This window comes from Mastigoproctus giganteus, chromosome 10, assembly GCF_048544385.1.
Source record: "Mastigoproctus giganteus isolate SK-2022 chromosome 10, ASM4854438v1, whole genome shotgun sequence".
Taxonomy (NCBI): domain Eukaryota; kingdom Metazoa; phylum Arthropoda; class Arachnida; order Uropygi; family Thelyphonidae; genus Mastigoproctus; species Mastigoproctus giganteus.
This window is the reverse complement of record NC_143584.1, coordinates 185407416-185540173: the sequence shown is the minus strand read 5'-3', so window position 1 is coordinate 185540173 and position 132758 is coordinate 185407416. Positions and strand designations below refer to the sequence as shown.

At 36.8% G+C, this 132758-nt stretch overlaps 1 protein-coding gene across 2 annotated transcripts; it reads left to right on the top strand.

The window, feature by feature from the left end:
* Positions 1–21001: 21001 nt before the first annotated feature.
* Positions 21002–113769, top strand: Ostgamma (oligosaccharide transferase gamma subunit). 2 transcript variants are annotated; one of them, XM_090383798.1, is made up of 12 exons: positions 21002–21097; positions 42759–42931; positions 44952–45069; positions 57640–57722; positions 61952–62009; positions 63037–63177; positions 68373–68459; positions 68586–68649; positions 79119–79193; positions 84005–84025; positions 101089–101179; positions 113084–113769. In XM_090383798.1, exons 1-12 carry the CDS (start codon positions 21005–21007, stop codon positions 113097–113099), a joined length of 1020 nt encoding a protein of 339 aa, XP_090239924.1. In that variant the 5' UTR covers positions 21002–21004; the 3' UTR covers positions 113100–113769. The 2 variants fall into 2 exon arrangements, with proteins under 2 accessions (XP_090239924.1, XP_090239925.1); XM_090383799.1 differs by lacking the exon at positions 84005–84025.
* Positions 113770–132758: the final 18989 nt, after the last annotated feature.

Here is a 132758-nt window from a genome sequence, read left to right as displayed (position 1 = left end):
ACGCTGTGTCCCTTTAACACCTGCCCATCGGAGACACCGTTTACAGTGGTGCATCGAACACAACGACTGGACAGCAGCGCAATTGGGTAAAGCACTCTTTACTGATGAGAGTAGATTCAGTCTCAGCAGCGATTCTGGGTGTGAGCTGATCTGGCGAGAGGTTGGCACGCGATATCACCCTTCAAACATTGGTGAAAGGGATCGATCCGGCGATCGGGCTGTTCTCGTCTGGGGAGGCATTATCTTGGATGGACGTACACCACTCCAGATATTGGAAGGCGGTACTGTAACCGGTGCACGCTACTGTACTGAGGTAATCCTTCCCCATGTGCATCTGTTCCGAGGTGCCATTGACCCCGAATTGGTGTTCATGGATGATAAAGCCACATTCCATCACACTGCAGCTGTTGATATTCTTTTGGAAAGTGAGGACATTGTTACCCTGACCGTTCCACCGATCTAAATCCCATCGAACACTTATGGGATGCTCTGGAGAGACGCCTAGTGGCACGTCCACACTCACCAGAAAATGTTCACCAGCTGAAGATGGCACTAACAGAGGAATGGACGATGTTACCGTAAGAACTTATCAACAACATTGTTCTAAGTATGGACAGGCGGTGCAAATCCTGCATTGACATTAGGGGTGGCCATATCTCCTACTGAGGACCACCTCTTCCCTTTGTTCTATCTTCAGCAGTGATACATCTGTATCATGACAACCAGTGCTATGTTGCCATTTTTGAATAAATAAATAAATAAATAAATAAGATCTTTATTGTACAGTTCACCGGTACACGCAGGTACCACGACCATACAATACCCTTCACGGCACCATGCCAGAGGTTAACAAACGGCAGAGATAATAAAGAAATTGTAAAGATTAATTATAAGCAAATTATATAATAAAAAAAAAAAAGTACTCATAGCAGATAACATTGACTTGAAAGGAAAACTAATACAAAATAACAAAAATAACAAATTGTGATAACAAAAGCTTTTCCTCAAGTCCAGTTTTCTGAGAGTCTCTTGCCCCGCCATTACGATCTGAGATCAGTTGGTAGTTCTGGAGACCACGTGCAGATCTAGGATGATCCGTCTATACTTTTTATCATCTATGATTTTAAATAAGTCAGCATCCAGGGATTGAACCAGGTGGAGCTTCTGATAAGGCAGGAACCGATCTTTCAAATGTAGTCTCGAAGGAAGAGCAAGAAGCTTGGGAGTGGAGCGGAGACCTGGTTGGGGAATCCGCCAGCACACGGTGTCCCAAACGTTGGGTGCTGAGACTCTCCCGGCAATAATTTTTACGGTGAAGATGAGTCTTCTCTCGTGCATTAATGCTGAAAACCTGGTTAAATTCAGCTCGTTGGCCATCGGTGTTGTGCGCTGCTGTGGTGGGAGATGACACTTCCAGGTTGCCCACTTCAGGAGCCAGTATTCAGCGGCTTTTAATGGTTTAATTGTGGTGTCTGCAGCTGAGCCCCACAACTCTACTCCATACAGTACACTTCCAAAAATCATCATCCTGATGTACATTTTTATCAGGTTGCTGTTGTGAATGTGTAGCAAGTGCTGCTTGGCAACCCACCGTTTCTTGTTGAATTTAGCACAGAGTTCTTCTATATGGTGATGGAATCGTAATTTTCTGTCGAAGATTACACCCAGATCTCTTTGCTTTTCAACGCAGGGGATCGGGACTCCGTCAATCGCAGGCTGAATTATGGTTGGTATGGGTTTAAGAGAGAATACCATGATGGCAGATTTCTCAGGGTTCACTTGCAGGTCAAAATTCTTGAGGTACTGCTGTACTTCTGATAAGGTCTTGTTGATGGTTACTGTGGCGTTTTTGGCTTCATCGGTCAAATTTATTTTTGTGAAGATCTTTAAATCATCTGCATATGATATCATATCTGTTCTATTGTGTATTAGTGGGTAGATGATAGCAGTGAAAAGAATTCCGGACAGGACTCCTCCTTGTGGAACGCCTGCATGTATTTGTCTAGTATACCTTTGTTTTCCTATGTACATTTGGATGATTCTATTCTGAAGAAAGGATGTCAGAAACTTCAATACTGGGCCTGTGATGTGATAGTAATTTCGAAGGAGTTTGAGCAAGGCTGGGATGTGAACACTATCGAACGCAGCTTGTAAATCAAGATATGTGATTGCCATTTCTTCTTTCTCCTCAAATGATCCAAGGATTGCATTAGTAGTCATAATCAGGTTACTAACTGTTGATCTGTTTTGCAACGAATAATGAATTTGCTGGGGCCTGTGCGGGAGAATGTGCGTGGTAAGTGTTTTCAGTACTGTTTTTTCAAGTAATTTCAATAGACACGAGGAACGAGAGATGGGTCTAAAGTGCCTGGCTTCAGTTGGCTGGGAAACTTTTGGGAGTGGCCTAACAGAATATAAATTCCATATTGGAGGGAAAAATTCTCCTTTTAATATGCTATTGAAAATTATTAGGAGCGGATCACTTAGAAATGGGCTCAAACATTTAATGATAAATTGTGGTACTTTGTCGATTCCCGCTGTACCAGTTGCAGGCAACTTATTAATCGCAGATAAAAGGTCTTGTCTTGTTAATTGAATGGTTTCAAGTGCATCTCTGGGCACATCATCATCAAACATGGGAATATCACTGGGCTCAAGTTGGTTTTGCTGAACTCGTGCAATAAAGTCCATCCACCTTTCAGGATCAAACTGTGGAGGGAGTTCACAGTATTTCTGTTGTTTCCGTTGTTGTGTCGGCGTTGTTTCCTTCATCATTTCTGTACCTCAAGAGGTTCCCTTGGTATGCTTTTCCCATATCCAGTCCACTCCTATGAGAAGCTACACGTGAAAAACTGACTGATCCTTAAGTTTTGCACACCAGTGTATGACGCAGTCCCAGTACAACTTGTGGGTTTGGATCTCTAATACTGCCTGCGGTTCGTACTGGTAATACAGTACACTTTCTTTGATCAACTGGTATATCCTCGCTAGCTACTGATGTATTATTCTGGCTACCTGGTTGTGTCTATAAGTGTTCAGATGCTACTGCGGTATATAGGGGGAAAACCCTGGAGACCGGAATTAAAACAAACAGATCTTGACCACGACCTTGTGTCTATGAGAGTACTCAGTCTGGGTTATCACCTTGCACTCCGCGGTGATGTGTTGGATCGTTTCTGAGGCCAGTAACTGCAGTGGTGTACGTCCATCCAAGATAATGCCTCCCCAGACGAGAACAGCTTGACAGCCATATCGATCCCTTTCAGTGATGTTTGCGGGGTAATACTGCATGCCAACCTCTCGCCAGATCAGCTGATCAGCTGTTAAAGGGACACAGCGTACTGGCCGTCGGGCAAACAGTCCACCTTTGTGGAGTCACCTCCACAGTAAACCTCGATATCCTGCGTCCTGTGCAGCTGGTTTTCAATAGATCCCGCTCTCTGGTGTCGGTCCCTCTTGACCTGTAAGAGTATATAGCGGTCATCATTGGGCGTTGTTTTTCGTAGACGACCACCACTGGTCCTTCGATCAGCTGTAGCTATCGTTCTGAAGTCCGACCACGCAATTGAGATGATGCTAACGGCGATACCGAACTCTGCAGCCACACTCCTCGCACTTCGACCTTTCTCAAGCTTCCCAAATATTGAACTCCGGGTAAAGTCATCCAGATGTTGTCTACTGGCCATTTCATTGTCTGCAGCACTGTGTGAAACTAATCGAACGTCTGTAACAATCGTGCTCACCATTCGGTAATTTGCACATAACTGCTGAACTGCTGCTTTTATCTGTTTATGTGAACCCTCTCATCACGATTCAAATTTTTGCATGTGCACCAGCTTTCTACTGAACGGCCACAGTTATGCAAATCTCCACAGGCTGTTTCGTTTGATTTTTTATTTTTATTTTTATTTTATTTCATTTTATTTAGTTTGATTTTAAAGTTTCTAAGACATAATGTTTCTTGTAGCGTCAGCAAGAGGAGGTTATCGCCAGATTTATAATAGAGAGGGCGCTCGGGTCGCGGAAGAGAAGAGTCAGTGGATTTTTGGATGTTGTAAAGTGATAAGTAGTTTTAATTTTTACCGTATTCTTCGTTAATTAACATAGTACATTGTGTTTTACAGAGATATTAAATAGATTTATTAGCGTTCGTTAGCTTCTTATTTTGAATTTAACCAGCGATTTTTGGAAGTTACGACTCCGGGTATTGGCGCCAATATTGTTGAACTAGCCGCCATATTGTAGTCGATAAGAAACAGCGTAACGTATATTAGCATTAGCAGAGGCATTTGATGCAAGAAAGCAAGCTTATGCAGCATCAGCCAAAAAAAATAAATAAATAAAGTAAAATAAATAAATAAAAAATAACCACTTCCATTTCACCTCTCTGTTCGTTCGAAATACCTGTCCAGCTGAGCCTTAAACTTATATATATATATGTAGAACTGATAGCGTAAGGTATAAAGTAAAACTAGATAGAGTAATACGAAGCACTGTATTAGGAATCTGTTAGCTTATTATAGTATTATCAATTAACCAAAAATAATATTAATCTTATTAAAATTCATTGTCAATTAAATTGTATTTAAACGGAAATCATGACCCAGACTAGAGCTGCAAAGCAAAGATCACTGACTAGCGAGAGTGCTGTGACTCGGGGGAGAAACGAAGGGGTCGATTCTCCAACGCATTACAGTCTCAAAAAATGTGCGAAATGTGAAATGTTTGTCGACCTTTCTAAAAGGGACACGATCTAGCAAAGGAGAATGCCCTTTGTGTGTGTGCTAGGGTGGCAATTATTAGGCGCCAACTCAGCGTTCTGATGGGCGTTTATGAGAGCTTGAGGTGTAGGGCAAATGCCCTCGAAGAAATTAATATGAGGGGCCCGTCAAGCTCTCAGCTGCCCAGCTCGACGACAGAGCTCACTCCTGTGCATCAGGCAAAACAGAGGCAATCTCCAAGGCAGAATGCGCTGGTCGCAAATGATGTTGTTGTACACATTGGAACTAATGACATTAAGAGTAAGAGATCTGCAGATTTACTCAACAAGTACAGGTCAATGTTGAAAAAAAGTCGCGAGTTAGGTTTGAATGTGAAACTGTCTGCAATTCTGCCCAGACACGATAGGAGGGAGTATATGATGAGAGCCTTGTCGATCAGTTTGGCCCTGGAGAGATTTTACAAGGCTCAAGGGGTAGAATTTTTCTCAGCCTGGTCTGTGCTTGTTAACAGGAGAGACTGCTTCTACAGGGATAGGATAAACTTAAATAGAAAGGGTGCAAGAATATTTGCTGATGCTATCGAGGTAGAGTTAAGTGGGTCGGAAAACTGCTAGCTTGAGGGGAGGGGGGGAATAAACAGACTAATAGATTAACAGTGGCCGCAGGCAGAGGCAAAAGTGATTATTGTACTGCTTCTATTAGAATGAGCAGAAGCCAGGAAAGCAAAGTAATGGAGATTTCCAGGACTGCTGGAAGTCATAGTGGAACAAATAAATGCATGGGCTGTGTTAGGATAACTATGAGTAGGAACAGGTGCATGTATACTTGCATGTACACCAATGCTAGGGGTATAGTTAATAAATTTGATGAGCTTGAAATGTTAGTCAAGACTTCAAACGCAGATATTGTTGGGATATCAGAGACGTGGTGTCGCACAGATATAAGCAGTGCATAATTGGAATTTGGGGAGTACAATGTGTAGAGGAAGGGAGGAGGTGTTATGCTATTAGTTAAGAAACATAAAATCTAAGGAAGTGCATTCAGTTGATGGTGGACAATGCAGCGTTGAGTCTGTTTGGCGTGAAATAAGCATTGGGAAAGGAAAAATGAGAGTAGGCATATGAATCTGATGAATATAATGAGCAATTGTGCAGACAAGTAGAGTGGACCAGTAAATCAGAATGCCTTATAATCGGGGATTTTAACTTTCCAGGTATTGACTGAAACCTGCGAGTTGGTCACTCGCACACTAGCAAGATTTTTGTGGATTTATTGGATGACTGTTTTCTACAGCAACATGTTCGAGAGGCAACCAGAGGGAATAATACCCTTGATCTGATTATCAGCAGTGATTATTCATGCATTAAGAATTTGCAGATAAAGGAACCACTGGGTGACAGCGATCACAATGTACTGATGTGGGAATTACTTAAAGATGTAACTACTCAGGGGCGGACCGTTAACTTTGGGAGCCCTGGACTAACACTGTTTGCGGGAGGCCTACCCAATTAACCCAAGTTTCGGTTAGTTGTGGCGACTCATTCGCCATTTTGTCGAAAAACTGGTTTTTTTCACCCTTTTTTAAATAGGAAAAATTATAGGCAACAGACATTGAAGAACTTTTTTATTTTATTTGATGCACTTGGATATCCAAACTTTTATATACAGTTATAATGAAAAAAGGTTTTGTATACATAACAAACATCAAACATAAACACAATGTACTGATGTGGGAATTACTTAAAGATGTAACTACTCAGGGGCGGACCGTTAACTTTGGGAGCCCTGGACTAACACTGTTTGCGGGAGGCCTACCCAATTAACCCAAGTTTCGGTTAGTTGTGGCGACTCATTCGCCATTTTGTCGAAAAACTGGTTTTTTTCACCCTTTTTTAAATAGGAAAAATTATAGGCAACAGACATTGAAGAACTTTTTTATTTTATTTGATGCACTTGGATATCCAAACTTTTATATACAGTTATAATGAAAAAAGGTTTTGTATACATAACAAACATCAAACATAAATAAAAAATAAAATGTATTAGATATTACTTTTATTAACAAACAAAAAAACGAAACAACAAATTCTCAGGTTAAGAATAAAGACTAAGAAAAAAATAATAATAATACTTATTCTTAAAAATAAAATAAATAAAACATTTTAGGAGTTACATAATGTAAGTATTTTTAATACATTAAAGACATTTAAAGAGTAACTCCTGCATTTTTGCTCTGCAAATTCTTTTATTTGATCATCACATTGTAATTCTTTGGTTACATCACAGTTTATGGAAAGAATTGATAATACGGTATAATCTTTCATTCGTCGTTGTTGTCCTATATTTGTTTTCTATATAGGACATCCTGGAGAAGGATCGCTCCGCCTCACAGCTGGTGATTGGCAACGCCAAAAAATTTTTTAAGATTGTATAGCAATTCGGAAAAACATCGACAAGTTTCTTTTCATAAATTGCTTGAATATATCATCGCACGAGTCGCTTAGTCTGTAAGTGGGATTTTAACTGAATGCATTCATTGACTAAATGTTCGTCTATATCATCCAAATAATAATCAAAAACATTACGTGCACTTTCCAAGTCAATATTTTCGATATTAATGTCTTGCAAATCCATTAAAAATTTGAATCTTTTGCTAAATTCCCATAGACATGGTCTCTTCTGTATAAATCCATAATCAACTTATCTAATGCAACGTTTAGCGTAATCCCGTTTAAGTTTTTCTGCTCCATTTAGCGAAACTTTCTCTATAGATTTATCCGAAAATTTTGAAGTAATACGTCCCTTTTTTAAATCACTGTATTCTTTTCCACACTAGTATTTAATTTTTTGGCTGTCTCCTCGTATTCGTTTAGTTTCTGATCCGATTTTTCTCGCATGTTGCTCGCGAACGCTTCTAATGACGTAATTAATTTCTCACCTTCGCATATGTCTAAGCCTGGGGTCTGCACTTTTTTGTTAACTAAATCGAATCTCTCTAAATTTTTTTCCCAAAAAACAGTTAAAATCGCAGTTTCAAGTTTCGCCAAATTATTATATAAATTCTGTGCCTCTCTTCGAAAATCAAGTTTCTCATTCATATTGTCACTAAACGTTTAGTAGTAGTAGTAGTGGGTGGCATGTGATGCAAGAAAGCAAGTGTATGAGCTTATGCAGCATCAGCCAAAAAAAAAAAAAAAAAAAAAAAATCACACCATTCTCTCCAAATGCCTGTCCAGTTCCTCCCTAAATTTATTTAACCTATCAACTTCCACAACGACAGATGGAGGTCTGTTCCACCAATTAACCACCCGCTGGCTAAAGGCAAATTTCCGCACATCTATTCCACATCTGTCTTTTCTAAATTTGAATTTATGCCCCATTAGGTTCGTAATCTGAACAAGTGAGAGGATCCCATCAGAATTCAGCGTGCTCACCCCATTCAGGGCCTTATACGCCTCAATCAGATCACCGCGCAGGTGGGTGCCTAGTCTCCAGCCACTGCAATTTGCAGAAATTAAGCCTCTTTTGGTAAGAGCATCCCTTCATTCCCGTCACCAATCTTGTTGCCCTTCTCTGTACACGCTCAAGCAAATCTACATCCTTCCTAAAATGAGGCCTACAGACCTGCACGCAGTACTCAAGGCCTGGCCTGACCTGACCATTGCCTTATACAGAGGGACAATCACCTCCTTTTCCCTGCTAGCAAAATTCCTATATATCATTGACAAAACCCCATGACCTGCCCTGGCAGCCTGTCTGCATTGCTCAGAAAACTTCATATCTGACTGCACAATTACTCCTAGGTCTTTTTCATTTTCTACCACCTTAAGTGTAGTACCACACAGTTGGTACGTTTCTCTGGGGTTACTTCTACCCATATGCAGTACTTTGCATTTGTCAAGGTTAAACTTCAGTTGCCACTTCTTAGCCCATCTGCCCAAATTTTCTAGCTCCTGTTGCAGTAGCACACTGCCATTACTGTCATTAACAACCTCTTCATCAATATCATTGATAAATGTACAAAACAGTGGACCTAACACCGAACCCTGTGGGACGCCACTAATAACATTAGTCCAAGAAGAGCAGCACCCATTGATTACCACCCTCTGTCTTCTCCCACTTAACCATCCTTTTATCCATTGTAGCAACTTACCCTTAATACCATTCTGCTCCAATTTGTACAATAGTCTTCCATGCGCAACAGTGTCAAAAGCTTTCCTGAAATCCAAATATATGATATCAAAATCATTTTTTGCATCCAGTTCCTTTGTAACCACATCATAATATCCTATCAAATTTGTCAGACAAGACTTTCCCTTAACAAACCCATACTGTGTCTGAATTATTGCTGCAGTCTTGTCTAGATGATCCTGCAATGCATCTTTAACCAGTGACTCGATTATTTTACCCGGAACAGAAGTTAAACTAACTGGTCTGTAATTACTCGTGTCACCCTTCGATCGCCCTTTGTGAATTGGGGATACATTTGCACATCTCCAGTCCGTGGGAACCTCCCCTGAGTCCAATGATGCTCTCATAATTATGGCTAAGGGCTTGCTTAGTTGCTTTGCCGCCTCCTTTAATATAACTGGATAGATCCCATCTACTCCAGGTACCTTTCTTATATTCAACTTCAACAATTTCTCCTCCACTTTGCTCTCAGTTATTTCAAAATCATTAAGCACCCTTCTACAATTTGTTAACCTTCTGCCATTTTCAAACCTTAATAACTCATGTGTGAATGTAGATGCAAAATACTCATTCAGTTTTTTTTTTTGCTATCTGAGCAGGATCATCAACAGTTGAACCATCAACATCAAGTGGATCAATCAGATTCATCCCCTTCCTTTTGTTCATGATATCACCGTAACTATTTTTTAAAGCTCTAACAGCATCATGGTAATAAGACCATCTAGTCTGGCTTAAACTTTTTATCGAAAATTTTAGTTTTGTTTCACGATTTAGAAGCTCCCATCTATGGGTAGTTGCAGAAAAGAAAACATATATTTGTTGCACTACTCCAAAAAAGTTCACAATCTGAGTTGAAACTTTAACCGCTTCCCCACCAACTAGATTTAGGGCAACGGTTCTCAAACTTTCTGAGCCCACGTCTCCCTTGACCTGTAAAATTTTCCCGGTGCCTCCCTTGAAGTAAAGCACCTATAATTGTGCAATTTCTTATTTTTAATATGTTAATACAATAATTATTAATACTACATGATATTTCATGTAGTATTAATAATTATTGTATTAACATATTAACATATAAGCATCTGTAGTTCTAAACTACATCAGTGAATGATTTCCCTTTATTATCTATATTATTTTTTTTATATACTGAAAGTATACGAAATTACAATCAGTATACCACATGAGTCTTCAACACGAACACAATAAATAGGTTAAGGATTGGAAAACCAAAAATTGAATATAAGGCAAATGAAATAAGTACATTGATCAATAAAACGCCATCGGATAAAAAATCTTAACCTATTTAAATTTATATGATAAATTGTAATTCTAATAAGGTAATTATAGTTATTACACAAAGAAAATACACATGTAAATGTTATATATAGAGTAAAAACCTTTGAAAACTAAAGCTAAAACAGAAATCGATACCACTTCAACTTACATAAAAAATATTGTGACCGACAGCAATTACAAAGTGCACAAACTCAAAAATAATTTTAAAAAATAAAAGCTTTTTCAAAAAATAAATGTTGCTGTTTGGTGATACTATTAGCAGTTCGAATCGGTATGCATTTATCAGTAATGTAGTATTATCCTCTCAGTGAGCATAAAAAACTAAGGGAAACGTAAACGTTTATCTTTAAAAGATATAAAATTTTAGTTAAGCCTTTATTAAGGCGCCATAATATGATTCAGGAATCGCTAATTATCCTGGTTCACAAAATAATTCTCGTGTTGAGAGTACACTTTAAATTAATAAATCCCCGATCATTGTAATAAACTGAATAAGTAATGCCAATAAATAAACATATTCACTTACCTTTGGTGGGGAAAAAAGCAATATCGGGGTTAAATTATCGCGTAATTCGTTACAAATAAGCCTAAATGTTACATGACAAAACCACCGCGGCGAAAATTACTAATAGTTAATATTACTTAATAAGTGATAAAATATTAATACGTAATAATATCAATAGTAATATTAATAAGTAATGATAATTACTCAATTAGTGATAAATATATACTTCCTGGAATTTTTTTATTTAAATTGTGTTAAATCACGAAATTGCATAAAGCATCATCAAGTTACACTAGCGAGGCAACGTTTAATATCTTCGAATAAAAGAAATAAATTAAATATTAGGGGCTGTTTACGAAATTAATTAAACATATAACTTGTTTATTGCAGTTTATTAATTTATTTCACCATATACACTACAGTGATAGAGTCACAAATTACGTTAGTAATTTAGAACTACAACTTTTAAATTACTAACGATTATTATCAGTAAGTAATCACGACAAAAACAATAAAAAACACAATCCTACACCGCTGAAACCATATTTTCAACCATGCAGCTAATGCTATACTATGCAATTTACCTATATGTGTCATACATAGTACGCACTAAATTATATATATATTGCATTACATCATATCAATCATAATTAATCAATCCATTTCAGCAAAATATAATATATTTTTTTCCAAATAAATGTTTATCTCATGTTTATATCGAAGTTAGAGTAAGATAGGTGGCGGTAAATGCTTTAAAAAATAGGTTATAAAATTTAATGTTATGTTATGAAAGTTTATTTATATGTATATATTTTTTTATTATTATTTTAGGGTTGCCCGTAATTAAATACATTAACCCGTATTTTTGTGTCTGTAAATTGCGTATGTTCTATGGTTGATTTGCCTGTTTTGCTGGACGAAAAAACCCCAGTTACTGGGGAGAAAAACCTTGCTATCTACGCCTGAGACCAACTAACTCAGCCACGGAGTGAAAAAAGCCCATTAAAGTTCCTCGCGTGATCGACGGGATGCGAACCCAGGCCTTTTCCACCCGGTGTGGGGAGGACGGTGATGATACCACTGTGCTACGCGCGCAGTATATTTTTATTTATATATGTTATGTTATGAAAATTACATTTCTGTTAAACTTTTCGCGCCTCCTTTTGCACTAGTCCGCGCCTCCCAGTTTGGAAATCGCTGATTTAGGGAATGCGCAGCACACGGCACATAATCAGCGCTTTTATTTTTTTGTTTGAGATGTGCTTGCAAGCCATTGTACCGGCCGGACATATTTGCAGCATTGTCAAAAGACTGTCCTCTACAATTATCCAGTGGCAGTCCATTTTTTTCTAGAAATTCTTGTAAGGAATTGAATAAAGATAAGCCACTGTGACTACTAATTTTGATGAAAGATACACATATTTCATACACTTTTTCCTCAAAACAATATCGTACTATAATAGCTAGTTGGTCATTGTGGGACAAATCTGGTGTCGAGTCCATCACAATTGAGTAGTAATTTGCATCGTCACTATTTATTTCAGCTATAATTCTTTTTATTACTTGTTTTCCCATAATCTCTATTATTTGTTCATAAACTGTTTTTGATAAGTACGAAGTGAAAGGCTTTGGTCGCAGTTCTCGTTGTTGGATATGTTCGCGCATGAATGGATCGAACTCTGCTAGTAATTCCAGAGCTCCCATAAAATTACCATTGTGCGGAGAGCCAAATATTTCCTCGTGACCTCTGAATGCTAAGCCCCTTACACTTAAATATTTCACCACTGCAATAAAACGTTTTAGGACATTGTGGTAATATTCCGTATCTTTTCTTAGTTGCTCCTGCAAATGCTTGTCAATAACAGACTTATTTTCTTTACGTGTTAACCATACTAACAATGATTTCTTATGTTCATTAGAATTTCGTGATTTTCTAAACAAGGTCCTAAATGTTTCCAGTCAGAGAATCCGGTTGTGTATTGAGAAGGGATTTTTGAGAAAAGTTTGCAGACTAGACAAAAAACACTTCCCATACTGGTAGAATAGCACAACAAAGATCTTTCCAGTAATTGACCATTTTTAATTTTTTTCGTAAAGTACTTATTTGAAAATGATCTGTTTTTTCTTTGTAATTCCTTATTGAAACTGTATATATATTTTTTGGATCTTTATTTTGGAAATAAGTCATTTCATGTGAAAGACAGTGAATAATAAAATTATTTAACTGTGTAGGCCACAAACCTACGTCAACATATTTAACAAGCAATTCTGCATTTTCTAAAGCCTCTTCTGCCTCTTTATCACTATCTTCTTGCAAAACAGCAACAGAGACTTCAGAGAACTGGTCATCGTCTAGGTCTTGTATATTTTTGTCTGGTACTGAATGTTCGTCAACGTCAACATTTTTTTTAGGGGTTCTCGGCTGTGATTCTAGTTCTAGTAATTCGTCGTTATTGTTATATGCATTTTGTTGTTTTTTCTCTTCTGTTAAGTTATTCTCTCTTTCGCTTATTACTGCACCTATATCGTTTAGATTATCATTTTTATTTTCCGATACAAAAAAATTTGACATTTTGGCACATTTACTTCTTTATTTTTCTCTATTTAATTGTATTTTTCGTTTTCCAGCTCCGCTTTTATATTTTTTACCAGATATTTTTTTAGGTATTTATTTAATATGAAAAGAAATAAAAAAAAAACCTAAAAAAAAAACAATCCACCACCATATTAGGTTAGTTGTCATTGTCAAGTAAAAAAAATAGCCAGTAAGCAGCATAAGCTATAAGCTTATGCTGCTTACTGGCAGTATTTAGTAAACTTTTTTTTTTATTTAATTTATTTAGTATTTAGTAAACTTTGCCGATACTTACCAGTGAAGAAACGAATCACCTGAACAGTACACTTCACCTAACCTCAAAGGTCAAACGGTGAGAGCTACGCTAAGCTAACACGTTTTAGAGGGACTAGACTTGCACTCCCCCATTCCGACGTTACCACATTATTTGCATAATTGACAAATGACAAAGTATATTTTGATTTTACCGACTACCGACAGAGGCGATAGAAGACGTATTTACTATTTACTGTCATTTAAAACATTGATATTTTATACAAATCCAATAGTATTGCAAACCAACGATTTAAACTTTTATCTAGGTACGAAAAAATTTTATATAATTTATTTTTTCTTTTTTTGACCGCGAAGGGGGCCCTTTGATTGAACGGGCCCTTGGCTGCAGCCCATGACAGTTTTTAAGTTCTGTACAGTGAGATCAACTGATGATGTTACCAACGTTGAATTCTATATGGGAATCCTTCAGGGACTTAATTTTGGAGGCTACTAGGCTTTTCATTCCAACTAAGAAATACTGTTCAAGGTGTAGGCCTAAATGGATGTCAGATAAATTAATGAGACTCGTGCAGAGGAGAAGAAGAATGCATGGGATGCATGTAAAGTATCAGGTGACACAGAAGCCTATGGCAGGTATAAATTAGTCTGTAATCAAGTCACAAAGAAGGTTAGTCAGGCGAAGGCAGATTACGAGAAATCTATGGCAAAGGATACAAAGAAAAAGAGCAAAGAGTTCTCTACTTATGTAAACGCTAGAAGGGAGGGGATGAATCAAATTGGACCACTTAACATAGATGGGTTGGCTAATGATGATCATGCTCAGGTAGCTGATAAACTGAATGAATATTTTGCATCTACATTCACACATAAGGAGTCATTCAATGAGGGGAGTGCCAGAAGTTTATCAAACTCTAACAGGGAGCTAAGTGATTTTGTAATAACTTAGAGAAAAGTGGAGGAGAAATTGTTGAAGTTAAACATAAGGAAGGCACCTGGGGTGGACGGGATCTATCCAGTTATATTTAAAAAAAAAGGCAGCAAAGGATGTAAGCAAACACTTAGCCATAATTATGAGAGTTTCCTTCGACTCAGGGGAGGTCCCCATGTACTGGAGGTGTGCAAATGTATTATCAATTCACAAAGGAGATTCAAAAGGTGACACAAGTAACTACAGACCTATTAGTTTAACTTGTGTTCTGGGGAAAATAATGGAATCACTGGTTAAAGAAGCATTGCAGGATCATCTAGACAAGGCTGCAGTAATAGTTAAGACACAGCATGGGTTTGTTAAAAGGAGGTCTTGTCTGACCAGTTTGATTGGATACTATGATATGGTCACAAATGAACTGAGTGCCAAAAATTATTTTGATATCATATATTTGGTTTTCAGGAAAGCTTTTGATACTGTTGCACATGGAAGACTGCTAAATTAGAGAAGTATGGCATTAAGGGTAAGTTGCTACAATGGTTAAATGGATGGTTGAGTGGGAAACGACAGAGAGTAGTAATCAATGGACACTGCTCTTCGTGGACAAATGTTATTAGTGGAGTTCCCCAGGGTTCAGTATTGGGTCCATTGCTGTTTTGAATATTTATCAATGATATTGATGAGGGTATATGAGGTTTAATGTCCAAGATTGCAGATGATACAAAGTTAGCAGGGTTGTTAATGAAAGAAATGATTGTCGCTATTGCAACAGGATCTAGAAAAGTTTAGCAGATGAGCTGAGAGGTGGCAACTGAAGTTTAACATTGACAAACATAAAGTACTGCATTGGGGAGCAATAACCCAGGGTAACGTACCTGGGGCTATATTAACAACGGTAATAATAATTAGTGTAGCTCCAAGGGTTTGGGGCTGGGCCTATTGTAGTTTTGTGTATTTTTCAATAACATTGATGAGGGTATATCAGGCTTAATGTCAAAGTCTCCATATGATACAAAGGTTGTCAGGGTTGTTAATGACAATAAAGACAGTATGCTACTCCAACTGGATCTAGATAAATTGGGAAAATAGGCTGAGAAGTGGCAATTGAAGTTTATCATTGACAAAGGCAAAGTACTGCATATGGGTCGCAGTAACTCAAGAGAAACGTACCAACTGTGTGGTACTACAATCAGGGAAATGGAGAGTGAAAAAGACCTGGGGGTAATAGTGCAGTCAAATATGAAGTTCGCTGAGCAGTGCATACGGGCTGCCAGGGCAGGTCATGGAGTCTTGTCAGTGATATATAAGAATTTTGCTAGCAGGGACAGGGAGGTGATAATCCTGTTGTACAAGGCAATGGTCAGGCCACACCTAGAATACCGTGTACAAGTCTGGAGGCCTCATTTTAGGAAGGATGTAGAGTTGCTAGAACGAGTAGAAAGAAGGGCAACAAGATTGGTGAGGGGAACAAAGGAGTGCTCTTTCCAAGAACGGCTTTAGATCTGCAAATTGCAGCGCCTGGAGAGTAGGCACCTGTGAGGTGATCTGATTGAGGTGTATAAGGCCTTGAATGGATTGAGCAAGCTGAATGCTGATAGGATTCTTCCTCTTGCTTAGAATAATCCCCTGAGGTGGCGTAGAATATATGTCCAGAAATTTGCCTTTAGCCAGCGGGTAGTTGATTGGTTGAACAGACTTCCATCTTTTGTTGTGTAAGCTGATAACCTCAAATAAATTTAAGGATGAGCTGGACAAGCATTTGGAACGAATGGATGGGTGAAATGGGAGGGTTTTTTTTTTTTTTTTTGGCTGATCCTGCATAAGTTTGCTTTCTTGCATCGTATGCCTCTACTAATGCTAATGCTAAATGATGCTGGTCCTTAAGTTATTATTATTAGCCATATGGTGCAAAGAAGCCTGAGGCTTATGCTGCACCAACCAAAAAAAAAATTCCCAAGTTACCCTGAGAGAGAGAGGAACCACCAAGAAAGAGAAGAATGATGATATCCAGCTCAGGACCCTGGGTTTGCCAAGCCCATACTCACCAGATGTGAGCCCCTGGGGTTAATTTTTGCACACCCGTGTAGTATACAATCAAATTGGTCAGACATGACCTCCCTTTAACGAACCCATGCTGTGGCTTAACTACTATTGCAGCCTTGTCTAAATTTATTACTGTAGAACCGCAGCATTAGCAACAATACTGCAACTCTACATTGTATCTAATAGTATTAGATTCTAGTAATTCTTTTTGTATTTATGTCGAAAGTATATTTATGATGTCATGGGATTTTTGCTGGCTCCCTGTACACTTTATGGAAAAGGGTGGTTTCGATTCCACTCACCAATCTGTAAATACTTGCCATCAAGATGAAAACAACTTTTGTAGTCATGTTTTATTCTGCGGTTGGGTTTGAAGACCGGTTTTCTCATGCATGATTTTTCTTTTCTATATACTCACTATTTACATCACCACAATGTAAAGTCTGATATCCCTAGCTGCCTCAGTGCAATTCTAAAAAAAATCAATGTTTTATGGAGTTATTCACAGAGAACATTTGTAAAAAATACACAAGTTTTCTCTGGATTTTATATAATGAGAGAATCACTCACTCTTTTCTATTGCCAAAATTTCTGTAAGGTGTTTCCAAATACAAAAAAGTCTATTGAATAAAATTTTAATGACATTCCTTGTCAGCTGTGCCACAGTGACGAAACTATCAGACTGCTAAGTCTGCCACCGAGTTGGGGGTTCTGAAAAGTCAAAAAATACGATGTCCAGTATCCTTTAATTTTTAATGCGCACAGGGGGTCGCTCGTAAATGCAAGGGGGGGGGGGCTCAGAATTTTTTAGTCAGGCATGTCAAGAGCATTCATGGACCCCAAAAGAAATAACCATATGTATCGGTCTTTGCTGTCACCTCTAAAGGACGTTCGGGCAACCTCAGGGTAACTGACCTAACAATTTATAATCTTTATTTCATCAGAGGGAGGTCTCGACACCCAGTATGATATTTAGTTCAATTGGAATCCTGAGGAACTGTAGGATTTTGGGTAACTCGATGCAGGGCATATTCAAGGGTGGGCAGAGAGAGCATATGTCCCCTTAACCAAAAATTTGAAATTAAAGAACAAGAACGCAGTTGGCGTTCTAAAAAAAAACTCAAAAGTCTGGTCGCCATACCTCTTACAATGATACCTGGACCTGGGCGCTATGCCCTTCCCTTACAATGATACCTGGATACACCACTGATTCGATGTATATTTCAACTTTTTGGAGTCTGAGGATATTGGTGGATCTAGAAGCTCCCTAGTGTTCCTGTGTGTAAACGCGTCGCTATCGATACTCCTTTTTCTAGTTTCGCTACTGTTTTGCTAAAGGTAATGATGATTTCCAGATATGCGTGATTCGGGAGTTCCTATTTCATTATTCACTATCACCACCTCTCACAATATAAAATTATAATATAACATTCATGTGTAGCATACGAAACACTGTTTTGTGTGAGAACTAACAAAGAACTCAGATTAATAACAACAAAACCCCAGGGGCCAACATCTGGTGAGTATGGGTTTGGTGTGCCAAACCCATACTCACCAGATGTTATATATCCTGAGCTGGATATAATCATTCTTCTCTTTCTTGATGATTCCCTTTTACTCTCTCTCTCTCTCTCTCTCTCTCTCTCTCTCTCTCTCTCTCTCTCTCTCTCTCTCTCTTTCTCTCTTTCTCTCTCCCTCTCTCCCCCCGTGTAACTCAGAATTTTTTTTGGCTAGTGCATCATAAGCCTCAGGGTTCCTTGCACCATATGGCAAATAATAATAATAATAATAATAAAACCAAGAAAACCAAGGACGTACAAGAAATGAGAGGGTGGGAGATTTGGGAAGAAGAAATAAAAAAAGACGATCAAGAACTCTCACAACTGGCGAACTCCAGGAATAGATAATGTCCACAACTACTGGTACAAGAAGCTCACTTGCACACACAAGAACCTGGCAGAGCAGTTCACCCGAATGATAAGGTACCCAGAGACAATCCCGAAATTTCTCACTGAAGAAAACACATATCTGAAGCCTAAAGACGAAGATACAAGAAACCCAGCGAAATATAGGCCAATCACCTGCTTCCCAAAAATGTACAAGATCCTAACCAGCTGCATAACCAGGAAGATATCAGACCACTTGGAGAGCCAGAACATAATGGCCGAACAGCAGAAAAGATGCAAACGGCTGAGCAAAAGATGCAAGGAGCAATTAACGGCGGTTAGGGAGCAAGCCTACAAGAAGCGCCGCGACATGTACACAGCCTACATCGATTACCGCAAGGCCTTCGACTCCTTGCCTCATAGCTGGCTAATAGAGGCGCTGAACATCTACAAAATCAATCCGATAGTGACAAACTCCCTAGGAGAAACGATGGCGAAATGGAGTACCACCATTAAGGTCGAAAACATCACAAACAGGGCAATCCCCATCAGGAGAGGAATCTTTCAGGGAGATGCCCTGAGCCCACTGTGGTTCTGTGTAGCACTTAACCCGTTATCTACCATGCTCAGCAGTGGCAAACACGGATATAACCTCAAAGAAGGAAGGAAGAACCTGTACACCCTCACCCACCTGATGTATATGGATGATATCAAGCTCGATGCCGGAACCGAGAAGCACTTTCATCAACTACTCCAGATCACCGAAGAATTCAGCAATGATATTAGGATGGAATTTGGTCTAGACAAGTGCAAGATCCACTGATTGCGCCAGGGAAAATTAGTCAACCGAAACTACCAGCTGCAGAGTGGTAAAGAGATCGAAACCATGGCAGTGGGAGAGGCCTACAAATATTTGGGGATGATGCAAGCTTAGCAGTTACAGCACAAGGAAATTAAGGCCTGCCTGACCGAAAAATATCATCAGCGACTCAGAAGCCTGCTGAAAGCAAACTGAAAGGAGGGGAAACAGATAAAGCCATAAACACCAATGCAGTCCCAGTGCTAACATACTCCTTCTGGGTCACATGTTTGACTAAAACCGAGCTGGAGGATATCATGAGAAAGACAAGGATAATGATGACCAAGAGCCGCCAACACCACCCGAAATCTGCAGTGGAGAGACTGACAATTTCCCGGGGAAGAAGGAGTAAGGGGCCTGATAGACCTCATTGAGCAACAGAAGAGAGCGATAGTTAACCTGATGGATTACTTCCAGAAACACACAGCACCACTCTACCAAGCCATAAGGTTTGTTTGTTTGTTATTTGGTTTTTATGAGCATTAGCAACTAAGGCCATATTGCTCCGGAGATAGCGGTGGTCGTTCCCTGACCTTTCCGCATCCTCCGTATTTGGTGAGCACAGGCTCGAACCCCGGTCTAATCAAGAAGTGTGTGCTACGCACTACTGCTCCTGCCCACCTGGCTACGGAGGCGCCAAGCCATAAGGAAGATAGACAAGCGGTATACCCCACTCAACTTAAGCGAGGAGTCCTCCTCCAACCAGGATGTACAAACGAAGCTAGAAAGATGGGCATAGAACGCACTCCATGGCAGACACTACAATGATCTCCATCAACATCACATAGATAAAATTGTTTCCTCTGCATGGCTCACGAGCGGGACGCTCTTCCTCGAGACTGAAGGATTAATGCTCGCCATTCAAGACCGGGTAATTAACACCAGGAACTATAGAAAATACATCGCCAAGGAACCCGGAGTGTCCGATGACAGATGTCGACGATGCCACCTGGCCTCAGAAACGATCCAACACATCACTGTGGGATGCAAGGTGATCACCCAGACTGGGTACACTCATAGACATGACCAGGTAGCTAGCAAGGATAATGCATCAGAAGCTAGCAAAGAATACCAGTTGGTCGAAGAAAGTGCACCGTACTACAAGTACGAACTCCAGGCAGTACTAGAGACCCCAACCCACAAGCTGTTCTGGGACCGCGCCATAATAACGGATAGGACAATCACGCACAAAAGACCGGACAAAACCCTTGTGGACAAGAAGGAAAAGGCTACCTATCTGATTGACATAGCGTTACCCAACACTGACAACCTGCAGAAAACCCATGGAGAAAAAATCAGTAAGTACAGGAACCTAAGACAGGGGATCAAAGAGATGTGGCATATGCAGCAAGTAACAATCATTCCGATCATCGTGTAAACCACAGGTATGGTGCCAAAGTCCCTACGTAACAGCCTAGTAGCAATAGGTCTCCCAGCGAATTCCTTCAAGGAACTCCAGAAAGCAGCAATCCTGAACACCTGTAGGATAGTCAGAGAGTTCCTCGACCAACAGTAACACCAGACATGACAACAACCACCTTGTGTACTTGGTAGCAATACCCGTCACGAGGTGGAATCCCCAATCAGGGAGAAATAATAATAATAATAAAATGCGAAACTTGTGTTTTTATTCAGTAATTTCACTAAAATTCATGTACCATTGTATGAACCTTATCCGCTAGATGTCACTCAGATCACTTTTAGCCGCTAGAAACGTGCTTGATATGATGGCCGTTACCGTGCGATGTGATGCTTTTGTAGTTGCGATAATTGCTATTATTTTTGTGTGTTTATCTCAGTGTCATGGGAAAAAAGAAGTAAGATATCTGTTATTTTTTCAATTCTTTTGTTACTATTTCGTTTGTTCAGTGCCTCAAAATGGTTTGTTTACCGACAGTTAAAAGAAATTGGATTCAATTGATGCTTCAGCTGTTTCATTTGGAAATGACACGCCGATGCGTATTGCCACGTCATGTTTACGCTTATGAAGTACGCGACTCCTGTTGTAGTGTGTTTTCTGTGTGTATATATAGACCTGCTATCTAAATGTTACTTTGAATTCGCACACTTTTACATGTATGTGAAAAGGAGTTTAGTTAATCGCCATATCTACCGCACTAAATTTAAGCAGGGCGTAATAGTGATAAAATGTTTTTTAAGAGTACAGGATGATGGAACAGACTTGTGGAAGATGCAAAAAAGCACGCTGTTATTTTCTCAACAGTGGATAAACAAGATTACAAACAGTGCTTTAAAATATATTGACATTGCCATGCTTTATAGCAAGCCATCCGTATATTAAATATTTCATGTAATATTTGGAAGATTTATTTTTCGTGTGAATTAGAAAACAAGCTCTGCACATTTCAAAAATTGACTACAGCTGCTTTGTTCCTAATTAACATTCTAAGTAAACGTGGAAATATAGTCTTTAAAAGGACAGGTGGAATAGGACCAGATTGTTTGCCAAGGACAAAAGTTGATGACCTTTTAGAATAGCTGTCATCTTGTAAGGGTACAAAAAGTGATATTGTTGCACATATCATTACTAGTGATATTAAGAGTAGATCTCATGATTTACTTAACAATACAGGGAAATGTTGAGAAAGGTTTGGGATTAAAGTTGAAAGTGTCTGCAGTTCTTCCTGGACATGATGGGAGGGGATACATGATGAGATCCTTGTCATTAAATTTGGAGAGTGTGTACAAAGCTCATGGGAGTACAATTTTTCTCAACTTGTCTGCATTTGTTAATAGAAGACCATTTTTTACAGGGATGGGATATGCATAAACAGAAGGCTGTTAGAATATTTGCTGATGCTATTGAGACTGTTAGGTGGTTTGCAAACTGCCAAATGGAGGGGGTACACAGCCTAATAGATTAATAGTAGCTACAGGCACAAATATAAGTAATTCTTGCACTATGGAACCTTCAGCAGCCTGGAAAGCAAGCTGTTGTGGATTGAGGCCTGCCAGGGCCCTGAAGAAACAAGCATATACGTGAAAAAAAAATCTGTGCTATTTTAGGGTTACTAAGAGTAAATTTGAAATTCGAGTACTGCTTTAGTCATGAAATATTGTAGGGATATCAGAGATGTGTTACTCAGACATACACCATGCAGAACTTGAATATGGTCTGTACATATACAGAAAGGACAAAAAACTGTCCTATTTAAGCCATGAAACTCTTCTGCCTATGTGTAATATGCCCATAAATTGTGTGTGTGTGTGTTCTCTGGTTGATTTGCTTGTTTTGGTGAATGAAAAACCCAGTTTCTCAGAGGTGGGGAGGATGTTTTGTTGTTATTTGGTTTTTAGGAGCATTAGCAACTAAGGCCATATTGCTCCGGGAATATGCGGTGGTCATTCCTTGACCTTTCCACATCCTCCGTATTTGGTGGTGACGGGTTTGAACCCCGGTCTAATCAAGAAGCGTGTGCTATGCACTGCTGCTCCTTCCCACCTGGCTACGGTGCCCTAGAGGGGGGGGAGGAACCTTGTTAATCTACATGTGAGACTGGCTAACTCAACTGCAGAGTGGAGAAAGCCCATAAAAGCTGCTCACATCATTGATGGATTTGAACCCAGTCCTTATCCACGGCACCTCCATAGCCAGGTGGGCAGGAGCAGCAGTGCATAGCACACGCTGGGCAAATTTCCAAGCAGAAGGAAAAACACCTTTGGAATAAGAAAGTGAAAAAAGGCAGCAAAGAATAGGAGTAAGTTCAGGAGCACAGGTTTTGAGAACAAGTGGAGAAATACCATTGGGACCTGGAGCTTTCTTAGCATCAAGATTCGTCAAAATTCTTCTGACATCCTTTTGACGAAAGACCGCAGGAGGCATTGAATGGAGCGTGTTGGGAATGGTGGGAGGTGGAGATGTGCAAGAGTATCCCCATTTCACAAAGGTAGTTTCAAAGGATGACGTAAGTAATTACAAATGCTGTAAGCTTGATTTCTGTTCCAGGGAAAAATAATGGAACCACTGGTTAAAGAAGTAATGCAGGATCATCTAGACAGGAATGCAGTTATACTGCAGTCACAGAATGAATTTGTTAAGGGGAGATCTGTTCTGACAAATCAACGATGCAGTAACAAAGGAACTGGATGCAAAAAATAATAATGGCAGCATTATATACTAAGATTTCAGAAAAGCTTTTGATACCATTGCACATAAAAAGTGTACTGTACAAATTGGAGGAGTGTGGCATTAGGGGCAATTTACTGCAATCAATAATAGATAGTTGAGCAGAAGACAAAGTAATTATCAGTGGGAACTGATCTTCTTGGACTAATGTTATTAGTGGAGTCACATGTGGTTCATTGCCAGGCTCATTGTTTTCGATATTTATTAATGATATGTCTAAATGTATATCAAGTGTAATGTCTAAGCTTGCAGGTGAAGCACATGTTGGCAGGATGGTTTTCAAGCCTGAGGATATTGGTGGATCTAGGAGTTCCCTAGTGCTTCTATGTGTCAACATGCCACTGTCGATACTCCTTTTTGTAGTTTTGCTACTGTTTTGCCAGAGGTGATGCTGATTACAGTAATTAGGGTAAGCTACTACCATAGAATTTGGAAATATTAGGCAGATGGGATGAGAAGTTGTAATTGTTAAAATTGACAAATTTAAGGTACTGCATAAATAAAAGCGAGAGGGGAAAGGATATGAGAATAATTATTCACTCAGACATGAGGTTTTCTGACCAGTGATGACAGGCTCCCAGGGTAGCCATTAGAGGGTTTGTCAGTGATATATAAGAATTTTGCCAGTAGGGATAAGTAGGTAATTATCCTGTGGTATAAGGCAATGGTTAGGCCACACATATTCAGTAGTGCAAACTGGTCTGGAAGCCTCATTTTAGGAAGAATGTGGATATGTTAGAATGGTTGTTGATGAGAAGGGTCTGGAAACCTCATTTTAGGAAGAAGAATGTGGATATGTTGGAATGGTTGTTGATGGGAAGAGCAACAAGATTAATGAGGGGAAACAAGTGGCATGTGATGCTTTCTTGCATCACATGCCACTACTACTACAAAAGGATACTCTTACCAAGAAAGGCTTCATTTCTGCAAATTTCGGCATCTGGAAATGAAGCACCTGTGAGATATGATTAAGTTGTTTAAGCCTTTAAATGGATTGGGTAAGCTAAATGCTGATGGCATTCTTCCTCTTGCTCGCACAATGCACATGAAGAACAAATTTATATCGAGCAAGGATGTTCGCAGGATAGACGTGGAAAATTGCTTTCAGCCAGCAGGTAGTTGATTGTTGAAACAAACTTCCATCAGTATGTAGTAGTAATAGTGGCAAATGATGCAAGTTTATACAGCATAAGCAAAAAACGAGGAAAAAACAGCAGTTCCCATTTCACCTCTCCGTCCTCTCTAACAATTTATTTAGTTCCTTGGATTTATTCAAACTACCTACCTCTACAACACCAGATAGGAATTTGTTCCAATAATCAACCATCCTCTGATTAAAGTCAGATTTTCACGGCATTCCATCAGCATTGAGCTTGCTCAATCCATTCAAGGCCTTAAACACCTCAATCAGATCTCCTCGCAGGTGTGTAGTTTCAAGATGCTGCAATTTGCAAATCTAAAGCCTTTCTTGGTAAGAGCATATACATAAAAGTTATCATTAAGAAATAAGTTAATACATCTAGTCATAGGATGACAAAATTATGATAGTTGTCATTCCAATCCCTTGTGTTGCACACTGCTTCCCCCAGATTGTGTAGGGATGTTAATTAAAAGGCATGGATGCTCTTAACAAGAAGCCATTACTAACCTTTGCCATACACAGAGGTGTAATCACACCTCCTTACACTTACTGGAAAATTCTTGTACATATTATTGACAAAACCCCATGAGCTATCTGGGCAACTTGTCTGCATTGCTCAGAGAACTTCATATCTGGCTGCACAATTATCCCCAGGTCTTTTTCTTTCCCTACCTGAGTGTGGTATCACACAGCTAGTAAACTAATGTGGGATTATCATTGCCCGTGTGAAGTACCTTGCATTTGTCAATATTAACCTTTAGTTGCCACTTCTCAGCCCATCTCAGCTACCTAATTTCCCTAGATCTTTTTGAGTAATGTACCCTTCTTCAATATCATTAATAAATGTAGAAAACAACAATGGGCCCAGCACTTGAACTCTGTGGACTTCACTAATAACATTAGTACAAGAAGAGCAGTGCGTATGGTAACCACTGTTTTCTCATACTCAACCATCCCTTTAATCTATAGCAGCAACTTGTCCTTGCTTAATGGCATTGCGCAAGTGGGTAGTTTGAATAAATTTAATGAGAACTAGATTAATTATTAAAGGAGTTGGACTGGTGTGAGAGATTTTTTTTTTTGGGTGATGCTCTTTGAGCTTGCTTTCTTGCATCATTTTCCATTGCTAATAGTAAGAATAGAGTAAACCTGCATAAAAGATGTTTTGTTTGTATTTGATTCTCACATTTAGCCAACTTTAGGTTACCAACAAATTGTCACATATTGAGGCACTTTCAAATAAATAGCACTCCCAACAAGAACATATTCTTTATCTAACCTGCTCACATGAAAACCCGTGATCATTGGGGAACAGAATAATAAAATTAAACAATGGGAAGCATTCAAACCAAAGCATGAAATTAATGGTATCCATCACCATTCCCACATCAATTGCATATTTTTATTCATATACATAAAAGTTATCATTAAGAAATAAGTTAATACATCTAGTCATAGGATGACAAAATTATGATAGTTGTCATTCCAATCCCTTGTGTTGCACACTGCTTCCCCCAGATTGTGTAGGGATGTTAATTAAAGGGCATGGATTTTATTTCACACCTCAGGCAGTTTTTTTTTTTTTTTTTATGAAAACTCCAAACACGAAAGGTATCAAAACCTATAGTACTTAGTACCGTGCATGGGTTGAAGGAGAAGTATGGGGAGAGGGGGATGCCGGAAACTTTGCTCTAGAGACTAAACATGGGTTTCACCACTTCAAGCCTCCAATAAGCAAAGTGGTGGTATTTCACTGGTTGATGAAAGTCATCTACTTACATACATAAATTCAAGCTTGGTGGGAGAATCATTTTGGCCCTTTCCACTGGAGAGTTTCAAATAATTAATACCTTAAGTAGGTATACCTGCAGCTGCTAATTGCAACTGAACAAATGCAGATATGAATTTTTTTTATAGAGAAATTAGGGCAGAAACAATCTTGACAGATATTGTAAGCATTATGGATTTAAAGTGCAAAATTAAAAAAAAAAAAAAAAAAAAATTGGGTTGAAACACACCACATGAACTTACTTAGATCAATAGAGAAACTAATCATGTGAACACTAGCAAAAAAAGTTGGTAGAGCGTTATGAGAGATACCATTATCAAAATACAAAGTAAGGTGTACTATCGGCTTCTGAAAGATGTGAAGTTATGTAGAACAGTAGAATTATTATAAGCCAATGGAAGAAAAGTTTTTTCCTTAGTTTTCTTATAAAATTATACGATATAATGGCATCTCATCCAGCATATTACATTAATTGTAAAGAAAATTGCACTTTTCATCATTGATCAGGAAAGGAAACAGTCCTCGCCACAGAGAAACTGTACATAGAAAAATGAGGAAAGTTTGTGGGAAAATAAGGCATATATAGACAGAAAATAAGACAGCATAAGCTGTGAGCTTCCTTGCACCACGTGGTCATTACTAATACTGATATAAGCTGAAGCAAAATTATGTGAAAAAAAGAAAATAACATTCATAGAGAAATAAATATTACAACGCATATAACATCTATGAATGTGTTTATTTTTAATTCAGATTTTATTTTTTAGACTCTAAATATCATACATTTCACATTTTTTCTCCCTACTCCATTTCAGTGTCTGCAAAATTAGAAATAAATTTAGTTTCATTGATTACCTTTTACTAACTTTAATTTATAAATTAATAGATTTGAATAATTCCTTGTTAAATATCTTCAAATTAACCTTATAAAAAGCTAATAGTAAGAGGTATCTTGCTGTTGTGCCATCACAGAAATGCACCAAAAGAACAACCTAACAGATGATTTCTCTTGCATGATTATAACATATGCAGTAGAACTTTTCTATGATTTTCCCCCTTCACCTTTTGACTGGAAATTATTGGTTACTATATATAAGTGGTCACTATAGAAAAAATTGCTTTCTGGCAGGTCTTCCATATACTGTATTTCAACATGAGAGATCCTTTAAAGTTACAAACAATTTGCCCTCATTAGCATGTCATAGTTATTTTTAGTTTCATAAAATTTTAAGCATGTGAAATTTGAAAATTTTTTGTTGCTAACTCTCTATCCCTGAGTAAATATGACCTTCAGAGTTTTCCTGTTTATTATTCAAAAATAATAACAAATAAATAAATTTTTATTGTGAAGTACAGAATTACAGCACAATATCCCATCACTGCAATGAGCACCAGGGGTTGCAGCTTGAGAAAAACAAAATAAAATACAGCATACTAAATACAAGAACAGAATACAAATATAGAAAACAGAATACAACTTAGCAACGGCGCCCCCGTAGCCAGGTGGGAAGGAGCAGCAGTGCCTACTTATTAGACTGTCAAAGTCAGTGTCCACACAGTTCAGGGTGGCGAGCATCTGCTTGGGGAGGAATCTGTCAGTAAGTGCAAGCCAATTGTGGTGAGCCACAAGTGCAGGAAGTGATCTTAGGCTTGGCTGTGGGATCCTCCAAAAGCAAGTGTTCCAAATATTGGGAGATGATCTGGCCTGTAAGGAGAGTGGCTGTGAAAACTAATCTCTTTTCCATGATCAGGAACTTCACCCTCGGGATTTTGCCATTAGTGCTTGTTGTGGTAGTAGGAGGCAGACGAAGCTTGGTATTGGCCCATTTCGATAACCAGTACCTATGAGAAATGTTGGATATCTATGGAATTTATTTATGTAAGACTAGATAATTTATTGAATTCATTTATGTAAGATTGTAGATATTTATAGAACTCATGGGAGAGTAAAAGCAAGTAACTTTGAAATAGGAGCAAACACTCCACTCCTAGTTCATAATGACACTGGTCAAGACCCATGCCAAAATGAGCTGAAATAGTAACAAAAACAGCACCCCAGTTGAAGTTGCTTCAAGGCTTGATTTTCCTGACAAGTTCTTGCATGCAGCTAATTTGGGAAAACCAAAAAAAAAATCACTTCAGAAACCATATAAAGACCAAAATTTGACTATATTTAGGGAGGTACAGAAAATTAAAGATTTTTGTCTTCAACCAACAGTTAACACATGATTGATATTTTTAAGCAGAATATCTCAAGCCTAGTGCTGCCACCATAGGGTTAGTATAGTTTTAAAATGTTTATTCTTATATTAAAATAAATAAAATTAGCATTTGCTTGTGTGTATCGTGTATTATTAAAATGAGTTGGCCACATTAGATTTTTTTCTGTTTTTTCACCTTGAAAAAGCATGTAGGGTTTGATTAACAGTTTTCCTGTCCTGTAACTGTTTATTCATTTAAATAATTTTCTGCTAACATTACAGGAGAGCAAATGTTTGGGATGACATTGAGCAGGAACACCATTTAGGGGTACTGGCCCTGTATGCACTATGGATCTATTTTCTCTTTTTATCACAGAACCCTTGTGCTTTTTACCATATTAAGGACAGGACTTCTTGTTCTGGTTATCAGTTATGATTCATCATGTATTAAGAATCATCTTCAACTAACTTAGCCCTTAGATGGCAATGAACATAGTGTATTGATATGGGATTTATTTAAAGAAATGACCACTGTTAAGGGTAAAGGGAAGGGTTTTTGTTTTTTCATAGGCAATTATAATGGACCCAGAAAAATGTAAATGGCAAATGGAAAGTGTTTGAGGAAGTAATCTTAGAGGCCACTAAGTTTTATACCAACTAAGAGATATTGTTCAAGATTTAAACCAAAATGGATATAAGATGAACTGATGAGCTTAGTGGCAAAGACAAAAAATACATAGGATGATTATAAATTTTCTGGGGATACAGAGTCCAATAAGCATAGACTAGTGGATAATGAAATTACTCAGGGATTTAGGCAGACTAAGGCAGATTATGAGAAGCCTTTTCTTTTCTCTGCATTCTTTGGCCAAGAGTGTAAAGAAAAGCAGTAACGAATTCTTTGCATATGTTAATATAATGAAAGGAATGAATCACATTGGTTCACCGGATATGAATGGTATAACTGTTGATGATTATGATATTGTTCAGATTGCTGGTAAACCAAATAAATATTTTGTATCTACATTTACATATGAAGTGTCTAATAGTGACTGGGAATTAATTGATTTTATAATAACAAGCAAGGTGGAAGGGAAATTGTGGCAGTTAAAAGTGAATAAAATACCTGTGCTGACAAAATTTATTCAATTATATTAAAATAAGCAGAAAGAGATAGTTAAACCTATAGTCATCATGATGAGAGCATCCTTATATTCAAGAGAAGTACTTTGAAGATTACAGATGTGCAGTTGTATCTCCTATTCACAAGGGCAGTTCATAGAGTGAAGTGGATAATTACGGAACTGCAAGTTTAAACTCTGTGTCGGGGAAAATAATGGAATCAGTAGTTAAAAGTAGCAATGCATGATCATCTTGATATCATGAGCCATAAGGCTTTAAGGATTTAAATGGATTGAGTAAGCTCATTGCTGATGGAACCTTTCCTCTTGCTCAGACTAAATACATGAGAGGGGACAAATTCGGATTGAGGAAAGATGGTTGCAGAGCAGATGTGTGGAAATTTTCCTTCAGCCAGCAGATAGTTTATTGTTGTGTCGGTAGGTAATTTTAATAAATTCAAGGAAGAACTAGATAAACTGTTAGAGGTGAACTGGACATGTGATATGGGAAGTGGTTTTTGTTTGTTTGGCTAATGCTCTATAAATTTGTTTTCTTACATCATTTGCCACTACTAGTACTAATAAGACAGTTATAGCACAGATTTTTTAAAGGCAGGGAGCAAGAATGCAGTAGCACATGCTCTTTGAGTGGACCATGGTTCAAGCCCATGACTGACTACTACTAAATACAACTAATGATTGTATTCATGATTTATTGTAAACTCCTCTGACCTGGTGGTTGTGCTGGAGTATAAACAAGAACAGGAGTACTGTGAGGTTAACAAGAGTACTGTGTGTGACACCCAAGGGCACCCAAGCAATTAAGTGGTGGTGACATCATAAGAAAGCAATTGACTGCCTTTGGTCAATCAGAGACCCACTAACTTATCTTACTCTCTAAAGATCAGTTTTCTTGTAATTATTTACATTGATTTTAAATCTCCAAATTAAAAAAAAAAAAAAAAAATCTGTAAGGGGATGATTTTTTTTATTATAAATTTAAAATCTGTTGCTGAATATATGCATTCATAATCCATTTGTTTCCCTTAAGACTCTTGTATTTCTTATTTGTTGTCTAATCTTTAAATTCTGTCCCCCCCCCCACCAATGATATTTTAAAAATATGCATAAGCTGTATAAAAAACATTTTTTTACCTTTGTGAAAATTAATAAACATCTCAGTTCCCTTACATTTTAGTTTCAAATAATCACACCTTTTATGTGTAGTTCATTGTGACTATAATAATGAAATTTATAGTATTAGCTAGTTTACTGAGACTTTAAGAATATTGTTCTGGTACCCAAGATTTAAAAAGTTTATATAAAGTTAATTTTTTGACATTTAATTAGGGTCAGCTGACAGGTCACAGGTTTCCAACCAGAGATTGTAAGAAAAGTTGGGGTCACATAAAATATGGGCTTGTGAACTGCAGCATAGAAGATAATATTAATCATAGATTATTTTGTCCAATTTACTTGATTTTTGTGTGTCTGGTTATTTGGAAAAGTCCTAGATAACAGTTTGAATGCATGTCTACCTTTGTTTAAGAGCTCCTAAATTCATATTCTTAATTACTTTTTAATAAATATGATTTAGAAGTTGGAACCTTGATAAGCCTAGAAAGTTAAGTTTTCTAAATAATTGTAGAATATAAGAATATCATTTAAAAATTTCTAGTGATATTTCTGGTTTAGAAAATTTATTGATGTTGCATATCATGTTAGCCTTTTCTGTTTCCTGAAGTAAATGAAGTTGAAACTTGCTTTGAGTTGAAGTAAAATAAGGTTATTTTATAATATCTCATATCACCCCACTATCATTGAGTGTTGTGATTTACTTTAATTATCACAATAGGAAAAACACTGACAGAAGATTGGTGGTAATTTACAATTTTTTTGCAACCATCAAAATTAGTCATAATGGCAGTAAGATAACATGTACTGCTAAAGAAACTGTTCAATATAACCAACACATAATCTGTTTGGTGTAGTTAGAAATAAATAAATAAATGCTTCTTGGTTTTTGGTTTATGCTACATATGACACATTCTAACAAGTGATGAAATATAAACAAAATTAATCCATTAGTATTGTATTGGAGTGTTTTTCAACACCAGTTTGGTCTTGTTTTATTTAGCTTTTTTGCACTCTAAAGCCATTCCATTTACCCAGTATAGGTTGCGATACATTTTAAGAAAAGTTTTTGTCCTAGGTTTTTTATTAAAAATTTGAGAAATTTTTAAAAAAAGGTAAAAATGATCAAGTTTAACTAGTTCCTGCAAGTACACATGATAAATTATCTATTTTATTAGCAAATGCTGATAATATAGGAGATTTATGTGTATTAATGTTAAAACAGCAGATCAAAGCAAAGTTTATGTAACATCTGCCTGGCACTTTGCTGTCCTGGAGTGGTTTCCTTTTTTGAAATAAACAGATAATAATAATAATCTACCATAAAAATAAATAAAAAAACCCATAAAAATAATATTGTCTCCTTAATTTTATCTACTCACAGATTTTATCTAATGCCTCTAAATATACGTAAGCTCTGTCTCTACAAAGCTTGGTGGTGATTATTCCATTAGTTTATTTCTCTTCAAAAGGCAAATGTTCTTAACTCTTTTTTGTGGTTAGCTTTCCATATTATGATTGTGTCCCCTTGTGTTTGTCATTCTAGAAAAGAAGCTCTAATAAGTTTGCTCAGTCTTTTTAATGACTTAAACAGCTCCATGAAGTTTAACATTGACAAATGTAAAGTACTACATATGGGAAGCAGTAATCCCAGAGTAATGTATCAACTCTGTGGTACTACACTGACAGTGGTAGAGAATGAAAAGGACCTGGGGGTAATTGTGTAGGCAGATATGAAGTTTTCTGAGCAGTGCAGACAGTCTGCAAGAGTAGCTCATGGTGTCTTGTCAATTTTTCTAGCAGGGATAAGGTGATTATCCCCTTGTATAAGGCAATGATCAGGCCACACCTTGAGTACTGTATACAGATCTGGAGGCCTCATTTTAAGAAGGATGTAGAGCTGTTGAAATGAGTGCAGAGAAGGGCAACAACATTAGTGAATGGAACGAAGGGTTGCTCTTATGAAGAAAGGCTTATGTTTTGCGGATTACAGAATCTGGAGACTAGGCACCTGCAAGGTGATCTGATTGAGGTGTATAAAGCCTTGAATGGTTTGAGCATGCTCAATGCTGATGGCATTCTTCCTCCTGCTCAGAATAATCACCTGAGAGGGTATAAATTCAAATTGAGAAAAGACAGTTGTAGGATAGATGTGCGGAAGTTTGCCTTTAGCCAGCAGGTAGTTGATCGGTGGAACAGACTTCCATCTTTTGTTGTGGAAGTTGATAGCCTAAATAAATTTAAGGCTCAGCTGGACAGGTATTTCAAACGAACGGAGAGGTGAAGTGGAAGTGTTTTTTTTTTTTTTTTTTGGCTGATGGTGCATAAACTTGCTTTCTTGCATCATATGCCTCTACTAATGCTAATAACATCCTCACACTGGTGCTTAGTTTTTGAACTTTATAGTGTACCCACCCAGAGTCTCTTCCTGTAATAATGCCTCTTTTCATTCATAACTAGCCTTTTGCCCAGCTTTATGCTCTTTCAAATAAGTCTATATCTTTCCTGAAATCAGATCTCTTGATACATAGACCTTTGAATAAATTCAGAAGTCTACTGGATACATACCTTTGTGAGAAAGGAAGCATATAATTTGTGTTTTCCTATCTATCTTTTTGTTGGCATGTTTTTTTATTTTTATTTATTTATTTTTTTGCCAATACAGCAAAAACTTGTGGATTCCTTTCACTATATGGTGAATACTATTACTAGACAGTATTCAAGATGTGTCTTACCAGTAGGAAAATTACCTCTTTGTTCTTATTGACAAATTTGCTGTACATGCTTGATTTATATCAGGAATGAGTTGCTATAAATGAGTAAGATAGCTTTGAGTTTGTTGCTCAAATGGCATGTTTTTCCGAGATTACTGCCACCCAAATGCAGTATTTTGTATTTGTTAATGCTAAACTCAATTACCATATTTCTGTTTATCTGCTTAGTTCATATAGCATATATGAAATAGCATACTCTAATTACTATCATTAAGCTTTGTGCCCATCTTTATCATCAGCCAACTTAGACATCAAACTTGAAATATCATTAATATCATTAATAACTATTAAAAATAGTAAGGGACCAACACTAAACCCTTCTGCTACTCTCCTCATCACATCTCTAATGTGACACGGCTCCAATTTATACAACAGTTATACATTCTGTACAGTATCAAAGGCCCTATTGAATTCTAAATACATGATGTCAAAATTAATGTTTACATCCGGTTCCCTTACAACAACCATAACATTCCTACCACCTAATACAACTTCTTTAATTCAGTCATTAAATCAAGGCATTATATCTAGCTTTAAAATTCATTACATCAGAAAATCGTTACAATGGATTTTGGAAAAAAATAATTCCAAATCTATTGAAGTTATGGAGGCATGGAAAGATTTTTCAATTGTGGACCGTATCGGAATCATAGCTTTATCACTCAAAGAAGTAAAACCATCAACATGTGTTGGAAAAATGTATGGCCAGAGTCAGTTCGTTCAGGAAATATGGTCCACCCAGCAGAAAACAGAATCGGTGCGATAGTAGAACTTGCCAAGTCGGTAGGAGGGGAAGGTTTTGATGATATGACTACAGAAGAAGTTCACAAATTACTGGTAGAAAAGAGGCTGGCAAAGCAAATTTGGTGGAAATGCCATCAGAGGTAAACCAAATCAATTCAGAGGATGATAGCGCAGATGAAAATTCTGAAGTTCCAAATTTTACACTGAAAAGTAGGAAAGCATAAAGCTGACAATTAGAATCTTATTTTTTTTTTTTAATGCAGATCCTTTGACTGGAAGGAACACACAATGTTCAAAAATGCTTAGCTCCATACCATGCAATTTACAAAGAGCTATCAAGCAAAAGCAAATAATCGCAGAATACTGATATTTTAAATAGTGCAGAAGATGCATGAAATCTAGATGCTGCAGAAGAAAGTTCAGAAGGTGAAGATATTCTGCAACCGAGAAAACGTTCTCGTTTGATTGTGCTTAGCAGCAGTGAAGAGGGCGAAAATTAAATGAACATACATTGACATATTATGTATCACAGTTTGTAAGACCTTTGTTGAGTTATTACTATTTTTAATAAATATTGAACAGAAACCCCCTGACATGCATTGGTGGTGCAAGCTTGAGGTACCTTAAAACTGTAAAGTGTCTGGGAATCAAGGTAGACAGACAGTTGCAGTTTGTTTTCACATGTTAAACATATTGCAGAAAAGGTTTGGCATTTCATGCATATGATTGCACAAGTAACTAAGAGTACAGAAGTCATAGTAGGTCATTGTTTTCTTATGAATGTGTCTTCCTTCTAATTGTCACATATGGAGCCTATGTGCATTTGGATTGTGCACTGCAAAAACTGATTGTCAGGTAGATTTACTCCATACAGAGGACAGTGTTGCTGAAACTGTCCATGGCTTGCCAAATTTTTGAATGAAGTGCTTCAATAATAACTAGACGTATGCAATTGGATCCTGGTTCTTGTATTCAGAAGTATATGTTACTTAAAATGATTAATCCCCTATGAGCAATTTGCTATACAAGTACATTGTGAGTCTGGTTATAAGCAAGAAAAGAAGCATCTACAGAATTGTTTTTTTTAGCTATTTGGCAAGATCATTGGAGCAATAGTAATAAAGGAAGTATAACTAGAAAGTTTTCTTGCCTGTATCTGAAGAGGGTAGCAGAATGCCACGCTGGTTTAGCCCAACCTTTCAGACCATGTTTCACATAACTGACCATGGGTCCTTTTATTCTAAATTGCATGAGTTGGGACTCTGTGAGTGCATACATTGCATTTGCAGAAGTAGAGAAACTTGGGAGCATGTACTTTATGGGTGTCAGGAATATGAAGACCTCAGGATGCAGTTTGAGAAGACATTTTCAACTTTGCAAACCTTGGAACCTGGATGTGAGGAACAACTGATTGCCACCGAGGATAATTTTGAGGCCTTCCAACCATTTTCTGTATTAGTTTTTAACAGACTGTTCTGTTAGAGCTGGAACACCATTTGTGAGGATTCTGCATTAACTACACTGCTATAGAAATGGCGATTAGTGATTAATGGTGTAGCACAATAACTGGCTCAACTACATTATTAAACCTTTCAGTGGTATATGGACTAGTTATGACTCCATGTCTCTACTTGTGTGCCATTTCAACACTAGCCAAGTGCAATTGATTATAGAAGCTTTGCTTGATTTGAAGTCTGCTCATTTCATTGAGAATAAAATGGGTGACTATGCATCTTGTAGTGCATATGGCTTTAATTTACCTTCATGGTACCTCATAATTGTTCCTCATCTCGTATTGGCACAATGAGTTATATATCCTACTTGAGTTAGATCTGTACTATTTAACAATCATGCATCTCCTTATGGAGCAGAGGAAGGGGTATCTATCTTATTTATTTTACTGGTGCATCACATCTGCGAGTGGATCACACCAGCTTTCTCTGATGATCATCATATTATGAGGGATGAATCATTGTTCTCTCAGCATTCCTTGCATCTTCTTGTAGTGCTTTGGAATCTTGATCTTTTATTTAGAATTGAACAGCAGCTGGATATGTTCTGGGAATATTCTACAAAATAGAGGCGAGTTCCACACCCATGCTTCAAGAATGGTTGATCAGGCTCATGGCCTTTCATTAGACTGGACCTTCTTTTGGCTGGCAACAGCCTTTGAAATGGTAATTTTGTTAAGACTGGGTAATCGCAAGATGTGGCATAACTGCTAATAATAGTGGTAGGTACTTACCCTGTTTATTTGTAATAGCATTGATAGTGCTGAGTGTCAGGTGATGCACTGTACTCAATTTCCATAGTGATGCAATGGATTAAGTTTCCATAGTGTTTGCACACCTCATAGTGACTGATCAAGTCTTCATTTGTTAGTGCATGCTGTGCAAAGTGTTCAGTTGAAAGAATGTAAGTGGCAGCTGCATAGTGCTACTTGTGAAATAATGATTTGCAGTAGGTCTGGTAAGGATATCTCCTTCAGTATGTAAACTACCTGGACAAAGAGTGACCGGATTGTTTCACCTTGAGATAAACAACATTGTTTGGAACCTAGTATTGTGATCTGCAATCTCCCGAGACAGCTGTTGTGAAGCAGAAGGGCTCATTTAGGAGAATTTAAGGAGCTCCTGTGGGAGACTAGGCCACCATGGCGGGCCTGCCCTTATGTGATGGCTGGTTGAGAGGTGTTGCATGCCTGCCTATATGCATTGGTCAAGGTCTCTGTCGGAAAACTGTGTAACTGCTATTTGAAGAAATGACTGCACATCCATGACTCAGGTGAGACTTTTATATGGATTCAACTTATATGCAAATGGTATTGAATTTCTTCCTTGCTGTTAACTTTCATCAGATTTCATATGTTGCATTAGTTTACTAGTTGTACGACTAGTCAGTTCCTCTTCTTGAGACTTCTCATGGTAACTTACATTGAACTGATCTAATGGATTCTATATTTTTACATGATCTACTACTTGCATAGTCAAGGTGAACTAATCTTTATGAATTCATTATTATTATTAGCCATATAGTGCAAGGAAGCCTGTGGCTTATGCTGCACCAGCCAAAAAAAAAATTTCTCAGTTACCCTGAGAGAGAGAGAGAGAGAGAGAGAGAGAGAGAGAGAGAGAGAGAGAGCGAGAGAGCAAGAGAGAGCAAGAGAGAGCGAGAGAGAGCGAGAGAGAGAGCAAGCAAGGGTAAGAAGTAGAAGGGAATCACCAAGAAGGAGAAGAATGATGATATCCAGCTCAGGACCCTGGGTGTGCCAAGCCCATACTCACCAGATGTGAGCCCCTGGGGCTCACATCTTGTGAGTATGCAGACAGTAGATCCCTAGCCCGGCTCCACATTCCAGGGATGGTAACCAGCCAGTGGTAGTTGCTGCTACTGGTTGGACTAAGTGGCCAGTCACACAACACATTCAAGATTACATCTACACCAATATGATGATTGGTGTTTATTAGCACAATATGTTCACTTTACACTGTGGTATTGCCATAGCTTGGTTGGGGGTGTACACAATAAATAAATAAAAATGTACCTACCGAATTTTTGTAATTGTGGGAAACCACCAGTCCCACTTGACCCTAAACACTACGTTCCCATCAAAAAAAAAAAAGCAAAAAAGGGTAAGCAGCAGCCATTATCAATCCACTGCAAGATGGAAGCCTTTGCCTCCTCAACAATTCATGTTGAGGGAAATGGGCCATAATCTGCCATGCTGGTCCAGTGAAGGTTGGCAGATCTGTATTTAGATCAAGGGCTTGAACCCCAGTCTACTTAAAGAACGTGTGCTACTGCACCCCCCCGCTCCTGACCACTTGGCTACAGAGGCCTAAACACTATGTTCCCATCAAATTTAACTTAAATATTGTTCAAGGCCAGATAGGCCCCCTTTAAGAAAGTGAAAACCTCTTGTTTGCCCGAACTGTAAATTCCTTTGATACGTCCCATACCAACTGTGGTTACTGGTAGTAGCTAGTGGCTCCTTAATTCAAAAATTCTTAAAGCACCAGCTGTCATGTGGTTGATCATTCTCCTACCTATTTTTCTTTATTTTAATTTTTTTACAAGATAAGGTTTTTACCACAACTTCTGTATTTTAAAATTCAAGAAGTACATACATAATGATGTTAGCATTAGTAGAGGCATATGATGCAAGAAAGCAAGTTTATGCACCATCAGCCAAAAAAAAAAAAAAAAAAAAAAAAACACTTCCACTTCACCCCTCTGTTCGTTTGAAATACCTGTCCAGCTGAGCCTTAAATTTATTTAGGCTATCAACTTCCACAACAAGGGATGGAAGTGTGTTCCACCAACCAACTACCCGCTGGCTAAAGGCAAATTTCCACACATCTATCCTACATCTGTCTTTCCTCAATCTGAATTTATGCCCCTTCAGGTGATTATTCTGAGCAAGAGGAAGAATCCCATCGGCATTGGGCATGCTCAAACCATTCAAGGCTTTATACACCTCTATCAGATCATCTCGCCGGTGCGTAGTCTCCAGACACTGTAATTTGCAGAACTTAAGCCTTTCTTTGTAAGAGCAACCCTTTGTTCCATTCACTAATCTTGTTGCCCTTCTCTGTACTCGTTCCAGCAGCTCTACATCCTTCTTGAAATGAGGCCTCCAGACCTGTATACAGTACTCAAGGTGGGGCCTGATCATTGCCTTATACAAGGGAATAATCACCTCCTTATCACTGCTTGAAAAATTCCTGTGTATCATTGACAAGACACCATGAGCTACTCTTGCAGCTCATCTGCACTGTTCAGAGAACTTCATATCTGCCTGCACAATTACCCCCAGGTCCTTTTCATTCTCTACCACTGTCAGTGTAGTACCACAGAGTTGATACGTTGCCCTGGGGTTGCTGTTTCCCAGTAGTACTTTACATTTGTCAATGTTAAACTTCATTTGCCACCTCTCAGCCCATCTACTCAACCTTTCCAGATCCTGTTGCAGCAGCATAGCGTCAGTAGTGTCCTTAACAACCCTGCCAACCTTTGTATCGTCTGCAAACTTGGACATTAAGCTTGATATACCATCATCAATATTATTTATAAATACAGAAAACAGTAATGGACCCAACACTGAACCCTGAGAGACTCCACTAATAACATTAGTCCACGATGAGCAGTGTCCATTGATTACCACTCTCTCTTCTCCCCCTCAACCACCCCTTTATCCATAGCAGCAATTTGCCTCCAATGTCACAATATTCCAATTTGTGCAGCAGTCTTCCATGTGCAACAGTATCAAAAGCCTTTCTAAGATCCAAGTATATAATATCAAAGTTATTCCCTGCATTCAGTTCTTTTGTGACTGCATCATAGTATCCAATCAAATTGGTCAGGCAAGACTTTCCCTTAACAAAACCATGCTGTGTCCCAGCTATAACCGAAGTCTTGTCTAGATGATCCTGCAGTGCTTCTTTAACCAGTGCCTCCATTAATTTTCCTTAAACAGAAGTTAAGTATATGTCCCATCATCATTGTTAAAGACCTGTATTTATGCCTACTGTCATAATAAAACTTTTACACACTTGAAAGGCACTGTATAGAAGCTGAAAGTTCCTGTGTTTTTAGGTTTTATTTTTAGTACTTTTAACCTAGTATATTTCAAACATTTTATTCTATGTTTTTAAGTGGTATTATTTTGATTTTAATTGAATCTTTGCATAATAAATACAAAGATTCAATTAATCATGTACCTGTTGAACCTAAAATCTGGTTAGTGTAGGCAAGAATTATTTGTGTTGCCTGACATCCAAGATTTTTTTCAGTCACATGATAAAGATCTTACAAGGTTTGATCAAAAGGTTTGGTGAATGGTCTTATTCTTGAACACACAGCAGTAGCTAAAAGACCGAATAGGGTTTACAGTAACACTTTTGAACTTGAATCTAACTTGCACATTCTGATTCTGTCCCACACCAACCATGTTTAAAAACCTTTAATATTGCTGAATCACTAGTTATATATATGCTCTATAAATAGAATTTTAAAAATTGCACAGATAAAAATGTAAAAATAAAATATAGTATTTTTATACAGATGAAGGTTGCTTTCAACACAGCATCTTCCTCAACCTAATCATCTCGTATCTGGCAGTAGAAACAAGTTTAGCAATTGCTGAGTTGAAATCTGTTTCTTATGGCAACAACATGCCACATGATTTCCCAGTCATTTTCTCTCTGCCAAACATTTGGCAGAGATCATCATATAAAACCCCCTCTCATCCATCTTCTGTCATTGGTTATGGAAAGGATCAGCAACAAAGGTGCTGACTTGAAGCAGTGCATATTTAATGTGAAAAATATTTCATTAATGGAGATGGGGACCCTGTTGTTGAATCAGTATTATAGTATTATGTCAAACCCATTGGAAAATTAAGAGGTGGTGGAGAGATGGTTCAATGGATGCACCAGAAAATGACACAGTTGTTAGTTTTATATGTTAATGTAAAATGTGAAGGGAACGTTGACATGTATTCTTCCTGCAATGGAACGAGTATGTAGTTGCAGGAGGAGATTATATTAGAGAGATTTAACAAATGTAAACCATTGAATAAAATTAATTTCAGCATTCACAGAACCCCTTGATGAAACCTATGCAGGCCCATATGAATTTGGCGCAGTTGATGCACAAGGAAATCCTGAAAATAACAAATGTGATAATGTAAATAACACTACACTTTGAAAAAAAAATTAAGTATAACTCATAATAATGTATGGTATTTATTAAAATGAAAAAAAAAATTCAGTTTTAATTGTTTTTGCCCTATGCTGCATTTTTTATATTAATTATACAAGGTGTGGCAATAAAGTTCCCAGATGGGTGCTGTTGTGGTCATATGAGTTTGAAAATAAACAGAGAAGTTGTATGTTGCAGTCCAACAGATGGTGGTACAGAAGAAATCCAGTAGTCTGGCTGGTTGCTATTAACAACCAGTTTTTTTTTTTTTTTTTTCCCCGTTAGTAGTCTTTAACATACTCTGTCACAACTTTGCAATGGAGCAACTAATGAATATCAAATTTTGCTTTAAACTGGGAAATACTGCAACAGAAATATATCAAATATTAAAAACTGTTTATGGTGATAGTACGTTAAGTCACACATGTGCTTGAATGGGATAAGCACTTCAAAGACGAATGCAAGGATGTTCACAATGATCCAAAAAATAGGCATCCATCAGCTTTTCGAAATGAGTTGCAGAAGTTAGGAAATTGTAGCAAGAAACCATCATTTGACCCCCAGAATGACAGCTGATGAGTTGGATATGAATAAGGAGATGATTCATCAAATTCTGAATGAAGATTTAGGGAACAGAAAAGTCTGTACAAAATTTGTGCTGCACAGCCTCATGAATGAGTAGAAGCAATGAAGAGCATTATGTGAAGACTTCATCCAGACTTGTCAAGATAGTCCTAATTTCCTTGGCTGTATTGTCATTTGAAATGAGCATTGGGCGTTTTATTACAACCCAGAGAAGAAGCATCAGAGCATGCATTGGACTTCAAAATCGTCACTAAGGCCAAAAAAGATTTATTTACAGAAGTCCAAAATCAAGACTATGCTGATCATGTTTTATGACAAACAGGGTTTGTGTTTCACAAGGAATTTGTACCTGAAGGAGAGAGTGAATGCTGCATTGTACATACAGGTGTTTCAAAGACTGTTGAAGTGCATTTACTGGTTGAAGCTGGAAATTCGAGAGAAAGGCAGCTGGTTCTTGTTGCTTGACAATTTTCCCACCCATTCTGCACTTGTGAAGACACTGCTGATGAAACATGGCATTTTACAGATCAATCATCCACCCTACTCTCCCGATTTAGGACCAACAGACTTCTCTCTTTCCCCAAGGTGAAAACTGCCCTCAAAGGAAAGAGATTTCAGGTTGTTGGGGACATAAAGATAAAAGAAATAATGTGACTGCTGAACTGAATGTCATCTCTTTGGGTGCCTTCACTGACTCTTTTCGAAACTTTTAGAATGGTGTAATGAGTGCTGTTGTTATTTGGTTTTTAGGAGCATTAGCAACTAAGGCCATATTGCTCCGGGGATATGCGATGGTCATTCCCTGACCTTTCCGCATCCTCCGTATTTGGTGGTGATGGGCTCAAACTCCAGTCTAATCAAGAAATGTGTGCTACGCACTGCTGCTCCTTCCCACCTGGCTACAGAGGCCCCATGTAATGAGTGCATTCGGTGTGGTGGTGAATAAAAATAAATCCATTTTGAGCTCCTTCAATTGTGTTATTTTTTATTGCACCAATCTGGGTACTTCATTGCCACACTTTGTATATCGAATAAGTTTAGATATATCCATATATGTCATTATTTTAAATGGCGGTTAAATTATTTCAATAACTTTTGTGACTTTTTTTTTTTTTTTTTTTATTTAATTTTATTTTTCAGGCCCAAACTCTTGGAGAAAGAGTTCAACAGTTAGCAGAACTCAGTTCCAAAAGACCTATTATTAGGCTCAATGGAGAAAAGTTCCGTCAGTTCGTAAAAGTTTCTCCACGAAATTATTCCTTTTTTATTATGTTGACTGCCCTTTCTCCACATCGTCAGTGTGTTGTTTGTAGGCAAGTATTTTATTTCTTTTGTTTTAAAGGATAATGCTATATATGTATGAAGATATATAAACAAACATGGGGCACATAAAATGCACAATTAGTGCATAATTATTATCTGATATTTCAATGGCCATACTTCTCCATTTCTAAATCACTTAGTGCTGTAGATCCAAAGCTAAAACTGCATTGAATAAATACTAAAGTTCATAGTAGTCATGAACATGATTCCTCTTAGCTCTGTGCCTGCACAGCGGTGCAGTAGTTTTGGAAGTGCTACACTAATTTTTTTTTATTTTTTAAATAGTAAGAGATTACCTCAATCTTTATGTAGAATGCTCCCAGTCAGTACTCTCCAAATGTAAACGAATAAGGTAACCGAAATGAAAATGAATTCTTTCATGATGCAGAATGGAATCGAAAGCCAAGAGACCCAACCCAACTCCGAAATACATCAAACCAACCCAAAAAAAACCATGAGTAAGAGAAGACATCGTGTCAGAATAATTAAAATCAACTATGAAATTTGGATGGACACATTAAACATACAAATTAAAAAAATTTACTGTACTTTTGTTTAATTGATTGCCTCAGTAGTTCACTACTTCGATATGCTTTCCAGTTCTAGTAGTTTTCAATTCACACGAGTCCAGAAGAGAAATTCTAAGAGCTAAGCCTTCTCTGTTTTCTTTTATGTTTTCTGAGGTTATTAACTATACTTTCTTCATTTTAATTTGTTATTAATTATTTTCTGTTGTTTTCTGAGGTTATTAATTGTAATTTCCTCACTGTAAACTACTGGTTTTCAGTTGTTGTGTATTACAATTGTTCCCTGTAATTTTGATAAGAACTGAGAGTACCTCATTCCCAATACTTACACATTTAATATAGTTAGTGGTGAAACTAAGTTATCTTCTTTTTCACTCAATCTTCCCCCACCATTTTCACACACAAAAGTAAATTAGTGATTTTAGTAATATAATTAATGTAAGATTGTATAATTAATGTAATTATATTAATTGTAATTAATTTCTAACTTGGGCTATGAAGGTCTGATGATGTGTAACAGTGAATCCTTGAAACATTGCCAAACTGTTTTAAGTGCTTTTGTTGGGGTATGCTCAGTTGACTTTGTAACATTTTCAATAAAACAACTTGGTATTTAAACCTAACAGATTAGTGTCGCTTATTGTATTTCATGTCCATAAGTGTTTATATTAATTGTTGGTGGCAGAGAGAAAAATGAAAGGACAACTGAAAAACTGGTAAAATAAAGATGGGCCCTGCAGTGCAGGATTATATGAATTTTGTTGTTTTTATTTCATAAAATAATGCACACTGATTCATGAAAATTTATGTGCATTATTTTATTTTTACAGATCTGACTCTGACAGTACTTTCTTACAATATTTGTTTTAAAACTCATTTAATTCTGTTTTTGTCAGTTAAATTTTCATGTTTAATTATCCCCTAAGTGATGTTCGTATTATGTAGACAAATAATAATTACAGAATTGTTAGATCTGATATAAGTTCATAATGACATTACATAAGAGCTGATTACTATTTTTAAATTAAGAATTGGCATAATACATAGTATACTAAGTATCCAGGAGTGTATATTGTCAGTACTTAATTTAGTTGCAGAATTGCTAAGTAATGAATACAAAAAATAATGTGCACTTGTATTGTATAAATATCATTATTTGGATAGTAAATAAGAAGCAATTAGAAATATGGTTTTAAACAAGATTGAGAATTATGTAATAGAACATAAAAATAAAAAAGATAAATAAAATCAAATTTACTTGTTATTCTCATGACCGAAAGCAGGAAATGCTTTTTTAATGAACTGCTGGTTTTGTACAATATTGATTGATAGTCATGGAACTTTTGTTCCAGAATTTGTACTGTGGACAACATAGAAACCTACTTAGCTAATAAAAGTGGAAGTGTAGTGTTGTATATACAAAATTAATTGTCAGGAATAATTCTCAATAATGGATATTTTTTTATTTATTTTTTTTAAACAGGCATGCACATGATGAATTTCAGATTGTGGCTAGTTCATGGCGATATTCTCAAATGCATTCCAATAAATTGTTTTTTGGAATGGTAGACTTTGATGAAGGATCAGATGTTTTTGCTTCAGTAAGTATTTATAGGATATTTTGAAAAAATGCTGTTCTGCTTTTTTTTTTCTTTTTTTTCCCTGATAAATATAGTTCTTTTAAAGAGTTTCAGCATAATTTAATGTAATATGATACACACACACACACACACACACACACACACACACACACACACACACACACACACACACACACACACACACACACACACACACACACACCGTTATGATATTTTTTATGCTAAAGATCATTATGAATTACTTGGCTGCACTATCCCACCAAATATTACAGAATATAGTTAACAGTTGGTTCTCCTATAGCTTCACCCATTAAAGATGGAAAGAGGACCAGTATACAATGTCCTGAAAAGAACGCACTGGAACATCACCAAATGAGATGTGGAGAAAGGGCACAGTGCATCCAGTATCCACTAGATGCACTGTGTGGCTTCCCTCACACTTATGTATATCACTGGTGGTAAAACAGCCTGAAACAGATTTGTCAAGTTACATCATATGTTGCCACTGCTTTAGAAACCACTCTCACTATTCACAAACCACTTCAAATGAATATATCCATATTGCTCAGATGTTAGATGCTTATGAGATATAGTATAGTTATGTAACCCCTAATATTTGGCTCCCATTATTCAGTGCTAATATGGGACCTCCCATATGCCATTGAATGTGTCCATGTTTCATACAGAATTCCATTTTTAATTTTTGATTGTCACTGCAAGGAAGAGAGTGGTCCCAACTCTCAAGTACTTTCTGCCCCATCCTGTATCATTACAGGTTTTTATAGTGAATAGTTACTGATTACAGACTCTTGCACAGTCTGGTACCAACCGTAAGGTTCATCATGGTAGGAAAATGGTTTCACCACTTGTCACCTGTTTAGACAGATTTCGATTTTAATGCTGTTGGAGACTGGAATAGTTCTTAAGGGCCACTCCAAGTAGTGCTGTAGTTAGCTAAAGTCAAGCGGAAGGAGCAGGTTTTTTCCTGCATTATTCTGGGTTTTTAAGTCTGCACAATGTGCAAATTGTGTGTAAACATACATTTGTACAGAAATAATACACGGTGTTATCATCAGCCATTTTTCAATCCACTACAAGATGATGACCTCTCCAGCAACTTTCCAGTTCCTTCTGTTTTGTGCAATGGCCATCCATTTACTACTCATGAACCCTTGAATTTCATCTGTCCATCTCCTTTATTGTCTTCTAACTCCTCTTGGATACCCTTGTTATTTTCTTAGTCCATCTGTCATCATGTCTTCAAGCCATGTGTCCTGCCCAAGTCCATTTCAGTTCTTTAGTTTTGATAAGAATGTACTTTATTTGTGTTTGCTGCCTAATTCACGTGTTTCTCTTCCATTCTTTTGGTGAGTGCCAAAGAGTAACTTCCATAAGTCATGGTGAGGAGTATACATTGGTTCATTATTTTATGTTTCAGACAAATTGGGATATTGCTCTTCAGTATGTGACTATATTTCCTGAATGCTATCCATCCGAAATTTATTCTTTTCTTGACTTCCAGCCATTTATCATTATTATAGCTAATGACTTGTCCCAGATAAGTATATGAATCAATTACTGATCCTTCAATGATTATATCCCTCTTTGTTCAGCATTGCTTTTGTTTTAGCCATATTCATCTTTAGTTCAAAATCCTTACTGACTCTACATAACTGGTTAAGATTTTCCTCTAATTCTTTGGGATCGTCGCTTATGATCACATTGTCAACTGCAAATTGTAAATGGTTTAGGTACTCATCATTCACATTGACTTCTTTCTGTGACCAGTCCAATCTCCTGAAAGCTTCCTCAAGAGCAGCAGTAAACAACTTCATAAATATTGTGTCTCTTTGTCAAACTCCTTTCTCAATTTTAAATTTGCTTTGGCACATACTTGTTCAAATTTGGCACATACTTGTTCAGCCTTGCTTTTGTTTGCTTTTGTTTGAGCCATATTCATCTTTAGTTCAAAATCCTTACTGACTCTGCATAACTGGTTAAGATTTTCCTCTAATTCTTTGGGATCGTGGCTTATGGGGCAGAAAGTACTGCCTTTGTCTAGTGTAATAAAGGAGGTAGTGTTGTTATATATTTTCTTCAAAATCATAATGTATGTGGTGTCTATATCTTTCTTTCCAGTGCACAAAACATTGCCTAATGCTCTATGAAGTCAAATGCCTTTTGCATAATCCACAAATGCCAAGCATAATGGTATTTTATATTCATTTGCTTTCTCCATTAGCCGCGATGTTACGTGAAGGTATCTATAGTTGAAAATCCTGTCTTAAAGCCAGCTTGTTCTTTCGGTTGATTCTCATCAAGTATTCTTTCTAATCTGTTAGTGATGACCCTTGTGAACAACTTGTAGCTGTGGGACAACAAGCTAATTGGTATATAATAATTACCGATTTATCTCCTTTCTTATGCAGCAAAACTATTATTGCATTATTTCACGCCTTTCCTAATGTATTTTGTGAAGAGTCTTGCCAGTTTCTGTGTCATGTCTCTTCCTCCCAATTTTAACAACTCTACAGTAACTTCATCTTCACTCAGGGCTTTCTGATTCTTCATTTTCTTCAGTGCATGTTCTACCTCATCAGAAAGGATATCAGGTATGTTGTATGTGTTGCTAAATTGTGATTGCTGGCATCATTCCCTTGCTCCTTGTATAATTCTCTATAGTAGTCTTCTGCTATTTGAATTATGCCTTCTCTGCCATTTATAAGTACACCATTGCTATTCTTCAATTTTAGTATCATTTGTCTTTCTGTGTAACTGCTCATGACTGCTGATTTAAGTCTGTTGTTTTCCCTTAATGCAAGTTCTACTTTTCTTGTGTTAAATCTTCTTATGTCCTCTCTGAGTATCTTTCTAATGGTTTTCCATAACTCAGTATACTTGGTATATAATAATATACCAAGGCTCTTGGTATCTTATTATATACCAAGTTATATAGTATATATAACTTGGTATATAATAAGATAAACAGAGCAAGATAAACTATTATATAGTTTATCTTGCTCTGCATTTGTCGTCTTTGGTTCATTGTGACTAGTGTTTCTTGACTAATTTTTACTTTGGATTTCTTTTTACATGTAGGTTTCTCGGGCTTTATCGCTTTCATAAAGTTGTATTCCTCGTCTATATCTTGGTCCAGAAAGGTTTGCAAACTTGTTCTTAAGTTCCAGTACATACTGCTTTTTCTCTTCTGTTATCTCATAGACTGTCATATTATTTACTTGAATCAATTTTTTCCTTTCTTTTCTTACATCTATATCAAGTGTGCATCTTACCATTCTGTGATCACTTCCAACATTTACCTTGTTCAGCATGGTAACATCATTCACAATATATCTTCTGTTAATAAGGATGAAGTCAATTTCATTAGTTGTTACTCCATTTGGGCTCTTCCAAGTCCACTTCTGTTCACCCTTTTCTTGAAAAAAGTGCATTACTGACATTGCTTGAGATTCTGCAAATTTCAGAAGGCTTTCATTCCTTTCATCGATTCCAAAATTTCCTATAGTTTACCTTTCTGTGCTGTTTTGTCTCTTTCCAACCTTAGCATTGAAATCCCCCATAACAATGGTATAGTCAGTTTTCTGTTCATCTAGAAGTCTCAATTTTGGCGTACATTTCTTCAATCCCTTCATCATCATGGTTCGATGTTGGTGCATATATCATTATAACCTTTAGTTTGTGCCTCTTATAAATCCTGATTAGTAGTCTTGACACTAATCAAGGAAGGGGATGAAACTCTAAAAGGAAGGGGATGAATCTGATTGGTCCACTTGACATCGATGGTTCGACTGTTGATGATCCTGCTCAGATAGCAAACAAACTGAATTTTGCATCTACAGTCACACATGAGGAATTATTAAGTTTTAAAATGGCAGAAGGTTATTAAATTGTAGCAGGATACTTAATGATTTTGTTATAACTGAGAGCAAAGTGGAGGAGAAAAGTAGAGGAGAAATTGTTGAAGTTAAACATAAGAAAGGCACCTTGGGTGGATGGGATATATCCAGTTATATTAAAGGAGACGGCAAACCAACTAAGCAAACCCTTAGCCATAATTATGAGAGCATCGTTGGACTCGGGAGGTTCCCACGGACTGGAGACGTGCAAATGTATCCCCAATTCACAAAGGGGGATCGAAGGGTGACACGAGTAATTACAGACCAGTTAGTTTAACGTCTGTTTCGGGTAAAATAATGGAGTCACTGGTTAAAGATGCATTGCAGGATCATCTAGACAAGACGGCAGCAATAATTCAGACACAGCATGGGTTTGTTAAGGGAAAATAAATTAATTGTTCTATTTTCCCGGAAGTTTCGGCCCCGGGTGCCAAGCGTATTTCGAGGCCAAGCTATATTCTTGCGATTTATAAAGTGCTGTTGATAAGCGATTGAAATTATATTTTACGTTCACATTTTTATAAACAGTTTTACTTTAAAAACAGTTCTATACTTGAAAAGTAACAAGTAGAACACAGGAAGGAAATACACCTTTCTTTACATTTTCCTCTATTTATATTTACTAATTAACTAACACTTCAACCGCTTGGCCTCCGAGCGGCACTGCTCCTGCCTCCCCGTGGCGGGGCCGGTAACCTGGGGGAAAAGTTATCCTCCAGGGCGAAAAGGAGTAACGATGGATATAAATGACTATCCACCACTAGAGCCTTCAAATTCAAGGCCAGACATATCAAATGATGATGACCTAAACCAACCAAAAAGGCTCCGAAGAGAAGTGCAGAGCAATGAGATGCCAAACTTCCTTGTAATACATTCGCTCTCCAACCAGCCTGTTGGCAAATTATCACCATTTGTCATCCAAAGATTTTTGGAATCCATTGCTGGTACACCGAAAATGGTTAAACGTCTGCAATCCGGAGACCTCCTAATCGAAACAGCCTCCTCAAAACATTCAGAATGGCTGCTTAAAACAACAACCTTTGCTGGGATACCCGTATCTATAACTCCCCACAATACGTTAAACTCGTCAAAAGGTGTCATCACAGAGTGGGACCTGATTACAGTATCTGAAGAGGAATTAGTACAGGAACTGGGCAATCAAAAAGTAATTAGTGCAAAACGTATAAAAACCAAAAAAGATGGAAATCTTGTTCCAACCCGATCCATAATTTTAACATTCAGCACCCCAGACTTGCCATCCTCAGTAAAAGCTGGCTATTTAAACTGCCGAATACGGCCTTACATACCTAATCCTCTACGTTGCTTTAAATGCCAAAAATATGGACATTCGCAACAAGCATGTAGAGGTGATGCCATTTGTCCAATCTGTGGTTCCAAGGAGCATACACAAACAGACTGTTCAGCCTCAAGTCCCATTTGTCCCAACTGCAAAGAAAGTCATCCAGCCTTTTCCAAATCTTGTGAAATGTGGAAAACGGGCAAGAAAATCCAAAAATATAAAATAGAGCACAAAGTTACGTACCCCGAGGCACGCAGACAGGTTATGTCGACCATGCCCAGTCGTTCATATGCAGCTCACACTCGAAGCTTTAATTCAACAGCAGCTCAAACAGATGTATCCATACCTCCCTGCACATCTCTAGCTAACTGGGTTAAAAACACATTATCAAACCCTGTCAAAGACACACATCAAATTAAAATCAGTGAATCAACCAACACTCCAATCAGTATCCCAGTTGAGACTCGGACAGTCCCGCATGACAAAGAAAAACTGAAAACTACTAAACACAACAATAAACCTGAATCATCCACTGGTAGTATGGAAGTAGATGTGAACCCAGATCATGAAGAACCAATACTAGAACTTCACGCAAACGATACTATGGATACCGGTCGCCCTACCTTCCCGAAAAGAGACCGAAAAAAATCCTCCTCAAACAAAAAACAGTCAGATGAATCATCCTCAACTAAACCAAAATGACCCACAGCATTTTACAATGGAATTGCAGAGGCTTTCGTTCAAACACAGACGATATTCAATACCTAATTAATCAATATTCTCCGGTTGCCTTTTGTTTACAGGAAACTTACCTAACCACACAAATTTCTCCTTCGATAAAGAACTATTGCATTTATCGAAGAGATCGAAATACTGCTAGCGCTGCCCATGGTGGTGTGGCAATCCTAGTAAATTCAAAGATCCCAACTAAACATATCCCACTCCAAACTAATATAGAAGCTGTTGCTGTTCGTATAATTCTCCATAGTGCAATAACACTAGTCTCAATATACCTACCGCCAAACTGTACTAACTCTTTAAAAGATCTTGAAGACCTCTTTGTACAGATACCTCCACCTCTCTGTATATTAGGGGACTTTAACGGGCACCACCCATTATGGGGCTCTCCTAAATTGGATAGACGAGGCCGACTAATTGAAAGTTTTTTGGATGCATTAAATCTCACTATACTCAATACAGGTGCACCGACACACGTACAGCTTCCAACAGGACACACCTCAGCAATAGATCTCTCAATTTGTTCACCAGTACTAGTCCCAGCCATAGAGTGGTATGTAATGAACGATCCCATGGGCAGTGACCACTTCCCAATAGTATGCAACTTTCTGAAAGCAAAGACTCCTTCAATTCAACCCTGCAGAAAGTGGAAATTTGCCGAGCAGACTGGGCAAAATTTCAATCATCAATTGACCTCGATGAGGAAAAAATCCGCCTCCAGCACATTGATGATGTGACAGATTACATCACGTCGCATCTTCTAAATGTGGCTAAAGACACAATACCAATATCAAATCCGCCGGGCCGAAAGCATTATAATTACTGGTGGAATGATAAATGCACCACTGCAAAGAGAGCAAAAAAATAAAGCCTGGAATTTGTTTCGGAAATGTCCGAGCACAGTCAATCTCATTAATTATAAGAAATTAAGGGCAAAAGCACGCTTCATACAAAAACAAGCAAAGAAAGAATCCTGGACCCGTTTTGCATCCACTTTTCACAGAAATACCGATCCCAAAATAATATGGAAAAAAATTAGACAGCTGTCTGGTAAGTTTCCTACCATACCTTCTCCAATTTTCTCCTGGAATGGAAAAGATCTCTCTAATCCAGTAGATATAGCCAATGCTTTAGGCAATACTTTTGCAGAAATCTCAGCAATGTCAGCCTATACTACCTCATTCCAAAGAATTAAAAACACTAAAGAAAAGCATGCTATTCATTTTCAAACTACCCGTCTTCTCCCATATAACAAACCTCTGCAATATTCTGAACTTTTACATGTCATTAGAACAGCTCGCAATGGTGCTGCTGGGCCAGATGGGATTTATTATGTCATGCTACAACATCTTGATGACAAAGCTCTGCGCTGCCTCCTGGTCTTTTACAATCGCATATTTTTAGAAAATGTTTTTCCAGCATCTTGGCATCACTCTACAATTTTGGCTTTCCTGAAGCCTGGAAAAGATCCATCCAACCCAAATAGCTATAGACCCATATCTCTCTCAAGCTGCCTCAGTAAAATCCTTGAGAAAATTATCCACAGAAGACTTGTCTGGATCATTGAGTCGGAACATCTAATGAGCCATTGTCAATATGGCTTTCGCCAAAACAGATCATGCTTAGATCTTATGGTCAAGGCCGAATTTGCCATCCGTAATGCTTTTGTCAAACATGAACATCTAGTAATGGTTTCAATAGACATAGAGAAGGCTTTTGATACCACCTGGCGGTATGGTATACTTAGTGATCTTTACTTTCTCGGACTACGAGGCAATCTTCCTATATTCATTCAGAACTTTCTACATACTAGATCATTTCAAGTTCGATATCAACATGCCCTTTCCCCAACTTTCATCCAGGAAGAAGGTGTTCCACAGGGATCAGTACTGAGTGCCACTCTTTTTGCTCTGAGAATAGATTCTATTACTAAGCAGCTTCCAAATACAATTGAGACTTACCTTTATGCAGATGACCTTTCCATCTCTTGTCATTCTCAAAACATGAGGTCTATTGAAAGACAGCTTCAGATATCACTTAACAAAATTCAACAATGGGCGAGCCTCAACGGCTATCGGCTCTCACAACAGAAAACAGTTGCCATCCATTTCTGTAGACAACGCAAACTTCATCCAGATCCTGAACTTCAAATTTCTAACGTCTTTGTCCCGGTCACCAGCAACATCCGATTTGTAGGATTAACCCTTGACAATAAGTTAAATTTCCTAGATCATATTAAAAATGTACGGACTTCATGTCTAAAAAAGTTAAACATACTCAGAGCTTTATCTGCCCAAACATGGGGTGCAGATCGTACTTCTCTGCTTCGGCTATACAAGTCATTAATCAGATCCCGCCTTGATTATGGAGCTCCCATCTACGATTCTGCCAGAATGAGCGCATTACGCTGGCTTGACCCCATTCAACACAGTGCTTTGAGGATTGCACTTGGTGCTTTTAGAACGTCGCCCAAACATAGTCTCTATATTGATGCTCATGAGCCCCCATTATCGTTACGTAGAAAAACACTGTTACTAAAGTATGCCGTTAATATACAAAGCTGTGCCTCGCATCCGATTCAGTCATATTTGTTCAGTCCACCACTAGAAAACCTCTTCAGAAATAAACCTAGCATAGTAAAGCCAGCTGGTCTTCGTCTCCTTGAACTGATGGAAGTTTGGAATCTTTCCGTTCATTCCGTACAACAGGTAGCAACCTGCTGTCAACCACCATGGGCTTCTCTTCCTCTGGTGACTTGTGACACTTATCTCTGCCAATGGGGAAAAGACATTTTACAAGCATCTAATATTATACAACTTCTTGCAGTTCACACTCAAAGATATAGTGATTTTTCCCCAATTTATACAGATGGCTCTAAATCAAATTCAAACGTTGGAGCAGCTGCAGTGCTTCCGAATACCGTTATTTCAGTATCCCTTCCACCTGAATTCAGTATCTTCTCAGCTGAATTATATGCAATTAAACTGGCCTTACAAAATCTCTGTGCTGATCGATCTTTAAAATCAGTTATTTACACCGATTCGCTTAGTTCAATCATGGCTTTATGTAATTTCTCAGATAAAGTTCACCCTGTTATAGAAGAAATACGAAACATATTACTAAAAATTGAAGAACGCCGTCAACAGGTCATCTTCTGTTGGATTCCAGCCCATTCTGGTATTTTGGGCAATGAACTGGCTGATAAAGCCGCAAAAAATCCAAATAGCTTAGACTTAACTAATATCCCTGTTCCGCCATCAGACTTTGCAGTAGCTATTCAAGCTGCATGCTTGTCAGAATGGACAAAAATCTGGCACTCTCAAACAAATAATAAATTCTTTCAATTTAAACACGATCCAAAAAATTGGTGCTCCAGTATCCGTACATCAAGACGAGAAGAAGTAGTCCTATCAAGGGCAAGAATAGGTCATACCCATCTAACCCATCTTTATTTACTTAGAGGAGACGATCCACCACAGTGTCCACATTGCTATATAAATCTGACTGTTAAACACACTCATTGACTGCCCCTACTATAGACAAGACAGAGCATCAACCCTGCTATCACTGGTAAATCTTAATAAACCAATAACTTTAGAGAATCTCATTGGTGACAAGGCAAATATTTTTGAATTTTTCAACTTTCTGAAGCAGATTGGACTTTTAAATCTTTTCTGATTTTATAAAAATTTTTTGATTTCCCTATATAAAAAATGAATAGGCGCATTATAGCCATAGTAGTTTATGCGCCATTAAACACCCATAACAACAACAACAACCGGAAGTTTCGGGAGGCTGTAAAAATGTAAACCCCTGGCTTTTTGACCGTGAAGGGCATTATAGATTATCTCTCTCTCTCTCTCTCTCTCTCTCTCTCTCTCTCTCTCTGAAAGTCTTGTCTGACAAATTTGATAGGATATTATGATGTGGTTACAAAGGAACTGGATGCAAAAAATAATTTTGATATCTTATATTTGGATTTCGGGGAAGCATTTAACACTGTTGCACATAGAAGAATACTATACAAATTGGAGCAGTATGGTATTAAGGGTAAGTTGCTACAATAGATAAAAGGATGGTTAAGTGGGAGAAGACAGAGGGTGGTAATCAATGGGTGCTGCTCTTCGTGGACTAATGTTATTAGTGGAGTCCCACAGGGTTCGGTGTTGGGTCCACTGTTGTTTTGTATATTTATCAATGATATTGATGAAGGTATATCGGGCTTAATGTCGAAGTTTGCAGATGATACAAAGGTTGACAGGGTTGTTAATGACAGTAATGGCAGTGTGCTACTGCAACAGGATCTAGATAATTTGGGCAGATGGGCTAAGAAGTGGCAACTGAAGTTTAACCTTGACAAATGCAAAGTACTGCATATGGGTAGAAGTAACCCCAGAGAAACGTACCAACTGTGTGGTACTACACTTAAGGTGGTAGAAAATGAAAAAGACCTGGGAGTAATTGTGCAGTCAGATATGAAGTTTTCTGAGCAATGCAGACAGGCTGCCAGGGCAGGTCATGAGGTTTTGTCAATGATATATAGGAATTTTGCTAGCAGGGAGGAGGAGGTGATTGTCCCTCTGTATAAGACAATGGAGAGGCCACGCCTTGAGTACTGCGTACAGGTCTGGAGGCCTCATTTTAGGAAAGATGTAGATTTACTTGAGCGTGTACAGAGAAGGACAACAAGATTGGTGAGGGGAATGAAGGAATCCTCTTACCAAGAGAGGCTTAAGTTCTGAAAATTGCAGTGGCTGGAGACTAGACACCTGCGCAGTGATCTGATTGAGGTGTATAAGGCCTTCAATGGGTTGAGCACGCTGAATTCTGACGGGATCCTTCCACTTGTTCAGATTACGAACCTAAGGGGGCATAAATTAAAATTAAGAAAGGACAGATGTAGAATAGATGTGCGGAAATTTGCCTTTAGCCAGCGGGTGGTTAATTGCTGGAACAAACTTTCATCTGTCGTTGTGGAAGTTGATAGGTTGAATAAATATAAGGAGGAACTGGACAGGCATTTGGAGGCAATGGTGTGATTTTTTTTTTTTTTTGACTGATGCTGCATAAGCTCATACACTTGCTTTCTTGCATCACATGCCACTACTACTACACCCTTGGTAATTCTGGAATTCCAGAATTCCAACATTTAGGCCACAATATATCAGTGTGTTGTGGCCTAAATGTTGGTGCACCATAAACCAACAAACCAGTGATTTCCTACTGCATTAGCACAATGGTTATGCTTCTCTTGAACTTACTGATATTGCTTGCCTTTTCTGTAGTTAAAGATTAATGGTTGACAGACCATGGAATTCTACTTAAAGGTAAGTTCATTTCTATTTGTTAGTAAGTGATGGGCCTTTACATTTGACAGGAAGTGCTTGTAAGTCAAGATATATGATTTTTAATTTCTACATTTTTGTAGACAGCATTTCAGCATTTTAGGTCCAATTTCATTTATACCTGCTGCCTTTCCATACTCTATTTCCTCTATTGCCTTTTCTGTAGTTAAAGATTAATGGTTGACAGACCATGGAATTCTACTTAAAGGTAAGTTCATTTCTATTTGTTAGTAAGTGATGGGCCTTTACATTTGACAGGAAGTGCTTGTAAGTCAAGATATATGATTTTTAATTTCTACATTTTTGTAGACAGCATTTCAGCATTTTAGGTCCAATTTCATTTATACCTGCTGCCTTTCCATACTCTATTTCCCATGGCCTTTTACACCTCAACAAGAGTAAGAGTATCCAAAATGCCTTCCATTTCAATAATTTCTGTCTTTCTCTTCTCTTTTACATTGCCTTTATCATTTTTGATTACCTGGATCATGTTTTATTTTTCTCTGTTCTGAGATTAATTAAATTATAAATATTTCTTTCTGATACTTGTTTTTCACATCTTTTCTAAAATCTTCCAAATATATATTTTTTTGGAAAACCCATTTTATTTTAATAGGCTGTCTAAGAAAAATATTTATCATACTTCTAAAAAATTCTTTCTGAAAGTCTAGCTGTAAAGTAAACAAATGAATAAAACAATTTCTCATGTTTTCTACATATAAACTGCTTTTTGTGAGAAGCTAAGTGCAGACATTTTAAGTTTTTCTATAAACTTTGGTTGCTGTATAGTCACATTTTGGGCACATGTTGAAAAAATTAATGCCTGACAACTGGACATAAACACATAACCAAGTTGCTTTTAGTGCAATGCTACTTCAGTTTCTTGCATCATTTGCTTCCAAATAATTGGTATTTCCGAAAAGTGCTAGGACTAACCAAAAATGCTTTTATAATAGCATTTTCTGTGCATTTAAAAATATTCTATTTGTTACCAAAACAGATATTACACTTTTTTGATGGTACCTGGGAATTCTGTTGGTTAGGAATGTTCTTTCTAAATGTAAAATTGCAAACCATACATGTTATTGATGCAAACCCATGCAAATACTAAAGAGTTAGGGCTACAGTTAATAAGGCTGCTTGGTTTTAATTCCTGGAGATACAGTTAAGCATGTGAAAGAGAGAGAGAGAGAGCTCTTAAGTTCATATCTAATAAAATAATTTTCCCTCATCTTATTTCAAGTATTTATAACATTTTTTTCATTTATAGCTGGGCCAAAATTCTGCTCCTGTTTTCCTTCATTTTCCAGAGAAAGGAAAACCAAAGAAAGCTGATCAGATGGATATTCAGAGGTAATTGGCTCTATTTATCACACATTGTTTAGTGCAATTGCATCATTACTACATAGTTAAATTTTAAGAAATACCAACATTTGTAACTTAGACATCATTATTATAACATCTCATATTATGAAATCCTTCACAAGGATTTGCCCTCCTCTCATAGTTTGAATAAATAATACACTTCCTCTTTTAGAGAGGGCTACTATTAATTATTCTCAGTTGAGTGTCATCACCAAGACATCACAGTTTCAATGCTATTTGGCTGCTCATTGGTGGGCAGATATGTACCTAGAGGTAATGAGAGCTGAAAACCGAGTTTCCCGGGATTTCTGTGGGATAGGACTTTTTTGATAAATGAAAAACTTCAAACTACACAGTTGAATGTCACAAACCTTATTTATACAATATGAGTTATGCCAATAGGCACTTCTCAAATATATAATATCAAATATAAATTTGATAACTTATTTGACTTTTAATTTCTATTTGAGATTAAAAATTAATAAATTCCTTAGTTTTTTCATTAACTGGTAAAAATGTACGAGTTTTGTTTGCATTATTAGGTAATTACTTCTTAGGGAGTGACTCTAGTTTTAAAAAAAAACTAATACTCTTTCAAATTTAAGGTAAGCCAACCTTTTAGCAACAAATACTACTAAATATCTGTTTGCTGGTAAACAGATATTTAGTAGTTTCGTCTTTTACCAGCAAACATACCGATTAAGAAATATTGTTCGAGGTTTAGGCCTAAATGGATGTCAGATGAACTAATGAGAAACGTGGCAGAGAAGAAAAATGCATGGGATGTATATGAATTATCAGGTGATACAGAAGCCTGTGGCAAATAAGCTAGTCTGTAATCAAGTCACAAAGGAGGTTAAGCCAGCGAAGGCAGATTATGAGAAATCTTTGGCAAAGGATGTTAAGAAAAACAGCAAGGACTTCTTTACTTATATAAACTCTAGAAGGAAGGGGATGAATCAGATTGGTCCACTTGATATTGATGGTTCAACTATTGATGATCCTTCTCAGGTAGCTGATAATCTGAATGAGATTTTGCATCTACATTCACACGTGAGAAGTTAAGGAAGGAAAATGCCAGAAGGTTATCAAATTGTAGCAGGGTGCTTAATGATTTTATAATAACTGAGAGCAAAGTGGGGGAGAAATAGTTGAAGTTCAACATAAGAAGGGCACCTGGGGTGGATTGATTTTTTCCAGTTATATTAAAGGAGGCAGCAAAGGAAGTAAACAAAGCTTTTGCATTAATTATGAGAGCATCCTTGGACTCAGGGGAAGCCCCCACGGACTGGAAATGTGCAAATGTATCCCCAATTCACAAAGGAGGATCTAAGGGTGACACGATCTAAGGGGAAAATAATGGAGTCACTGGTTAAAGACGCATTACAGGATCATCTAGACAAGACTGCAGTGATAATTCAGACACAGCATGGGTTTGTTAAGGGGAAGTCTTGTCAGACAAATTTGATTGGATACTATGGTTTGGTTATAAAGAAACTGGATGCAAAAAATAATTTTGATATCTTATATTTGGATTTCGGGGAAGCATTTAACACTGTTGCACATAGAAGAATACTATACAAATTGGAGCAGTATGGTATTAAGGGTAAGTTGTTACAATGGATAAAAGGGTGGTTGAATGGGAAAAGACAGAGTGGTAATCAGTGGATGCTGCTCTTTGTGGACTTATGTTATTAGTGGAGTCCTCCAGGGTTCGGTGTTGGGCCCACTATTGTTTTGTATATTTATCAATGATATTGATGAAAGTATACAGGCATAATGTTGAAGTTTGGAAATGATACAAAGGTTGGCAGGATTGTTAATAACAGTAATGGCAGTGTGCTACTGCAACAGGATCTAGAAAATTTGGGCAGATGGGCTGAGAGGTGGCAACTGAAGTTTAACATTGACAAATGCAATGTACTGCATATGAGTAGAAGTAACCCCAGAGAAACATACCAAATGTGTAGTACTACACATAGGGTGTGTAGGAAATGAAAAGGACCTGGGAGTAATTGTGCAGTCAGATATGGAGTTTTCTGAGCAGTTCAGACAGGCTGCCAGAGCAGGTCATGGGGTATTGTCAATCATATACAGGAATTTTGCTAGTAGGGAAAAGGAGGTGATTATCCCTTTGTATAAGGTAATGGTCAGGCCATACCTTGAGTACTGTGTACAGATCTGGAGGCCTCATTTTAGGAAGGATGTAGAGTTTCTTGAGCATGTACAGAGAAGGGCAGCAAGATTGATGAGGGGAACGAAGGGATCCTCTTACTTAGAAAGGCTTAAGTTGTGCAAATTGCAGCAGTTGGAGACTAGGCACCTGCGAGGTGATCTGATTGAGGTGTATAAGGCCTTGAATGGATTGAGCATGCTGAATTCTGATGGGATTCTTCTGCTTGCTCAGATTACGAACCTGAGGGAGCCTAAATTCAAATTGAGAAAAGACAGTTGTAGAATAGATGTGTGGAAATTTGCCTTTAGCCAGAGCATGGTTAATTGTTGGAATAAACTTCCATCTGTCATTGTGGAAGTTGATAGCTTAAATAAATTGAAGGAGGAACTAGACAAACTTTTAGAGGGAACAGATGGGTGAAATTGGTAGTGTTGTGTTTTTTTTTTTTTTTTTGGTTGATGCTACATAAGCTCATACACTTGCTTTCTTGCATCACAAGCTTCTATAAATACTCTTTATTGTAAAATGAGGGAGAAAATGAATAGCGTCGTTGTACAATTCCTTCACAGCCAAGCATGCCAGAGTACTACTACATCTTCTTGCTGGTAAAATATTAGGTTACCAAAAATTTTTTTAAACTAAAGCCACTCATTAATACATAAGAACTCCATTGTGTAATTAGATCAAGTGATGAATTCCCTGATATAATTAAATATTAGAGGTACTTATACATTAGTGGAGAGTATTGCCTATCTTGAATTTTCCATCATATTTATGAGTTCAGTATAATTTTTTGATGATAAAAACTTATGAAATTTGGGCTGATCTAAGGTGTTTATCCATCATAAGCAGAAACACAATGCAGCCATATTCAGCAGTCTAAACATTAAGTCCAAAAATATGGCTTCACAATTCAGTCACACCTAAACTTGTCACAGGTGTATGTTATCATTTTGATGGTTATACAAAGATTTTATATATGGCACCTCTATAGCCAGGTGGGCAGGAGCAGCAGTGCGTAGCACACGCTTCTTGATTAGACTGGGGTTCGAGCCCGTGACCACCAAATACTTAGGATGCAGAAAGGTGAGGGAATGACCACTGCATATCCCCGGAGCAATATGGTCTTAGTTGCTAATGCTCCTAAAAACCAAATAACAACAACAACAAAGATTTTATCATTATTTTATGGACCTGTTTGCTATTGTATTGTCATTACTATATTTTTTGCTGGGGTTAACATTATGCCAGTCAGATTACCTCTGGTTTAAAAAGTAAAAGGAATTAAAATTGTGAATAAAATTTTATGTATTCTTAGAGAAAATTTTAATGTCTTAAAAACTAACTGAATTAATTAAGGGTAAATGCAAAAAAAAAAACTTTTTTATACTCCTCAACAGTAACTTTTTAGTTTAGAAAATGCCTTTTCTAAAGTTAGAGCTTAATAATTTAGTATTAAAATATTTCGGTGTTAAAATAACATTATCAAAGTTGAGAAGCACATTTAATGGACTTACTTGGCATGGTAAACCTAAATTGTAATGTTTTAATACTAAATTGCACTTGCACTTTAGAAGAAGTGTTTCAAAAATAAACTTTTCATTAATACTAAAAAAAAAGCCAATTCTCATGGTATACCAAATATAAGTAAGGGAGTTACAAATGATTATAGATTGAGCACACTTAACTTTTGTGAATTTTTGATATTCTGATAAAATTTATCATTATAAATTTGTTTTCCTCTCAAGATGAGATGTCTTAAAAATAATCACATTGGGATAATTACTTTGGTCATTATAAAAAGTGGAAAAAAGAAATTGAAACTGTTGCAAACTTATATGGAAATGATAGTAGTATTTTCTCTTTTTTTTTTTTTTTTTGGTCTAAAATTTACAAAAAAATTTAAAATTTGGACAAATGCCAGTTATTAAATAATTAAATGATATGTAGTTATTTTGCTTCAAATTATGTACATAATTTTTACGAATTTCACTTATATCACCCCAAAATTTTACATGTTCTTTTAAACCATTTTGTATAGGATAGGATTTGCAGCTGAAACAATAACCAGATGGATTGGAGAGAGAACTGATATTCAGGTATGAAATTTACTAAAACAGCTTTAAGAAATCAGCATGTTTTTATGGAATGTATATTATTAGCATTGCATTGTTTCACAAGCAGTTTCCAGTAGGTTCTTTGGTTGTGCAAGGCTCTTTTTCCATGGCTCACTAGTTAGAAAATATTGTAATAGCCCCGTGACATCAGCCATACTCAATACTTGTAGTACATTAGCTGTTCTAAACCAATTCCACAGTGCTTTTATGCAGGAACTTCTTTTAGGCATAACTATCACCATTGCATATAGCAGGCTATTTTGCTTTAAATAGTATTATATTGGTGTTTGTTGTGCTTACTATATTTATAAAATTCTCAGGCGCTTCCGTAGCCAGGTGGGCAGGAGCAGCTGTGCATAGCATATGCTTCTTGATTAGACTGGGGTTCGAGCCCGTGCCGACCAAATATGGAGGATGCGGAAAGGTCAGGGAATGACCACCGCATATTCCCGGAGCAATATGGCCTTAGTTGCTAATGCTCCTAAAAAAAAAACCAAACCAAATTATAAAATTCTCAATTTTATTTCATTTCTTTTCCATAGAAATTAGCACTGTTTAACAAATTAGAGTTAACAGAGAGTTACTCCTGTTCACTGATTTTGACCAGCTCACACAGGTCATGTTTTTAACTTAATAAATCAAGTATAATAATCTTTCTCCAATTTTGTGTGTATTGCATTACCTAACCACTTTTATCCAGAATGTATTTAGGTAAACATCCTGTGAACTTCCAAAATCTGTCCCTAAAAAATTCTTGATTAATATTGCATCTTGATTTCTTTAGATTGTTAATGCTGTATGCTGTCAATGAAAAAAGGAAAAGTCTGAGGTATAAACATTGAAGTTTCAAGAAGTAGTGTAGCTAACTGACATAATACTATGAGATTTATATTCATTCTGTATGTTTAAAGAATATATACCAATTTATAATAAAGAACCTAATAATAGTATTTCTCTTAATATTTATATTCAGTTTACTTTTTAATGGTTTTAATTTCATTGTCTTCAGATACGAATTTTTCGTCCACCTAACTATTCTGGTACAATTGCATTGGTTATCTTGTTTGCACTTATTGGTGCCTTGCTGTACATGAGGAGAAACAACTTGGATTTTCTGTATAATAAGACTTCATGGGGACTAGTTGCTTTGGTAAGTAAAAGTTGCTTTAAGGTTTTTTTTATTATTATTATTATTCTAGAATTACATTATTGTAAAAGAATGAATTCCTTTTGTTTTGGTATATTCATCATTTAGTTGCAAAATTACAGAGAAGTTTATAATTATATTAATTAAATCCACCATCCCTTTCCTCCAAATTTTTCTAAAATAGCTGTGTAAATGTAATTTCTTACCTTGCTTCTTAAATCTCCAAGTAATAACAGTTCTTCCTTTATCATTAGTTTTTAATGATCTTTCTTAGATATTAAAGAACCCTTCCAGATGATTCTTTTCATAGACAAATTTCATCACCCAGACTTTCATCTTAAATTTTTCTCACATAACTACTGCTTCCTGTAATTTCCAACCAATTAATTATTATTATTATTTTTTAATTTATCTGGTTTGTTTTTCTTAAAATTCTAATTTTTGATCAATTATTCTTACCGAGCTCTCACTCCACAAATTAAGCTTAAAAACTGTGTTTAAGCTGATTTTGTCTTTTGGATAATTTATCTTTTGCTCCAAATGAATTAGTTTAGCAGGCTTCAGAAATTTGCTACTTTTTAACATTCTGTTGTATGTGTAATCTTCCATCTTCATTAAAAAGTTTACCCAGGTAAAAATCAAAATCACTGAGTTGTTCAAATTTTTGTTTATTTAGTCTACCCTAAATTTTCCTAGTTTCTTCCAATTTTTAATTATTTTATTTTTTTTTTTTGTAACTAACTTTCATGCCAGATTATCTTCAACTTTTATTTTATTTATTCAGATAGTTCTGAGGATCTTGTAAGCTAATGTTTATTAGTACATTATGATGATGATCATTGTTAGATCATTGTTGATGACATAAGAAGCACATACTTCTGGAACAATCATTATGCGGTAAACTTGAATCACATGATGTGGTGAAAATGCCAGTAATTACCATACTTAATGTGGATTTGTTCTATGAAATAATGCTGTTAATGTTTTAGTGTTCAGAGTAAGAGTCTATACTGTATGGCCAATCCTTACAAGATACAAACCACAACAATCAAAAACAAAGGAACTGGTAGTTCAGCCTCACAGCCATTAGAACAACTAGTAAAATACTACATAGCTCAACAAAATTAACCGAACAAAATGTTTTTCTTGAATATTTTATTGTAAACAGTGTTGCCAATGGTGAATATTTGATATAATAGGCATCTTGGCATGCAAATTCCGAGTATCCACTAGAAATCGATCTTACAGAGCCACATGTTATGCATATTATTCATGCCTATAAAAAGGGGGTTGCCACCACATCACTTCATTCACATCTTTTGGCTTGCTCAGTGGGATAGCCACATCTCCAGTACTCAGGGTGGCAAGTCATCATCGTTTTGATGATTCTTTAAGATGGCAGGCCATTAGATGACTTGAAGCAGGGCAGTCGCAGGCAGAGTTGACAAATTGGCTTAATTAATTGGCTTGTCATTTTGGCACTATGGAAGCAGTTTCAGGAGGGCCCCAAGTCACATGTTCATAGCACCAGTTTCGATGAGCTCTGCGGTGATTTGGGGTTAATGAGATACAAACCACTGGCTTCCTATCATAGAGTCCACTTGAATTGAGTCTTCTTAACACAGTTCATTTGGAAATATTTTCACTTGTGTCCACAGCAATTTCAAAAGATAGTTGATGACAAGGCATCGTAGGGTTCTGTCTTGCTCTTAGAGCCAGATAGTGGTCTGTTCTGGTTGACGTAGACCTAGGGTGACTTTGGCTAACTCTTAAATAAATTGAAGGAGGAACTAGACAAACTTTTAGAGGGAACAGATGGGTGAAATTGGTAGTGTTGTGTTTTTTTTTTTTTTTTTTTGGCTGATGCTACATAAGCTCACTATGAATGCAGTTACACTATGAAGTGTGAATATGAAACACTATGGAAGCAGTTTCAGGCAACAGGAACTATTACAAGAAGAGCTGGCCAAGGTCCCCCCGAGTGCTACATCAACCAGAACAGACCACTATCTGGACCAGCAAGATGAAACTCTACAATGTCTTGTCATCAACTGTCTCTTGAGGTTGCTGTGGCCACAGATAAACATTTCCAACCGGACTGTGTTAAGAAGGCTCAATTCAATTGGACTCTACTCAAGGAAGCCAGTGGTTTGTATCCCATTAACCCCAAATCACCTCAGAGCCCGTTGAAACTCTGAGTCCTCTTTTAGCCTACAAACAGATTCTAGACATTATTTCATCTGAAGACAAAAAGGATCAAAGGATTAAGAAGGCTCAATTCAATTGGACTCTACTCAAGGAAGCCAGTGGTTTGTATCCCATTAACCCCAAATCACCTCAGAGCCCGTTGAAACTCTGAGTCCTCTTTTAGCCTACAAACAGATTCTAGACATTATTTCATCTGAAGACAAAAAGGATCAAAGGATTAAGAAGGCTCAATTCAATTGGACTCTACTCAAGGAAGCCAGTGGTTTGTATCCCATTAACCCCAAATCACCTCAGAGCCCGTTGAAACTCTGAGTCCTCTTTTAGCCTACAAACAGATTCTAGACATTATTTCATCTGAAGACAAAAAGGAATACAGTACCATCCCTCCAACCTTAGAGAAATGGATACTTACGGTGTAGGCAGTGTTCTCATGTGGGACGGAATAAGAATCAACAACTGCACCCCTTCATATTTTTGATAAGGGTACCGTAACTGTGCAGAGGTACCAAGAAGCGATACTCGAACTCTATGTGCAACTTTTTAGTAGTATGGTTGGCCAAGATTTTCTTTTAATGCACAATGCCATTTCACATAGAGCTCAAGTGGTGGAGGAATACCTTGAAACTAAAGATATCCAGTGACTGCTGTGACCAGCAAGATCACCACACTTAAATCCGATTGAACATATGTGGGATGCCCTTGGGCATCACATTGCACGCTGACAGCCAATTCCTTGGTCGCTTGGTCATCTAAGGTCTGCACTGGTGGAAGAATGGAACTTGTTTGACAGAATCTTATAGACACCCTTATATCGAGCACGGTTCACCACTGTCGGGCATGTTTAGCTGTTGGAGTGGACTGCACACTGTACTGATGTCATGTGATCATCTTGTATCGACTTCTGTAATGTAACCTTTTTACTAATTCTTATACAACTCCTATAAATGCCCCTTATACCTATCCAAAGTTTCTTGCTGTATCCTGATTTCATCGTATTCTATGGTACCCCACCACCATACCAAATTTTTTCCCACTTCATCACAAGCTGCATGAGTTACATCATGTTTTCTGTGTGTTCTGTTAATTTTGTTGAGCAGCATAGTTGCCAAGCCAAATTTTTTTGTTGTCATGGAAACGGTTTTGTCAAACCTTCATTTTATAATGAACAAGCTTTTACGTCTCCCAGGCTAAACTTTTGTTAAATGTGTATGATGCCAACATCCCAAGGAAAGTAATATCGATCAACCTCTGTCTTACATACCAATAAACTAATTATATATACAGTATACTCTCGATTTTCCGGGATAGATGGTAAAAAACAAATCCCGAATAATTGATTTCCTGGTTAATCCAAAAATACAAAAGTTCCCGACATACGTAAGAAATATGTTCCAGGACTTCTTACTTTGTTGAGTTTTACGTAACTCGGTAATAACTAATAACATATTGCTACTATATTATTATTGACAAATCCGAATTCCACGCAATACTTGTTAATGTTTGGCCATTTTGATACATCTTTATTATAATGATTCCTTAGAGATTTAATAGATGCACCGTTTTCAATTTTGAATAATTTCAAGTTTGTGTTCTGACATCCCTGACATAAATAAAGAAACAAAATTTGTCCTTTTACGCTGCAACGGAACACAACAGTCGACGCGATGCACTAAAACAAACTAAACATTTGGTCTCTCTCTCTTTTTTTTTTGAGTGGCGGGTGTGAAGACAGTGGGGATTGCAAGATAATAGGTACACTAATCTCCCAATGACGACTTATAATGCCACTTGTCACTTATTTACGACTTGCAAAATATCTGTTTATACCTATTTTAGTTATTACTTGAATTTTTTTTAATTTTTTTTTTATTTGGAGTTGAAGTATCTCAGTTAATTGAGAGTCTGCTGTATATTTTTTTACATAATAAGATTGCTTTTACTAAACTGTTTTATTTGATATACTAATTATCAGCTGTGCCATACCCAGGAGAAGCTGGCAGGCTTCAGCCCCTCCCAGAGACCACATTAAAAAAAAAAATTCTGAGTCAAAACAGCATACTTGAAGCAACACAGATCAAAAAAGTAAAAGAGATGCTACATTGTAGAGTCACTCCTCAAGTTACAAACACCTAATGTATAACAGTTGTGTATGCAAATAAGGCTTCATAAGATCAACAGTACATATGTTTTCACGAATGAACATCCTCTGATTGTCTATTAAAAATCCTTAATCAAGTAAAAGAGAATATAGTTTTCAGTATCAGTATTGAATAAGAAAATAATTAAGCATTACTCCCCAGGTGACTAATTTTTGTGCTTAACAGAAACCAGGTAGTGTTGGTTGGGATATTATTCATCACTTGCTTCAAACCAATAGGATTTGCTCCATAAAATAATGATGTCAATGGTTTAGTTTCCATACTAAAAGTCCATTGTACTGTATGGCCAATCCTTGCACGATACAGACCACAATGATCGTAAAACAAAGAACTGGTAGTTCAGCTTCATAGCCGCTGACTTGTAAAATACTAGTTGCCAAGATCATTCTTTTAAGTGAAGTGGCAACTGTTTATCAAGCCTTCATCATCATGCAGTGATCAAGTTTTTACATCTCCCAAACTAAACTTTCCCAGTAACCTACATTCCATGAAAATTATAAAAATAAGTAGCAGTTCCTTTATTTTACTAAGATTATTTTGTTTAACTATTTTTATTTTACTAAGCACATAATGACCGATTCCACATAGATACTGTACAGAATCTTAAAGTTAGCCGCTTGATGATGATAATAATTTTATATGATAATAGCTAATTACTTTGAAGTAACTGTTTTTTTACCAAATTGAGGCATACATTTATTTTTAAATCTCATGCTGCTTTATTAAGATAGTTATATTTTTATTAATCTGTATTTAATATTTTATGATGATTATATGGTGATTAGATTTTATGGTGATTTCTCTTATTAAATTTTATGATTTCTTTATTAGTGTGTAGTATTTGCCATGACATCAGGGCAGATGTGGAATCATATCAGAGGACCTCCCTTCATGCATCGAACTTCACGAGGAGGTGTTGTGAGTATTTTTATTTGGTAATTGTTATGTCCATGTGTGTGATCTCTTACCTCAAGTAATATTTTAAGAATCATGTATCATATTGTGTTGCTGATTTTTATTTGTTTTTTATTTTTTTTTTTTCAGGCCTATATTCATGGAAGTAGTGGAGGACAGTTCATTATTGAAACTTACATTGTAATCATTTTAAGTATCCTTTATTATGGTAAAAACTATATTAAGTAATATATTCTTTACGAAGTAATATTACAATACTATGCACTTCTCTATCAGAACATGTTTCAGTAATAAAAGATTTGTTTGTTAGGCATAATAGTGAATTGAGCTACTTACTATCAGTGACAATTATTTCTTCAATCTCTTACTGTATATTGTCCAGCAGTTTCCTCTATGTAGCTTTTGGAATGCTTCATGACAATTCTGCAAGCTCTGACAATTGATCACCAAATATGAGTCTCACTAAGTGCAGTGTTATATTACATTCTATTTCATCTCAAAGGTTGTTGTAGCATGGCAGCTCAGCAGAGTTCTTGACAGTGTTAGGCAATTCAGTTTTTTTTACATTGTAGTCAATCAGCACTGACAATATCTACAGTGCATTGATATAGTGTCTTATTGAAACAGGAGATTGTGTGTTGGTCAATGTTTCTATTAAAGAGGTTGGAATCCTGCAGCCATGTCATTATACAGAATTAGCCCAGACCTGTAATGTGCATTTTGTGTGTGAAATGGGCATTCAAGAAGAGATATTCATGACTAAACAGCATGTCACAGAAAAGTTGGATCACTATCCCAGCTCTTTGACATCAGTTTGCAGACCGTAATCTTCTTTTATGGATTAGAATTATGCATTGCACACAATACTGATCTGAAAAATATCAAATAGTCCATACTAACCACTATCTTTACAACCACATCCACTTTATGATATCCATCTGGTTTTAGTCAATAACCTTGTTAACCATCAGGAACTGGGAACATCATTTTAAATTTGTTCAGCAAGTTGATTACATTTCAGAGGGATGACTTGGATTTTCTTGTAGACAGCTTTTATATAACCTTCTGGGCTACACTGAAAGGACAGAATTCGTGGAATACCTGGTTTCTGGGAAACACAATATTGTCACCCCTCTCACTATTGGACGAATCCACTGCTTGGCAGGTATATAGGTACTCTGCGTGCGTTCATGTAGATGGTAATTCGATGTCAGTATGGATAAATGTCATGAGTTAACAGACTTTGAAAGAGGAATGATAGTGGGTGCCCGGTGCATGGGTCGCTCTATCGCAGAGGTGATACAGAAATTGCGCTATCCCCGTTCAACAGTATCAAGAGTGTATCAGGAATACACCATTTCAGAATAATATCTCATCATGGACAGCACTGTGGGTGGAGAAAGGTGGTGGATGAATATGGCCATTGACATCTGTCTCACATTGTTTCAGCCAAGTGGAGATATAAGATATAAGGTATGTTCGTGGGATTTCTCTCATCTCCGTGTGTGTTCGCTGTACCCAGAACAGTACACTGTCAAGCCAGAAACTTGAAAGTGTGTGGGCCATGTCTGTGCAGTGTGATGTGTTGTGCCCATTGTTTGTCCGGCTTATTGGCCGCCAGGCCCCTAGTGGTGCCCGATGTTGTCCATACCCCGCCACATGGAGGCTAGCCGGGTGTTTCCAGAATCATGACAAGTTGCTCTGGCAGGTCCTGCCACCTAGTTTCCTGGGATTTCAGTGGCTAAGACCTAAAAAATATATATATATATATATATATATATATATATACACGTTTAACGTTAATTCTTAATAAGATTGCTGTTAGCAAATCGTTGGTTGAATGCTAGAGAGATGTGTTAAAAGGCCTAATAGGTCGCGCAGAATTTTGTTATTAAATTTAGACATGTGGGCTATACGTTAGATGAAAGATAAAAGTGGGAGGGAGGGGAGACTAAAGACTGGGGGGTAGAAGTAGAGGTTAGGGGTCGATAGAGGAGATGACCCCTGCTAGGCAGAATGGCATGCCCATGCCACACCAAAGGGAAGTTTGGATGGTGAGTGGGGGAAACGAAGAAGAGTTATCTCCCCCTGCCATGGATAAGGTATACAGGTAGAGTGGGGGAAGAGGCTGAAGACTGGGGGGGGTGAAAGGCAGAAGCATGGGGACGATTGAGAAGGCAACCCCAGGTGATCAGTGAGGCAGGCCCATGCCTCACCAGGCGAAGAGATGGGTCAGCAGGGGTGGGAGGAAACAGAGCATGTCTCCTCTCCCTCCTGCCGGGGATAGGGAATTTAAGGTGAATAGGGTTAGGGTATCCTATTCAGCTCATTCAGGATATTAGAGCTGGAAAACGAATTAGAAATTGTGAATTGGAATATCATCGGTTTGGCTGAAACAAGAAGAAGAAATGAATCACTTATAAGTTTCTCAAGTGGAAATCTGCTGTACACCAATGGAAACAGTGAAAGGAGTGAAGGTGGAGTTGGGTTTCTGGTCCATAAAGATTTTAAAAACAACATTTTGGAATTCAAAAGTACATCACCAAGGGTGTCAAGACTAATACTCAAGATTTCTAAGAGGTACAAGCTAAAGATTATAATGATTTATGCACCAACATCGAGCCATGATGATGAAGAGGTTGAAGAAATGTACACTGAAATTGAGTCTTCTAGATGAGCAGAAAACCCACTACACTATTATTATGGGGGACTTCAATGCTAAGGTTGGAAAAAGGCAAAACAGCGCAGAAAGAGGAACTATAGGAAATTTTGGAATTGGTGAAAGAAATAAGAGGTGAAAGACTTGTGGAATTTGCAGAATCTCAAGGAATGTCAGTAATGAACACTTTTTTCAAGGAAAGGGTGAACAGAAAGTGGACATGGAAGAGTCCAAATGGATTAACAACTAATGAAATCAACTTCATCCTCACTAACAGAAGATGTATTGTGAATGATGTTACCGTCCTGAATAAGGTAAATGTTGGAAGTGATCACAGAATGGTAAGATGTACACTTAATATAGATGTAGGAAAGGAAAGGAAAAAACTGACTCGAGTAAATAATACAAAGGTCTTTGAAATAACAGAGGAGGAGAAAAAGCAGTATGTCCTGGAACTTAAGAACAAGTTTGAGCTTCTGCAGACTGCTCAGGACCAAGATATCGACGAGGAATATTACAACTTTCTGAAAGTGATAAAGCCCAAGAAACCTATAGGGAAACAGAGATCCAAAGAAGAAAAAATTAGTCAAGAAACACTTGTCATGATGAACCAAAGACGACAAATGAAGAGCAAGAAAAACGCTGACAGGGAGAAAATTGAGTATACTGAGTTATGCAAAGCCATTAGAAAGAGACTCAGAGAGGACATAAGAAGATTTAACACAAGAAAAGTAGAACAAGCATTAAGGGAAAACAAAGGATTTAAATCAGCAGCCATGAGCAGGAACACAGAAAGACAAATGATACTGAAACTGAAGAATAGCGACGGTGTACTTATAAACAGCAGAGAAGGCATAATTCAAATAGCAGAAGACTACTATAGAGAATTATACAAGGAGCGAGGGAATGATACCAGCAGTGGGGAAGATGGATTGCAAAGTAGCAACACATACAACATACCCGATATTCTTCCTGATGAGGTAGAACATGCATTGAAGAAAATGAAGAATCGGAAAGCCCCGGGGGAAGATGAAGTTACTGTAGAGTTGTTAAAATTGGGAGGAAGAGACATAACACAAAACTGGCAAGGCTCTTCACAAAGTGCATTAGAAAAGGTGTGATGCCTATGCAGTGGAATAATGCAATCATAGTTTTGCTGCATAAGAAAGGAGATAAATCAGAAATTGCAAATTATAGACCAATTAGCTTGTTATCCCATATCTACAAGTTGTTCACAAGGGTCATTACTAACAGATTAGAAAGAATACTTGATGAGAATCAACCGAAAGAGCAAGCTGGCTTTAGGACAGGATTCTCAACTATGGATCACCTTTACGTAATATCACAGCTAATGGAGAAAGCAAATGTTATGAAAAGGTATTTGACTCCATACAGCATAAGGCAATGTTTCGGGCACTGGAAAGACAAGGCATAGATACTCCATATATTATGATTTTGAAGAAAATATATGAGAGTGCTACATCCTTTATTAGACTAGACAAAGACAGTAGCAAATTTAAAATCGAGAAAGGAGTTCAACAAGGAGACACAATATCTCCGAAGCTGTTTACTGCTGCCCTTGAGGAAGCTTTCAGAAGATTAGACTGGTCACAGAAAGGAGTCAATGTGAACGGAGAGTACCTAAACCATTTACGATTTTCAGATGACATTGTGGTCATAAGTCACGATCCCAAAGAATTAGAGGAAAATCTTAATCAGTTATGCACAGTTAGTAAGGATTTTGGACTAAAGATGAATATGGCTGAAACAAAAGTAATGATGAACAAGTATGCCACGGAAAGGGAAATAATGATTGAAGGAGCAGTAATTGAAAAGGTGGAGTCATATACTTATCTGGGACAAGTTATTAGCTGTAATAATGATAAATGGCTGGAAGTCAAGAGAAGAATAAATTTTGGATGGATAGCATTCAGGAAATATAGTCACATACTGAAGAGCAATATCCCAGTTTGTCTGAAACATAAAATAATGAATCAATGTATACTCCCCACCATGACTTATGGAAGTGAAACTTGGGCACTCACCAAAAGAATGGAAGAGAAGCTAAGAACTACACAGCGAAGAATGGAACGAATTATATTGGGAATCAGACTGTTAGATAAGAAGAGAAACACATGGATTAGGCAGCAAACTCAAGTAAAGGACATTCTTATCAAAACTAAAGAACTAAAATGGTCTTGGGCAGCACACATAGCTCGAAGACGTGATGACAGATGGACTAAGAAAATAACAGAATGGTACCCAAGAGGAGCTAGAAGAAAACCTGAAAGACAAAGGCGGAGATGGATAGATGAAATTCATGAGTTTTTGAGTAGTAAATGGATGGCCAGTGCTCAAAACAGAAGGAACTGGAAAGTTGCTGGAGAGGCCTTCATCCTGCAGTGGATTGAAAATGGCTGATGATGATGATGAATCCCATTCAGCTCGCCATCTAGCATTTGGCAGCAAAGCTGCTGGTGGTCCTAGTCCGTTCCCAGGAGCGATTGGACCGAAGCGTGATCGCTCATGGGGTGGTTCCCGTCTGTTCTGCAGTCTTTACAGTCAAAAGGTCCAGGTTTGCTTGTCGGCATTTGTGGGGTTTTTCTTGTTTCATTTCCCATCCATGTGGTGTTTGCGTCAATGTTGTTTATAGAGTCATTTCTCATTGATTCGACTTTAGGTCCACTTCACGGTTTAGTGCCTTGATTATCGAAGGCCATTGGGTTCGAGGCGTCTTCCGTGGGATGATTTTCTTCGAGGTTTGTTCATTTCCTTATTGTGTCAGTGGTTGGTTGCGGTTCGCTGCGATAAGAGCTCTCTGTCTAGTGAACAGGGCCAGTGCATAGCTGGAGAAAGCCTGATATTCTTCCCTGGTGTCCAAGATGTGGTGCTCCTGGCAGTATGGTAGATACTGTATTTTGGTGATCAATGCACTGCAGAGGTCGTCATAGAGCTGGCAATCGTGCATGAGGTGCTGCCAGGTCCCCAGTCTCCCGCAGGTGCAGGTGGGATCTTCCTATATTCCGAGTAGAGATAGCTTTGCATTCAGAGCTCCATGTCCTGTCAGTAGGTATGTTACTTGTAGGCCCGGGGAAAACCAGAGTGGGAAGTTTGGAAAAACTCGGCCAATGTTGGGCAGAAACTTTCTGGTGATTTTGCCTTTTTGCGAGGTGGCCCATATATCCTTCCGCGTCTGCAGCAGGTAAGCATGCAGCTTTTTCTTTTTCATAGTCTTGCTATTGATGATGTCGGTGGTAAATCCCAAACATGTCTGTGGGATACCCTTGTCCAGGTGGTGCGTGAGGCCCCGTCGAATGATCTTTAAGTCCAGTGGAAGGACACCAGCAAGGACTTGCAGGGCATGCGTGCTCACTGTGCTGCAAGCTTGAGTAGGCTTTGTGATACCATGCGCCAGATGAATACGTGACTATTGGGGTGAAGATGGTTTTATAGAAAAGACGTAGCACCCGTCTGTCTAGGCCCCAGTCTCTGCGAGTGACTCTGGCAACCAGTGCAGTGTATCGTCTGACTTTTGTGCGCAAGTATTTCAGGTAGGCCTGAAATGATAGATTCGGATCTAGAATCATGCCTAGGTACTTTAGCTGCTTTGAGAATTTAATTGTTTTCTGGTCAGTCTTGATTTGTGGAGGCCGCCTGAGGTTGAGGCACCCCTTGAGCAGAATGGAGTTTGTCTTTGCAGAGGATATTCTGAGTTGATTTTTCTTTGCCCATTCCTGAAGGGTGGACAGAGCCCGGTTTGCCGATGTCTCCAGTTGTGCCCTTGAGTCCGCTGACACTGTTAATAAGAGGTCGTCAGCAAAGGCCTGCGATTTTACCTCATCAAGGTCTATGGCTAGGAAGGAGTCCATTACTATGTTCCACAGTAGTGGTCCAAGGACCGAACCCTGTGGACAGCCGCGAAATCTATTCTTGGAGAGGGTCCCATAGGGAGCACAAAAATCCTGATGGATCTGTTTGTGAGGTAGCTCTTGATGATGCTGTAGAGGTTGCCTGGGATCCCAGCAACCCGAAGCCTAGCCAAGTGGAGATAGTGTGCATAGTGTTAGGGTCGGGCGCCACCTGTGGTTTCCCACATCTGCGCCATATGTACACTGTGAAGAAATACAGAACACTGTAAATGCCAGAAAAAGTGTAGTGTGTTGAATGTGTAGTTTTGTGTTGGGTTCTGTTGTGTGTCCTGGCATTTGGCCGCAGGGCCCCTGGTGGAACCCAACGTTGCTCGCACACACCACTAGGAGGCAGCCAGGCTGCCCATAGTTCTCTGGCTAGTCTCCGTCAGGGTCGCCTCAGCTTCCTGAACGGAGACCAAGTAAAAAAAAAAATAATAAAAAAAATAAAAAATAAATAAATAATAAATAAAAAAATAAAAAATAAAAATAAAAAAATAAAAAATAAAAATAAAATAATAAAATAAAATAAAAAAAGTAAATAAATAATAATAAAAAAAATAATAATAAAATAAATTAATTAATTAAAAAAAAGCAGCGATTAGATAGTGAGGTAGTACAGGGTGTACAGAAGAAGAGGGGGAATGAAAGTAAGAGTAAGGGGATATAGGTGAAGGCATCCCCAACCAGTCAATGTACATTCAGTCAATCAGGTGAAGGCGAAGAAAGGGGAAGGAATGGGGTCGAAAGTGACTGTACAATTGAGCACAGATAGAATCGCCATTTGGCATACTTGAGTTGAGTGGAGAATTTTATGGTCCTGTTGTCGATTTTTATCTGTGGCGGTCTGGCGAGACTTCCTTTGAGAAGAATAGAATCTGTTTTGGCGGCAGAGATGGTGAGGTTATGGTGTTTAGCCCAGTCCTGTAGCTTCTGTAGTGCATTATTTGCCAAAGTCTCCAGTCGGGCCCTAGAATCGCCGGTAACGGTGATAATAAAATCATCTGCATAGGCTTGAGAGGTGACCTTTCCCAGGTCCATGCCAAGGAATTCATCAAGGACAAGATTCCACAAGAATGGGCCCAGAACCGAGCCCTGTGGGCATCCTCTGTAGACCTGTCTGGTGATTTTCATATATGGAGCATTGACAGTGATTGACCTGTTGGAAAGGTAGCTTTTGATGGAGTTATATAGGTTTACTGGAAGCTTTGATTGGCGCAGTCTGCCTAGGACGCTCGGCCACCAAAGTGAGTCAAACGCCCCAGCAAAGTCGACAGCGATGACCAGAAAGTATTTCTTTTGGGTAATGCCTACTGCTTCAAGGAGATTGTGGAGTGCCCCGTTTTGAATCCAAATTGTCTGTGAGAAGCCATGTTTGCATTGTTACTTCAACAAGGGAGGTGCCAGAAACATCTCTACCAAGACCATCAGGTGATCATTAGCCGCCAACCCACCAGAGTCCCATTGCTAACACCATGACACAGGACTCTACGCCGCATCTGGGCGAAAGAGCATCAGCACTAGACCGTGGATGATTGGAGACAGGTCTCCTGGTCCGATGAGTCCCGTTTCCAGTTATTTCAAGCAGACAGGAGGGTGTGTATCTGGCGGAAACTACACAAAGCTATGCACCCATCATGCCAGGTGTTCAGGCAGGTGGACAGTTGGTAATGGTCTGGCACATATTGGGACCTCTGGTATGTCTAGACACATCTCTGAACTGTCACATGCCTCGCCATGTGAATGCCCTGATCCAGGCGAAAGGTAGGCTTACGTGTTACTAGGTAGGTATCCCATGATTTCTGTCCACTCAATGTAATCATGTCATGTTGCAGCCAGTAACATGGATTATAATAACAAATGAAATAATCCTCTTACAATGATTTATAAGTCACTTTTCTAGCATCACTCGGATTATGTCTATTTAAATTTTTCTGCAATATATTTAGTTTTTATTACCAATTTAGGGATTTATCTTTTAGATATATTTCTATATTTTAATATATAATATTGGTGTAAATACACCTTAGATAACTCTTAAACAAAAAAAACTACGATAGTAGTGTAAAAAGGGCATCATTTTATCTGTATCTCATATTGTACACCTCCTTCACAACGTGTTGCCATGTATTGCACTACCTCGAATAAGTAACGCTTCACTAAAAGAGAAGACTATTGTTACTTATTCTCAGTGGCCACCCAGACGGCACTTTTTCACCCACCAATGATAAGCCAACTAGCCTTGAAACGGTACCGTCTGGGTGGTGGTGCCCACTGAGAATAAGTAACAATAGTCTTCTCTTTTAGTGAAGTGTTACTTATTCGAGGTAGTGCAGTACATGGCAACTTGTTGTGAAGGAAGTGCACAATATGAGATACAAATAAAATGATGCCCTTTTTATACTACTATCATAGTTTTTTTGTTTAAGAGTTATCTATGGTCTATTTACACTGATATTATATAGAAAATTTATACTCTTGAACATATGCCTTGCTGCATTTAGTTTGACTTAAACTATATTTTAATGTACAGATGGCCAAAACACTCAAGCAACTGGCATTTCATTTTTTTCCTGTTTTTCAATTATTACACTACATTCTGTTACTTAGCAATAATTTAGATCTATCTGACATTAATTGGAGCCAGTTTACTTGTCATTTCTTAGACTTTCTTGTTTACTAACAGTTTCTAGTGTAGCCACTATTAAAGCTTGCTGTTTTGTGTTTATTACTACAAAATAAAAGGGCTGTTCAATAAAGAATGGTGATAATTTTTCATGACCAGCCATGCTCCTTGCTATTTCAAGCTGAGCTGCAAAATTTAAGACCAAACTAAGCTGCATGACATAGCAAATGTGCACTTCACTCATGCACATTGTGTGATCTTGCCAGTTGGTCAACTTTATGCCTGTTCAGTTTTACCTAGCTAACAATGGACATGACATGCAAGAAACAATATACTGCTCTCAAATTTTTTTCCGTATCAAGAAAACATCAGCTCAAGCGTATGAAATGTTAAAAGAGGATTATGGTGAATCTATTACCATATAGCACAGCTCACAGGTAGTTTAAAACATTTAAAGATGGACATGATTTAATCACAAAAATTATTGATCATGGAGCTCCAAACCCCACTGCTGGCACTGCAGAAACCATAAACACTGCTTCTGTAATTGTGAGAGAAGATCATTGTATAATAGGAAGCATGCATGGTATTCTCCATGGTCATTTGCATATGACACATGTTTGTGCATACTGGGTTCCAAGGCTACTCAGCAACAGCAAGTTCTCATGGAAGTTTGTTAGGAGCTGCAGTGGATGGTTACTGGAGATGGTGAGGTTCTGCACAAATTATAACGGTGGATGAGACATGGCTTCATAATTACAACCAAGAGGATAAGGAATGGTTTACCATTACATTATGCTACGATGTACAACTGTTACGGGACCTTATTACAAAACTATACTGCACACTTTGTAGGATCACTTTCATTGTAAATGACCACAACTGCATGCAGGTAGGTGGATGCTGCATTATGGCAATGCAAGACCTCACATTGCTCATGCTGTCATCAAGTACTTAGCCAGCATTTATGTCAGATATGTTCCTCTTCCACCCTACAGCCCTCACCTTGCACCCTACATTTTTTTTTTTTTTTTTTTTTTTTAATTTCCAAAGTTAAAGAAGGAGCTACAAGGAAGAAGTCTCCAGTTGTCAGAAGTTAGCATTAGCAGTAGCAAATTATGCAGAAAAGCAAACTTATACAGCATCAGCCAAAAAACAAGTTGTAAGGGCATCAGAGGCAATTCTCAAACACAATCAAAAAATGGCTTCCAGCATGTTTTTGAAGAATGACAGAAATGTTGGAGTAAATGTATTTTATTAAATGTGGACTATTTTGAAAAGGACCATCAAAATATATGGATGATTGATAAAGATGTGTTGTAAAAAAATAATAATAAATAAAATTGTGATCATTCTTTATTGAATAGCCCTCGTATTTTCAAAATCCCTTGAAAATGGTTCCTAAATCATAGTCGATGCGAAAATTTTCAATCAGTTAGTCAAAATTTAAATTCCTTAATAATCTGTAGATGCTGCAATTGTTTTTGGTATGATTCTTATGACAGATGCTGCATCTTCCAAAGGCGAATCTAAGAAAAGAAAGAGTAAGTTTAATATGATTTTATTTCTAATATAGATCTAACACAATAAAATGCATAGGAGATTTTTATTTTAACATGAAATTAATATGGAAAAAGGGAATTATGGTAAGTGAACAGTTTTGGAAATAACCAAGTAAAATTAATTTGTTTTTGTACTTCCAGTATTCTTTCAAAATATTTCATTTTTTCTTTTTTTTTATTTGATTATAACTTAAGACTGCAAAGTCGTGTTATTTTCATTTAAAGAAAACCTGAAATTTGCAAAATTGACAACAGAAAATAGAAAACGTTTTCCTATTCAGAACTGCTGTGTTGTTTGTAGCCATAAAAATAAGCAAAATGGGGTTTGAAATAGATATTTTTACATTCCCAAATATAATATTATGTATTCTTAATCTCAATTTTTATTATTTTTTAAAGTGTATAATAGTTTATTCCATAAATGCATAGTTACCATTTCCAAGAATATTATGGGAAAATATGCTACTACTTAAGAAATTTTAAATATTTGTTTTGTTATTTTGCAGCTTGTTGTTACACATGAATTTTAAATTTACATGCAAAACTAGACTTTTTGAAGATTTTTTTTTTTTTTACTCCCCCGAACACCTCATCCTTCTCCCTGTTAAGGTACCTGGTTTCCAAGCTTTTGTATTTCACACCCCATTCCATTTTTCATACGGCCCAATGCAGTCTCACATCCTCTTTATGTAGAGAAATAATGACATCCCTCTTCCTACTTCTGATAATGATTTATATGATGTAGATCTAAAGATGGTATTAAAAAATCATTGATAGGATACCATGTGCTTTTCTGGCTGTCTTTTATACTGCATGATTCATATTAAATTGTATTGTAATCCCTGAAATCTTTTCACTCAAAACCACCATTAATTCCTCCCTCCCTCCTTCCCTAGACCCTTAAGTTACTTTTGGATTTTTGTAGTGCAGGTCAGGCTCTTATATTTAAGTGTTAAACATTAGTTGACATTTTGCTTTAGTATTGTCTGAGTTTAGATCAAAAAGTAATAATTTCCTTACAAGATCATATTTAGCACAATAAACAGATCATACACCAAAATATTTTATTTTTATTTTTATTTGGTTAACTGAAGAATGCAAAGTTTTTATTTTCATTTAAAGAAAACTGAAAGTAGTGTTTTCTAATAATAACACCCACATATAAAGGTATTTGTATTCTTAATATAATGGTACACATTGTTCTAAATGACAAGTTTGTAATATAATGTACAATGAATATTATATTATACATCTAAACCAAACCTGGAAGGATAGCCCAGAATGGGGAGGGGCATGCTTCAATTATACTTCATGTAGCAAGCTCTGAATGAGGGCATCTCATTACATTTAAGTAACAAGATGATGGCCTCATTCAGAACAGTCTCAGAACGTAGTCTGTACAGTGTGAATGCATTGTAGCAAAAAAGAAAGTTCAGAGTGTATGTGTACTATAGACCTCTTGATATCGATGCATATTGAGAGTCTGTACATACAATTTGAATAAGAAAGTTAGTCTGACTTTTTTTTTAAAGCAAACTATTATTTTTAGGCCACCTGAATAATTAAATTCAGCTGCTGTGCTGTGTCATATGTCTGTTAATTGCATGTGTTCTATGGTCAATTTGTCTGTTTTGCTGGACGAAAAACCCCAGATTCTGGGGGGAAAACCTTGCTATCTACGCCTGAGACCAACTAACTCAGCCACAGAGTGAAAAAAGCCCATTAAAGTTCCTCGCGTCATCGACACTGCTTTGTTATGAGAGATTTCATCTTACAACATATTGATTGGAAATTGTAAACTGGTAATGTAACTTGTGGGATAATTTTTTTTTTTTAGCCAACAGAGGTGAACACTATCTGTATCAATATGTTAGGGAAAGTACAAGGGGCACAAATATCCTTGATCTGGTCATTACCAACAATCCAAGTTATATCACAAATATGATGGTACAGGGATCTTTAGCAACAGTGATCCTCATGTCCTAAAGGCGATAATGACAAATAAGGCTTTAATTTCAAGAAAGGGATTATTGTGGCCCAAAGAACTGCTTGGATGCTTCATCTTGGCATTGGCTTTAATAGCAAATTATAGTTCCACCAGTGTATTTCTGATGTATAGGCTAAACTTTCAAGGCTATGATGGAAAGCAAAATGTGAGCTTTTACAAAACACCCTTCTCAACACCTCAGTTTCATATGTATCCTCCCTAATTCAACCCACAATGTTATATGGTGCTGAAATCTGGGTGGCACCTATGTCCCATGTTACATACAACCAGTGTGATAGCTTCTCGCTCTCTCTCACACACACACACACGTGCACACAGTTCCACAGTGTTGAACTGGAGGGCCCTGCAACTTCAACTTGGAAACAGTCCAGCCCTATAGTGATCATCTTGAACTTTGGTAGTTTTCTCCCAGGAATGCTGGAAACGATTTTTCACTTCAGGTGTGATAAAATAATTTATTTAATTATTTTATTATAACAATTGTCATATGATAATTTAAAAAAATTCTGTGAGTGTGCCCGTTATATGAAGTCCATGCATTCAACTAATGCTCAGATAATTCAGCACTATGCTTCTGCATCATTGGACATTGTAAAATTTATCATACACTATTATTAACTGTTGTTTATACTTTTTATTGTCATTATTTGCGAATTCACGTATACTTTTTCATTAATGTCTGCTACATTTACAGTTTTAACACCTGGCCTGTATGCCATATTGGGTGCTATTATAGGTCATCCCTAACAAATCTTTCCTGTAATAATGAAGATTCGTGTATTTATTTCATTGGCACTTTATTTGGAACAAAACATACAAGAGGAGAAAGAACAGTACACTTAACTTATATGGAAATTTCAAGGCATTCGTCATTAATGCATTCATTCCACTTGGGAAGTACCACCCACATAGGACAGAAAAATGGAATGAAAAGGAATAAGTTGATTTGTAACAGCGCTACGACAGGGTTGGGTGGACAAAATCAGTATGATAAATATCTGGTCAAGAGACCAAAGTATGGAAGCTAGGAGTTTTATATGTGTATAAATACAAAGAGGAAAAGAGTAAATAAACCAGATAGTGCCATTTTCACAGTGTAAACTATATAATCACTGATCATACAGCTGATCTGGCTGGTGAGCTGATTAGATAATTTGTATCTATGTTGACAGTAGAAAGCAGCTTTTGGGCTAGTGTAGTGGATCATTTGGGATAAATGCTAATGATAGTGCAGAGGAGAGCTTAACAAAAACTTCCAAGCTTGAAAGTTGGTGAGGCCCCAACTGTTATTTACTGATCAGAATGAAGGAGACTAAAGAAGTGCATCATACTATTAGGGTTGATCATTAGGTAATCTCAGGACCTTAGAGTAATCATTATGTTTGAAAAATCACGAATTTATTGCAAGTATAGAATAGAGGAGCTATGGAGAAGATGGGTAACTATACAACAGCCAGTTTAATATCAGTGGCAAGGAAGGTTATGGGGTCTACATTCAGTGGGTGCAATGTACAATTATATTGTGATGTGTGTTCTAAACATGGCTATGTAAACGTTCATAGCAATATATAATTTCAAACAAACATCTTAAGTTTCTTACTCAGTTTTCTGAGTTATGACTAACTCAATTTGCAAAAATTGCATCATTATAAATCTGATTACTGACACAAAATTAACATTATTTGAATTTTAATGGCTATTAAAAATAAATATGAAAAGTTATTTATATTTTCTTGAATCCATATATAGTTAGAGATGATGAATGGTTTTTGTGGGTGTTTTGGAAGTTCTGAATAAATTTGATATTATATTTATTCATATTGTAATAAACATATCACATTTATCCAGCACTTAGGAAATCATATAACTATTCATTGCCAAATAAAATATAAAAAAGAACTGTATTCAGCTCCAAAGAAAAGGTTTAAATAATTTTATTATGTTGGACTTAAGTAATTAACAGTGGTAGTTATTATGTAATGGTTATGTAATTATGTAATGATGAATGGTTTTTGTGGGTGTTTTGGAAGTTCTGAATAAATTTGATATTATATTTATTCATATTGTAATAAACATATCACATTTATCCAGCACTTAGGAAATCATATAACTATTCATTGCCAAATAAAATATAAAAAAGAACTGTATTCAGCTCCAAAGAAAAGGTTTAAATAATTTTATTATGTTGGACTTAAGTAATTAACAGTGGTAGTTATTATGTAATAATATTTAATTCTGATTAGCTGATATTATCCCACTCTTTCCATTGTGTTGTTGGTTTGATCTTGTGGGGTGATATTAGCTGATAGTTATCTTCCAGTATTTATGTATTCTTTTTATATATATAATTCTTTTTTAATAAAGTGCTTTATATGACAGGTTATAAGGTAAGATTGTGTAGCTGTTAATGTATTTTGACTATTTTCTGTACTTCATCCCTTGTGTATATACATTACAAACAGCTATTTGTAAATTTTATGGATTTAAAGTAAAAGTTTGCATATGTTTTATTCCCTCCTTCCTCCCAAGACAGATATGTTTGTTTATATGTTTTACATCTGGTTATTTTTGATTCATGCTAATTTAGATTATTTTTGAGCCTTACAGTACAAATATGGTAGTTTTTTAAAAGATGCTTTTAATGGCAGGCTTTTGAAAGGATATTTTTGTAATACCGAAAGATATTGCTTTAAAATAAATTAGTAAATAAATTAAAATAGACTGGTTAAATCTGTTTAAATATTTCTGGCTTTGTGGACTGAATTGATGCCATTTTATTTAACAGCTTTAATGAAACCCACTGAAGGTAGGCAAATTCTCTGTTTAGTTAGTTTCTTTCTTTGTACTTCAAGGCTTGGGTAAATATTGTCTTTATTTTGCACTTTTTTTTTTTTTTTTTTCACAGTATATGGTGTCCTTATAATTAATGCAACTGTTTTATGTGTTAAAGCAAATTTGCTATACGTCGAGTAGCATGTAAGAATTAGTAAATGCCAGTAAAAGTACTTACTCAGTAATAATTTCTGTATAATCATATTTGATGTTAAGTATATGTTGATACTTCTTGACAAATATAATAAATGAATTGTATTTCATTTCCATTGGGATTTCAAGGATTAGAAATTTAGATAAATAAGAAAGAAATCTTCATTATGCAACCAATTTATATTTCCTTTTTACTTTATCATATTTGTAATGCCGAATTTATTTTGAAAGTTAAATATTGTTCTAGAGTTTTATGATATCATTTAATGTTAATATTTTAGCTTTAATACTTTGGAAAAAAATTAAACTACATTTTTAGTTTTAACTTTAAAGAACTTGACAGTTCTCATTTCACTACTATGAAGCAGTGGTAGTTTCAAATTGCAGCACCCTTGGAGGAGAAGTGATTGTTGGGTGAGTGAGCGGGCAGTAGGTGCATACAGTTTTATTTTGTTTAAAGTCAGTTATGCATTTGTGGTCATGTCATGGCACCACCTAGAAATTCTGACTTCTTCACTATTGTTTATTATGCACTGACCTTAATTTATTTAACTATAATATATTTAAAATTGCATTGTGTGTTTCTGTGCACATGCATGCATAAGTAATTTTTTTATTTTTAATTGCAAAGCTTCTCAACCTTGTTATCTACCTTATCTTAATCTCTTTAGAACTTTACATATAGAAAGTACAACAGTTTCAGAAAAAAGTTTGTACAACTTCAAAAAAATAAAATAAATATAGATAAATACAGTTTACTGACGTTTATAAATTAAAACATTGGGAATGAGGATTAATTTTGAATTTCATATTAACACACACACACACACACACACACACAGTTGCAAAGAGGGCTTTTAATTCAAAATCCTAATATATGCGTACAGCCTTCTTTGGCCTCTATAATAGTCTCAGTCCTTTTAAACATGCTTTCTACCAACTTCTGCTAGTTTTCAGCCAGAATTCACCTCTGTTGTAAGAAGACTGTTTTGGCTGCTTTACCAGTTTGTTCCACAGATTTTCAGTGAGGTTGAGGTATGGGCTCCGAGCTGACCAGTTCACTTTTCAATATGGTCTGCCTCTGCCAAACCAGTCCTGTTGACTCTCGTATGGTGTTGAGCATTATTGTGCTTGTACTGACTGGACCCATTTCCATAGTGCTGCCATATATGGACACTATATATGGATTCAATGGACACTGCTCTTCATGGACAAATGTTATTAGTGGAGTTCCCCACGGTTCGGTGTTGAGCCCATTGTTGTTTTGTATATTTATCAATGATATTGATGAAGGTATATCAGGTTTAATGTCCAAGTTTCCAGATGATATAAAGTTTGGCAGGGTTGTTAATGACAATAATGACAGTATGCTACTCCAACTGGATTTAGATAAGTTGGGAAAATGGGCTGAGAAGTGGCAACTGCAGTTTAACACAGTATTTGACAACAACTACAGTATTTGATGTGATCTTCTAATGACAAATGCAAAGTACTGCATATGGGTAGCAATAACCGAAGAGAAACGTACCAACTGGGTGGTACTACACTCAGGTAAGTGGAAAGTGAAAAAGACTTGGGGGTAATTGTGCAGCCAAATATGAAGTTTGCTGAGCAGTGCAGATGGACTGCCGGGGCAGGTCATGGAGTCTTGTCAATGATATATAGGAATTTTGCTAGCAGGGACAGGGAGGTGATAATCCTGTTGTACAAGGCAATGGTCAGGCCACACCTAGAGTACTGTGTATAGATCTGGAGGCCTCATTTTAGGAAGGATGTAGTTGCTAGAACGAGTATAAAGAAGGGCAACAAGATTGGTGAGGGGAACAAAGGTGTTCTTACCAAGAAAGGCTTAAGTTCTGCAAATTGCAGCGCTTGGAGAGTAGGCACCTGCGAAGTGATCTAATTGAAGTGTATAAGGCCTTGAATGAGTTGAGCAAGCTGAATGCTGATACGATTCTTCGTCTTGCTCAGACTAAGAACCTGAGGGGGCACAGTTTCAAATTGAGGAAAGATAGTTGTAGAATAGATGTGTGGAAATTTGCCTTTAGCCAGCGGGCAGTTGATTGGTGGAACAGGCTTCCATCTTTTGTTGTGGAAGCTAATAGCCTAAATAAATTTAAGGCTGAGCTGGACAGGCATTTGGAATGAATGGAGGGATGAAATGGGAGGGGGTTTTTTTTTTTGGCTGATGCTGCATAAGCTTGCTTTCTTGCATTGTATGCCTCTACTAATGCTAATATATAGGTAGCACATAATTGTCAAAAACATCCAAGTAAATTATGGAATTTGTGATTTCAGGCAGTATCACCAATAGATCATGTCCGAACTAGCTGAAGGAGCTCCATGCCATCAGACCACCTCGACCAAACTTCACGGTTAAGATGATAATACTGCTGGCAGGAAGTGTCCCCAGCTATCCCCACACCCAAAGATCGCAATCAGAATCAAATGTTGTACAGCAAGATGCATCACTTTATGGGCTTTTACCACTGTTCTAGAGTCTTGACATCTGCAATGACACTACTCCAAATACCAGTTCACACTGGTAACTGTGCTGTTAGATTTATGTAGAGTTGCTGTATTATTAGTCCAAGGCTGGACAGCTCTTTATGGATGGTGGACATACTGGCATATATTCTGTTGCCTCTTGGACCTATTTCTTGATGATTTCCCCCAGGCATGCATGAGGTGCAACTTACCCTCATTATGATTCATTGAACACATTCAATGACTTTGTAAGGTTCCCCATACTTTATTTCTTCTTTGATATTGCCTGTAGTCTTCCATCTTTGAATAACACTTGCTAGGATGGATTTTGGGAAGTTAAGATAAATTGCATCTACACATACACTAAGGTTGCTGATGTGTAATCCAACCACCATTCCACATTAAAAGTTTGCGAGTTCTGATCTGTGATCCATATTGACATCTAACTTACTGCTTCTCTGCAGAAGACTCACAAGATTAATGTTGGTGTGTTAGAGCCACTATGCATGCAAAAGGACTTCTGGCACTGTATGCAATATTTGTGGTCTATCTGAATACCACTGGTCATATAGAATATATCCTACCAAAGATTTATTTATAATTTTTGTGGCATACTCTCTTTTTTTTTTTTTTTTTTTTTTTATGAAAACCCGAAACACGAAAGGTATCAAAACCTATAGTACTTATAGTACCTATAGTAGGTGGCAGATGACTTTCATCAACCGGTGAAATACCACCACTTTGCTTATTAGAGGCTTGAAGTGGTGAAACCCATGTTTAGTCTCTAGAGCAAAGTTTCCGGCATCCCCCTCCCCCTATACTTCTCCTTCAACCCATGCATGGTACTTACCCAAGCACGGTACTAAGTACTATAGGTTATAATACCTCTCGTGTTTGGGGTTCTCATAAAAAAAAAAAAAAAAAAAAAAAACTTAGTACCGCGCATGGGTTGAAGGAGAAGTATGGGGGGAGGGGGATGCCGGAAACTTTACTCTAGAGACTAAACATGGGTTTCACCACTTCAAGCCTCCAATAAGCAAAGTGGTGGTATTTCACCGGTTGATGAAAGTCATCTACCAACTCAGCCATGTTTGCCTAACTTATGCCCCTGTGTATGTCTAATGAGCAAATGGGCTAAATTGCTCTAACATGAGTTTGATGTGTAAAGTAAAATTCACTAACTCTTCATAAAGTCCCAGATTGGGACTTCTCTGGGCTGGGAAGTCCCCGAATTTGATTCCTCCCTGAGAAATTCTTTCCTCAGGGAGGAGGGCAAGGTAGTAGTAGAGAAGGCATTGCCTTCCTGCAGCTAGGGATGAGTACCTAGAAGAGATCTTCCAGGTGATTGCTGCTTCTAGGTAGCAAAAAAGGCCAAAACCCAACACTACACCACAGAACACACTAAAGCTCACAAACATAGCTTTTTCTTTTATTATTATTTTTCCCCTTTTCTGTCATTCTCCTGCATGGGATGAAAAGCTCCTGTGCAGGATGAAAATTTTTTCCCTCCCTTTATCTTCATCTGGCATGGCATTTTGTTGTGCAGGATGAAAATATATATTTTTTTTTTTTTTACACTACATGCATATGGCCTAACCTTAACAGAGTGTAAAAATGAACAGGGCAACGAGGCGGATATGAAACTATGTTCTAGGAGCTACCCAAACAAAATACGAACAAACAAAAAAATAAAACTGTTCATAAAATATAGTAAACATACTGGCAATATGTAATTTGTATGAAATCATCTAGGTAATAAACACTTGACTTATTAAGGCTGACATAGAGGCAGTCACATAATAATTGTGATTTTCTTAATTCCTTAAATTCCAGGAAATAATTTTTCCTGACATGGAAAAAAATAATTTTCCATTGCAATTCCTTAGAACCCTCAAGGTTAGACTTTTTTTACTGTGGCTTCTTTTGTGCTGCTGGGATGATTTGATATAAAATTCAATAGGCTGCCCCTGAATGTGGGTGACTTATGCTTATGGTGTTATCAAGGGTTGTAACGTAACACAAAATTTACTCCAGTATCAACCAGTGATGTTTTGCATTAATAACAAATAATGTTCACTTAATTCTAAGGAGATTTGGTCCTTTTTTTTTTTCTTTCTTTTTTTTTTTTTCTTTCTTTTTTTTTTTTTCTTTCTTTTTTTTTTTTTCTTTCTTTTTTTTTTTTTTTTTCTTTCTTTTTTTTTTTTCTTTCTTTTTTTTTTTTTTTTTTCTTTCTTTTTTTTTTTCTTTCTTTTTTTTTTTTTTATGATGTAAGGCTATATATCTGTGCTTTCACCACAGGAACACAATTACTCTAAACAACAGTAGTGCCTGTATTCTACCAGAAACCCCTTTACTTAGGTCTCTTGTCTAAAGCTTAAAATATTTTTATTTAAAATAAAAATAAATATGCAGCCCTTGTCAATCCACTGCAGGGTGAAGGCCTCCTCACCAAGTCAAGTTGAGGGAATGGACCATAATCTGGCATGCTGGGGAAGGGGCTTGAACCCCCGGTCTACTCAAAGAGCATGCTGTTGGACCCCTGCTTCTAACCACTTGGCTACGAAGGCTCTATTTACTTTACATAATACTTAATATGCGAACATCTTCTACTTGACAGTATTGACAAGAATCGTTTATGGATTATTTATGATAAAGCACTCTAAATTGTGGTAGGATAACTTGCTTTGCAATCTTTGTTTAATTGAAAACTGGAACATTTTGGGTACTTTAAAGATCATAATTATTTTCTCTTTTCTTAAAAAGAAAATATTACAATTAATTTATACAGTATTTGATGTGATCTTTCTAATAATAAATTGTGCATGTATAATAACAATTATGCATGTATAACCTTTCCTTTTGTAAAATTCCAGTAGAAGAGTACATATATGGTGACAACAAGAGGTGATGGACCCCCACATGTATGGTATGGATAGTGCAGTCAATGGTGTTGTGGCATAGACAATATTTTTCTGAGGTAATCTGCAGCCTCTGATATGAATAGCTGCCAACTCCTATTTTCCTCCTGCCTACAAATACATAATCTCCAGGTGTTTGAGAATCAAAAGTTGGCAGCTGTGTCAATGATATCACATCCATCTTTGAACCTCATGTATTATTGAGTTATTTTACTTTCTGATAAAGCTTTTTTACTATATGTTGAAACAAGCACTTCTACAGTCCTTGAAGCTAATTTCTTCAACACAAATTAAAATTTTATAGGGAATATTTGTTCAAAAAATGACTTTCTAAAAAATATTAGAAAATTACCATCAACAACAGATAAAAATGACTTTTGCCCATGTGCAACCAAAATGCCAACTATTTAAAAAAAATTCTAGATGTTCTTGGTTACAAAAATAAGTTTTCTTATTCAGTATTTTAGGTGTTTTTAACAAATCATGACATGAAATTATTACATGTCATGAATAGGTCTGCAGGCCAGACATAGCCTTCAGGACTTAGGTTGCTCATCCTTAGTCATAAATGCTGCATGAATTAATTTATACTTAATTTATAATTAATTTATATTTTACTTTCTGATAAAGCTTTTTTACTATATGTTGAAACAAGCACTTCTACAGTCCTTGAAGCTAATTTCTTCAACACAAATTAAAAGTAATAAAATGCACATTTGTTTTTTTTTTTGGCCATGAATTTGTCATCACTTTTTTGAAAACTTAACCTACTTCTTTTCCTGTTTATTTTTTCTGATGTTAATAGTATAAAAAAATTTAACAACTAACACTGTTTAAACTAACATTTATTAGTGACTGTTAAGGAATTTATGCCATGTTGGAGTGTTGTATGGCAACAGTTAATCCCATTTTATGTTTATTGTCATGTGATTGTGTTATAATTTAATGGTTGCATTAATTACTGGATACCTTGCATGATAATTTCTGTTTAAAATTTTGATCTTTGCACCATTTTCTATTTCATTAACACATTAATTTGACCACCTGTTTTCTTTTACTTTTTTCTAACCAAAAAAATAGCTTATTTACATATTACTGGAATCAACATTTTTAAAATTGTATATAGGTATTAAAAGTCTTCAAAAAGTTTTCCTAATTGTTACTAACTCCCAATTTTTTTTTAAATTTTGCCTCTATCATTGTTTAGAAATAGCAGAGAATATGGAAAGAGTTAATTTGCTATCTATTGTTAAACTTATTGATTTGGGTGACCTGAATGTTTCAGAATTGCATTTTAAATTTTTATTCATTATTTAAATTAAAGCCATTAATATGATTATCATTATAGACATTGTTAATTTTAGGGTGAAAATTGTTTCTCCCACTAGAAAAAATCTAGTTTTTCATTGTACAAAACTGACAAACTATCCTATTAAACATGCACAATTTACAACATAATACACAGACACTTCATGGCTTTAGTTGACTTGACAGTAATCCAACCTTTTATATTGGAAACATAGTGTGGACTTTATACGAAGTATGATGTGCAGACAAACATGCTTACTACTTGGCAGTTTATAGTACTTGCTTTGAATTTTAACATGCTTCTGTAATGTTTAAGTTCATTCTGTTTACCATACTTTAAATACAGGGTAGAAAGTGGTGGTCTTTGACTCTCAAGCATTTTGTATCTACTGTAGGTGCTGCCAATGATTCTAATTGTGTGCTATAAAAGAAAACAGCTTAGCTGTCTTGAGCTGTTCACATATGGGTCATACTTGAATAGCCCAGACACATCTGGCAGCATCATTGAATGATAATGAATGCTTGCCACCCCATCAGGTAGTATCACCTCAGTTCTTAACCTTAAACATGAATACATATGTTTATATTTTTTCTTCAAGTTAATTTCAAGTATATTTCAAATGAATTGCCTTGAAATTTGTCCAGTATGTGCTGCCATATCTTATCTGTGTTTCCAACTAATAGTAAACACAGTTTTAATAGACAGCATCATAAAAATAGCTTTGAAAATCAGAGGAGGATATCATTCTTGTTGGCCATTGTTGTCTAATTGCAACTTTTAAAGGTTGTTGAATTGAAATTGAATAAATTCTCTGGAATTCAGATCCAGAAGTTGATGAAATCAAACTATGTGGTACATAAATAGATGTGTAAACAATATTATTGCTTAAAAAAATAAGATGAGTTTTTTAATCATTTATGCCTTTTTTCTTTAATGATAAGAAGAAATTAACATTTAAATGCATTTATAAAAAGTTATCATTTTTACAAAACTTCAGAATTTAATCAAGAAACTCATTCCATAGGGCCCACATACATTTGGGAAACTTGCTTATGAAAGGGTTTGGTAAATAAAATAAATTGAAAAAAGAAAGTTCGAATCCAGGATAAAATGCAAACTAACTGCTCAGATTACTGTTACAGTTACTCAATTACTGTTGAATGAAAAGCATATTACACGTTATATTATATCAGATTTTTGAGATTAACCACAAAGGAATACCCTTCCTTTTGGTTAAATGCTTAAATTATCATTTTAGCATTTTATGTCATTTTATCATTTTATGTTGCACCTGGACAGTCTCAGTAAATTGCTTTTAGGAGAATTGTAATATGTTATGTTATATGGAAACACTAGGACATAAGAATAATTTTATTCTGTGATAACCTTGAGCAGAAATTGTTTCTACCTACTGAAAAACTGCAGTTTTTTATCCCCTAAAAACGAAAGATTGTCCTATAGAACACATACAGTTTCAACAAAATGCACAAAGGCATCATGGCTCTAGTTGACTTTACAGTAATCCAAACAGCCCAAACCTTTTAGCTTGTAAATGATCCTGTGTAATGGTATAGTGGTTTCACCACTTGGCTCATATGGTTTCTTTTAGTAGTTTTTCAGCATGCAAATCAGCCCGCAAACACTTTTCTACATTCATAACAGACTGGAGCAATAAAACTTAAAATGCTAATGTTCAATAAACAGCTGATGACAACAACAGGATCAGGACAAGATTTCAGGATCATTACCCAGTTCCTTGTTCAAATACATAACAGAAAACAATATTGCATAACAGTTTGTCAACAATAAATCTTTTGTTATTCATGTGTAGTTTCCTGTCTTAGTTGTGCTGATCCTTTAAACTAATTACAGAATAGGACCATTGCATTGTCATTCTTGGGAATATTTGGATCATCAGCTACTTAGACTGTAGTGCACCAGTTCTTGTGGTATTCTGCTTCATATTGTGTATCCTACCTGATTAAGTGTGTTCATGGGCCATTTTGCATTAAATGGTATACATATAGCTTTTAACATTAGCATTAGTAGTGGCATATGATGCAAAAAAGCAAGCTTATACAGCATCAACCAAAATATAAATAAATATTTCATGTATATATTTATCTTGTTTATTACCACAACAGATCATTTTAGCAAGATGTTGTGAGGGCAGAAACATTTCAAATGAGCAGTTAGCTAATGCCAGGGAAGCAAGCGAATATAACTTTAAGGGGTGCACCAGGGTAGTTAACTATACAAGAACACTAAATCTTAATTGTCTATACAGTAATTTCAGAAGTGTCAGCAATAAAATTAGTGAATTTGAACTTCTGGTTAGGACAAGTAACACTGACATAAAAGGGCTTACGGAAACGTGGTGCCACCTGGAAATAGGGGATGATGAGTTTCAGTATGGTATGTTTGATGTATTTAGGAAGGATAAGGCAGATAGAAGGGGTGATGGAGTCATGCTTCTTATCAAAAGCCTGAACGTGAAGAAAGTTTTCTCGGATTCAGGCATTTTACATGCTAGTATAGAATCTGTATGGAATCTCCCACTCTCATTATACCTTTGGAAGCAAAGGTATAATGAGAGTGGGAGTAATCTACAGGCCAGGTGATTGTGAAGATTATGATGATAGCCTCTACATACAAATGAAATGGGCAAGTAAGCATGAATGTCTTATTATGGGTGATTTTAATTTGCTTTTTAATTGATTGGAGCAAGAAATTTTTAAATCAACTAGATCAGAGGGTCCCAAACTACTGAGATCTACCAGACCCCTTTAAAAATCAGAAAGTTTGTAGACCCCTTCAAAAATCAAAAAGGTTTGCAGACCCCTACGTGTGTGTGTGTGTGTGTGTGTGTGTGTGTGTGTGTGTGTGTGTGTGTGTGTGTGTGTGTGTGTGTGTGTGTGTGTGTGTGTGTGTGTGAGTGAAAAAGAAACATTCAAGGTTTTGTGTGAAACAACTTAACTTCATTCTTAATTTTACATAGAAATATAATAATAACTTTATTAATCATCAATTTGCCATACATAGAACAAATAATTTGAAATATGTATACAATTAAAAGTGAAAAAATAACAAAAAAATAAAATAAATTACATATATAAAAAATACAATTAACACTTCAACTAAATATTTTTATATTTATATGTATTTTTTGTATAAATTTAAATATTACTTGATACCCCTTCTGAACATTTTGCGGACCCTCTAGAACTGGTCTGCAGACCCCAGTTTGGGAAACTCTGAACTAGATGAATGTTATTTGTATCAACATGTCAGGGAAAGTAGTAGGGAAAAGAATATTCTAGACCTGATCATCACCCATGAACCAGATGACGTAATAGGGGACAGTACAGGAACCAGTAGGAGGAAGTGATCATGGAGTTCTATGGTGGGCGATGGAGAGAGAGGGGGGGAGGCAGTAGTCACAGAAGTGCTGAATGCATATATACCATTAAAAAAATGCTCCATGAGGAGTTTTCCAAGTTGGATGAATAATAAAGTTGTCAGATTACTTGAACAGAAAAAGATGGCATGGAAAAGTCAGTGCAATAAAAAGTACTGAAGCCTATAACAGCTACAAATTGAACTGCAACAGTGCCACAGAGAAGGTTAGGTTGGCAAAGGCAGATTATTAGAAATCGCTAGCAGAGAGTTGGGATAAGGACTTTTTCACATTAGTAGATAGTAGAGGCATATGATGCAAGAAAGCAAGCTTATATAGCATCAGCCAAAAAAAAAAAAAAAAAAAAACCTTCCCATTTCACCTATCCATTCACTCCAAAAGTTTGTCTAGTTCAGCATTGAATTTATTTAAGATGGAAGTTTGATTGGATTATACAGATGGAAGTTTGTTCCAGCAATCAACCACCACCTTGCTAAAAGAAAATTTCCACACATCTATTCTACAACTGTCTTTCCTCAATTTGAATTCATACCCCCTCAGGTGCACAATCTGAGCAAGAGGAAGAATCCCATCAACATTGAGCTTGCTCAAACCATTCAAGGCCTTATACACCTCAGTCAGATCACCTTGCATGTGTGTAGTCTCCAGATGCTGCAATTTGCAGAACTTAAGCCTATCTTGGTAACAGCAATCCTTTGTTTTATTGCCATTCTCTGTACTTGTTCTGGTAGCTTTCCTAAAATGAGGCCTCCAGACATAGTGTGGCCTGACCATTGCCTTATACAAGGGGATAGTCACCTCCTTATCCCTGCTAGCAAAATTCCTGTATATCATTGAAAAGACCCCATGACCTACTCTGTCAGCCTGCCTGAATGGCTCAGAAAACTTCATATCTGACTGCACAATTACCCCCAGGTCTCTTTCATTCTCCACTACCGTGAGTGTAGTACCTCACAGTTAGTATGTTACTCTGGGGTTACTGATACCCCATTTGCACACATATATAAATGCAAAGAAGAGGACAAATCAGTAGGACCCTTATGTAAGAGACGTGGGATAGTATTAGATACCCTAGCTGATGAACTCAACAGTTACTTTGCATCAATATTTACAGAAGAAAAATTCTTTATGTCAATGACAAATTATGGGAGTGAAGTTGGAGAATATGTAATTAATAATATTGAAATTTCATATGATTATTTAATGAAAAAACTTTCAAGCCTACAGGCAAATAAGGCTCCTGGGGTTGATGGCGTATACTCTATAAATTTAAGGGAGGTGGAAAGTGAGTGCATTGAACCATTAAGGCTAATTATGAGAGCATCACTGGACTCAGGAGAGATTCCGTTGGATTGGAAAAGTGCCAATGTATCATCAATACATAAAGGCAGTTTTAAGAGTGTAATGGGAAATTACCTACCGGTCAGTCTAGCTTCAGTAGTAGGGAAAATCAAAGATGGAATTCAGGATCATTTAGATAGAAATAGAATTCTGAAGGATACGCAGCACAGTTTTATAAATGGGAAATCATGTCTAACAAATCTGGTTAGCTATTTTGACAGGGTCACTTATGAGCTGGATTTAGGGAATAATTTTGGCATTGTTTATTTAGATTTTAGCAAAGTATTTGACTCAGTTCCACATGAGTGCTTACTTTATAATCCTTAGGGGAAATCCTTAGATGAATAGCAGAATGACTTCAGCACAGGAGGCAGAGAGTTATGATAAATAATTATTCCTCAGATTGAGTTAATGTAAGAAGTGGGGTTCCCCAAGGATTACTTTATTAGGATCACTGTTGTTTTTGATTTTCTTAAAAGATATCAACGAAGGGATAGATGGCATGATGTAAAGATTGGTAGAGTAGTTAATGATTGCTGCCAAGCAGAGCTTCTTCCGAGTGACCTAGATAGACTTCAGGGATGGTCAGAATAGTGGCAACTATGCTTTAATTCAGCAAAATGCAAGGTCTGAGAAACAGCAGCCACAAAATAACCTATACTCTTGGTGGAGTTGAACTGAAGTCAGTAGTGGAAGAAAGGGACGACTTGGGAGTTATGATACAGTCAGACATGAAGTTCTCCAAGCATTGTAGACAGGTTGCAAGGAAGGCCCATGGTGTCCTATCAATGATTTATCGAACATTTGCTAGTAGAGCTAAGGACATCATAATCCTGTTATATAAGGCTATTGTTAGACCGCACTTGGAATACTGTGTTCAAGTATGGAAACTGCACCTGAAAAAAAGTCCAGTCTTCTTGAAAGGCTCCAGAGAAGTGTCACTTGCAAGGTCATATTGGCAAAAGGGCATCCGTATGAGGAACGACTTTGAATATGTGGGTTGCACAGCTTGGAAACGTAAAAGTAAAATGAATGAGGATGAAATTTTCATGGTTATAAATTATTCTAGAACTAGAGGCCATAAATTCAAGTTAGGTGGAAGATGTTTAGATTGGATTACAGGAGGTTTTATTTTAGCCAGAGAGTTATAAATTACTGGAATAAGTTACCTACATGGGTGGTTGAGGCTGACAGTTTTGGGGAATTCAAAGGTCAGCTGGATATTTACCTATGGGAGGAGGGAAATGCATAGGTTGTGTATTTCCTTTTCTTTTATTATTTATTTTATTTAAATTTTATTATTATTTTACTTTTTTTTTCTCTCTTTTTTTTTTTTTTTTTTTTTTTTGAGTGGCGCAGCATAATCCTTAGCTCTTTTGCACCTTATGGTCATTACTAACACTATATCCTCCATGACAATATAATGGGTTTCCATTTATTACTAGTTTAAAGTGATTTGGATTCAAATCCCATCAGACACTGTAGGAATTCTTAAAGGCCTGTGCAATTGGAACTGCAGTTAGCCAATATCAAGTGGGGGGGAACCTCCCACCATGAGTTCCTCCAGGTTTCCAATCTGGACAACTTGCAAATCAGCCAATGAGCACACACTTGTACAGATATAATGCAACAGCACACAGTATGGAAGTAAGTGCTAATGCACTATACACAACCTCACCAATTCAGACAAAAGGGAGTAAAGGGTAATTCACAAAAATAAGAAACTTTATTTATAATCCATCAATATATATTAATTATATTGTTGTTTTAGAACACAAATATGACAAAAAGAAAAAGGAAATTTCATGATTATCTTTATATTTAAGACAAAATGGGATACGAGTTCAAATCAAATGACACAATGATTTTTAAACAGTAATTGTATTTAATGTTCATAAATATAAATTTAATCAGACATATCCTGTTCTCCCTAATCTTTTTTTTTTTTTTTTTTTAATTGAAAAATGTTCTTTTGAGTAAAGGTCCTGTTGTATTGCTGTTTCTTAATGCCTTTTTTTTTTTTTTTTCATTTTCCTTTGAGCATAGGTATTTTTTTAATTTTGTTTTGTTCTTGACCTTGCCTTCACCTGCAGATTCTTCACCTTTTCCTCTTGAAGTGCCGCTATTTCATCTTCTAGCCATGTTCTTACATAACCTAATTAATATTCTTTTTCCGCTGTTGTGAAGGATCTTAGACACTTCGTATTTGATTCCATCTGTTGTAAATTTCACATTTCGTTTTATAAATTTAATATCAACCATGTGTTTTCTCCTCTTGTTGCAACCTTCAAAAGAATTAAACACTGGGCGCCTCCGTAGCCAGGTGGGCAGGAGCAGCAGTGTCGTAGCACACGCTTCTTGATTAGACTGGAGTTCGAGCTCGTGCCCACCAAATATGGAGGATGCGGAAAGGTCAGGGAATGACCACCGCATATCCTTGGAGCAATATGGCCTTAGTTACTAATGCTCCTAAAAACCAAATAACAAACAAACAACAAACAATTAAACACTCTTCAGTTTTTTTTTTCCTTTCACATAAACATTTACAGCTGAATATGACTGATTCATATGCTGTAAGAGAGATATTGTCCTAATTTCTTGATAAAATTTCATTGTAAAAATATGTAGAGACATCATCTAACTGTGTATGTCTTATTACACAGTAAATGAGTCTTAATGTTTTCATTTGCATTTAATTTTTCCTCTTGAATGATTTCACATCTTTTACAAAGAAGTGAAATCATTCAAGGTTCAATTATCCATTCTGCTTAAGTAAAATACATGCATAAAACAGATGATCCAAATTGTAGAATCTGAATTAGTGATGTTTTGCTAATTCAAACTCTGCAAATAACACCTACAAATGTATGTACACATGTGTATATAAGGTAAAGTCTGATAATGGTGTTACCTTATGTATATAAGGTAATATATATATATATATATATATTTTTTTTTTTTTTGTGAAAATCCCAAACACAAGGAGTTATTAGAACCTATAGTACTTAGTACTGTGCAGGTGTTGAAGGTTGAGAAGATGAAAGAAGATATTTGTTCACATTAGACTTGAACTTCTGTAGATTGTAATTTCAGGAAATAAGTATGAAGGTTGTTCCAGAAAGCAGAAGTTGAATGAATAAATGAGTAAGAAGAAAAATTGGTTCTGTGAGTTTGAAGTTGGACAGTAAAAGGATGTCATGTTCTTATATCCTTATTCTAGTTTCAAAAATTGTAAATGATGTGCTAGGTCAGGAATTTAAATTTTGAAAATAACTTTGTTCTTTAACACCATATTCTGGGCATTACAACAACTTGAAAAGAACACATACTTTGAAGCAAAAAAAAGTGAGTTACACCTCTGAAACATTGTGCACCTCTCAGTAGCATAATGAATATGCTGAAGTCACTTGTCTTGAGAGGTGACATGTCCTACATACACATACTGGGCCATCGAAAGTTGCACAAGTGAAAAACTAATGGATTTAGGTTTAGAGAGCGGGGAGACCTTATAATTGGCACCAGCATGTTTTCCCATGCTGGTGCTACATCTCCAGTCATGCAATAGAGCATATCTTCCAATAGTAGTAAAAGTGTTCTCCAAGAATTCATAATACATGTCAGCAGCCAGTCAACCTTGTGTGGAATATATGTAGAAAAAGAAAAATCTTATGTTCAATATTAATATCTGGGCTGTAACCCAGATGTTAATACTGAACTGTTCTTGGAATGCTGCAGTACAAATAGAATAAAGATTTTTTTTTTTCCAAACCCACGTGTACTGGTTGTGCAGTTTTTGATTTGTTCCATTTACAGCTTAGAAAACTTCATTAATGAGGGTGTGAAGAAGCCAGTAGCAACAATGAATACAAAGCTCAATCACCAGGCTCAAGAACTTGAACATATTGAATGTGAGAAGGATATAATCCTTTGGTATAAGGAGGATGATGTAATCAATGCAGTGGGCAAAACTTTCAGATATCCCAAAATATCTGCCAATTTGTCAAGTGCTGGTTTTCACTTATTAGCAACTGTATGCCCAGGTCTTGCACACTGGCCTCCTGGGGACAATCAGCACTCTGCTGACGTAGGATTACTGGGCTCATTTCTTGAAGCCATTAATGGACATTGCTAAATCAGAACTTTCAGAAAATTCTTTTTAAGAAATTGATGGTATCACCAACTTGGAGAGTTGTTGCAGAATGCATAGTTGAAATGCATCTGCAACACAATTTTAGTAATGAACCTCTTAAAAGGAAAATTCGAAACTAAGTAGCCAATCAGGCTTTAAATATTCATAATTGTCATTCAGCTAGTACCCAACATGGTGAATGAGGAACAGGTTTTGTGAACAAGTAAAATATGATGAAGATTTACTTATTTAAAGTAAAAACACAAAACTAATTGTATTTGATAGACTAGCAAAAATTTGAAAGAGCTTGAATTCAGGAAGAAAGCATTTGCAGACCTGTGTTCTAATCTTTTACTTTACTAATGACCCTCCAACATGCTCTGAAGATTTACTGATTTCTGAATTATCTTATATGTATTGCATGTATTGTTACTGTTAAACATTGAAAATCAGAATGCAAATGTACATGGTACTTTGAAAGCATAGAAAAATAACAAATAAGAATACCATTTGTAATTTTGTTTGTTTTGTTTTTATTACACCTTATAGTCTGTTTCTGTGAGAACGTGTGAAATGTCACTTTATATATTCAAAATATTCACAACTAAATCTGCTGCAAACATTTTCAACATTTTTGAATGCTTAATATGTTTTCTTATGGAATTTCAATATTTGAAAGTGATTTCAAAATTATAATAAAATATTTTAGTAAAAAATATCAGTTGATCTTTAATTGTTTTAAGCGTTAAGAATTACTTAAAGCATAACTAGTCAGCTGAGTCACTCTTCTCATTAGATGAATCCCAAGTGAATGTTTATTTACTTGGGATGTATCATAAATCAGAAGTGATGTTTATGCATATGAGTATCCAGCTCTGTTCTTCTGTCTATTGTTTACTTTTTAAGAATTGAATGGCTACCCGACACCTGTTTATATGAAACTAATCCACCTGTTTGCTTCTGTAGTCTCTTTTCAATCTCTGGAAAGTGGATTTACAGACATAGCTTCATCACCTGAATTATCTTTCCATTTTTTGAAACAGTTATATTTCTGAAACCAGGAAGTATAATTTTTTGAATCTTATGAAGATTGATATGCATTGCTATTTGGAATAACTTTTTAATGTATATTATTAAAAGATTGCCTGAAATATAAATATATTTATATTTTTTTAGCACTGGAGTGAACTAGATAAACTTTACATGGTGTATTTAATTTTTAATTATCATAAAAAAAGGTCAGTTATAATTTTTTTTTTTTTTTTTTTTTTCTTCTTTACAGTTATGGCTATTGTAGGACTTGCAATAGTAGCCATATTTTTCAGTCTTCTTCTCTCAGTATTTCGCTCCAAGGCTCATGGATATCCTTATAGGTAATTACTGTAAATTTTATTTCAACATATTGACTGTTAGCAGTTGATATTCTTAAATTGGTTTGAATTTTATTAAGATTTTTGCACTACATTATGCTGCTATTGACTCAGTAAATTGATAATATGGGCACAATAGATATTATGAAAACCTACTACAGGCAGGCTTTGTACTTGCAGCAGGTTATGTTCCTATAAAAGGTGCTGTGATTCAAAATGACTTAAGTAGAATCAGATTTTCCCCTAGAAACAATGATATAATAGAGTACAGTAATACCCCGAATTTACGCAATAGGTGGCTCCGACGAAAATCACTTAAGTCGAATTCGCGTAAGTCAGGGTACAACTTTGCATATAAATACATATAAATTGTTTAATTGGGACCAAGGACTAACAAAAACACTAGTTTAGAAGAAAAATATTAATAAAATTGCAGTTCTTTATACATATTAATACAAAATATGTATTAAAAAATAAATGACTTACGTAAAAAAGTTATTTCGATGTCGATGGCTTCATAAAATCTAACAAATTCGTCTGATGACATAGACTTCTTTTTTTCATGCAGAATTTCTTCGTAGCAAGCTAATAATTTTTTTATTCCTTGCTTTGTAGCTATAACGCGTTCTTCGTTGGAGTCTGTTTTCTAAAATTTTTAAGCCCTTTACAATTGAGCCCTTTTCAATTTTCAACCTGTCAAGTTTGCAATTGTCATGTGCTTTTCGCCGTTGCTTCATTTAGGCCTGTAGCACATGCAATATCACATGGCCTTTCATTTCGCTCAAAGCGTTTCACAATTTCATATTTTTTCTCTATCGACAGAGGTGGACTGGCCATGAGCCTTACCGGGGAAACCCCGGTGGGCCGGAGGCCGGTGTGATTTTGGCCATAAACGCTAGTGTGAGGATACTACAAATTTTCCCGGGTAAGAATTTTTGACCCAGTCCGCCTCTGTTTATCGATAATTGCTTTTCTTTTTCTCTCTGAATCTGCAGTGTCTCCATCAGTACACTTCCTTTTCACACCTTTTAAGTATTTTACTCATTTTTAGGGAATAAAGCACAATTACAAAACGAGGAGGCACGCTTGATAAGCAAACAAAGCTGCGCATGTGTAGCAACTGAATAAACAACACCATAAAGGCAGAGATACACTATTAACACCTCACATTTCTAGGGGTTACTACCATAAAACAATAAAAATCCAGTTGCGTTTCTGCTAGTGGAATCTATTATAAACTGGTAGTAAACTCGATCTAATTGCATATCGATAGCTGGAATTGTGTTGGTTTTTACGTTATTATGGTGAAATGTGTTTCCCCTTCACTGATATAAAAAACATAAATACATTTTCAGAGTCTTCTTCATTCCTATCGTGTTGCGTTTGGTTGGGGTGATTCTGCGTTCGACTGCCATTTCTTGTAAACACAAAGACGAATCGTGCATAAGCCAATTCGGTTCGTGTTAAATTATAAGATACCGTTACCGTATTTATAAATAGTGTATGATCGAATTCGTGTAGTGTAAACACGTGTTATACGAGGACTGACTGTATATGGCTCGACCTACGCGATACATTTCTCTCGTGAAAACGATATAATTTCCGACAAAAGTTGAGCACAAATTCGAACGCACACATATAAATACGATAGTTGGAATACAAATTCTTGTATATGTGTGTAGCTCATGCGCAGCAAAGTTGAATTTTGTTCATCTTTCGCTCTCATTCTCCGCCGTCGCACCGTATATCGATAACATATGAAAAACGACCTTGAAGATAGTGGGCGGCAGTGTTGCCAAACGAAAAAATCAAGAACTGCGTAACTCCGAGTTCGCGTAAGTCGGGGTATTACTGTATTATAATCCTGACCAAGGGTCCATGCACATTTTTATAGAAACTTTATAAATTTTATATAAAACTTATATCAAAATTTTTATATATAAAGTATGTAATAGTGCTCGTATTATAATTAGAGTACTTGACCAACAACCATCACTGTTGCTGCTTTTTTCACCACTTTTAAAGAAATCACTTTTTTTTGCTACATTTTTTACAACGGTCAGTGACACTTGGTCAATGATCATTCCTCTTATATCAACCATTCTTAATCCTCCATGGTTTGTACTCCTAAGTAGAACTTAGGAGGTACATGGAGGTATATGAATGGCTGTTTGGATGCTGTCTTAGAAATAAATAGGAATAGAACTAGACACCATGTTTTTTATTATAGAAAATTTGCTTTGTTTTGTTTAAAAATATGCATTATTAATTATTATTTATAATTATTTGTTCAACTTGTTCTTTTTTGAAATTTCCTATGCTGTATGCATTTTTTGCTCTTCATCTATTTCCCCCACTCCACTCTGCTACCATTTCTCAATTTATGGCTGGTCAGACTGCTGTAAATTTGTTTTTATTTTTATATTTTAATGGCAGTTGTGGTTTGGTTTTTAAAATTATTTTCATGTCTGTCAGTTTTATTTCTATTTTGTCTTTCTTTTCAAGTGCTGTACTGTTTGGTGATATTTTAATACACAGTACAAATAGTAATAACTAACTGTAAGCCACACTACCCTATGCCATATGAGTGACAATTTTCTGCTAACATAAGTGTAAATCACATAAGTCAAGGAATTTGTGGATAACTTAGTTGTTCTCCTTTTGTATACAAAATATGCTTTGCACATGTAACTGTTTCTCATCTGAAAAGCAGTACTGATGTAACTATATCCGAAGGTCAAAAAAAAAAAAAATTCTGCCACAAAAAATTAATTTTTAGCAAAGGAAACCTCAATACTTTATTTATTAGCCAAAGGACATCTTAATACATGTATTCCTTGGTTTTGACATATTTTTGAATGATTTACATAATTAAAATCTGTTGTACATTGTTTTTGAAATTACAAAATTTGAATATATGTGAAGAGTTGTAGCTCAAAGTTGTGAATTTTTCTGTACAGGGTTCATGAGAAGGCTGGACTGTAGGAAAAATGAAACACTATACACTTATTCCATTTATTATTCAAATTGATTGCCATCAACATCCAGGGCCAGTTGTGGTATAGTAGTTTAATATGTATGCAGCCACAAGTAAGGAAGTTGTGGGCTCAGGCAAGAGGAAAATATCATTTTCCACAAAAAGTCTTTCAGCCGTTATGAACTGTGGCAGTGAAAGCCTAGTTGCCCTTAATTAATTTAATGTATTTACAGTCACAATGAATATATAAACTCTTCTGTCCTTAGCCATATCAAAAATAAATTGAAATTTATATTTTATTTGTATACATGACTTCTTGCACGAATATGTTTTCTTTTTCTTGAATGTTTCCTGAGGCAGCAACACTGAGAGTATACATTCTGAATGTTTTCCTTCAGTGTTGTAGTAGTCTTTAGTTTTGGGCTATAAATCATAAACTTTAGTTATTCCCATAGGAACAAGTAGGAAGCCATCAGGATATTTCAGTTCCTGAAATATTTCAACAGACATTAGAAATAAGGCTAACTCTTAAGAAAGCACCTCATATATTTTCTATGGGTTTAGATTTCTGATACACCCTGTAAATAGCATAACATAGTATGCGGTAAATAAATGCCATACACTGAAATATATGGTATATGTTGTAATACAGTAAAAGCCCAATAATTTGGTCTTCCATGAATAGAAAAGCTTATGTGGTCAGGTGTATAAGCCTAAAATGAAATAGAAGCATCATAAAATGTTATGGAAAATATATTGTATGTGGAGTGGGGGCTGTAGATGAATTTTTGAGAAACTGGAAATTTGTTCTAGCTTGAATGAAGTACTTATCACAGTTTATACACTTGTGATTCAAGGTTTATTTGAAGTTGCACAATACTGAGGCAGTTCAATGTGAAAGTGAAGCATGCTTCATGCCATTAAAAGGGATGTGAAGTAACCAGAACTGGATACAGAACAAACTCCCCTGCAAACCTTTGTTAAATTATTATAGCATAGATATAACAAATGGAGTTCCTAAAAACCAACCATGTATCTGAGCTCCAACATACAATTGTACAATTCACAGGAACTATCACAACATGTTTAGATATAATCCTTATTACTTTAGATAGATACATGGATACATTGTAGATAGATAGATACTGTTAATGCAAAAGGAACTGTTATGGACTTTTTTTTGCAATAAGGCTGAGTTAGCCAGTCCCAGCTGATGATTGCATGGAATTTCTTTTACGAAAAAGACATTTTTTGTTCAGAAAAACAGGCAAATCAACCACAGAACACATGCAATTTACAAACATAATATATATATGGCAGAATATGACCTAAAACCAATAACAACAATGGCTGGTGTCCAAAAGTTAAATTACAATTGTGTGTTATTTAACATGATAAATCCAAAAATGACTTCAGAAATATGAACTCCAGAACATGTCAATAAGACAGACTGCAAAAGTGCACATTATGACAGCACTATTCATTTCTAATCTGGTACACAGTACATCTGATTAGGTTTCCTTTTTTTGAATAATTTTCACAGATTTGGAGTAGAGAACAGTTATTGATAGATGATGGCAGGACAGTTGCAAGGCAGAGTGGTCAGAGACTTTAATAGTGATTTAAATGTTATGAAAACATCTGGACAGATTGGAAGTATTTCAAAGGCAAGTTTAAGGTTAGCCAAGAGTTACAACATTGCAAGGTGACCACTCCCTAACAATGAGATGCCATGTATACAGGGTGTTTCAGTTAAACGTTTCAGAACTTCTAAGAGGGGTAGGGTACATCCTGACAACTCAAAATCATATAGCAATGTGGGGTCGGAAATGCTTTCCTGAAGCGGTGTTGTACACAGAAGCACCATAAAGAAAAGAGACCGTAAGTGAGAAATCATTTTAATAATACATGAAAAGAAGCAAAAGGTACATGGATTAAAGTAAGTGTTCGAAGTTTCTTCCACGGGCTACAATGCACGCCTCACATCTCCGACGCATGGACATCCGAACATTCTGGAATACTCCAGGCAAATTTCGAATTTCTTCGGCAGCTACTGCGATTCTTGCAACCAGCTCCTCAGCATTGTCAACAGGGGTGTCATAAACTAGTGATTTCATATGACCCCAGAAATAAAAATCAAGACATGATAGGTCGGGTGACCGAGCAGGCCAACGCACGGGACCACCACGTCCGATCCACTGTTGACCAAATGTGACATCCAGGTAGTTACGAACATCTCCGCTATAATGGGCAGGGGCTCCATCGTGTTGGAACCACATTGTCTGTTGCGTCGATGCAGAAATCTGTTCATCTCTCAAAAGTTTTGGCAATACTTGCTGCAGAAAGATCAAGTAGATAGGTCCGGTTAGACTACACGGTAACAGGTAAGGTCCGATGAGGTGATCTCCCATAATACCAGCCCATTCATTGACCGAAAATCGAATCTGTGCTGCACGAAGACTTCTGTGTACAATACCGCTTCAGGAAAGCATTTCCGACCCCACATTGCTATATGAGTTCGAGTTGTCAGGATGTACCCTACCCCTCTTAGAAGTTCTGAAACGTTTAACTGAAACACCCTGTATATAAAAATTACTGTTTTAGCCATTGTAGTAGTAGTGTAAGAATTTTTAGACTTTATGGGTTCATAAAGGTTCAGGAAGGTGCAAAATTAGTTTCAATACAGTGAGACACCAGTTCACTAGCCTCAGTGTAGGAGAGAGAGATGACAGCCAGGTGGTTCTAAGCAATCATAAGAATGACAGTTTCAAGGCAGATTACTCATGGCCCAGGTGCCAAGTATTCTGTGGCCAAGTGATTCCAGTGCATTTTCCAAAGTGTTTTTTTACAGAGAACATATAAGCGAACAGTTTCCATTTTTAGTTTCAAACACTGTTTTCTTGATTTCTATAGCATAGTAGCTCTCTCGCACTACAATAAGTAGGCAGAAGCCCAGAAAGGAAAACCATCTTTCTGTTTTTTTCCTATTAGTACTAGCTTACTAACTCAGCCACTTGGTCACCTCACGTGGCACTGCTCCTGCCTCCCCGTGGCGGGGCCCGTAACCTGAGCAGTAAAGATAAACCCCCAGGGCCAAAAGGAGCTATCATGGATTCAAACAATTTTCCACCCTTAGAGCCTTCAAGCTCAAGACAAGAATCCTGTCATGAAAATACTAATCAACCAAAAAGGCTTCAAACTGAAGCACAGTGTCCAGACATCTCTAATTTTCTGGTGATACTCTCTCTGTCCACACAGCCCATGGGCAAGCTATCACCATTTATGATTCAAAGACATCTAGAATATATTGCAGGATCACCAAAAATGGTGAAGCGACTACAATCAGGAGATCTCCTGGTTGAAACAACCACATCCAAACATTGAGTGGCTATTAAAGACAACTACATTTGGTGGATTGCCAGTGTCTGTTACTCCTCACAATACCTTTAATTCATCTAAAGGAGTCATCACAGAATGGGACTTAATTACAGTTTCTGAGGAGGAATTAGTCCAAGAACTTAGCCATCAAAAGGTAATCGCTGCTAAAAGAATTATGACGAAAAAAGATGGAAATCTCATTCCAACTCGTTCCGTCATTTTAACTTTTAGTACTCCTGATTTGCCATCCTTAGTAAAAGCTGGATATTTAAACTGCCAAATTCGTCCATACATCCCGAATCCTTTTTGCTGTTTTAAATGCCAGAAATATGGCCATTCACAGCAGGCATGCAGAGGTGACACCATCTGTCCTATTTGTGGAGCAAAAGATCATACACAGGCAGATTGTCCAGCTGCAATTCCCATTTGCCCCAACTGCAAAGGCAATCACCCTGCCTTTTTTAAATCATGTCAGATGTGGAAAACAGGTAGGAAAATCCAAACATACAAAGTAGAACATAAAGTCACATATCCTGAGACACGGAGATAAATAATGTTGACTATGCCAGGTCCATCATATGCCTCTCGAACCTGAAGTTTTCATACAACTGCAATTCAAATAGATGTGTCAATACTGCCCAATGTCTCGCTAGCTAATTGGGTTAAAGCAACCTTATCAACCACTGAAAAGAAAATTCTAAAACTAAAACCAGCAATGCCACCAACACCCCAATTAGTATCCCAACTGATACTGTGACAGTCTCAAATGACGCAGAAAGATTGAAACCTAATAAAGACTGTAAGGAAACTGATCCACCAACCAACACTATGGAAGTGGATATACACCAAATTATGAAATTATGAAATTATGAAAAACCTATCCTAGAACTCCATGCCAATGACACTATGGATACTGGACGCCCCTTATTCCCAAAAAAAGACCGGGAAAAAAAATGCCCTGCATACAAAAAACAGTCAGATGAATCATCTTCAGCCAAACCAAAATAATGCCTAACATCATACAGTGGAATTGTAGAGGACTAAGCAGCCATTCTGATGACTTAAGGGATTTAATCTCTCAGTTTAATCCCATAGGTATATGCCTACAGGAAACATTCTTGTCACCCCAAGTTTCGCCGAAATTTTCAAATTTTATGATATACAGACGAGACAGAAGCCCAGAGTCTCCTGCCCATGGAGGAGAAGCCAGTCTTGTAAATACTAACATACCATCCAGACCGATCCAATTAAGAACCACCCTAGGAGCTGTGGCAGCTTGGATTGCAGTTAGTATTTCAGTTACCATTGTTTCGATTTATATTCCACCATCTCTATCACTTGCCCTATCAGAACTTGACAACCTCATTGCACAACTTCTAACTCCAGTTTGTCTTTTCGGTGAATTTAATGGACACCATCCATTGTGGGGATCAGCTACAATGGACAGAAGAGGCAAGTTGATTAAGGAATTTATAAATAATAATGACCTAAATTTATTAAACTCTGGATCTCCTACCTACATCCACCTACCTACAGGATCTACTTCTCAAATTGACTTGTCAGTTTGCTCACCTTCCATCTTTCCAATCATGACATGGTCTATATTAACCGATCCTTTTAACAGTGATCACTTTCCAATCATTTGCTCCTTACAAACGGGAGTAACACCAAATCCTGATCAACGATCCTCTTGGAAGTTTAAAAAGGCAAACTGGGAATGGCTATTCTGCTCAAATACTTCTGGACAGACTTTACGTTAAAAAAAGAACCTATTGATGATGTTAATACTTACATCACCAATCAGATTCTGACTGCAGCAAATACCTACATTCCAAAATCCAAGACATATCGCAATCACCGAAATCACTGTTGGAATGCAGATTGCTTCACTGCCAAACAGAGAAAAAACCGAGCTTGGAATAATTTCCATAAGAATCCCACCACTAATAACCTCATTGCTTATAAAAGGCTTAAAGCAAAAGCAAGGCAAATTAGACGGAAAGTGAAACGAGACTCGTGGATCGCTTTTGCCTCAACAATTACAAAAGACACCGACACACACCTCATCTGGAAAAGAATACAGACACTAAATGGGAAATTCGCTCGTATGCCTTCTCCAATACTTCATTGCAAAGGGAAAGACCTATCTACAGCTAAAGAAGTTGCTAATGCACTTGCTGAATCATTTGCTACAATCTCTGCGATATAAAATCAACTTTTTCACGCACCGCTCTTTCCCGTACAACCAACCCTTTACATTCATAGAACTTCAAGAATCGTTAAACAGATCTTCAAACAGTGCTGCAGGCCCAGATGGAGTTCATTACGTTATGCTGAAGCATTTAATTGAAGGCGATTTGAATACCATGTTAATCTTTTATAATCAGATATTCTCCGAAAATGCCTATCCTTCTTCCTTGTGTCATTCTTTCATTATTGCCTTACCAAAACCAGGAAAAGATCATTCCTGTGTTGAAAACTATAGGCCAATATCTCTTACGAGCTGCCTGGGTAAAATTTTCGAAAGGATGGTTCACACTAGGCTTATATCCTGTAGTCACAAAATCTCCTTCCAGATCATCAGTATGGCTTTCCGAAGAATAGATCAACGCTGGACGTGCTTATCAAAGCCGAATCTCATATCCACAATGCCTTTGTCATGAAACAACATCTAGTCATGGTCAACCTAGATCTTGAAAAGGCATTTGACACTACATGTCATCATGGGATTATTATGGACCTTTACCACTTGGGGTTTAGGGGCCATTTGCCGAAAATAATTAAAATTTTTCTGGAATTGCGTTCTTTTCAGGTCCGATATAAAAATGTACTCTCTGCATCTCACATTCAGGAAGAAGGAGTCCAGCAGGGATCGATACTTAGTCCAACACTATTTTCAATCCGAGTTAGCAGCATAACACGAGATATCCCAAAAACTGTTGAAACTTACATGTACGCAGATGACCTTACAATTTCTTGTCAATCTCAAAGTATGAACACCATCGAACGGCAGCTCCAACTTGCCATTACCAAAATACAATCATGGACTTCACGGAATGGCTACAGACTATCAGAAAAGAAATGCATTCTCATCCACTTTTGCAAGAAACGAGCTCTCCATCCTGATCCGGAAGTACAAATAAACAATATTCCAATCCCACTTGTAAGTACTGTTAAATTCCTTGGAGTGATATTAGATAGCAAGCTGAACTTCCAAGCTCACATCTCTCATTTAAGAAATACATGTCTAAAGCATCTGAATATACTGCGATCAGTCTCGGCTATGTCATGGGGTGCTGGTCGGTATACTCTACTGCATCTTTATAGAACTTTAATCCGTTCACGGCTAGATTATTGTTGTCTGGTCTATGACTCTGCCAGGAGCACTACTTTACAATGTCTAAATATTGTCCAGCACAGTGCTCTCAGGACTGCATTGGGCGCTTTTAGGACTTCTCCAATCCAGAGTCTTTATATCGAAGCACATGATCCTCCATTACATCTTCGTAGGAAATCATTACTGCTCCACTATGCTGCTAAGATCCAGAGTCTTCCATCTCACCCCAGTTGGGTATATCTTTATAATACTCAGTGGGATTTGCTATATGACAGCAAGCCAAATGAAAACAGACCTGCTTCACTCAGGATTAAAGAGCTTTCTCAGAGTTGGCATATCAATTTAAGCGATATTTTTCAGGTCACAACTGCACCTGTTCCACCTTGGACATACGTTTCTCTCTCCCATGATACACATTTTCTGGAGTGGGGAAAGAATACTGTACCTTCCTTTAATATCAGGCAGTTGCACTTAGCTCACACTACTCTGAACTCACATGCCTGTAAAGTCTATACTGACGGATCCAAAACAGCCAGTAGGGTTGTTGCTGCTGCAGTTTTTCCTTCTCTAACGGTTACTGCCTCGCTACCATTAGCCTGCAGCGTCTTCACAGCCGAATTATATGCCATCAAATTAGCACTTAGTAAAATTATTGAACTTTCCGTCTCACCTGCCATAATTTACACTGACTCGCTCAGTGCTGTTTCTGCCATAAGGACGAATTTCTCATCTTCTCATCCTTCCTTGAAACACATTCATTCTCAACTATTTTCCTGCAGTGTGTCCAATCAATCAATCAGTTTTTGCTGGATCCCTGGCCATTCTGGTGTTCCGGGAAATGAAAATACGGACCTCGCAGCTAAACATCCTCAACCAGCTGTCCCAGAACACCCTCAGGTTCCTTACATTGATTATAAGCCTGTTATTCGCAAAGCAAGTTACGACAACTGGTCACAGATCTGGAAAAGTAACACCAACAATAAACTTTACCAGATAAAGCAAGAACCAAAGCTGTGGCTCTCAGGCTTTCGATAAAACAGACGAGTTGAAGTAGTACTGGCAAGACTCAGAATTGGACACACTCATCATACCCATCTGTTCCTGCTACTGGGAGAAGATCCACCCCAGTGTTCATCCTGTGACAATCAACTTACTGTTAGTCATTTCCTCTTTGATTGTCCCTTATATTCAACCATATGGTCAAACACTTTTCAGTTGGTCTCTAGGTTGAACCTCTTACATGATTTAACTCATATCCTGGGAAATGAAGCAAACATAAAAGGACTTGTAATCTATTTAAAATGTATTGGCCTATATAGGAGTATTTAATTTAACATCAACAGCGGTATATTTCGACTAAATAAACTATGAGCAGACACAATTTGGCCTCAGTACCCCTTGTGTCGTTAAGCCAAATAACAACAACAACAACAAATTACTCATATACAGAAGAAATCATAGAAGAAAGAAGAATACATAGAGAAATCTATGTAAGCTCTTGAGGTTGTCTTGACACTCCATGTGTGTTCTGACATGGAGAGAATGTAAACATGCTCCTCTTTAATTAATATTCAAAGAAGGTGTCCAATATTGTAGTTGTCTTGATGGGTACGGGAAGGCATCACAATGATGGAAGCACCAATGTCTTTGTCTTTAAAGGAAATGCTTTGACCACTCAGAGATATGGGGATGGTTGAGGCTTTTCATGAGTACTAAAATGATTGACACAACCTTACCAGCAGATTTTGTTTGTCTTTATTGGAGTAGGGGAAATGTTCAGTGAACTTTCTTGCTTTATTTTAGGATCATAGGAAAAAGTATTATTCCCTTGCTTTATGCTTACTTTCCTGATCAGGGTTTCATATGTAGCAGCCATGGTTTACATTTCTGCTCATCCTGTCTCTCTTCTCTCCAGAGTCAAAATCAAAGTGAGTTAACAATTACACACTACAGTATCTTGAACATGATGATGCTGCTGTGTTGTCATTCTCAAGACCACTGTTACCAGCTGCTGAAAATATTACTTGCCTTTGTGGAAGGTGATGGAGGAATTACACACTTAGTTATTACATTTGCATGCATAAATATGTAGAATTATACCAGAAGTCTGTAATAATACAAATATTCTCTCTCTACAGTTAACATGCAACATGAATATAAAATAATAAATAATAAAGTTTTTTTCCTCTAAAATCTCATTACTATTATTTTTCAGTTTTCTATTTAAATGAAGCAGATAGGTGCAAGAGGATCTGTGTTCCATGGATTGCCTGTGGTGAATATGCTTTTACTTCAGAGATGTCACTTATTTGCTATGTATGTAATAGTTGCCTGCATAGCAAATATTCCCACAGATTGTGTGCTGAGCAACTGTAGAACAAATAAAACATTCTTGGGTTCCATATTATTTTAATGTAAACTGTTGACTGTTTTAAATGGGAATGTACAGGGTGATTAATAATAGTATTTTCTAGGGAATATTGGTCAATTTCTAGTCACCATGACTTCAGTTTTTGGCTGCACTTGTTGATGAGCATATTCACATGTTTATAGATGAACAATTTGTTCCCCTGAACAAAAACAGAAAAGCAGATGTGAATTTCTTTCTTTCTTTTTTATTGTTTTGTACTTTTAAAACAAGAATGTGTTTAGTTTGCACTTAAAAAATTATAAAAATATTCTCTATAACTTCATTTTGTGCATACGTATCCTATGTCAGCAGTTGTTTTAATGTAAAAATTTGATATTTCGAGATTTTCAACCACTGAACTTCATAGTGCTAAAAATTTCAAATGGATAAGGAGAACTTAGAACTTTTGCTCACTGCCATGAGTTTGACAATAAAGACCTCATTTTGTTAATTTTGATATATGTATAAATATATATATGGTCTGAATTAAATGTTAGGCCACAGATCTGTGTTAAACTTTAAAAAAGCTTGTATATTATGTAAATTTATGATTAATAATGAAACAGAATTAATATAAAATGAAGATTATTTAAGGATAGTGATCTACCAAAAAAAATCAGTAATTTAAAAATAATCATATTCAAATTATTTGGGAGTGTATCCATAATAATTAGTTTGTAGTTGTATTCTGAAATCATGTTCTGCAAAATGCAGGTATACAAAATGCTATTATCAAATATGCTTTTTTTATGTCTGAGTGGGACACAATCATTCCCTCATTTTTTTTGTTTGAACTTCTGTGAAATTCAAATCACCAGCTTTTATTAGCTCCTTTTCTGTGCAGTGTCTTTTGAAGAGTTAGTTGTTTTTTTTGAATACCCAGATTGGAATTTTCAACTTTGTTTTTTTATACCAAGCATTAAAGCAGTTAAAATTTTCTTAATGAATTGCTGAAAGTTGCCTGGGATATATGCTATTTACATACCTAATATATGATGTTTGTGTTTAGTTACCTTGGCAGTTATCTTACAAAACAACCTGAAAAGTTTTTAATGCATTTAGAGACTGTTAATACATGTATGCTAAGAAAATTAATCCCCTTAAGGAGATGGCATATTAATACTCATTGTCATCTAAACAATGTAGTCCTTCCGTAGATTGTGAATCAAAAACAAGCATGGATCTGTCGTGTATCCTGGTAGTACATCTGTATGTAAATGTAGACTTGCTTTGATAGAATTATTACCCATTTCAAAAAAAAAAAAAAAAAAAAAAAAATAGAATAATGGGTTGGACCAAAATATTTCAATTTTTATAAAAAAAAAATAATAAATAAATAAATGAATGACTAGAATAGTGAAACATATTTCATCATTATATCTGATTTATAAAAGAAAATTAGAATAATGGGAACTATTAATTTTTAGTGAATTCTAATTAAAAATTAGACTGAAATATTTGAATTTTTTATAAAGAATGATCTTTTGGAATAATTGACTTGTCTCATCAGAGGACGTAGTTTGAGGAGAGTTTGGATATCATAGTTATTCTTCACATTCTTAATTATTTAATGTTTACATGCCTTTGATGGTCATAATTTCATATGCTTGTATTGATTAGGCCCCACTTTCTGTTACATTTCAGTAGGTTCTGGTACTTCGAATTTGGCCCAGTCACTCATTATTACTATTAGATGCTAATTGTCTTTGAAAGCAAATGGTAATTATATACCATTTTATCATCTGTTATTTGCAGGACAGGTTATTTTGGAAGCATATAGTGATTAGAAACTTGTTAGGTTTTAATACAGTCTACATCCAGCTTCACCTGTTAGCATTTACTTTCATGGATAGGTGCAGAATTCTCCTTCTCTCATTCATTCTTTACTAGAGATTCTCCCATACTGAGTTAATATTTGCATGCCCTTAATGCAAATACTGGTCTTTAAAACTATATATATATATATATCTTGTGGAATTAACAGTGTGGCTAAGAAACTGTGCAGTTCCTATAACATGTTCCCATATTGTCTGACTTATTTTTCTTAAATATGATTCTCAATTTTATTTACAATTTATTGCTTAAACATTGATTTAGATACAGCTTGTACCATTGGATTTTTATATTTTCAAAGTTGATATCAATGTCTTATAAATATAGCAATGGTCTCAAAGTCAACCATATCCATGTATGACATTTGAAATGATTATCACTATTAGATCTAATGAAGTTGACTGAACTGTGTGCATACCATACCAGGCTGATTGAATATAATTTAATACTGTTGTTTCTGTACATAAGGGTGATATAGTTTGCATAGTTTTCATGTTAGGTTGATATGTACCTTACTGAAGCTAGGTTGAATTTTGCATTTGTCTTGTAAGAAAAAAGATTAAACAAAAAAACAGGCTGAGAACTATAAAAATATCATTTCTCTCTGAAGGCTGATTGTCTGTTATAGAATAAAGTATGTATAAAAGATAATGCTTGTCAGATGTTTTTCTTCTGTTTATAACAGACTATTAAATAAAGTTGGTATTTGATGTATTATGAACGTGTAGGACCTATACACTCAGTTTAAAAAATAGACTCGTGCTATTTATGCTCATACCATTATGCAGAATGCAGTGATGAATATTTGTTCTAAGTTTACTTCCTCTAGGATATAGAAATCTGTCTATACTATCCTAATCGTGGAATATCATCATCACATTGAGTCGAGTTAAAATATATGTCCTTTTCGTCACCATTTTTTTATTTCAAAAATCAACACTGATGCTTTCTCATGTTATATTTTATTCTGAATGACCAGCCATTGATTGTTTCCAGTTGAACAGACACTGAATGTTCAAATCAGCACAGTGACACAAAAACTACAAAGCCCATTTCTTAACTGAGTATTGTGTATGCCATTCCCAAAATGATGAAATTGTTAGCATTCCTCTTATATTTATTAAGCTGGCCAGAAATTTCCAGGAATGACTTCATAAAAGTAATTTAAAATTAAACCTGCCCAATTATTTGTTTTTGGAAATTTGCTTTGGTAGCTCTACATGAAACCCTTCTCTTCTGCCGCTTTTCTGTAACTCATTTGTTGATATTGATTTTAGTGCCCTTGAAATACAGTGCACTACTGGAGGCGCCTCCATAGCCAGGTGGGCAGGAGCAGCAGTGCATAGCACACACTTCTTGATTAGACCGGCGTTCGAGCCCGTGACCAGCAAATATGGAGGATGCGGAAAGGTCAGGAAATATCCACCGCATATCTCCGGAGCAATATGGCCTTAGTTACTAATGCTCCTAAAAAAAAAAACACTACTGGACTTCCTCTAAAGACCTAAAACACAAGGTGTGGCTATTAAATAGTGAGACTGCATGCACAGCCACTACACACTAAGTGCCACCTGTAAAACATTAATCCTGAACCTTTCCCTAGTTGTCTGCCAAGTCATGTTCTAACACATTCATTCACTTTGTATCAAGACAGGTTTCCATTACCTTGTGTTTTTGCAGAGAAATAACAGACAAAAGAATTGAACAGTGAATCAACCTTAAATTTTAACAAAACTAAAGAAAACAACTGAAAGTTATGAGTTGATACATAACTCATAACGTTCAGTCTATGGGAGAGATACTATGTCAAGAGCTCACATTTTTGAATGGCATAAATGATTTTTAAAAGGAAGAGGGAATGTGGAAGACTACAAATGACCAAGTCATCTGATATCCATGAAAACTGATGAAAATGTGGACTGTGTAAGGACTTTGATTAGAAGTAATTGTAATTTAAGCATTAGAATGGTTGCTTCAGAACTCATATGGACAAAGAAACAAATTTTAAATGAAAATTTAGGCATGAGAAAAGTGTGTGCCAAGATGGTGCCAAAAATTTTTAAGGTCAAAGAAAAAGAGGACTCCAGGTTTGTGAAAATCGTTCTTTAAAAAAATCAAAGATCCAAATTTTCTGAGTACTGTAATTACTTGCAATGAAAGTTGGCTGTTCCAGTATGACCCAGAAACTGAAAGACAATCCCCCAGACTAAAAAAAGCAATAATATCAAAAATTAAAACCATGCTTCTTGTTTTCTTCAATATTAAAGGAATTATTGCAGCCGAATATGTCCCACCAAATCAGACTGTCAATTAAACATACTACATTGAAGTTCTGTTGACAAACTGCATGAAAAAAAAGGAAGGAAGAGATCTGAATTGTGGTATGATGGTTGGATGATCCATCAAGGCAATGCTCCAGCACACAATGTGCTCTCTCAGTCTTCCAGTTTCTGGCCAAAAATAAAAAAATTAAAAAATCCCTGTGTATGAACATACACCCTACTCCGTAGCCAGGTGGGCAGGAGCAGCAGTGCATAGCACACGCTTCTTGATTAGACTATGGTTCGAACCCATGACCACCAAATACAGAGGATGCGAGAAAGGTCAGGGAATGACCACCGCATATCCCCAGAGCAATATGGCCTTAGTTGCTAATGCTCCTAAAAACCAAATAACAAACAAACACCCTACTCGGCAGACCCGTGACTTTTTTTCTCTTCCTTAAACTGAAAAGTGTACTTAAAAGAACCCGTTTTCAGTGAAGACATTTGGAAAAACATGGCCAAAGTTTTAAAAGGGCTTATAGAAGGTGACTTACAGAAATATTTCTGTGCTTGAAATAAACATATGAAACAGCATGTGCAAGCCCAAGAGAATTATTTTGAAGAGGATACTTGTATAAAATATTTCATTATTTTATTGCGTTGGTCTTGGTATTTAATAGCCACATTTCATATGTTGCTTTCAGTGAGTTTTCATTACCAGGGAATACCATGTAGAGCCAAACCTGGGAAAGGGGATTGTATAGAGAGGACATTTAATCTAAAGGCTCTGTTTTTCTATCATAAATTGCCTCACCAGTGCCACTATGAAGTGATTCATTGATATTAAGTAGCTGTTATTGAAACTGTAACTGTTATTAACTTAGGCAAATGTAATTGTTATTGAAGAACTTTGATAGAAAAATGGATCTTTCAGATGAAACATCCTCTTTACTCTCTCAATTTAGCTTCATATAACTTCTGTTCATTCTTTTTCTTTCATTAATGGTGTCAAAACTTTGAAGGGGACACTTTGCATCTGGAATCTGGAGAAAGTTCAGGATCGTACATCAAGGGCACTGAAATCAGTGATCACTAAATGAGTTGCAGAAATGATTCCAATTGTGGTAGAAGAGAATGGCTTCTTGGGCTATTCATGAGAATGGCTCAAGGCAAACTTTGAAGAGGCCAGAAGCAAATACAGCCACTCACTGGTTTACATCATACTCAACTTACGCAAATTCAACTTTATTTAAGGTTTTGCCGTCCAGTGCAAACTTAAAAAAATCATGGAAACATTTTGCATCCTGTAGGAATAAATGGATTGGTAATTCGTTCCAAAACCTTGGAAGTTGAAATTTTTGCTATATAACTAAGCTATTTATCTCTCTAAAAGGTCATTTTTATAATGGAAATTGCACTACACTTTCATTGTTATCATATGTTCCATTATAACAATCAATTTTGAACGCCTTTGTGGTATGTGTTTTTTAAAAACACATTCTGGAGGTCACTACCGTAAAACAATAAAAAAAAAAATTGCACTTTCCGGTTTATTGGGCTTTTTTTAAAGTACAGTGTGTGTATAAAAGAACATGTTCAAAGGACCAACATATTTAAGATCAACAGTGATCACAAAACAGTGTTCAGGTGCTATATCAAAGGTGGAAAAGCTATTAATAATATGGATGGAAATCAGATTCAGAAGCGAGTGCAAGCCTGAATCCAATGGCCATTCAAGAAAAAGCAAGAAGTATTTATGAAGATATTAAGGATAAGTACAGTGAACCCCAAGACATTCATGGCAAGCAATGAGTAGTTTAATTGAGTTCAAGCATCGTGCTGATTTCCAAAACATTAAAGTATGTGGTGAAGTCGCCTCTGCAGTTGATTCTGCAACTGCAGAGAAATTTTGTGATGTGTTGGGAAAAAACCCCTCCTAAATCTCCACAGCAGCATGCTTATCAGCTTGAGAGTTAATTATGGCAACGATGCTCGAAAGGTAAAACTTGTTGACATTATGCCTGTCTCCTCTCTTTTTGTAATATTATAATTTTGAACTTTTTGTAATTTTGTATACTTTGTAATTTTTCCTATGCATGAGATAAAAAATTGAATAAATAATTCTATTTACATGTTCATCAAACATTTCTTTTTTGCTTCAATCAAATTTGCGAGCGCTACATAAGCATTTAGGGAAATTATGACTTACGTAGAGTTCCTTGGAACACAATCCTTACAAAAGCTAGGGAGTGCTGTAGTTGGCAAATTCAATTTTAATTTGCTATAAGGTCATTCATGGAACTTACTTGTCAGATCTTGTTTAATTTTTAGAAATAACTCTTCAGATTTCTTACTTTGAAATAAAACTTAACTAAATATCCAAAAAGGTGAAAGTGTCTTCTCAAGAGATAAAAGCCATCTGATAAAAAATATACTTCTTTATATAACCTAGAAATATGGTATTTGTATATTATTGGAAAGATAAAATCTGGTATTTCTTATTTGTAGTTTTCAATTACCAGGTTTTTTTTTACAGGTCTTAAATGAAAGCTTTAGTTATGTAGATGATATAAAAAAAATCCTAAATTCACCAAAAGTAACTGATATGTATATTGTGGAAATTGATATACACTGAGTGATCACTGAATTATGACCACCCCTATGAAAACTGAATGCCACCTGTTGACCACGTGAGGTATAAGAGTGCAGAGTTAGTCGACCTGCATAGCATAGATAAGGTGTCTGTGGTTTAGTAGGTAGTAAAATTCTGAGTGCAATGGGTAAAAGGAAGGATTTATTGGACTTTGGTAAAGGACAGATTGTGGGTGCTCGACGAGCTGGTGCCTTGATTTCCCAAACATCTGAACTGGTGGGGTGATCAAGAGCCGCCGTAGTTAGTGTACCAGGACTGGTGTCAACATGGTCAAACAATGACCTTTCAGCAAAACTGCAAAGGTCAGCGAAAGGTTGATGTTAGAGGTAAGCGCCGGGTCTGCCAACTCATACAGGTGAACAGGCACAGCACTGTTGAAGAGTTGACTACCCAATACGACATGGGCCAACCCAGAACAATGGCATGACCATGCATCACACATATGGGCTATACCAGCAGACGACCCCTGCGGCATCCTCTCCTAACCAAGGTTCATCGGCGTAAAAGACTCGCCTGGTGCAAAGCATGCAAGTTGGTCGTTAGAGGCCTGAAAGATGTGCTGGTCGGATGAGTCACGTTATTTACTCCACACCGTGGATGGTTGTGTACAGATTTGGCATCAACAACATGAGACTCGATCCATCATGCATGGTATCAAAAGTACAGGCCGGTGGAGGCAGTTGTATGGTGTGGGGCATGTTTCACTGGCAGCAACTTGGACCCCTGGTGCATGTGGAACAACATATCAGTGGTCTCCACTATCGTCAACTGCTTGCTGACTGTGTACACCCTGCTATGTTACACTTTTTCCCGAATGGCGATGGTGTCATCCAAGATGACAATGCGCCAAGCCATCGGGCACTTGTTGTGCAGGAATGGTTTGAGGAACACAGTTCTCACTTCCGGCATATCGATTGGCCTCTGAACTCCCCCAATATCAATCTCATAGAGCACTTGTGGGACACTATGGAAAGGCATATCAGGCATCTGGATACATCAACCACCTCCATACCTGCATTGCTGACCACATTACACACAGCTTGGTTGGCCGTAACTTCTGAATGCTTCCGACATCTTGTTGAATCAATGCCATGTTGGATAGCTGCTGTACTGAGGGCAAAAGGAGAATCTACAAAGTATTAGGTAGATGGTCATAATTCAGTGATCACTCAGTGTATATATATGAAGAATAAGAAATTAATTCCAGTTATAGCATAATTTCTTATTCTAAACTGGAGATCAGTTCCATTTTATCTGTGACTGTATGCCACTACCTGCCTTAGGAGGGGCACCTCCGTAGCCGGGTGGCCAGGAGCAGCAGTGCGTAGCACATGCTTCTTGATCAGACCGGGGTTCGAACCTGCGCCCACCAAATACGGAGGGTGCAAAAAGGTCAGGGAATGACCACCGCATATCCCTGGAGCAATATGGCCTTAGTTGCTAATGCTCCTAAAAACCAAATAACAAACAACAAATAAACTGCCTTAGGAATACACCTTGCAAATGGTCTGTACAAAGTCATAATCTTTACCCAAACATTGGAGTTGTGGTTTCATAATAGGTGACACTATTGTAGTATTAGCATTAGCATTAGTAGAGGCATATGATGCAAGAAAGCAAGCTTATTCAGCATCAGCAAAAAAAAAAAAAAAAAAAAAAACCCACTCCCATTTCACCCCTCCGTTCGTTCGAAATACCTGTCCAGTTGAGCTTTAAATTTGTTTAGGCTATCAACTTCAACAACAAGTGATGGAAGTCGGTTCCACCAACCAACCACCCGCTGGCCAAAGGCAAATTTCCGCACATCTATCCGACATCCGTCCTTCCTCAATTTGAATTTATGCCCTCTGAGGTGATTATTCTGAGCAAGATGAAGAATCCCATTGGCATTGAGCATGCTCAAACCATTCAAAGCCTTATACACCTCTATCAGATCACCTCGCCGGTGCCTAGTCTCCAGACTCTGTAATTTGCAAAACTTAAGCCTTTCTTCGTAAGAGCAACCCTTGTTCCATTCACTAATCTTGTTGCCCTTCTCTGTACCCGTTCCAGCAGCTCTACATCCTTCTTGAAATGAGGCCTCCAGACCTGTATACAGTACTCAAGATGTGGCCTAACCATTGCCTTATACAAGGGAATAATCACCTCCTTATCCCTGCTAGAAACATTCCTGTATATCATTGACAAGACACCATGAGCTACTCTTGCAGCTCGTCTGCACTGCTCAGAGAACTTCATATCTGCCTGCACAATTACCCCCAGGTCCTTTTCATTCTCCACCACTGTCAGTGTAGTACCGCAGAGTTGATACGTTGCTCTGGGGTTACTGTTTCCCATATGTAGTACTTTACATTTGTCAATGTTAAACTTCATTTGCCAATTCTCAGCCCATCTGCTCAACCTTTCCAGATCCTGTTGCAGCAGCATAGCGTCAGTAGTGTCCTTAACAACCCTGCTAACCTTTGTATCATCTGCAAACTTGGACATTAAACTTGATATCCCATCATCAATATCATTCATAAACACCGAAAACAACAACGGACCCAACACTGAACCCTGAGGAACTCCACTAATAACATTAGTCCACGTTGAGCAGTGTCCATTGATTACCACTCTCTGTCTTCTGCCACTCAACCATCCCCTTATCCATAGCAGCAATTTGCCTCCAATGCCACACTGCTCCAATTTGTGCAGCAGTCTTCCATGTGCAACAGTATCAAAAGCCTTTCTAAGATCCAAATATATAATATCAAAGTTATTCCCTGCATCCAGTTCTTTTGTGACTACATCATAGTATCCAATCAAATTGGTCAGGCAAGACCTGCCCTTAACAAAACCATGCTGCGTCTGAGCTATAACTGAATTCTTGTCTAGATGATCCTGCAGTGCTTCTTTAACTAGTACTTACATAAAGATCTCCATTAACTACCACATTGCATTTTGTAATATAATTCAGCCATTTGTTTTCTGATAAACAATAATATAACAAAAATAAATCATGAAGGTAATAATCTTGTGTGATTTTCATACCCCAGCTCATGCCTTCTTTTTTTTTTTTTTTTGTCAATACTACAAGCACTGGAAAAATAGAATGTATTCATAATAGTAGGTAATGGAAATTTTAACTTATTTATTATCAGTATACAGGTGATTTGACATTTAATTATAACTTTAGTTTAGGTTTTAATGAGTGTCTAGGAAGGCAGTGCCTTGGGATCATGTGTGATTTACCGGTTCCAACCTGCATGTAGATAATGCTTATGAAAGGAAGCTTTTAAACTAATTGTACCTTCAAATCTGTTGCCATTCTCTTTTAATACTTTCATGTGACAATTGGATACCTTGGAAAATGTCAGGTAATTTTTCTATATTATGATAATTAGCTTAATTCTCAGATTACCAAGCTTCATTTAACTTGTTTGCAGTTGCATGAAATCATATGTAAGATATTGCCAAATTTTCACTATATTTAGTGGAGACTTATTTTAATAAGAGAAACTAAAAATTGCTTAGAAAGTATTGAGTTACTTCTGATTTAACAAGATGATTTTCAGTGGAAGTCAGAGCTTGTGTTATGCTAATTCCTATTTTGCCAAATTGTGGCTTCATTATTAGGCCAGTTCTGATGCTATTCTTCAAAATATTGGCACTTGCATGCCTGATAAAGTCTATACATTTCCTTTTGTATAATTTCTGAGCATAGCCTAGTTTCATAACCTGAAGAAGATCAATCTTATAATTACAGAGATGTCTGCTAATGTGAGATCCAAAGCAAGATAATAGGCCCTTTGGAGTTTGATTGTGCTCTATGGTATTGCTGCATGATGATGTATCACTGTGATTTGAATTTTTTTATTATATAAAAAGTTTTTTTCAGTATGAAAAACACTTTATACTGAAAAAAATATTTTGCACTTGTATTATTAGAAAAAGTGACATTTCTTAATATAAAACTAGTTGTGGCTTTGTATTATTTATGTTTTTCACAGTGCACAAGGGGCACGCATTGTTTTACACAATGCATGGCCCTCATGAGAATTTTCTTTGCTTATACAGGTAGGACCCGTTTCACGGGGCGCCTCCGTAGCCAGGTGGGAAGGAGCAGCAGTGCGTAGCACACGCTTCTTGATTAGACCGGGGTTCGAGCCCGTCACCACCAAATACGGAGGATGTGGAAAGGTCAGGGAATGACCATCGCATATCCCGGAGCAATATGACCTTAGTTGCTAATGCTCCTAAAAAAAAAAAAAAATAAATAAAAATAACCCGTTTCACGACATAGTTAGGTTCCAGCAAAACAGGGTTGTAAAATGAAAAGTCATAAAACAAGACCAAAGTATAATGTAATTGAATGAGATAGGTTCCAAAATTTTCCAAGTATGCACTAATATTTCTGTTCTTTATAAATAATTAAATATTTTAAACATTTAATGCACATATTTTATTTATACTTATATATAAAATAATTAATAAAATAAAATTTTACTTTGGTCCTGTGGAGTCATCACTTGAGTACGTATTTACTCAAGTGATGACTCCACTACCCGTTTCGTCCACATTAAAAACTAAATCAGGGTGGTAGTTGCCTTCGTCTATTAAGCGTTTAAATTCGGAAGGATACTCTTCCACCACTGCAACGTTAGCACTAGCAGCCTCGCCAGACACTTTCACATTGTGAATTTTACAACAGTTTTTAAACTGATGAAACCACCCTTTGCTAGCCATAAATGCTTCAGTGCTACCAAACTCCTCACATATTTCGTCAAATAATGACTTTGCCTTGTCCAGAATTACCACTTGTGTAACAGGAATGTTATTTTGGTTCATATCATCAACCCACAACACTAACAATTTCTCCATTTTTTTTTTCATTGTCTCACTGCATGAATAAGTTGTTCTGGAGGATGACACACTTGTTATCCCTGTGTGTGTGTGTGTGCGCTTTATTTTATCAACATTGTTTATAATTGTTGATACAGTAGAAGGTACTAAACTCAACACCTTACACACATACGACCGATGCTCACCAGACTCCATGTGATGATCACATCCATTTTCTCCTTAATTGTTAGTGTTTAACACTTTTTAGGCCACCCCGGCACAGAAATTGCCCTACACTTAGAGCTCATGGTTACACAAAAATTATTATTAATGAGAAATAACACTGTGTAACCCGTTAACAATTGAGGGAAAATTCACAATGAAACGAACATGGCACACTGAATGTAAACAAAGAACCCCGGGGACTCACATTTGGTGAGTATGGACTTGGCACACCCAGGGTCCTCAGCTAGATATCATCATTCTTCTCTTTCTTGGTGATTCCCTTCTACTTTTGACTCTCTCTCAGGATAACTTGGGAATTTTTTTTTTTTTTCTTGGTGCAGCATAAGCCTCGGGCTTCCTTGCACCATATGGCTATTAATAATAATAATAACCCTTGGTGTAGCTATTATTCCACCCAGAATGCACCACGAAAAACAAAAGAAACACCTAGTGCGTGTTTGGACTTGCAGGTGTTGCTGCAATGTGTTACTGAGTTGCGATTTTTTTGTTATTTTCAATTATTTCAGGTAATATTTTGAAACAGTCGTTAATGTGAAAAGTCGTAAAATGGACCATCGTAAAACGGGACCAACCTGTACTTGAAACTGCCACTTTATTCTGTGTATTGCAGTGTGACAACTGAGGGCCCAAATTGATAGTACATTTTGTAGTCATACACTTGTGTGCAAAACTTAAGGACCAACACTGTTTCTAAAGGTTACAACCACAAAATCTTAAGGTACTCTTTACTGATGATAGTAGGTTCAGTCTCAGCAGCAATTCTGGATGTCAGCTAATTTGGCGGCACACGATATCACCCTGCAAACATCGCTGAAAGGAATTGATATGGCAGTCAAGGTGTTTTTGTCTGGGGAGGTGTTATCTTGGATGGACGTACACAACTCAAGAACTGGAAGGCGGTACTGTAACCGGTGCATGCTACTGTACTGAGGTAATCCTTACCCGTGTGCATCTGTTCTGAGGTGCCATTGGCCTCGAGTTCGTGTTTATGGATGATAACGCCACACACCATCATACTGCAGCTGTTGATATGCTTTTGGAAAGTGAAGACATTGTTCGTATGGATTGGCCTGCCAATCCATACGAATTTATCCATCGATCTAAATCCCATCGAACACATATGGGATGCTCTGGGGAGATGCTTAGCAGCATGTCCACACCCACCAGAAAATGTTTACCAGCTGAAGATGGTGCTGACAGAGGAATGGACGATGTTACTGCAAGAACTTTTTACCGTTTTGTTTCCGTTGTTGTGTCGGTGTTGTTTCTTTCATTATTTCTGTACCTCACAAGGTTCCTTTGGCATGCTTTTCCCATATCCAGACCACTCCTATGAGAAGCTACAGTAGAAAACCTGACTAGTCCTTAAATTTTGCACACCAGTGTATATCTCCCATTCTTTAAATTTTCTGTCACATGCAGCTACAGTCAGGGTTGAGCAACATGAGTGTTGCCCAGTCATGATTGCAGGCATTTTCCTGATTTCCATATTTTCGAAGATACCTTAAGATATTCTCCATCAATTGGATAATGTAAAATAAAAACACAGGCAAACATGATACAGAACATATGAACTCGTGTGCTATGACAAATTAGTCCATATGTAAAACTACCAAAACAGTCAATCCACAATATCATGGATGTAGTTGCATTGACTTGAGAAAGTAAAAAAAAAAAAAAAGCACATAACTGCAACAGACATATACAGTTTTTAATGTTGACAATGCATTTTACATTAGATTCACCAGTAATGGAAAGAATATGTGTTTTAATGGTCAAAGAAATGGAGAATAAGAATACAGGCAATCAGTCATCAGTTTTGATTTTTTTTTTATGTACTAAAGACATTTCAAACGTGTCATCATTACGTTTCATATGTGACTAGGTTATTTCATGAAACTAAAATGAGTGATTTTATGTTTACCAGTATAATTTGAAAAGGTCTTTTATATGGTAAATATTATTGGAATGTTATGGTAAGAAATTACAAACTCCTGATCTTGATTGCAGGTCCAGTTTATTACAGATCCAGTTGCAAAACTAATGTGGAGGCATTTTTGAATTCAGCTTTGTAAATCTCGTCATCTGACTTGGAATGGGACACCTAAAAGTTGAAATGCATTTGAGGGTTATAAAACTATTTGTAACTCATAAGTATAGCAGTTAAAGTGTAATTGTGCAGAGAGAGATCAAGTAATTGATGCAAATGGCTCTATGGATAGTTTAGCATTGCTGCACTCGCACTGAATATAAATGTCTGAGTTTGGTTTCTGTTAAAGTTGAGGGAATCTTTGTCAAGGATAGGTGTGGCCTTTGTGCAGTATTTCCAATTTCTCATGCAAGAAGTTACATGGGTGTTTTTTGTGTTTTTTTCCTCCTTCCCAGAAATTTGAGTTTTTCATCAACATATGCAAATCAAGAGATTCACATAGATAAAAATAGTTTTGGGGGTTCAGCAGTATGACTAGATGGGGTATATTTGTACCAACCAAGAATTTTGTGTTTTACCATTATCAGTTCAGATTATTACAAATGTCCTGTTATTTTCATACTTTTAAGATACTGTCAAAAAATAAAATGAAATTAGTTTTGCAATAGTTGTATGTACAAAAATAAATTTAGCAGATATACACACTGCTTCCCCAATATGAATTTTTGGTTGTGCTCCTGCGGAGATTGCACATGCTTTTTTATGAACCTCATCACATCCTCCAGTCATGCTTATATCGTTTTTTAAATTCAATTATGTGTATGTAAACATCTGTAGAGTCTAACAAGCAGTAATATTCCCAGTTCAAAAGCTCAGTGCTGTATTTGCACTGTCTCACAATGAATCTGTTTTGATGTAATATACATTTTATTTTGCAAATTATCCAGATAATATTTGGGAGTATTTCAGCAGCTGAACAAAGATACAGGAAAAAAATCTGATTGAAAGCCTCAGAGATATGCTATGTTATCCTGCTAAAAAATGTCATTATCATGAGAGAATAACAGCAGTGTTGATGAGTGTACTTGATCTGCAACAATTTTCAGATTAGTATTAGTATTAGTAACGGCCGTATGGTGCAAGAAAGCCTATGGCTTATGCTGCACCAGCCAAAAAAAAAAAAAAAAAAAAAAAAAATCCGAGCAAAACAATGATAAAAACAAAAATTAAATAAATAAATAAATAATAATAATAATTAATAAATAAATAAAAATAATAAAATGAAATTAAAAATTAAATAAAAAGGAAATTAATCCTATCATCCTATGCGCTTCCCTTACCCGAAAGTACTATCCAGATGACCTTTGAATTTCCCCAAACTGTCGGCCTCTACCACCCATGAAGGCAACTTATTCCAGTAATTTATAACTCGCTGGCTAAAATAAAACTTCCTGCAGTCCAATCTAAACATTTCCCCGCGTAACTTGAATTTATGTCCCCTAGTTCTAGCATCATTTATAATCTTGAAAATTTTGTCCTCATTCATTTTACTGATGCCTCTCAGAGCCTTAAACACCTCAATCAAATCTCCTCTAAGGTGTCTAGTTTCCAAACTCTGCAACCCACATATTCGAAGTCTTTCTTCATAAGGACGCCCTTTTGCCGATCTCACCAGGCGAGTTACCCTTCTTTGCACCCTTTCAAGAAGCTCGATGTCTTTCTTTAGGTGCGGTCTCCATACTTGAACACAGTATTCCAAGTGTGGTCTAACATAGGCCTTATATAATGGGATTATCACGTCCCTATCTCTACTTGCAAAAGTTCGATAGATCATCGATAGGACACCATGGGCCTTCCTTGCAACCTGTTTACAATGCTCAGAGAATTTCATGTCTGACCGTATCGTAACACCCAAGTCCCTTTCCTCCAGTACTGGGTTTAGTTGAACTCCACCAAGTGAATAAGTTATTTTGGGATTACTGTTTCCCAGGTGTAATACCTTACACTTTGTTGGATTAAAGCACAGCTGCCATTTTTCTGACCATTCTTGAAGTCTATCTAGGTCTCTCTGAAGAAGCTCAGCTTGACAGTGATCATTAACTACTCTACCAATTTTAACATCATCTGCAAATTTAGACATCACGCCCTCTATCCCTTCATCAATGTCGTTTATGAAAATTAAAAACAACAGTGGTCCTAATACTGATCCTTGGGGAACCCCACAAATATCTTCACATCTATCAGGCTGCACTTGCATTGAATGACACTGAAACTCCAAAATACTAAATTCAAGATTATGACATTACCACCAGCCTGAACTGTACACATATAAGTTCATTGCCTCATGATTTTTACAGCACATGCCTGCCTTCAGCATGCTTACACACCTTCTTTCCTATTGGCAACTGTCCAAAGGCCATTGAAGAACTTGCAGTTGTTTGTGACAGGTTATTCTTGGATGCTAACTTGTATACCCACTTCTAAACCCTAAGTGATGGTCTTTACATTGCTTTGTCTTGCAGGAAATATGTATCTTGAGTGCTCACTGTTATTTTCTGAAGTGAATGTTCCAATTACCACTGGCCAACTGAACCATTAAACTTTATTCCTGTTTTATAAACCTTTCCATTATCTGTCATGTTGAATATTGTTTTCTTTACTGAATAACTTCACTGCTCTTTTACACTACTGAAAAGAGCAGGATTACTTTTTGTCAACAATCAAAATTTTGAAATAATTTTAGTTAAGGTGTTAGAAACTTTTATGGGCTTTCTTCCACACTGTAGGTGAGTTAGTCGGTCTAGGGCAATTGAAAAAAAAATATTTGTGTTCTGTGTGAAGCACTAAGGCAGCTGAGACCATGAAATAGTATATTGCTTCTGTATTTGAAGTTTGCCAGACAAAAAACCCTAGCTTCAAGAGATTACACCATACAACCCTTACCTGACCACCATGTGGAAAATCCCACCTGAATGGAATTCAAACTCAGACCTTTTCCACATGGTGTAAAACAATGATTGTGATCACTGTTCCAGCCAATGGTGGCCTTTGGCAAGGATGACTTTTTTTCCTCTTAGAAACTTGTTAATAAATATATGTTGGATATTTATTTATTCATTCAACAAAACAAGCAAACTAACCATAGCAATCAGGCAATTTACAAAGCACCAACAGTTCTCACATGCTGACTGAGTTTTTATATTAATAATTTTTAGTTCACAAATGATGCTTAGCATGTAGCGAAGGCAGCTAGCAGTGGCTGAACATTATGTTGGAATAGTTCATTGTGCAGGAAAATGATGTTTCTGTTTTAATCATATTTTGAATGGTGCTAGCGAATTCTGTCAATTAAAGTTTCAATATCTTTCATTCTGAATTATAGTTCAGCTCTGATTAAAAATCATTGCCACCTGAGATAAAATAGCTATGGCCAATGCATTTATTTGTTATTCACAAACAATTTGATAAAATGTGGATGTGAATTCCCTAAGCAAAATAATTGTTTGTTGTCAGTCTTTTTGAAAGAAATGGACACTGCAATCAATCCATTTCAATCCAATCTAAGAGTAACAGCATAGGCAAGTTGTTCTGTTTACAGAAAATGCAGAACCATAACATGCAAGCACATGCTTTTGGAATAATTTTAGAGGGTAATTAGCATTCTCTGGATTAGCCCATACCCCATATTTAATAAGATTCCTGGATTAACTTGAACATCAACATTTCAGATATTTAACTCATTTCACAAAGACAATCCATTCTGATGAGAATTTACAGCGATGAGCCAAAACATGACCAGCGAGGCGTTATGCAAATCAAAGAAACTGCAGGTGAACTACGGCGCAGGTCAGAACACGGTATAAAAAAACCTGATACTGAGCTCCGTTAATCAGTGTTACTCTTGTTCTTCAGATGGGAAAGGCAATGGATTTAAGCTAGTTTGACAAAGGCCAAATTGTAATGGCCAGATGACTGGGTCAGAGCATATCCGAAACAGCACAGCTGGTGGGATGCTCACAGTCAGCCATGGTTAGTACCTACCGAAAGTGGTCTGAGGAGGGAGAACCCACCAACTGCCAGCAAGGTGTTGGATGACCACAGCTCATCGATGCTCGAGGTGAGCGGCTTCCTGGATGGTACATGGCAACTGGAGCAACATGCCAGTAATTGGAATGCTGATGACGAGAGTAATGTGTCACAACACAGTACATCAAACCCTGCTGAAAATGGGGCTGCGTAAACTAGACGAGTGATAGGAAGATCATCTGGTCCAATGAATCACATTTCCTGTTGCACCATGTGGACGGCCGGGTACATGTGCATCGTTTAACTGGGAAAGTGACGGTGCGATGGGACAAAAACAAGTCGGCGGTGTTGTGCTTTGGGCGATGTTCTGCTGGGATACCCTAGGTCCAGTGATCCATGTGCCAGGCACTCTGATGTCTACCACCTACCTAAACATTATTGCTGGCCAGGTACACCCATTCATGGCAACGGTCTTCCCCTCTGGCGGTGACGTCTTTCAGCAGGATGATGTGCCATGCCACACTGCCCGGATTGTTCGAGACTGGTTTGCGAAACATGAAGACTTTCAAGTATTGCCCTGGCCTCCAAATTCCGCAGACATCAATCCCATCGAGCATGTGTGGTTTGTGTTGGAAAGCAGCTCCGATTTGTGGCATCTCAACCACGGACCTTACAGGAGTTAAAGGATCTGCTGGTTACGTTTTGGTACCAAATACCACAAGACATTTAGAAATCTTGTAGCTTCCATGCCTCGCCGGGTACGAGCTGTTTTGGCTCCGGTGTATATTCTTCCATCTTCCTGCTGTTTGTTGGTTGAAAAATTCGAGTTTCCAGGATATAAATCCAAGCAACCCTCGCCTGAGACTGACTAATTTAGCAACGTTCTGGGGGGAAAAAAACTCAAAAATTTACAAATCACTGACGGGATTAAAACCATGCCTTTTTCACGCAGTGTTAAGGGAAATAATTATAACCAATGGCTGCACATGGAGGACCAACATATTAGGTAGGTGGTCCTAATGTTTTGGCTGATCAGTGTAGTTTGCTGTGGTTCATGCAGAAAGCGATAATATTTTGAGCCCAACTGCAATCACTCGTGCAACAATTGCACTGATTATTGAATAGACATCTGCATTCCATTCTGTCCAAATTCTAAACAAATTTAAAAAAAAAAAAAATTGCCCCTAGTTAATGCATAAGCAAGGTAACTCACTTCAAACTCAATAGGTGCACGCTATAAAGCATTATTAAGCCACAGTAACGTTAAAAATAATAATAAAATAGTAATTTTCTTGAAAAAATGATGTTGCTGTAATTGTATGATGAAAAAATTAAAAAAAAAATATATATGAGGTAGATTAATGTGTTAAAAAGTGCAAATTGTGGAAATGTTGAACGCATGAGAAAGAATGTGAATATCCTAATCAAATAATGAATAAAGCAAAATTATAGGCTGAATTTAATAGCCAATTAGAGAGAGAGAGCTGTAAAGAAAAAATAAATAAATTAATATAAGTATATACACTGGTGTTCGAAGAAAGTGCATCATGTAGGAATTTCACATTTCTAACCCTTTTTCGCGATGGTATGTCACATTAATGACTAGCATCACGAATAGAAATATAAACAAAAGATATTTATTAATAATTAAGGCAAAGCTAAGTAATATTTGACAGGTGCTCTCAAAATATTCCAAAATGGGCATTT

Bases quoted from the DNA above. Each gene is read 5' to 3' on its own strand.
- Ostgamma (XM_090383798.1), top strand. From the start codon at position 21,005: ATGATGGCCGTTACCGTGCGATGTGATGCTTTTGTAGTTGCGATAATT. The intron at 45,070-57,639 runs GTAAGTATTTAT...TTTCATTTATAG, and splicing joins GATCAGATGTTTTTGCTTCA to CTGGGCCAAAATTCTGCTCC. The intron at 79,194-84,004 runs GTAAGTTTAATA...TTTATTTAACAG, and splicing joins CGAATCTAAGAAAAGAAAGA to CTTTAATGAAACCCACTGAA.